Source organism: Talpa occidentalis, unplaced genomic scaffold (assembly GCF_014898055.3).
Source record: "Talpa occidentalis isolate TD23 unplaced genomic scaffold, MPIMG_talOcc4v2.1 talOcc4.17, whole genome shotgun sequence".
Classification (NCBI taxonomy): Eukaryota; Metazoa; Chordata; class Mammalia; order Eulipotyphla; family Talpidae; genus Talpa; species Talpa occidentalis.
In genome coordinates, this window is record NW_023601754.1 from 504,091 (window position 1) to 610,971 (window position 106,881).

Here is a 106,881-nt window from a genome sequence, read left to right on the forward strand (position 1 = left end):
CAGTCTACGAAGGCAGAGGAGAGCGAGCTTGTTAGGGTTGTCCTGGGGACCAGGGCCCCCACAGGAGGGCTTTGTCCAGGCCCCGGTCCCGAGATTGGAGGTGGCCTGGCAGGCACAGAACCCAAGGTTGTTCCTGAGTGCCAGTCCCTTGGATGCAGAGGCCCCGGGAGGGTGCAGGCAGACCCAGGGAAAGATCTAGCAACTCTGGTAGAGCCAACAAGATCTGAGCTGGAGCTCTGCCTTTGGAAGGGGTTTGAGAAGCTTCAGTCTTTCCCAGGAGGGTTACCCCACCTCTGCTGCCATCATTTCCTCCTGGGCAGGTGCTAGCCGCACCCCCCCGACTCCCGTCCTCAGGGAGGGCACGTCGGCATGTGCCCAGGTGGCTGGCTGGGGCTGTGCTCTGCGGTGCTCACCTGGCCCCCGCCCCCAGGGGAGAAGCCCTACGCCTGCTCCCACTGCAGCCGCGCCTTCGCCGACCGCTCCAACCTGCGGGCGCACCTGCAGACGCACGCCGACAGCAAGCGGTACCGCTGCGGGGGCTGCCCCAAGACCTTCTCCCGCATGTCGCTGCTGCTGCGGCACGAGGACGCCGGCTGCAGCCCTGGCCCCTGAGGGCGCAGGTAGGAAGGCAGCCCTCGCCTGCGCCCACGGTGCCCCCAGAAGCAACGCGGGCCGGGTGGGCCACGGCGGGCAGGCCGCAGCGCGCACCCGCTCACATGCCTTCTCTTCCAGGGAGGCGTCCGCCAGGACGAGGAGCTGCCGCCGCCGCTGGACCTGCTTGTCCTGAAGGGTTGGCAGCTCTGGGGGGCCTGCACCCGTCCCCGCCAAAGCACACATGCGTGCCCAGGGCCTCTGCGGACATGCGTGGCCGCACCGCCACCGCCCTCAGCACTGAGCCAGCGGCCCACATGGCATGATGGGGGCTGGGGGAGCGGCTACAGCTCTGCCCATCCACGAGGGGGACAATAAAGACTCCCCGTCACTCCTTGAAGTCCCGAGTCTTGCCCCTCCAACCCGGGCTCACGGAGACTGAACTCTGGGGGGCTCTGCAGAGGCAGCGGGGGCCGTGGGGCCACGGGCAGGGGGACACGCACCCGATTCGCACCACCAGAGGCCTGGGGGCAGGCTGGGGCGGCCGGGCGGGCCCAGTCAGGTGAGAAGGGAGCCGCCTCCTGCACAGCAAGAGGGAACGCGGGCCGGGGCTGGCCAGAGGGGAGGCGGCCAGGGTGGAGAAAGGCCTGCGTCCCCTGAGCCGTGTCCCCCGGGGTAACTCAGAAGAGAGCCCGGTCCTGGCTGGCAGTCACCACCAGGCAGCCCTCATGGCTGCAGACATGGAGGGCTCACCCTGGCGTCCGTGGCTGACCCTCTCTCGAGGCCGGGCGCGCTGCAGCCGAGACACAGGCCCTCCCAGCCCGCTCCAGGCCACGCGAGGCCCGCGCCCTCCCTGTGCCGGTGTGGGCCTCACTTCCTCCCCCTTCCCCTGGCCACCAGGCGGTCACCTGCTGGGCTGGTCTTGCCTCTGGCCAGGAGTCTCAGCCACCTCCACTAGGCCCTGGAGGGTGGCATCTCGGGCCAGCCAGAACTTTGAGTTCTTGTCCCTGGCAGGGGACACCTCTCCGCTCTGCGGGACAGCGGCCTGTTGAGTGGGGGCCGGCCCCTCCGTCCTGGCCACAGGGGGCTCCGGGGCCCCGGGCTGCCAGCTGCTGGAGGGCCCCAGGATCACACGGGTGTCACTGCCCAGTCCCCTGCCTGCGGTCCCGAGTGCGGACCCTCCGGTGCAGCTCAGCAGGCAGGGCCCGGCCTGGCGCCCGCCGACCAAGTGCCAGCTGCTGCAGTACTGCAGGGGCCTCGGGGGCGCCCCGGGAGGCCCGGCCTCCATCGCTGGCTTCTCTGGCCCAGGGGACCCGGACGACACGGACCACCCAGCAGTGCCCGCTCAGCGGGGCGCAGACACGAGGGAAAGCACCGGCTGCTCGAGGGGCACTCGGCCAACACATGTGCCGGGACCACTGCGCCAGAACCCTGCCCCGGCACCGGCGCCCAGAAACGAGGCCTCCTGGTCTGCAGACCTTTCCACCAGGACCCACAGCGGGTGTTAAGGTTGGCGTTCTGACCCAAGGACTGCCTCCAACTGTTCTGTTCACAGGGCCGGGGGTCGGCACCCGCCATGTGATTCAGGGGATACCCCCCACCGGCCCCTGACCAGGGCACGTGGGCTAACCAACAGGCGCTCTGTGGGGGTTCAGGGGGACGGGCGCCCCGAAGCAGCGGAGGGGCGTGGACAGGCGGGCGGGCCTCCGCCCTGGCCTGCGCCCACGTGCCCCAGGAGCAGCAGGGCCCAGCGGGTGCCCCTGGAGCCGGGCGAGGGCGGTGGCCTTGGCACTATGTCCGGTCAGCTCACAGGAAGGCTTTCTTTCAAAATAGATGCAGATACCCGAAGGAAGCGACACTGTGAATTGCGCGCTATTTCTGGCCCCGGGATCTAAATGAGGCGGCGCACCTGTCGGGAACGGAGGCAGGGAATTTCACAGGCCCAAAATAAAGCCAAATGTTTTCCCCTCGGCCCTGGCCCATGGAAAATGCACGGATATTTATATCTGGGCTGGCGGGGGCAGGGGAGTGGGGGTGCGCCGGCGGGCAGGGGTGTGTGGAAGAAAGACCTGCACCTGCCAGGGAACACGCAGATGGACAGCCGCCAGGGGCCAGTGGGCTGCGGTCAGTCCCGGCTCAGGGGCTCGGGGAGTCCTGTCCCGACACCCGCCAAGGCGCGCCAGGGAAGGGCTTGGCGCTCAGACACGTGTATCCCCACGACACTGGCACGGCCAGGTCTTCTCTCGGGGGGCTGCTGGGCCTCCACACTTGTATGGAGACTTTCCTTTCCACGCCAGTGTCCCACATCACATCCCCACTTTCCCCTACAGCAGCCCTGGGCGTGGCCGCACTTGTCCCCAAGGGGGGGCGCAGGTGGCGGAGGGCAGGCCTGGGGCCTGAGAGGGGGGCCTGTGCAGTTCTCAACAGCAAAAACCTGGGACATGGCTGCGGAGCCCGGATGGGAGGGAAACCTGGCACTTGGCAGGGCCTGGGCCTGCAGGCGGGAGGCCTTGCCCCACCGCTCCTGGGAAGAAGCCTCCTCCCGAAGCTGCCGGTGCCCCGAAGGGGTGTCTTCCCTCCCAGAAGCCCAGAGGCCCATAAATAGCAGCTGGCCAGCACCCTGGGGTCTTCTGCGGGAGTCTGAAAATAGCCCGCTTGTTACTATCTATGCTCCGAGCGCCGCCCTGGCCCAGCTCAGCCTCTGGCAGAGGTCAGTGGAACAAAGTTTCCAGCCCGGCTCACCCTGGGGAAGGCAGGGTGCTCCGGCCAAGAGCAGGACAGAGCCAGGTCAAGGCGGCGCGCCCCTCCCGCGGGCCTGGGCGCGGCTGAGACTGCTCCAGAGGCGTCCCTCCCCCGCGCAGGCGCCTCCGGGGCCACTGCACCCCGGGAGCAGCGTGGCCTGGGCTCGCCTCTAAGACCAGAACTGCGAATCCCGTCCGACCCCAGCCCACCCCGGGGCTCCTACCCAACAGCAGGACCTGCACGCAAACCCCACGGCCAGAGGCCCAGTGCCGCCCGGAGGGCCCCCGCCGGGCGCTGACCCAGCGGGCCGATGTCCGCCCAGGGAACACTGCGGCCACGACCGAGCAGGACGGGGAGAGTTCGGGGGACTTCCGCGCCGGAAAGCAAGTCAACATGACAAAAACAGATGCCGGGCATTTCCACAGCAGACGTTTGACAAAGTAAAATCCTCACGAAGGCGCGTGGACATCGCACCTCCCAGGGCCCCGCCAGACAGGAGGCGGCCGGCGGGCAGAGCCCTAGCATGAGGCTTTGAGGGCAGCGCCCCCTGTCCCGCTCTTCTCTCTGCTGGTGGAGGGCAGGGAAGCGAAGGGGGGGCCTTGCTCCTGCAGGCCTGGCCCCTCCTCCCGGCCCTCAAACCAGGAGCCTTGGGGGCCAGGCAGCAGCGCGAGCTCCCCACTGGGTCTCTCCCCGGAGGAGGCAGACGCGAGCCAGAAAGGGGCAGGGGCAGGGGCAGGGGCAGGGGCAGGGGCAGGGCAGGGGCGGGCCCTCCCCAAGCTGCAAACCGTCCATCCGCCCGGGCAGGGAAGGGAAAACCAGCTCCCCCCTCCCGCCGGGAGCTGCCGGCCGAGGCCCCTGGGCTAGGGCTGCCCGCCTTGAGTCCTTGCTGGGACCCACCGGGCTCCCGCCCCGCCCAAGCCCGCTGAAGGGGCGCCCTCCGCGCTGCCCGGACCAGGCGCACGCGGACGTTTGAGGACAGCCCCGCCGGCAGGTGAGGCCAGACCGCAGGGCCCGGAAGCCTCGGCCGTGAGGCGCCCCCGAGCGAGGCGACAGGAGGGCGGGCCCGCCGGGCCCTCGGGCGGCCGCAGCCTCCCCGCCGCAGCGCCCCGGGGCAGGGCCGCAGGGCCGGCACGGAGTCGGGCGGAGCTCGCGGCGGCCAGAGGGGCGCAGGCTGCCGGGCGCGCGGGGGGGGGGGGGACACCCCATCGGCGGACCCCGCGGGCGTCTGGGGGCGCCTTCCGGGCGGGGCGTTCGTGCGGGCTCGGGCCTCGCCGCCCACAGGCGCCGCCCCCGCACCCCGGGGGGCCGGGGGCCCGAGGGGGACGGCACCTCGGTCCGCCGCCGGGGCCCCCACGACGCCGGCACGGAGGGGCGCCCCTGCCCCTGCGCCCCCGGCCCTGCGCCCCGGCCCCTGCGCCCCGGCCCCTGCGCCCCGGCCCCTGCGCCCCCGGCCCCTGCGCCCCGGCCCCTGCGCCCTGGCCCCGGCCCTGCGCCCCCGGCCCCTGCGCCCCCGGCCCCGCCCTGCGCCCCCGGCCCCTGCGCCCGCGCCGGCGCCTTCCCGCCGGAGGACCCGCGCCGCGGGCTGCGCCGGAGCCGGGGCGAGACAGGGCCGGCCGCGGGGGTGGCGCGCCCCGCCCGGGCACCTGGGCTGGAGGCGGCCCCGCACCTGCCGGCCGGCCCCGCCCGCCCGCCCCGGCCCCAGCGGGCTCCCGGCCCGGGACCCCAGCAAGGACGCGGCGGCGCGGCTCCCGGGGCCGAGGCGGGGGTCTGGGGCGGCCCCTCCGCTCCTCCCGGGGGGCGGGGCGCGGGCCCCGGGGTCGGGGGGCGCGGACTCCCGCGGCGGGGGCCGGCGCGGGCGGGCAGGCGACGCGGCGGGGCGCGGGAGGCCCGGCCGAGCTGCGCCTCGGGGTCCCGGCGCGGCCCCGCCCGCTCCCGCCCTGAGGCGCCGGGAACGCCCGGCCCCGCCGCCCGCCCGCGCGCGCGCGCGGCGCGCGCGCGCCTGCGCACCCGCCCCCCGCCCGCGCCTGCGCACACGGCGCGCCGGCGTCGCCGCCCGGCCGGCCGGAGCCCCCTCTGCGCCTGCGCGGAGCTGGCGCGGCGCCGCGGGGCGCGGGGGCGGTGTCGGCAGCCCGTCGTCCGATCCCGCTCATTGGCCGGGAAGTGGGGGGGGCGGGGCTCGCCGCTGATTGGGCGGCGCGCGAACAGCCGGCCGCCCCGGCCAATCGCCGCGCCAACAAGACGCCGGGGCCGGCGGCCGAGCGCGGCGGGTCCCGGCCATGGCCTCGGAGGCGCGGCTCGCGGCGGTGACCTGCTCCGCGCCGGTCAACATCGCGGTCGTCAAGTACTGTGAGTGCGCGGGGCCCGGGCACGCTGCAGCGCGGCCTTCCGGGGCCGCCCTGGGGTCAGGCGCCCCGCGCGCCGAGGGCCCGGCCGGCCCGGCGCACCGTGGGGACGCGCGGCCCCTCGAGGCGCCGGCCGCCGCCAGCGCGGGGCGAGGGCGTGGGGCTCCCTCGGGCGCTGGCGGCCTTAGTCGCGTTCTGGAGCTTGTCCGCGGCCGACACCCGGGACGGGACACCCCGGGAGACACCTCGGGAGACACCCCGGGACACCCCGGGAGACACCTCGGGAGACACCCCGGGACACCCCGGGAGACACCCCGAGACACCCCGGGAGACACCCCGGGAGACACGCTGGGACACCCCGGGAGACACGCCGGGAGTCAGCGCGGGCCGCTCTGGGGCTGGGCTGGGCCCAGGAGGGCTTGGGTTTTGCGCGGCGATGCCGGCAGCTCGTGTCCGGGGCCACTGGGGCTTTTTCAGCTCTGGTCGCTCGCGGTAGGAGAAGGCAACTCCTGGCGGACAAGGGGGTGCCCCGCGGCTGGCCGCTGGGGAAGTGCCCAGAGCGCCCGGGAGCCTCCAGGACTTCTGCCCCTTTGGCACTTGGCCGAGGCCGGCTGAGGTTGTGCGGGCAGAGAGCAGGGTTGAGGCAGCCGGGAGCTGCGGGAGGGGCGTGGGGTGCAGGGCAGAGGAGGGCAGCCGGTGGGCGGGCACGGCCCAGGTCTGACCTCCGGCCTGTTCCAGGGGGAAAGCGCGATGAGAAGCTGATCCTGCCCATCAACTCCTCCCTGAGCGTCACTCTGCATCAGGACCAGGTGGGTGTGGCGGGCGCCCACGCAGGTGCACAGTGAGCCCCTCGAGGCCGGGACGGGACAGCTGCCGCTGGGAGGCCAGGCCTGGCGCTCAGCCTCCTCCCTCCCTGCCCCCCAAGGCCCGGTCTGCCTGAGTGGGTGACCAGGCAGGTGTGCTCTTCCCTGACGCCCCTCTGCACCCTTTTCCCAGTTGAAAACCACCACGACGGCCGCCATCAGCAAGGATTTCACCGAGGACCGGATCTGGCTGAACGGCCGGGAGCAGGATGTGGGGCAGCCGCGCCTGCAGGCGTGTCTGCAGGAGAGTAAGTGGGGCCTGGCCACTCTGCTCGCTCTGGGCGGGTCCAGTGCGGGGAGCGCCTCTGCCCTGCTCCCCTCCCAGGACGCTGGGCTGCACTCAGGCCCGGGGTCTGGAGCCGAGGCCTGGTCAGTGCTGTGGCCCTGCCGCTCCCTGCACTCAGGAGGGGCGCCCACTGCCTCCTGCTTGATTGGGCCCCCCGCCCCCCCACAGTCCGCAGGCTGGCCCAGAAGCGCAGTAGTGGAGGCAGCAAGGACCCGCCCCCCAGCCTCAGCTACAAGGTCCACGTGGCGTCGGAGAACAACTTTCCCACGGCGGCTGGCCTGGCCTCCTCAGCCGCCGGCTACGCCTGCCTAGGTGGGTGCCCTTCAGGAGCACGCGGAGCCTGGGGGCCCAAGGTCAGGCCCGACTACATGACAGAAACCCCAGCGGGCTTGTGCTTTTGAAGGGATGGTTTCACTGGCGCCAGCCCTGGAGGGGTGTCCCCAGCACCGCAGCCTCGGCCCCACCCCTGGCCCCCCGCCCCAAGTCGTTTCCGTGCGCTGTGCCCCTGGGGCCTGATTTGCAGCTCTCAGTCCGCCGGACCCCCAAGCGGGTCCCTGCACCGCTGCCACAGGCCCGGGAGGTGCCAACCGAGGAGCCGCCGGCCTCCGTGCTCTGGGTCTGTACCCGCAGGCCCTGAGTCTCCTTCCTGTGCCCGCAGCCTACACGCTGGCCCGCGTCTATGGGGTGGAGGGTGACCTTTCGGAGGTGGCCCGCCGCGGCTCGGGAAGTGCCTGCCGGAGCCTGCACGGAGGCTTCGTGGAGTGGCAGATGGGGGAGCGGGCGGACGGCAAGGACAGCGTCGCCCTGCAGGTGGCTCCCGAGTCTCACTGGCCGGAGCTCCGCATCCTCATCCTGGTGGTGAGTGGACGTGTGGGTGCCAGCAGCCCTCGTGGGGCGCGGGGGGAGGGTGGGTGCCCTGGCTGAAGGGGATGGGTGCGGGGGTCCCCAGCATCTGAGCAGCCCTTGCGTGGAGACCCGTGACGTGTCTGCTGCAGGCCGAGGGGCTGCGGGGCGGGTGGGGGCCGCCGGCCATGGGGCAGCTGCAGACCGTCTCGTCGGTGCAGGTGAGTGCCGAGAAGAAGATGACCAGCAGCACGGCGGGCATGCAGACCAGCGTGGAGACGAGCGCCCTGCTCCGGGTAAGGCCGCGGGGGCGCTGCGAGCTGGGGCAGGCCGGGGGGCCGGGGCCGGCTGACTGGCCGGGCCTCATGGGCACCTGCCTTGCAGTTCCGCGCAGAAGCGGTGGTGCCGGCGCGCATGGCCGAGATGGTCCGCTGCATCCGGGACAGGGACTTCCACGGCTTCGGCCAGCTGACCATGAAGGACAGCAACCAGTTCCACGCCACCTGCCTGGACACCTTCCCGCCCATCTCCTACCTCAATGACATCTCGCGGCGCATCATCCAGCTGGTGCATCGCTTCAACGCCCACCACGGGCAGACCAAGGCAAGGGCCGCCTGACCACCCCCGGCCCCCGCCCCATGCGCCCAGCGAGCCGTCGGCTCCAGGCTGCCCTGCCCTCCCCGAGCGGGGTGTGCTGTGACCCGTCGGGCTGCGCCTGCTGGGCGGGGGGCGCTGGGTGGGCTATGCGCCGCGGGGAGGGGTAGGCGCGCACACTGACCGCCTGGCTGCAGGTGGCCTACACGTTTGACGCGGGCCCCAACGCCGTGGTCTTCGCCCTGGACGACACCGTGGCCGAGTTCGTGGCCGCCGTGAGGCACGCCTTCCCCCCCGAGTCAAAGGGAGACAAGTGAGTGTCTGGGGAGTGGAGCCGGCTCTCCCGCAGGGTCCCGCAGCGGCGAGAGTGGGCAGGGAGCCCCGAGCTGCCAGGCGGGTGCTTCCTGGTGGGTCACCTCCCTCAAGCGTTCCCAGATCCCTGTTCCCTGCAGGGTCACCGTCCTGCGTGGGGGGCTGGGTGCTGACCTCCTCACCGGGGGACGGGCCACAGGTCTGAGGTGAGCCCCCGAGGCTGGCGGGGCCCTGGGACTCTGACCATGCTGTCCCCTTGGGGGGCTGCACTCTCCTGAGTCGGAGCTGGCGGGAGCGGCAGCCTGGCCTCGCCTGGCCACATCGGCAAAGCCACGGGGTGACCCTGGCCACCTCGCAGTCGCCCGGGCCTGCCCTCCTCGGCCCTCGCGGTTCTTCCCGTGGCAAAACACGCGTGACGGAGGCCTCGCCCGGCCACCTCTTTGAAGCGAGTGTCGGGGCGCAGAGGGTGTCTGTGCCTGCAGCCCGCGTGCCCCTGCCCACAACCACCGTCTCCCCAGGTTTCTGAAGGGGCTGCCGCTGCCCCCCGCCGCGCTGTCGGAGGAGCTCAAGGCCGCGCTGGCCGTGGATCCCCTTCCTGGCGGCGTCAAGTACATCATCTCCACCCAGGTGGGCCGGGGCGAGGGGCGGCAGAGGACGGCAGAGGGGGCCGGGGTGGTGCGCCGGGGCTCCCCGCAGTGTGAGGGGCTGAGGCAGGGAACGTGGATGCCAAGAGGCAGGTCTGTGGCGCCGAGACCCGGCCCGCTGTCCACGCCTGTGGCCGATGGAGCCTGGGTGGCCGCCGGCGCAGGGAGGAGCCGTGCTGGCTGAGGGAGGGCCAGGGGACCCCCGTTTCTCCAGGTCACCCCGGACTGACTCTGATCTCTCTGCCCCTAGGTGGGGCCGGGGCCCCAAACCCTGGTCGACCCCCACGCGCACCTCCTGGCCCTGACGGCCTGCCCAAGCCAGCCGTGTGACCGCCGCTGCGCCGGAGCTGCCGCTGGGGAGGGCACTGCGTTGGGACTGGGGAGCTCGGGCCAGGCCTGCCTGTGGGGTTGGGCTGTGTGGGCGACCCCTGACTCCAGACGGGCCGCGTGGAATGACCGCCCGCGGGCGGGACCGGGGCGTGGGGCGCCCCTGGGTGAAGGGCTGGTTGGCCCTGAGCAGGTGTTGTGGGGACCTTGTCTGTCCGCAGCTGGACGAGGGTCTGTGCAGGGAGGGGCCTCGGTGCCCAGGGAACCCCGGGGGTTCCAGCCAGTGGCCACCCTGGCCCTCGCAGGGCAGACCTTACATTCGGGCCGAGGATCTTCTGGGCACACGGGGTGTGTCCGGGAGGCGGGCGCCGGTGGGCTGGCGTCCGGGGTCTACGGTGGGGAATAAAGTTGCTGACTCCCAGCCTTACCTGCTTCTTGGTTTCTGGACCGGCGGCATCCACCTGGGCCTGCCTGGCCTGCAGCCGTCACGCATCGCCGGGTCTGGGGCGCGGGCACCCGCCTTCCTGCGGGAGAGGAGAATCTGGGATGGGCGTCTTTGTCCCAGAGGCTGCCCTCACCCGTGTGCCCGACGTGGTGAGGTGCCCGGCAGGGGCCCGCAGCCGCCGCCTGTGGTGCGGTGCCCCGAGGCTCCGAGGGCCTGGACTGGCCACTGTAGGGCGTGGGTCTGCGGGCACTGATCTGGGACCTGCTTTTCTCTCGGCTGGAGGCCCCTAGGCCCTGCGCAGGCAGGCTGGGACCCTGACTTCTGGGCTCTGGGAGGCGAGGTGTGGGTCTGCTGCCCGGAGCAGGCCCCCGGCTGTGGTCCTGGGGGGGTGACTGTCCAGGGAGGGAGAGGCCAGCCTGCCCCAGCCCCGGATCCCTGCTCTCTCCCAGGAACCGCCCTCTGGGCTCTGGTGGGGGTGACCCAGGCACTGGGGAGGGGGGGCAGCTGGGGACACCGGAGGTAGCTCCTGGAGCAGCACTGGGGGAGAGCTGCGGGCCGGTGGCCAGGAAGACGGCTACTGGGCACCCTGCTCCCCCCAGGGAGCAGAGGCGCGGAGCTGGGGGCAGCGGAGCTGGGGGCGTGAGGGGCCGGCCAGGCGGCGGCGGGCAGAGGTGCCGGGGCGGGCCGCGGGGCGGGGCGGGGCGGTGCCGGAACTCGCCGGCGGGAGCAGAGCAGACCCGCGGTCGGGGGCAGCGAGCGCAGCCGCCGCCATGGGGCAGATCGAGTGGGCCATGTGGCCAACGAGCAGGCGCTGGCCTCCGGCCTGAGTGAGTAGGGCCACGGGCCCGGGACGCCGGGCGGCGGGGAGGGAAGTGGGAGCCGAAGGCCACGGGGGCCGGGACCCCGGGCGGCGGGGAGGGAAGTGGGAGCCAAAGCCCGGGGATGGCCCCCCACCCCTGGACTCCAGTGTGGTGGGAGCCCGGCGGCCGCTGGCCAGGTCGGGCGGGGGCAGGGGCTGGCGGCGGCTCCACGGAGGGGCCAGAGACCCTCCCGTTCCTGCACACCGGTGCCCCCCCCCCACCCACCGCCCCTCTCCCGCTCCCTGCTCAGAGAGAGGAAGTTGCAACCAAGGGGAAGTGTTTCCCCGGTGGTTTCCTGGGTGTCCCCACCCACCCAGAGCTGGGGTAATGGGGCAGGACCCTGCCCCGCTTGCACCCCGGGCCAGCGAGGGTCTCCCTCCTGGGGCCCCTGGCGCTGAGGTGGGCTCCTCCTGCCTGCTGGCCAGGACCCGCCCCTTGCTGGGCAGCCTCTCCCGCTGGGCCAGCCCCGTGTGGACGTCTTGGGTTTCAGCCAGAGGGCGGGCCCACTCCCAGCTCAGCCCCAGAGGACACTTTTAGGGAGGCCAGGGGCCTGCCACCCTCGCCTGGAGCTGTGGGGTCTGCACCCCGCCCTGTGTTAGAGCAGGGCCTAGGCCCGCAAGGCAGGCCAGCCAGGCCCTCGGGGCTGCGCCTCCCAGGAAGCACCTGCAGGGGGGCCGCACCGCTTGAGGGGATGCCGTGAGAAGAGGGTCCCAACCCACCCCAAACCACTGGGACTCACCCCGGGTCCCCTGCTGCCAGGGGACAGCAGGGAGAGGGGCAAAGCTTTTTGGGAGGGAAGGGCACAGAGAGAGGGGGTCCCCCCAATGTGAAGTCAGGCTTGGGGGCTGGCAGCTGGGGCACAGCGGCCTGCTCTGGGTCAGGCCGGCCACCCCCTCCACATCTAGGGGTCCAGATAAGTAACTCCTCTTGGGTGGGGGTCCCAGAGCCGTCCCTGCCTGCAGGCCAGCCCCCCAGGCCCTGGGGAAGCACGCCGTCCCCCCCAGCTCACATCTGATGGGAGTCACAGCCTCGGCCTCGCGGGCTGGCTCCGCTGTCACTGGCATGCACTGCGGCCCGAGGACCCTGGGCCTCCAGACCCTGCTGGCAGCCTGTTCAGGGGGCTTCTGTTATTGTAGGAGTTTCCATCTAATCCCTGTCACCCCCTTCCGAAAACCCACAGAGCACAGGCCACCCCTGCCCAGGTCAGCCCCCACCCCGCCCTGACCCCGGCTGCCTCTGTTCCCCGGGCTCCCCGTGCACCCCCGGGCCCGTGCAGAAGTGTGCTCTTCTGTCTGAAGCCTCCGAGCCTCGTTCGGCTCAGTCTAGCTCCGCGGGGAAGCCTGAGGGCACCCGCGCTAAGGGGCCTGGACACGGACCGCAGCGCCCCTCGGCTCACCACCGCCGACCACCCATCTGTCCGCACCCCCCACAGGCAAGCTGAACGCTCACCCACCTCCTGTGTGACCCAGCCCAGCGCACAGTCCGTGCGCCCCTGGGTGGCCCCGGCGCCACCAGCCGCAGAGGGATGGCGGTGCTGCAGCCAGGGTGGGGCGAGGACCCGATGGAGGCGGGCAGTGCGCCCGTGGCACGTGAGGGGACTGCCCGGCCCTGCCCAGGGCGCAAAAACGCTGACCAGCAGACCAATGGGTTAATGTGTAGCGGAGCCCCAAACCGAGGCCGGGAAATCCCCAGGGGGCATCGACAGGGCCACCCGCGGGGGGCTGAGGGCGGAGGCCAGGGGTCGGGATCCCGGGCCGGCTCTTACCAGGGGCCTTCGGGGTGCTGGGCACGGGTGAGAGAGGACAGCCCTTCCCACCCCGAGCTCGCCACTGCCGCTGGGGCCCGGTGGGAGTCACGAGACACCCCGAGACTGGACTCTCCCGCGCTGCCTCCAGAGGGCGCGTCCCCGGGTGCAGCTGCCTCTGGAGGTGGCCACAGGGCAGCTCAGCCTCTGAGGAAGCGCCTCGGGGCTCAGCAGACCCAGATCCCTGGAGCCAGGCTGCGGGCGCGTGGGGGCAAGAGGCTGTGAGCACAGGCGTGGGCGCGCGTGTGCCTGTGTGCGCGTGTGCCCGCTGAGAACGGGCAGCAAGACGGGACGAGGGCCGTGAGCTCCCGCGCCATTCCAGAGGCGGCGGGCACCACCGTCCCCGGGGATGCTGGCCGGGAGCCCCAGGTGGCAAGGAGTGGGGCGCAGTGTACACAGCACTGCGCGAGGGCCCAGAGCCCCAGACGAAGAGATGAGGGAGTCGGGAAAGGGGTGGAGAACCCCAGAGTGACGGAAAAAGGAAGCTGGGCCGGGAGGGGAAGCTCGCCATCTGTGCAGTTTTGAAATCCCTGCCCGCTCGAGCACCCTGCAGCCGGGACAGTGCGTTCCCCTGAGCGCAGCTGCAGGCCCCGCGGCGTCCAGGCTGCAGCCAGAGGACAGCGGGGGCAGAGGTCAGACGGGGGCCTCCGTGTCTAGAGACGCTGTCCCTTGAGGGGGCTTCTCAGAGGGGCTGCCTCTGCCTCAGGGACGCCCTGGCAGGAGGACCCCGGAAGCGGCCGGAGCGGCCAGCATTAGGTTATGTGTATTTTACCGCCCTTGGGAAATTGCCCCCGAAATTCTAAATGACGGGGAGGGGTGACCCAGGTGGGCGGCACCGCGGCCGCGTGGAGCCCAGAGTGCGGGGCCGGGGCTGCCGCGCTGCCCGGGAGGGGGGCCTGGCCGCCGGGCGCAGGGGCCAGCATGGGGTGGGAGCTCAGTGACCAGGAAGTCACGTCAGGGGCTCAGGAGCGAGTCCAGGAAGGCCAGGGGTCCTCAGAGCCCTCCCTGCCCCAGGCCCCTCGACTCCTGTCCACCGGGTCAGGGTCCCGTCCTGGGCAAACGTGTGGACAAGCCCGTGGGGACTGGAGCCGGCCCTCGGGAACAGGGCCACCCCCCCACGCGGGGCCTGCTCACCACCTCCTCTGTCCACAGTCCTCATCTCGGGGGGCATCGTGGCCACCGCCGGGCAGTTCACCCAGTGGTACTTCGGCGCCTACGCCATGTATCCTGCACCGTGGGCGCCGGGCGGGGGGCTGGGGCAGTGCTGGGGGAGGCTCAGGGCCCGAGGCCGGGTGGCGGTCAGCTGCCGGCCCCTGGGGGGTAACACCCGCTGACCCCATCCGGCGGCCGGGCCTGTGCACCTGCTGGCGGCTTCCCGCCGTGGGCCTTGCAGCCGTGGCCGCCTTCCGGAGCCTGAGCCGCGGCTGCTCCTTAACGGGCCCAGAGCTGCAGGCGTGTTCGTGTGCGTGCTCGAGTACCCCCGCGGCAGGAGGCAGAAGGGCTCCACCATGGAGCGCTGGTAAGTCCCCAGGGGGCTGGGGGTGGCGCGGGGGTCAGAGCCTTGCGTGCGGCTCGGTCTGTCCGAGGCCCGAGCGGGTCCGGCCGCCGTGGCCCTAGGAGGGAGGAGCCCGGGTGCCCTGGGCCGGGCCGGACACTGCAGGCCCCAGCGGGACTCAGTCTGCGCGTCCCTCCTCTCTGCCCAGCGGACAGAAGTACATGACCAAAGTGGTGAAGATGCTGGGGCCCCTGTCCAGGAACTACTACATCCGGGCCTTTCTGCATCTCGCGTGAGTGAGACCCTCGCCCCAACAGATGTTCTTGCAAACAAAACCCGGGGGCTCCGTGTCCAGACTGGCCCTGGGGGCCCCCACTCAGCAGCCAGACCTTCGGCAGGGTGGGGCGGGCCGGGGTCCGGGACCCCTGCTGACAGCCCGCGTTTTGCCTCTGCACCCCGCAGCCTGGCGATCCCCGCGGGCTTCCTGCTGGCCACCATCCTGGGCACCGCCTGCCTGGCCATCGCGAGCACCATCTACCTACTGGTGAGTGGCCCGAGCGGCCGCCCCCTGGCCCTGGTCCTCCAAGCCCGGCCCCAGCTGGGCCCTGCCCGGGTAGTGGTGGGGACGGCCGCGACCCGGCGAGCACCGCGCCCTGCCTTGCGCTCGCATTTCCTGTTGCCGCGACCCGGAGGTGGGGGGGGGCCCCTTCATGCACCAAGAAGCAGAAGCCGGGCGAGGGGACCTGGCTGGTGCAGGCGCCCCCAAGGGCCCCCCGGAGGGGACGCGGCTGCCGGCCCTTCTCATCGAAATCACCTTGCTCCAGCCGGGTGCCCTGGGAGCAGGCCCGGGAGCTGGCCACAGCCGGCCGCCCGGTCAGCTGGCCTGGCTTGGGCGGGAGAGGGTCCTCCGGCGCCCCGGGTCCCCCTACCCACTCCTGCTCTGGGGGGCGGGGTCCACACACCTTTCAGTCGCCTCTCGGGCTGCGCCAGCTCCTGCCAGCTCCGGCGTCAGTGCCCTCGGGTGGCTCCTGCAGGCCCCTGCGCCCTCCTGACGCCCAGCGGCCCCGGCGAGACCCGGCGGCTGAACCGGAAGCGGAACCGCCGGGTCGGGGCCCCACGGCCGCTCCTGCGCTGCCCGGCCCCACCGGGTCTCCCGTTTCCCTCCGTCTCGGCCTCCGGAGCAGCGCCCCCGCGCGCCCCCCCACCCCCGCCCCCCCACCCCGTGCCCTGGGAGCGCTTTTCAAAATGGAGGATTTCGTCCCGGTCACCGCGCCGGGCTCGCGTCCACTCTCATCCCGAGCCCTTCGGCGGCGGGGGACGTTGCAAACCCCGTCCCGCGCGTGGGGCCTGGCGCCAGGTGCCCACGCCCTTGGCTGCGCGGCGTCCCTCCGTCTGTCCGTCCGGCTCGTGGCTGGTGCGTCCTCTGCGCCTGCCCACGCGCCCTCTCGGCTGTGCGGCCTTTCGGGTGGACCGTCCTGGCGGGGCGGGGGGGGGTCCTCTTTTACGTGTCCCCAAGGTCTGCGCGGCCGCCTGCGTCTCTGCGGGAGCAGGTCGGGGGCGGCTCCCCCCACGGCCGGGCGGTGTTTTATTGCTGCTTTCTCTGTTTCGCCTGCGTGTTTGCGTCCTTTCCCCGCTCTTCTTCCTTCTTTCCCGCTCGAAGTGGGCGTCTGTGTTTTGTGAGTCTCGGGGAACCGTGTCCGGAGGCTCCAAGCCCCCTGGCCCGGCCCCCGCCCTCCTCCTGGGGCCCTCCCTGTGGCGAGAGCGGGACCTTGGGGTCAGCACCCAGCTCTCTTGTCTTACGGGGTCCCTGGCAGGGGGAACTGGGGGCGGTGGGTGTCTGAACCCGGCCCAGCCTCGCCCTGTCCCGCAGGCGGCCACCCACGGGGAGCAGTGGGCCCCCATCGAGCACAAGCCCAAGGAGCGCCCGCAGGTGGGCACCACCATCAAGCAGCCGCCCAGCAACCCCCCACCGCGGCCCCCCGCCGAGGCCCGCAAGAAGCCCAGTGAGGAGGAGACGGCGGCGGGGACTGCAGGGGTCCCCCCTGGTGGCCCCCAGATCAACCCCATGCCAGTGTTTGATGAGGTGGTGTGACTGGCACTGCCAGGGCTGCGGCCACAATAAAAAGGACGGAAGCTGCGCTGGCTCCTTGTGTGGGTTGGGGATATGGGGGGGCAGGGTGGAGGGGCGGGGGGCTCCCTCTAGCCCAGTGGGCACCCCCTTCCCGCTGCCCAGCCCAGCCCTGTTCCTTCAGTGGCTCTTGGCATTACGGGCTCTGTCTATTCCATGAAATACGGTAACTGGAATCTCTCCTGTTTGGCCCCGGGCTCCCCCAAACCTGCTGGTGTACCCCTCTGGGGCATCCTTAGGCCTGCCCAAGGGCTGAGTGAAGGGGGGAGCTCAAGAGCAGTGGGAGCCCAGCTGCCCTTCCACGTCGCCCTTGGCTGGGGCAAAATTCTCTGGCCCCCAGGACGTTGGGCCATTTGTGGGGGCCCCGCCTGCCCTCGCACCCCTCCTCTGGTGCCCAGGATCAAACACACGTACGCCCCTGCACACTCTCGCCAGCCGTGCGGGGCTGGGTGTCCCTCCTGGGCACCGCTTGTTGCCGCCTGGAGCGGGGCTGGAGCCCCTTCCTCCTTGAGGAGTACTCCACCCCCAAAGCCTCGAAGACCCCTCATGTCCCGTCCTTCCAGTTTGCCCTTCCTGCTCTCAGCAAGTCCAGCCTTCAGAACCAGGGGGGCCTCTGGCCTGGAGGGGCGTCCTGCCCTGCCAGTTACACTGGAACCCAGCCCTGCCCCTCCTAGAGGTCAGCAACACCTCAGGGCCCCTTGGCTGCACCCCCACACCCACCGCGATCTGTCCTCAGCGTGGATCCAGAAGCCCCCTGCCCCCTGCAGGCCCTGCCCACTGCCCGCGGGGGGGGGGGGGATGCTTAGGGGTCCATCCGTGATAACACCAGGCCTTCGTGTTTACACTTACATAATTGTTTTACAAATAAGCGGTCCTTGATCCCCCAGGAGGGCAGGGAGGGAGCTTGGAGTGCGCAGACCAGCCTGAGCTGTGTGGAGGGGCGCGGAGGGGCACCCCTTCTCCCTGGGGCGCTCCAGCGGAGTGGAAGGGAAGCTGCGCAGGCCTGGATGACCCTCGCCCGCGCAGCCCAGGGAACACCGCGGGTCGGCGCGGGGAGCAGGGGGGCGCACAAGCGCTCGGCCCAGCCAGCTAGTGCGGGGAGTGGCTCTCGTCCGTGTCCTCGCTGTGGGGAAGGACGCGTGAGCCCGCGTGGGGCAGGGGGCTGGGCGCGGCCCCGCTGCCCTCCCAGAGCACAAGGACGGGGTGCTGGGCCGGGCCCCGCCCTCCCCCCAGACCCTGCCCCGCCCGCGGGGCCTCTAGTGGGGGCCCAGAACGTCCCTCTCGCTGGTAACCAGTGGGTAACCTGAGAGCGGCGACCAGCCCCCAGACTGAGACTGGGCCTGACACCGGGGGGCCGAGCGGGGTGGCCGCCCCCCAGTGGGGACCCCAGGCCCACCGGTATCTCCAGGGCGAGATGGAGCACCGGTGGATCTCCACCTCCAGAACCTCCTCCAGCCGCAGCACCGGGCACTGGGTCCCAGCCTGGGGGCCCGCCTGCCGCCCCCCCGCGGCCCGCTGCCTCCAGGCTGGACGCCAGGGCTACCGGCAGGGCCTGCCCCACTTGGCGGCTTGGGCCAGCAGGTGTTGGGCGGCCTGGCCAAGCGGCAGCTCCTCGGCGGAGTAGCACCGAGGGGTGGGCTTTGGGTGTGGGGACCTCCCCAGAGTGGGGGGCCATGGGGGGCCAGGCTGATGGGCCAGCAGAGCAGGACCGGGAGGCCAGGGAAGAGCTGGTGGGACAGGCAATTGGGGGTCAGAGGGTGCCCAGTGAGGGCGCCTCCCTCGGCCAACCGGCTTACCCTGTCCCCGCAGAGCTAAGGTTCCGCTCTCGCCACAGCTGGGAAACCAAGCCCCGGGCCAGCCTGCACACCCCGGCGCTGGCCTGCCCCACCCCTCCGGCGCGGCAGGGAACACCCCCCTGGGGCTGGGGCTGGGAAGTGGGGGAGGCGCAGGCTCACCATGGGGACAGCCAGAGCTCCTGGCCAGACCCGGGGGTGCACCGGCCGGCCAGCGGCTCAGCTCCGGTGCTCATACCTGGGCCACACCCGGGGGAAAGCCACAGGCCTCCTCCTAGGAAGCCCCGGGGCCCAGGCTTCCTCCTCCCGCTGACCCGGCCTCCTGCCCTACCTCCCCCACTTCCTGCTAACCCCGGCTAGATGGGCCCCCTCCCTCCCCGAGGCCAGGCCCCTGCCGGCCAGCGGCCACCCACGGCTTCTTGGATTCAAGCTGTATGCTTTTTGCTCTTTGGGCCTGGGGGCCCAGATGCCTGAGGTGGGGGGCAGCTGGGCAGTGGGGGGGCTGGGCAGGCTCAGCAGGGTCAGTCCTGGGCCGGTCACTTGTCCTGCACGGAGGTGGGCAAGCGGCTGCTTTCCTCCCGTGCCTGTGCCCCTGCCCTGGCAGCTGGGCCTGGGGCACTGGGGACCAGAGGGGCCTCCGGCCTGTGCTGGGCATCTGGGGCTCGAGGGCAAGTCCAGGCCGGGGGTGAGCATGGGCGCCGCATCGTGCACCCTAAGGAGTGCTGCCCAGGAAGCCCCGCTGCTGCTGCTGCTGCGGCCCCGGAGGCACGGCCTCCCGGAGACGGAGCCTGGAGCCTGGCCTGGAGCCGCCCTGGTGCCCGGGCCAGCGTCCGTGCAGCTGACGCTGGGCTGGGCTCGGCGAGGGCCCCCTGCTTCCCGTGGGCAGGTCCAGCCTGGCGGGGCTGTTTCTGGTTTGAGCTTCACACCCACTGGACACGCAGGCCCATCCCTGCCAGCAGCTGAAGCAAGCGCCCGAGTCCCGGTTGGGCAAGCCTGGAAAGGCTCTGCCAGAGGGCAGGAGGGTGTCGAGGGAGCGGTGCCTGGAGGCTTGCCGCTCTACCTGCACGTCTGCCCGCCTCACCTGGTCCCGCCCGGAGACACGCAGGAGGGGCGCAGACGCAGGAGAGGGGCGCAGACGCAGGGGGCGCTGGACATGGAGAGGGATGGACTCAAACACCAGGGCCTGGTGGAGCCGAGGCAGGCGAGACCGCGGGGCAGGGCGGCGAAAGGCGGGCACAGGGCCAGGGCCAAGGGCTCGTCCCTCCCGGTGCCGCTGCTCGCAGACCTGGGCACAAGTCACCACCCAAGCACGGCTCGGGAGGCGGCCTGCGGAGGGCTGCTCCAGACCCCAGCTCTCCCCCGGCCTCGGGAGACCCAGCAGCAGCCCCCCTCATCTTGGGCACGGTCCTCCCCCTTGGGCTCCAGGGCCCAGCAGCACCACTCCGGCCCCTCAGCCTCTCCTGGTGATGGCCCTGCCGCCAGCAGAATGACCGCTCCTGCCCTCCCCTGGCCGGCAGGGCTGCGTGGGGCCTGGCCACAAGCACTTCTGGAACTTACTCTTCAGGGACCGGCGGCGGTGCAGGGCCGGGCCTAGCCCTCTGGGCTGCTCCCGGGACTGCGAGGGGCTGGTGTCCGCTGCCTGGGCCCGTGGGGTCTGCCCGGCCGGCCGGTCCCTCCGAGCAGGTGTCCACGGGGCCGCCGCGCCAGCCGCGCCAGGTATCCGGGCGGTGCCGCCCTTGGGGGGCCGGGTCCCAGGCAGGGCCCCTGTGCTGGCGGTGAGAGGAGGGGAGCCCCTTCAGCAGGCAGCTCGGGAACCTTCCAGGGTCCCCGAAGGACCCGGTGTCCTCGGCCACCACCGACCAGGCGTGCCCGCGGGTGACCCAGCCGCGCTGCCCTCGCCCGGGCCCAGGTCACGCAGACAGCAGGCGAGACGGCTGCTTATCAAAATATTTTATTTTAGGAGACCCCTCAAAAAAGACCCTCCTCATGAGACAGACGCCCAAAGATACCCTTGGCCTTTTTTTTGGTCTTTTCTGTATTTTTTCATTTTAAATCAACTGAAACAATTTGATGCGTAAAATAAAAGATAAGAAACATCTCCCGATCAGACTTCGGTCAAGAATATATATCTATTTTGATCCGGGGACAGCGAGGGCGGGAGGCTGCCTGGCTCGCGGGGCACTGGGGGCGCGGGCGGGCGGGGACGGGGCGCGCGCTGGGGGGGGCGTCGGGCGTCCTCGCGTCCCCGGGACTGCAGCGCGGGTCCGGTCCGGTCCGGTCGGGGAGGCTGGGATTCGGCATCGTCTTCACTACGTGTGGCTTCTTTTCCAGCTGAGAAACTTTTTTTTTCTTTTTAATTTTTAAAAAGAATCACAGCCAACATGAGACATGAACTGCAAAATCCGAAATGGCTGCGCTTATCACCCTATTTATAAAAACACGCGAGTCTCTGCGGGGCGCGGCGGCTACACCTTCCCGGGGATCTTGGCCCGCTTGCGCGCGATGGCGTCCTCCACGGCCCGGAGCTGCTTCAGGAGCTCCTCGCGCCGCGACAGCGTGCTGGCCTTGCCCGGCTTGGCGCCGCTGGCGGCGGCCGAGCCGGCGTCCGGGGCCTTGCCGGGCACGCTGGTGACCTTGCTGGAGCTCCTGGACTGCGGGGACTGCTGGCGCTTCCTGTGGGGGTGGGGCTGTGAGGCGGAGGCCCAGGCGCAGCGGGGGGCCTGGACCCCCAGGAAGCGGCCCTGCTGTTCTGCGGGGAGGGGACCCGCGCGCGCCCTGGAGGCCCCCGGGGTGTGCGTGTGCTCTGGGCTGGCCCGCCCGCGCCTGCGCGGATGGTGGCGTCACCTGCGCCCCTGCCCGGCGAGGACACTGGCCTGGCCTTCCCGAAGAAAACGCGCCCATGTGGGCTGCCCGGGGTATGGGGGGCACTCACCTGTCTGGAGGGGCCACAGCAGCCTTGGAATTCTGGCCTCTCTGCCGCTCTGGCTTCGGGGAGCCGAGCCTCCCGCTGGACTTCCGGTCCCGAGAACCTGGGCAAGGACAGCGGGGCGGATGCCGGCAGGCTGCCCGGGCAGGGACGGGGGGCCCTGGTGCCCCTAGGAGGGGTGGGCAGCGGCCTCTCCTGAGGGCCGGGAGAGTTGCCCTCTGCGTTTCCACGAGGCGCCTGTGGGGCAGCGCTGCGCGGCCCCGGGAGGGGCACCGGGTGCTCGCCAGCCACGCGCCAGGCCGGCATCAGGCCTCTGCTCGTGGAGGCGGCGGCTTCCAGCATCGGCGCGGCTGGCGCCTCCACCCCGGGCTGGGAAGCCGGAGTGCCAGAGACCGGGGTGGGGGCGGGGAGGGTGTGTGGGGGAAGGTGTCTGTTCCCCGCTGCCTCTCTGCCCCCCACAACTCCACTGGGAGGGCGCAGACTCAGGAGAGCGCAGCCGCCGCTCAGCCGGGTCAGGTTTGCAAAATGAGGCCAAAGCAGCGCGGCGAGCGAGCGCGTGGGGCAGAACCAGCCACTTCCGGCAGCGCCAGGTCACGCCGCTGTTCGGAACTAAACACTCAGTTTTCAGCTTCACTCATTTCGGGTCACGGTCTATGACACGACCCCACGGTCAGAGCTCCCCGGGCCCAGCCCCGACCTCCGTCCTGCGGGGCCCGTGCTCCGAGGCCGGGCGCTCACCTCGCTCTGGGGACAGGTTGGCCCGCTTGGCCGGGGGCGGGCTCTGCCGGTCCTTGTCCGAGGGCTCATACCGCTTCCTGCCCCCCTTCTCGGCCGCCTGCAACAAGCGAGGGGTCAGCGGGGATGGGCCTGCGCCTCCGGCCACTGGGCAGGACACACAGGACAGGTGGCCGAATTGCACCTTCTCAGCTGGACCCACTCCCTCACCCCACGCCCACATGGGAACCCCAGTTTCAAGGGGTCGCTGACTGGGGGGCTCCAGTCCCGTGGGGACCTGGCTTCCTCTGGGCTGGCGCAGGCTGCCCTGGAGACGGACCAGGGCTCAGGCCGGGCAGGGGTGCTGGCCGTGGGGAGCCGCGGCGGCGCCCTGCCTCACCTTGTTCAACAGCGTCAACTTGATTTCCTTGTGGGCGACGAAGGTGCCCTGCGGGGGCTGCCCCGGGGCCGCCTGCTGGGGCGCCGAAGACTGCTGGGAGGCCTTCGCGCCCGCGGAAGGCTTCGAGGGTCTGGCCGCCTGTGCCGACGGGTCCCTTCTCCGCTTCTCCTCCCGGACGCCATCTTCTTTCTTAGATTTGCCTGCCAGGGGAATTCCCCGTCACAGACGCCATACCGTACCCCTGCTCTCACAAGCCTCTGGGGGCCCGGCCACTGCCTCCCCCCACGTCCCCGCTGCGCGCCCTCCTGCCACGAGGGGCACAGCAGCACCCGGGGCCCCGCACCTTTCTCCTTCTTGGTCTGGGCGGGGGTGGGGGAGCGTGAGCTGGCGGAGGACACGGGGCTGGCCAGGTCTGCGTACATGTCGTCCGAGTCCACGCTGTGCCCTGTGCTGCTGCTGGACGTGGCGCTGGACACGGAGGAAACGCTGCTCACACTCAGGGACCTGCACACACAGTGCGTTGGTGCCACGTGGCCCCAGGAGCAGTGGGCGGCCAGGCCCACCCTCCCCGGCTCTGACGTGGAAAGGCCCTGGGTCGTGTGAGGGGTCACCCTGTGCGGCCCCTGCAGTGAGAGACGGCCGCACTGCTTGCTGGGAAGGGGCAGGTGACCGAGAGCGACCCGAGAGCCGGTGACCACAGCAGAGTCCCGGGTGAGGCCTCAAGCACCGCAAGCGCGTCTCACCTGCGGCCGCCGGGAGCCAGGCCGAGACCTCGGGTCATCCGGAGCGGCCCGGGAGCGACTCCAGGCGGCCCCGCCCTGCCCGCACCGAGAGGACAGCCGGCTCCCGAGGGCGTCACCCAGGCACAGGCCGTGGGAAGGGGACTCAGTCCCGACTCAGCACCCAGGCCCAGGAGAAGGCCGGGCAGGGGGGCAGCCCCGCAGCCCGCCAGCAACAGCAAGCCCGCCCCATGCGTCCTCCCACACCGGGCGGCAGGGACAGCAGCCTGTGGCGCTCGCGCCCGCTCCAGCTGGGTACTGGGTCTCCTCAGGGAGGTGCGGGGCCCCGCGGAGGGTGTGCCTGTCTGCCCCCACCGCGCTGGGACAGCGGCCTGCAGGCTGCTGAGGGGGTGGTGCGCCCCGAGCCTGCGGGCCCTCTGCAGAGGGGCGGGCCCAACAGGGAGGGACGGGCGAGCGGGAGAGGACAGCGACCTGGACCTGGAGCTGGAGCCGCTGTAGCTGCTGCCGCTGCCGCTGCCGCTGACAGTCCGCCTGCGAGCGAGAGAGAAGCGAGTCGGCCCTCAGGCCTCCGTGGCAGACACGGGCCGCGTCCCCTCAGAGGCAGGCTGGGCCCCGGCAGGACGGTGGCCTCGGCTGGCTTTGAAGTGTCACTTTTGCTCAGAATAAAACCCTGAGCCTCACTGGCGTCCCCGCCCCAGGAGGCCTCTATCCAGGGAAGACAGCGCCGTGTGTCTGTCGGCGAGCAGGTGGGAGGGGTCCTGCCTCCCCTTCGCTGTGAGGTGGGGAAGCGGAGGCCAGGCGAGGAGGATCAGCCACAGCCACACGGGTGGGGACAGAGGGCCTTGCCTGGAGAGCCCCCACCCTGCAGGTGCGATGTGGGACCCCAGAGCTGCCGAGCCCTGCGCTCACCTCCTGGGGGGGGTCCGGGCTTGCCGCTCCTTCCTCCTGGCTTCCCGGGGGTCTCCTGACTTGGTGGGCTCGGGGGCAGGAGCAGTGGTTTTCGGGGCCTGTGGGGGAACTGGAGGGGGAACTGGCTTCTTCACAGACTTCTCTCTGTGCGGGAGGAAGGTCCAGACGTGGCCCCTCAGGGCGCGGCTCTCATGAGGCCAGCCGCCTGCACACGCTTGAGCCCCGAGCCCGCCCCTGAAGCTACGCCCAGGCAGGCACGGGCACCCCCAGAGGCCCTTGAGCAGGGCAGCCAGGGGCTGCGCCCTCAGTGCGGACATGGCCAGGCAAGGCCGGACGTCCTGTCACAGTGGGCGGCAGCAGCAGCCGTGAACTCTAGGCTGCTCAGAAGCCCTGGCCGGCCGTGTCCTGCCCTGGCGGCACCAGGCCTTCCACCTCGTGAGGCACACACGCCCCCCCCCCCCCGCCCGCCGTCTCTGCCTGTGTGGGGCGTGGCCGGCGTGGCTCAGGACGAGAGGCGCGGTAGGGCTTCACCCCCATGGCAGGGCGGGGGCGGGCGTGGTCGCTGGGCAAGAGGACCGTGTGCCCCGGCCCGAGGTCCCTGGCTGGCGGCGCCAGGTCGCCTCACGAGGCAGGTGGGCGGGAGGGCCAAGGCCCACGTGTGGGGGGCCGCCGCCGCCTCTGGCTGGGTCTCCAGGCGGGGCGAGGGCATGCGCAGACACTCACCCCGCTTTACCAGGTGGTGGGGCCGGCTCCCCTTGGCCCGGATGGCTGGTCTGTGCGGGGACGGGGTCGGGGACGGGGACGGGGACGAGGAGAAGGACCGGGACCTAGGAGGACACAACGTGAGGCCGGGCTCTGCGTCCACCAGTGCGGTCGGGGGCGCCCACCAGGGCGGTCTGGGGCGGTGCCCACTGCGGCCAGTAGCAGCCGGCGCCCCTCCCGTGTGGGCCCGGGGGCAGCCCCCGCCCCTCCCCCAGCCCCGCACGCACCTGGAGCGGCTGCCCGAGAAGGAGCTATGCCTGGAGGAGCGGCTGGAGTAGGAGCTGTAGGACGACGAGCGCGAGCGGGACCGGGACGAGCCCGAGCCGGAGTAGGACGAGGACCGGGACGACGACCTGGCGGGCGGGCGGGCGGGGCGGGTCTTCCTCCAGCACCCAGGGCCACGCGCGCCCAGCAGACGCCCGCCCAGGGCTAGGGCCCCCGGCCAGCACGCGCCACGAGCCGGGTCCCGCCATCCCACGTCCAAGGACCAGCCGAGCCGACGGGCGGCCCCTACCTGGAGGAATTGGAGGCAGAAGCCGAGGAGGCTGACGTCTTCCGACGCCTTCGCGCCCGGCTAGGGGAGACCGACACCCCCAGCTTCTTCTTGGGAGACTTGGACCGGCGCCATGGGTCCTTCCACTCATCCGCTCGCTTCACCTGCGGCCCCGCAGAGGCGGCCTCCTTCTTTGGTGGCTCAGCTTGACGGCTAAGATCACAGAGGAGTTAGCAGGGCGCGGCCTGCACCCGACGGCATGTGGGGAGCGGGGGGGCGGTTACGTCCAGGCGGCAGGTGGACAGCACGGGCCTTCTCAGGCCAGCTGTGTCCCTCCTGGCCTTCCCGGGAGCGGCTACTCAGGGAACCGTCGCCCTGGTTAGCAGGCTCAGGGCCCAGCGGCACACAGTGGAGACGCAGGAGCTAAAGGGAACTGAAACTTTGTTTTCAGACCACCAGGCATTCTGGAAGGCTCCATCTCCACCCCGCGCAGAGAGCTGGGTCAGATGCTGTCACAGGTGTGACAGCCGCGGTGTCAAGGAGGCAGCGGGCCGGCTGGCGGGCCCACCTGCCGGGGGCTGTGAGCAGCATCCCAGGCCTGGGGCTGGTGTGGGGCAGGACAGGCGTGGGCAAGTCAGCCGCAGAGGACCAGGTCTAATCACCAAGTCTGGGTGGTGGGGCTGTGGCTGCCAGCAGTGCCTGGGGAGGCTCAGCACCAAGGAGGGGCACCCCACAGACACCCTACCACCCAAACACTCAACAGCGCACCCCAGCCCAGGGCCCCAGACCCTCACACCGTACGCGCTGGGTGCTCGGATGCACATGTCCTCGTGGGCGTCGCTCTAGGGAAGGCCCGAGAAGCAGGAAGGGGTCAGAGGCATGGACACCCCAGGTGCTCGAGGCGTCTGCCACGTCCCTTGAAAGCAGCCCTGCTCCCCACGCGCCCACTTCACTCATGGCACTCTGGGCTTCTGCTCACGATGGAAACCCCCAAGAACCCCCCCAATCCTGGCGCTGCACCCACCCGCAGGAACGGCTCACTTCACACCACAGCCGGGGGTGCTCCAGCTGCCCTGCAGCCCCCGGGTCCTCCTGTGTCAGGCGGCGGTGCCATTTCCAGGGTCCGGGCCCTCCCTCGTGTGCAGCTCCCAGCTGAGCTGGGTGCGTGGTGTGGCAGAGGAAGAACGGCCTTGGCTCCCTGCCGGCCGCCGGGAGACTGCCCCCGGTCAGAGGCGTCCACGCTTCCTCTGCTGAGCTCGGCCCGTAGTCCACCGGCTGCATTCTGGAATCTCTCTGCAGGGAGGGCCACCTTCCAGCCCACACGGCCCTCCTGCGAGCGTCTGCCTGTGGAACTCTGGCCCTGAGCTCGGATGCTGCCCGCCCTGGGCAGACAGCTGCCCCCGCAGCGCCACTGGAGGAGAGCCCAGGCGTTCAACCACTGCCCGCTGGCCCTTTCAGCCCCGTTCAATCGATCACCACCTGCCAAGTTTCGTGCCCCCTCCTTGCTGGGAATCCCACATCGAGAACGACATCCGACATTCACGATGACCCCAAGGACTCACAAAATTGAGACGCAAAATCCCTGTTCTCTGCCCTCAGCCAGAGCACGACCACGCGCTCACGCAGGGTCCCGGGACGTCGCGGGGAGCAGGCGGCGCCCCCAGGCACCGCCCGAGAGTGCTCGTCCCTAGGCAGCAGGAAGCCGGCACCCGGCCACCAGGTTGGTCCTGAGTCACAGAGAGGCGGCCCTCCGAGGAGGAGAGGCAGGGCAGGCCCCGGCGTGGCTGGGCCAGCCCCTCTGGACGCAAACCTTGCGGCATTCGCGGGCCCCGTCCTGGCCACAGTGCGCAGCGGGGCCAGGGGCCGCCGGGAGGCCAGCGCCTCCCAGGAGACTCGTCGCCTCGCCAGGGTGACCCTCGCCTGGAGAGGATTACGCCTTCCCGAGGGGCAGCCCTAAGTCTCGCTGTCCGTGTGCCCCCACCCCCGCCCCGTGGCCTCCGCAGAGGGAGCTGGCCGGGACCCCGGGGGGTGGGGGTCCTGACTCGAATCAGCACCCCGCCATCCAGGCTCTCTCTGGCGACCCACCAGGACAAATGATCCAGGACTTCACACAGAATTTTTTTCAGACACATTTAAGTTTAAGAAGCGAGGCCAGCCAACGGACCAGCGCGCGGCACCACGCGCCTGTGCCAAGGCAGGCTCTGCGGCCGCCCGCCAGGGCCCCACGACGGCAGGGCTGGGAAAGGGGCCGCGCTGACAGCCTGCACCGGAGCCGGACAGCAGCCTGGAGAGGCTGCCTCCACCCCGGCGAGGGGGACCCTCGCGATCACTGACAGGCAGACCCCACGGCGTCAGTGCCCAGTGAACGTCAAGTACAAAGGTCAGAGCAAGACAGGACGAAGGGGCCAGCTCGGCTCAGCTCGCCTGGGCCCATGCTTGGCCGAGAGTGGGGGCCAGGCATGACGCAGTGGCTGAGGATCTGGGAACTCCGACTTGAGCAGGGGCCAGGTCTGGGGTCAAAGATAAAGAGGGTGTAGGTCCCTGTGGAATGCGGGGGACACAACTCAACTTAGGACGCAGGAGGCGGGGACACCAGGGCATGGGGCTCACTGACTGAACCCGCGTGTTTCTGGAAACGCTCAGAGACCCCACAAGAGCTGCTCTTCTCTGCCCTCTGACCTTCTGGGAAGCTGTGGGAAACACTCAAATGACCCACCCTCAGCTGCCTCCCTAAACTGGAATAGAAACACTGCCCGGCTCAGGTGAGCCCCTCCCTGCCACAGGGCTGGTCCGCCCACTGCCCAGACCTCTGGCAGGAGGTCCCGCTGCCCGCCCCCCCCCCCACTGCTACCATACCCCCTCCTGCCAAACCCCACCAGAGCCAGTGCCTCCCCACCCCCACTCCCGGGGTGCGCACCTGACCATCACCCCTCCAAATGCGGGCTCATGGCAGTCCTGCGCCTCCCCCACCACACGCTGTTATCAGTCAGGAGCCCCAGCTGGACAGGGCCCCTTGTGGCCTTCAAGGCCTGCCAGTCCCTCCAGCCGGGAACAAGAGCACAGGCCAAGTGCAGTGCAGCCCCCCGTCCTCAGCTCTCAACTCTGCACGGAGCAGAACCCCAGCCAGAGTCGGAGTGGCCCCGGGGGCTGGCGCGGTCCGGCCTGCACCCTCAGCCACGTGGGCGGTGCTGGGAGGCCGGGGCAGGGCAGATACGCCGTCCTGGGGCTCGGGGAGCACAGGCCTGCAGGCTCTGAAAACATTTGAACTTAACCCCCAGCGGCAGAACCCGGGGCGCAGGCTAAGCACCAGCTGGGGTGGCCCTGCAGGGGTGTGGACACACCCAGGTCTGCAAGAACTCGTCTGGAAGAGGCTCAGGTGGCTGTGGAAAGGGCGACAGGGCTCCAGAAGGACGAGCCCCTCTGCCGGGAAGGGCTGCCGGCCACCCCGGCCGCAGGCCTCATGGAGACAGGCGCGGGCGGCTGGGCCGACAGCCAGATGTAGGCGACGGCCCCAGGAGCGCCCTGACAGCGGCCTCGGCGCCAGCAGTGAGAGCTGCCCACGGGCTGGCATCACGGGAAAGGCGGTTCCCGAGGGGAGCTCCCCTGGTGATGCAGACACATCCTCCAGGCGGGAGCGCTGCTCTGCTCTGAGTCAGCCCGGACGCGGGGGAGGGAGCCCCAGCAGCAGAGTCACGAGGCAGACCCGGTGAGAAGTCCCCACGGAGGGACTTGCCGGCACCCTCGGGGAAGCAACAGGAGCGAGGTCAGTCCTGGGAAGAAGGGGTGGCCCCTCAGAGCTCAGCCCCACCCACACCCCATGCTGGCCATGTGGTGCCACAGACGACGCGGGCACCCACTCGGGGCGAGGCTCCCAGGGGTGCTTTCTGGCGCAGTCGCGTCCATCTCCTGGGTGAGTGTGGAAGCCATTTAATTCCCACCCTGACAAGGAGCACGAGGAGCTAAGAGCTAAATGAACGTGCTTCCGGCAAGAAGGGAGACGTAATTGTTCTCTCCTGAAGACGAGCCCCGGGCCTGCTGGTGGGAGGCCGAGGGGCAGGTGGCCCGGGCTGGCAAGGGAGCACCGACTGCGGGCGCAGGAGACACAGACTGGTCAGCGCATCCTGGGGACACTCAGAGCCCCAGGACACGTGACTTGCGCTGCTCTGAGAACGACCCTTTGCCTGACGCGGGAAAAGCTGGAGAGCGGGCCACGGCGCGGGCTGGCAGGGCCCTCCAGGAAGGCCCGCCGTCCACCTGGGACACACCCGGCTGGAGGGATGCGAGCGGCCGCTCCAGCAACCCTGCCCTCTCCTGTCCCGGGCAGCTGGCCCTGAGGGCAGGCGGGCGTCCGTGGGGCCGGGCTTTGTTTCCGCACGCGACGCTATCAGAGCCTTCTGCGCCGCCACCCAGGGGCGACTCTGTCTGACGAGGTCAGGGTGAGTGTCCTGGGCGCTGCTCGCAGGGGGCGTCTGTGTCCCGGGCATCCCCACCAAGGCCGCCTGAAGGACCCAGTGCGCACCAGGACGCGCCCCTCTTCCAGCAGGGGAGGGCCCGCGCCCCACGGGAGGGACCAATAGCACAAGACACAGAAACGAGGCCTGCCTTTTAGCCACCAAGACTGTTACAATGAATAAATTCAGTAAAATTGTGGGACCTGAAGTCCTCGGGCAAGAAACAGTGGCCTTTCTATAGGAGCCGCCGGGAGGAGGCAGGAGACGACCCCACCTACGGCAGAGCAACCCCGCAGGTGCCCAGGAACCCAGGCGAACATGGCCTGCACGCTGGAGAGCTGGGGCACCGAGACAGAGTCGCAAAGGAGTGAGCCCCACCGCCCACCTGTGCTCCAAAAGGGCCAGTCTGGGGGATGCCCACGCACCCCGAGTATCTCCAGGCTCGAGGAAACGCCTACCAGACTCCAGCATTTTACAGAAATGGCAAAAATAACCTCAATATTCTTATGGAATCACAAAGGGCGCCAAAGAGCCAAAGACCCCTCAGAACAGAGCTGGGGCGCCAACTCCCTGGTGTCACCCCGGGTGGCAGAGCCACTATCGGGGTCTTCGGGTCCTGGGGGTGGGAGCTCATGTCCCAACAGCCCAAGGGCCATCTGGACACCAGCCGGTGCCATCAGGGACACAGATGCCGTGCCGGGCAAAGGAGGGCAGGGCTGGCCCGCGCGCCCGGTGGACGCGTTGGGTACAGATGCCGCTGGGTGGGAGCAGCTTCAAGCAGCCCCCGCCTGCGACACGAAGGCCCGGAGAGCACGTCCAGCGCAGAGCCAGCGCAGAGCGGCGGGGCGCTGCCGGGAGCAGGAGGGCCCTGGGCACGCCGAGACTGCGAGTGTGCAGGGGGCGTCTTAGTGGGGACACGGGCATTTTAAAACTGTCGGTGACGGCACGGGTCAGCCGTCAGCGCACAGGCAGACACCGCCGAGCGTGGACGCTCCGGCCGGGCGGCGCGGGGCGACGGTCTGCACGCCGGAGCACGGGCGCAGCCTCCCCAGCTCCGGGTCCTCGCGGACCATCTGTCCTGCTCGAGGACTGAGCGTGTTTTGAAAAAGGGCGGGGCGGGGCGCTGCCCGCTGGGCTGCAGCACGGGGCGGGTCCTCGCTCTGCCCGCCAGCCCCCACGCCGGGCCCTGCACCCCCCACGCCAGGCCCTGCACCCCCGGTGGCGGGTCTGCGCACGGAGCCTGGGCGTGAAGCGAGCGCCGGGCGTCGCCGGCCAGCGGACATGCGGCTTCTCCGGCGCCGCGCCCCAGGGCCCTCCCCAGCCCCGGGCCTACCTGGGTGGCTGCGGGGAGCGGGGCTTCGGCTTCTCCTTCTCCTTGTCCCGCTCCTTGTCCCGGTCGCGGTCGCGGTGCTGTCTGTCCTTCTCGTCCCGCTTGGCGCGTTCTCTCTCCCACTCCTCCTTCCTGCGCTGCCGGTCCTTGTCCCGCTCGCGCTCCCGCTCCCGCTCGCGCTCCCGCTGCCGGCGGTCCCGCTCCCGCTCGCGCTCCCGCTCACGCTCCCGCTCACGCTGCCGGGTCTCCCGCTCGCGCTCACGCTCCCGCTCCTTTGAGGGAGACACAGCGCGAGGCCTGAGCAGACCCGCAGAGCCGCCGCAGGGCGCGGGGGAGCGGGCCTCACGCCCAGGTTTCCCTCAGACGTGGATTCGGCCCCAAAGGAGCGCAGCACAATCTAAGGGGGGGCGCACCCAGCCATGGACCCCAGGCCGCCCCCCGCCCCCCAGCCATGTCAGGCGGAGCGGCCCTCGGGCAGGACGGAGGTCAGCAGACACCGAAGACGGCGCTGGGTAGTGTCTGGACAGACGGTGCCCCCGCAAGCCGGTTCACACTCTCCCGAGCAGTCCTGAACCCCTTCTGAACCCCTGACCTGCTCCCAACCATTCGTCTGCTCCAAGGGTCAAAGCTAAACCAGAGTGAAGCCTGAGCCGCAGCCTGGCCTACCCTGGGCAGGGGAGGAGGACACAGGTGAAGGGGCTCCAGTGGGCACCCCACACCTTGGGGGGCTCCCGCCCAGGACCCAGCACCCACAGCCAAGCCCAGGAGGACTCTGCCCACAGGGGAGAGGGGCGGGACAGCCCCCGGACCCAGTGCACCACATGGTCACGCATGAAGTGACAGCCCCTTGCCCTGGCAACCGGGGACTTGCTTGGCTGCTTCTGATGTTTGTGAGCAACTGCTTTTCCCTAACGCCCCAGAGCCTGAGACGAGGGGCTCCGGATGGGAGGCACACACACTCCACACCGGGAACTCTCGCAAGGAACACCCAACGGGACAGTCGCCACTAGGCTGACGTGGCCTGGCTGGCGGCGCGGGGGCCTGGCCCGGCCAGTCAGGTGCACAGAAGAGGCCCTGGGGGGAGGCGGTCGCCACGGAGCCCGAGAGGAGCGATGCCAGCCCCAGGGGGAGACACACACCTCGCCAATGCCCACCGATCCCGAGTCGGGGGATGCGATGACCAAAGGCAGCCGCAGCGGGCAGAGACCACGGGGGGTGGGGGTGGGCGCACCACTGGGCCGCCCGGTACTCACGCGGTAGCTGTGGTAGGGCTCGGCCTCGGTGTACTGCACCCGGAAGTTCTCGTACTGGCCGCCGCGCCAGAAGCGCTCGATCTCGTAGTCGTAGTAGGGGTCGGCGTACGGCTCCAGGCTGCGGAGAGCGGGCACGGGAGACAGCGTGACCGGGCGGCAGGCACACGGCACAGCCGCAGCACCGAGCCCCGCTCCGCACACGGAGGGCAGTGCCCGCGCCAGCTCGGGGCTGAACGGACATGGGGACTCAGCGGAGCCAGACCCAACGAGGAAGCCACGGCCCACGCCTGCAGAGACCGGGGCGGCCCGGGACCCATTAAAGGCCCACGCCCATGAAAACGCTCGGGAAGATGGGCAGCGACGGCTTCCTCACGGGACACCCTGCCTGGCGCTTCAGAGCACGAGCTGGCCCTGTCTGTGAGGGGGTGACGAGGCACCTCCATGGGACCGGGCGAGACAGCGGGGGGCCGGGCAGAGCCAAGTCGGGCAGGAAGGCAGAGCAAGAAATCGACCTGTGGAGCAGACACTGGCCCAGGCCAGGAGGAGCTCCTCTGACAGCAGCAAAGGAGGAAAGACGCTGAGGACACGAGCGTGCAGCCAAATGTGTGGAATCCACCCGAGGACAACTTCGCGACACTCAGGAAGACACGGAAAGCATGACAGTGAGTGGGCCAGCATCCCTGCCTTCGGTCAGGCGAGCGGGCATCGCCCGGGAGCCTGCTCTCCCCCATTCAGGCCCACCCTCGGCTGCCACCCCAAGGCCAGCGCCGGACATTAGGACGCCTGCGTGCTGCAAACCAAGCACTGGAGAGATGGCAGGGGCCTGCGGCCTGCTCATGGCGGACTTGTCATCACAGAGGGATGGCCAACCTGGCCCTGGGAGGAGGGGCGGAGCCCACCCTGCCCAGGAGCCACCCACCCGGCTGCCCCAAACCCCAGGGGAGCAGGGAGGGAAGGCACCTTCGGCCAGGCAGGCCAGAAGGTGCTTGCAGGGATCTCCTGGCTCTGGACCAGCACTTCTTTGTGCCCGCGGCTCCAGAGGCTCAGCTCGGCTCACCCACGCGTGCCAGGAAGCCCCTCCTTGACCTTCAAGCACCTGTCAGGACCCACGCGGCTGGCCTGGCCCAACGACACACCCGTCCCCGCCCACAGCCGCCTCCCCCCTCGCAGCAGGGCCTCGTGGCTCAGGGGCCCCGGGTGGCACTGCCAGCTTGCACACAGGCTGCGTCCATGTGTTCTCAGGCCACCAGCACCCGGAGGAGAAAGCCGAGGGGCCCTGGAGGCACAGGCACTCCTGTATATCAGGACGCAAAACCACACCCTCCACCAAGCCAAGACCCTGGAAACATCTTCCAGAGTAGGCGTGAGGGCACGTGCTCCTGCAGAGAAGGCCAAAGTTTGGAGAAACTGGCTTAAAGTGAAAGTGGCCTCTGCTGCGGGGCGTCTTTGTCCAAGGACAGCTACTGGGGACAGCTGTGCTGTTCCCGCAGTGACCAGCCTGGAGCCCCAGCAGCCAGGTGGCAGCATTTGAGGGGCGCCAGCCGTGTAGACTGAGGCTGGCCGGAAGGAGGGCGCATTGCCAGCTGACAGAGCTGTGTTCCAAGAAGGTGCTGGGACCCTGCCCTGGCAGGTGTGTCCTGGGGTGCCGGGTCTGGCCCATGCGCGCCTGTGTGACCAGGGGCACTGGGCATAGGCCAGCCTGTTTCCACACATGAGACCCACAAGGCAAAGGCACCTGAATGAGGGGCTCAGGTGGGGCAGGAAATTGCAAAACTAAGAGTTGGGGTGCATGTCTGGAAAAGCACTTTTTACAATTTGGTTTAATTGGGAAAAAACGGGTATCAGGAAGGCAGTGCTCCTGCCCCATCTCCACAGCCCACATCCCACCTGGAGCCCGCCTGGCTCCCCCCTAGCTGGCCTTCACCCACAGCCGGCTCTCTGCAACAGGGGTGGGGGGAGGGCTGCCTGGGCCTCCCACTCGGCCACAGCATCCTGATGGAACCAAGGCTCTTTCCCTATTCTTTGCGGAAGCGCTTGAGGAGTCGCAAACCGCCGACAGGGCCGACCCTGCTCTAAAGTGCACCCGATTCACCAGCTGTCCATGGTGAAGGTGGGGGGCCCACAGAACAGGGGTGGAGGCCCCACAGAACAGGGGTGGAGGTCTGCTGTGGGGGCTCACAGCTCTTGCCAGGCTGGTGGGCAGCAGTTGGCACCAGTGCCAGGCCCTCCCTCCCCAGAAGCCAACTCTGAGAAGACTCAGGTACAAAAAGAAAGTCAGAAGCGATCTGGGGGTGTCTCGCAGCAGGCAGAGCGGGCAGGCGCTGGCCGGGCATGCCCCTGCGCAGCCCTCAGCGCGGTCACCTGTGGGCGCTCTCGGGGCGGGGGGCAGGGCCTCCTTACGCTGTGTCTCTGACGTCCCTCGTGATGCGATAGTTCCAATCTCGGAAAATGTCATTTTCTTTGTCAAACTCCCGCTCGTCTTCACCGATGGTCACTGTGAACCTTTTCTCCTCAAAATCGGGCTCCTGTTCCTTTCGGATGGTTGCTTTTTTAAGAACCTACCGCGGCAAGGAGGAAGAAGTCAGGGTCAGGAGGAAACCTGCTGTGACGCGGAGGCCTCTGGGGTGGCCGGCGGCTGCACCCAGCACCCAGCACCCAGGGCGGGCCACCGCGCAAAGGGTGCTCACGCAGCACGGAGCAGGTGACTGAGCCAGGCACGCCGACGACCCGCCCCTGGACGGAGCCCCAGAGCCCCGCTATTCACTCAGCGAGGGCGGGGGAAGGCGGGCCTGCTCCTGGCCGCGGCGCCAGTGGGTGCTGCACCTGGCAGCTCATGGAAGAGGAGCCGGCCCGAGGCCAGGGGGCCCGGGCCACGGGGCCCGGGCCGCTCTGGACGAGCCCTGTGAGCAGCGCCACACAGCTCGCCTCGCCCTCGTAGGCCGGGCTCCAACCTGGGCCTCCCCAGCCTCCTGGGCCGGTCCAGGGCCAGCAGCATCTGTGAGGCGGTCAGCCTGGCCGCCGTGAGCCCAGCACACCCTCGCTGCGAGGCGTCCCCGCGCCCTGCTCTGCAGGGCCTCTCGGGCTCGCCAGGCCATTACCTCCTTCGCGTGCCGGAGTCCGCGTTCCCAGGCACTCTCTGTTGGGGGTTCTGGAGGGGGTGGAGGCAAAATTTCATCAACTACTGGCCCACCCTATTAAAAAACAAGAGGGAAAATGTTGAGAAAAAAACCAAACTTCAAATTCCATCAAGAAGTGGGGAGCAAAAACACCAGCTAAGACCGCAGTCAGCAGTACTGCCCGCTCTTGCCAAGACTCACTCGGCTGGACTCAGCTGCCCGAGTCCAGGGTTACCGCTACATGGAGACAGCGGAAGCATCTGGAAGGCGGCTCTGTGACTCTGAGTCTCAGAAACACCTTCCTCATGAGGCAGCGAATCAGCGTTTAAGGCGGAGACTCACAACAGAGCTCAGCTGTCCCATCAGCAAGGAAAGGAAAGGCGTCACGCACCCAAGGGTTGGCAGGCATCAGTGGGTGAGGTCCGAGAGGCGGGGCACCGTTGGGCGGGAAAGGCTCGGCTTTGGTGATAAGGGAGTAGTTGCCCTTGTCGTTCACGCCAGGGTGTATAAACCTACAGTTCATTCCCCAGGTACAGTTCCCTACGGAAACAAAAGTTAGGTCAGAACGGGTCCGGGAGGTCAGCTCCGCCTGCTGCGCTGCAGCTGCCGCCTGGGGCCCTGCGGAGGAGGCCTGGACCTGAGGGGCAGACGGCGTGCTGGGGCCCCCAGACTGCAGGCCACAGGCCTCGCCACCCTATCAGGGGACGAGCCTGAGCCTGGACCCAGGGCGGCTGCACAGGGTGCCCGGCGGGCTCCTCACGCCTGGGCTGCGCTGACCCGGCTCCGGACCCCAGGCCCTCGGCGGGGGACCCAGAGGCCAGCAGCACCCACAGCACTCCTGAGGGGGCACACGCGGCCCCTGCCCAGTCCACGGGACAACAGTGCCTGTCCCCACAGAAACAGACACGCCCGAGAGCCAGCAGGCTCTGCGGGGTCCACTCGGGGACGCTTAGCGCAGGGGCCGCGGGGCCGCAGGCGGCGGGGCCAGGCTGCGCTCTGACTCGGGACACGCGCGCTGACGCCGAAAGGGAGCTGCTGCCAGGCCGCCCAGGGTGCACGTCCCCGCTCCGCGAACCTGCCTTTCTCCTGCCGAAATCCCCACCCGTTTCAAGATAATCCCGGGACTCGGAAGAGCGTGTTCAAGAGCAAGCGTAGACAAGTACGTTAGCAGAGGCTGATACTCCACGAAAGACGCCAGCAAGGCCAGCTACTGGTCTTACCCGGGAGCACAAGCCCGGGGCCGTGAAGGCAGAGCGCTTCCCGGAGCGGGACAGGGGAAGCTGAGGCTCTGAACTAGAGGGCGCAACTTTGCTTAACCTTAATTTTCTTTTAAAGATTTATTTATCTATACAAGAGCTGGGGTACAGGCCAGAAGCGCGGGAGGGTGAGAGAATTCGCCAGAAACAGAGCGGGGAGCAAGAACAGGCAGATGGACCGAAATCCACTGCTGAGGGGAGCAGCGGGCGAGGCAGGAGAGGTCTGCCGGGCCATGTGGGAATCTCCCTGCCCGGCCGGGAATCAAACCTTCACGGTGCAGCGCTTAACCTATTGCACCAGCCGGGAGGCCCTGAAACTTCATTTGAATTAAATTCACAGGCTCAAAAACAAATGAGGGATCAAAATCTAAACGCAGTAACCCCTGACACATATGGGCGTGTTCTGAGGCCCCCAGAGGACACCCCAGACACGGCAGTGTACAGTGCTCTGTCCACGGGGCGTGCGCCCCAGAGAGAAGGGAGTGGGCCAGGCGCCACGCGTGGGCCACGGGAAGGGGCCGGGCGCGGCCACCTCTCTCGAACGCAGGGTGTGCGTCTGGGCTGCAGGACGCTGCTCTGAGCAGCCCGGGCTTGAGCTGCACGGCCCTCTTCAAGGGGCACGGCCACCCACAGGCCCCATGGCCTCAGCTGCGCCACCCAGGGTGCGGAGGCCGGCCACAGGCCCTGGGGCTCCCACGGCCAGGCAGCATTCGGGGCATCTCGGAAGTGGCCACCCTAGGCCAACATCGGGGCGATGCAGTTAAAGACAGGGGAGTCAAAAGTCATTGCAGGGGGGTCAGCACTGACTTGTTCAAAGGTCAGCTGTGGTTTTAGAAAACGCTTTCAACAGGCTGGCAAGAGGGTACGTTTCAGCCACCTTTTAGGGCGCTTCTCTCCCGGCACGGCACCCACACAAGCGTGACAGCAACTAAACAGAAACACGCAGCGTTCAGGAAAAAACCAAGCCTTTTAACACGCTGAGCCTTTAAGCCTGTGTTGAAAGCCGAGGGAACGGTCTGTGGCGTGAGCCGCATCTGTAGGGTGCAGCGGACTCGAGCCCGAGGGCCCGGCGAGACGCCGGCAAACGCCCGACCACGGGGCCCGGGGTGTAAGGCCGAGGCGCCGGAGGCCGTGCGCTGCCGCTCCTCCTCCGACCGCGGGCACGTCCCCACACGTGGCTCGCGCTCCCGGCAAACAAGAGCTGGCCGTGGACGTGCGAGGGCCGGGACGTATTAGCAGGCAAGCCGCGGCTTTTCTGCGCCCTGCTTAAAACGGGAACACACAGCCGGACGGCGCGCGCACAAGCCCTGGCGCGCCTGTTCTTGCCGGGGCCACGCCACGGGCCCGTGGACAGAGAGGCCGCTGTCACGTCCACAGCTGGCGGAGGACAGCGGGGCGGCCGAGGGGACCGGGGAGAGGGCTGGGCGAGCCCCTGAGACGCTGTGGGACCCACTCCTTGCGTCGAGCCGGGTCCTTGCCGGGGTCTGTCCTGACCCTTGGCCCGCGGCCAGCAGAGGCCCGGGGCGGTGCACACGCACGGAGAGACAGCCGCCAGCCGCCAGGCCGGGCGCAGGAGGGGCAGGGGAACCCCACCGTCTTCCGGAAAGCCAGGCAAGGACGCCGGACCTGCCGCCTGGGGAGAGCAGCCCCGTCTCCCGCCGTCCCGCCAGCACGCGTTCCTTTCCGCGACGGGAAAAGCAGCTGGTTTAAATCAAAGGAAAAAGTTCTCCAGGAAACGAAGCAAAAGCGAAGCCCCCAGTTACGAGAGAAGCCGGTGCTGACGGCCACGGCGCGTCGCTGGGCCACACGCGAGGGCCCGTCTCCAAAGGCGGCGTCACAGGAAAAGCGAGTGCGGCGCGGGAGGGCGGGGAGGCTGCCCAGGACCCCCCCCGCAGCCCGGGGGCCAGGTCCTGCCGCTCAGGATGGCCCGCACCAAGCTCTCCTTGCTGATCTGGGAGGACTCGTGCTTGGAGGGGAGTGCGTGGCTGACGGCCCCGCCTCCAGCACCCCCACCCGGCGCGGAGGAGACAGGTGGGGTCTCCCTGGAGGGGCAAGTCCTCCACTGGACAGGGTGACGGCTGCACATTTCGGCGAGTCGCCAGAAGGCACCAACGGTGCCCTGGGAGGGCGGGCTGGGTGGCACGGGCATTCCATCTTAGTAAAAACCTTTGAAGACCGGGAAGCAAGCTCAAGGGCTGCTCACGAGCGCTGCAGTCAGGCTGCTGGGGGTGGACACCAGGGCGTGAGGCCCGCAAGCCAGCCAAGGGCCTGGTGCGGGTGTGCTGCCAAGACACGCTCAGAAGCACCAGGAAACGTGTGGCCTCAGCAACCCCCTCAGATGTCTCGAGGACTCCCAGGGGCCACAGGCCACATTTTGAGACCCGCTGCTCGAAACACAAAAGACAGGGCAGGGACTCAGACATGGGCAGCAGGCGCACCTCCCGCAAAGGCCAGGCACACGCAGGCGTCCCAGGCGTCAGGGGCCGTCCTGGAGAAGGAGCCTGGCCGGGGCGGGTGCGGAAGGGCAGCGCGGGGGAAACAGGGGGGCTCTGGACACGCACAGAACGCCCCTGGGATGCAGCAGCCCCACCGCCACGTGTACCCAAAAGAACTGAGAGCGGGTCTTGAGTCACACAGCGGCCCACGCAGTGCCGTGCGCCGTCCGGGAAGGCAAGCCGGGCACGCAGCGGGCAGGGCAGCGGCACCCCCCAGTGACGACTGGCCGGCCTTGAGGAAGGAGGCAGCATGATGCCTGCCAGGCACGGGCAGACTGAGGACGGCTTCAGAGCGCGCGTGCACTGCTCCTCACCCCCAAGGCTCCTGGCGGTCCGCCCCAAGACACAGGAGGTAGGATGGGGGATGCCAGCCCTGGGGGGCGGTCAGGGAGTCTGTGGCCAATGGGGGCAATGAGTTGGGCAACTGGCTGGGTGCTGCTCGACAGAGGGGCAAGCCAGGAGCCCAGAGAAAACTGGCTAAGCCCTGCGGACAGACTGTCATGACGGCCCCGCCTCGAGGCACACGTGTGCTGTGAGCGAGGTGCTAGTGTTGCCCCCACTCACATGTGCTTCTCGCACACTTTGCCGCCCAAGTGTCCATCTGGGCAATCACGTGGCCAATCTATAGATCACAACCTTGTTTTTGCGTACAAGAGCTGGGGTGCAGGCCAGACGCGCGAGGATAAGAAGAGTCACCAGAGACAGCGGGGAGCAGAACAGGCGGACTGACTGAAATCCACTGCAGAGGGGAGCAGCGGGGAAGAGGAGAGGTCTGCTGCGCCCTGTGGGGAGCTCCCTGGCCGGGGTCGCACTCAGGCTGCGGCAGTGACAGCCCGAGACTCCGCCCCCAGAGCACGGCTTGAATACAAATCACTGGCAAACTTCAAAAAAAAGGTCTTTGGATTAAGACATCACCCTCACTGCATCAACACCCACACCCACATTTAAAGCGTGCACCCCACGCTCTCCAGCACAGGCAGAGTGAGGCAGCCACGGCCAGCGCCCAGCTCCTGCCCCCGGAGGAGACCTGCTCTCACTGCCCCGGCCCAGCCCTGCCGCGGCGGTGACTGAGCTGCTGCCCGGCGCCGGCGTCTCCTGCTCGACACGCGGGGCCCAGGTTCACCCATGGGCCACGCTGCTCGGCTTTGCCTGGACGGGCCCTTCCCCAGTCGCCGGACACCGCCGGTTGCCCTCGCTGACATGCTCTCGTATCTCCCGGGCAAGCGCCCGCGGCTACAGGGTCCGCCTGGCCCTCCGCCACGAGGAGCGGCCTCTCCTCCCCAGCGGCACCCGAGGGCCCCCTCTCCACACCCTTGCTACACACAACACGCTTCCCTCCGCTTCTAAAGTAATTCCTCTTGCTACTGCAACAACTTGATTTGATTGAACTCAGCTCACAAACTGCAGGTGAGCAAGAAGTACACCCCGAAAATGGCTCACAACTAAGGAGAAACGGGAGGCAGGAGCTGCACCACAGGAGACCTGCCGTTTCCTTCTGGAAGGCGCCGCAACACTCAGCGGGCGAGGCCGCCGGCGGGTATGAGGGCACTTCACGACCCAAGACAAGTCACAGGTCATGCCAGTCAGGGGCGAGAAGCCCACCCGTCGCCAGCCCCAGACACAGCGGCAGGGATGGCATGGAGCGGCCCCCTGAAGCCCCTGCCGAGGACTTGGCCTGGTCGGGTGTCCCGTGACACGGCGGGGAGGGCGTCCCCCGACGTGCGGGCTACACCACAGCTCGTGCGCTGCTGAGGCTCGACTCTGGAAGCCATTCCAGTGGGCCGGGGCACAGGCCGGGCTGACCCGGCGCTGGTGGGCAGTGCCAGCCACAACAGCGGCACTCACACCGCGCCCACACAGAGTCTCCTTCCTGTCACCTAGAAAGCGCCTTATTCTCACGTCTCACAGAAGAGAGGCCTTCGTGTAAGTTTCTGGAAATTCCCGCAGCTTTCAAAGAACAAGCTTCCCGAGCCTGGGCCTGCATCTCTGGCTCTCGGGTGCTGGGTGGCTCCTCGTGGCACTGGGCGGGCCACCGTCTGTCAGTCCGACAAGCACGAGGCGCCCGTTCCCGCACCCTCTTGCCACCAGGCTGCCCAGGCCCCAGAGCCCGGGCTGTTCAAGGGCTCCTGCAAGAGCTGGGCCCGCCCCGCCCGGGGCCACCCGCCTCCTGCCATCCTCGGGTCCCGTGCCCTCACCAAGTGCCTCAAAGTGCGAGGGTGCCCTCTGCCTCAGAGCCGCCCCTTCCTGCTGGCCCCACAGCACTGCTCTGGCCCCAGGCCAGCTCTGGCCTCCAGCGCAGGGGGCCTCTGAGGCACTAGAGAGAGTGAACGGTGCGTGTTGTACCTTTAACCTGGCCTCTGAAGGGGATGGAATTTGGTATTGGTGGAAGCAGAGTGGACAATGGTGTCACAACGCCTGGAAGAGAAGTACAGGAAGCTCTAGTGAGCTTTAGGCGGAGCACGCAGGCGGCTCAGCCAGCAGTCGGGGGGCAGAGGACGTTCAGGAGAAATCCTCTCCCTGCCTCTCCACGGAAACCTCCACCACCACAGCGCGTCTAGACCACGCTGCAGCCGGGACACTCAGCCCTGGCCCGACAGCAGAGGACCGTCCTCAGACCACCAAGTCCCTCGCCGCCAGTGGCCCAGCCCCTCAGCTCATGCGCCCTTCAGGAGGGCCTCCCTCTGCGGGCCAGAAACCTGCTCCGGGGAAGGACATGCTCTGATCGTCTTGAAGATCGTGGCCTTTTCCTTACGGGGGCAAAGGTCAAAGCCAGCACCTGGAGCATCTGGCCTTCTAGGAAGGGCCAGTGAGAGGAACCAACGACGGCCTCGGCCTCCACGTCACCGCCCTGTTGTGAGGGCCTGGGAGGGTGGGCTGGCGCCCGCAGCCAAGCACCAGTGCGGTGGCAGGAAGATGAAAGCACCTCCCGTCTCACACTGCCGCCACTGCCGCGCGGTCGGCCCCAGGACAAGCCCTGCAGATGCCAGGGGTGGAGCCAGGCCAGGCCCGTGGCGGGCCACGCAAAGGCCCCTCACTCAGACAATTACCTTTCATGAAGAAGCGGCAGGTGGGACGAGGCCTCACCTTCCTGTCACTGGGGTCCTTCACTTCACCCTCTTCCAGATCGTCATCCTGAAACAGAGGGAGCAAGTGAGGGGGCGTGACCACGCTCGGCTCTGCCCGGGAAGGACCCTCCACGGCCCGGGCCACAGCTCCTCCCCCAGGGCCAGGGCACTCAGCTCGGCCAGGGCGTGGGTTCCGCATCCCCAGCATCTCGGGGCATGTCAGGACTTTTGACAAAACGCCAGGCTTGCACCCTCACAGCCCGGGCGCACCCAGCGCCTCACAGGACAGCAGTCACCTCCAAGATGCAGGCCTAGAGGTGACGGAAGCCGCCATAGGGCCCCAGAGTGCGCAGGTCTCTGCCCTGGCGCAGCCCCCTGGACCGCTCTATTGGGGAGCTCAGCCAGGCAGTCTGAGGGGCTGCGAGGAGACGGCATAGCTCCGCCAGGCACTGCCGCCCTGCGGGCTGGGGTGGCAGGGTGCTTCCGTCCAGCATGGCTGGCGGCCACCCGACCTCCTCTCGGCGCCTGAGTGGGTCACAACCCTGAGTGCAGCGGGCCCCACGGAGAGAAAGCCCGAGGGCAGGAGCAGCCCCGGAGCCCCTGGAGAGACCGTGGTCCAGGTGTGCAGGAGCCGGGGGTCTGGCCAGGGCAGCCATCGGGCCTGCAAGAGTATTGTGAAGGGGCGGCCACGGGACGGCAGCTCCCGGCGGTCAAAGTCCTGAGAACCAGGAGACCCAGCAGGGAAGGGTCAGAGCCCCGCAGAGGGCAGAGGCCGCCGGACTGAGACAGGAGGATGCAGGTCTGGGTCCCCTGTGGGCCGCACAAGCCGAGGCCGACCCCCAGCCATGGGCTGGAACACGCGAGACAGTCAGACCAGGTTTCCACGCCCCCCGGGGCTTCCAGGGGAGCCAGCCAGCAGGGCAGCAGGGCTTCCGGGCAGCCCGGTGCGACCCACCTCCCCTCTGGGTGACGCCGGGGGCGGCGGGAAGTCCCCGGGCCCAGCCCCGCAGGACGGCAGGGTCCCTCCAGGCCCCGCCAAGCCACAGGATGGCTGGGCCTCCCTGAACACCTCCTCGGCAGCGGGAGGGAGAGCCCGCAACTGGTCCGAGGAGACGGCCCGCCCAGGGCCCCCTGCGGCAGGCGCCCCCCATTCCCTGGAGGCGGGGAATGCCGAGAAACTCCCCACTGTATCTGCTGCCCTAATCTGAGGCAAACTGGCAAAATCCAGTCTCGCAGCCTCTCTCCCTCCGCCCGCCCCTCGGACGGGGCCCTTCCCACGGTGCCCGGGGGAGCGGATGGCAACGCCCGAGCCCCGCAGGGCAAGGTTCCGACAGGCCCTTCCAGAGGAGCGCGCGCCGGGCAAGGCTGGCAACTCGGGACGCCACCTCCTGCCCCGAGGAGCGAGAAGACAAAAGAGCCAACGCTCTGGGCGCGGGGCCCCCGGCCCACGGCGGCCACCGTCAAGGATGGAGCAGGCCGCCCCCTCCTGGCGGCCCCTGCAGCCTCCGAGCCCGCACGCCGCGGCGCGGGGCGCTCACCAGGCGGTTCTCTCGAGGGCCCCAGGGCCAGGCCGTGCCGCGCCGGACCCCCTTGCAGACCACGGGGAGCTCCCTCGCGGGGTCACCTCCACAGGCCCCACCACTGCCGCCAACAGCGACTCCTCCGCCGCTGAGGGACAAGCCCTGAGGGGCGGGCGGGCGGCCCAAGGTGGGAGCTCCGGCGCGGCCTGCTCAGGGCACAGGCTGGGAGGCGACGCGGCCGGGACCCTCAGAGGGACACCCGGGGACGCGCTGCGTCCGAGCGGCACTGACTGGCCGGTGCTCAGGCCATGCTCGCGGACAGGCCATGCCCGGGGCAGGCGGGCTCGGTGGTCCTGGAGGCAGACTCTCGAGCCCGGCCGCTCCCCGGGTGCTGCCCCGCCCACGCCCCCGGGGCCACCCCCCCCCACTCACGTCGATCTCCCCGTCGTCAATTTCCCCGTCGTCGTCCTCCCGCTTCCTCTCCCTGCCCGCCTCCGGGGGCTCCTGGTCCTCTCCGCTGGGGGCAGCCGCCGGGCCCCCAGCACCCGCAGCACCTTCTCCCCTGTCCTCCTCGTCCTCGGGCCCGGCCTTCTCAGCTTCGTCCTCCTGCGCGGCGGACGCCGGCTCCTCGGGCACCTCCTCGTCGTAGTCCAGCTCGTGCTCGTCCAGCTCCCTGGTGACCGAGGAGGCCTCGTCCCGCAGGTCACTGGTGCGGTCCTCCTCCCCCGGGGCCCCCTCCTCCGCGCGCGGGGGGCTGGCCGGGCCCCGACCCAGCCCCGGGCCTCAGAGTCCTGGTCCTGGTCCTCCCCGTCCGAGCGGCCCTCCTCCTGCTGCTGGCTCAGCCCCGGGCCGGCACTCTCGTCGCCCTCCGCGCCCTCCCCATCCTGCTCCGAGCCGCTCTCCCTCAGAACGTCGTCGTCCGAGAGCCCCTGCTGCTCCTCCTCTGCGTCCTCTGGAGAGCGAGGGTCCCGTCCGGGGCTCTCCGCCACCTCCATCGGTGCCCAGTTCTGCAGGAGAAAGGACACAGACACGCGGCCGTCAGAGAGCGAATCTGAACACACCCTTGCCTGGGCGCCCGGCTGGCCCTGAGGCGACCCCGCCTGCCCCCCCCACCCCAGACCCGCTCGGCAGCTGGCCACTGTGGGGACAGCCACGTGCGGTCACAGCGGAATGGGGCGGGAAGCTGACCCCTCGGAGTCACCCCATCTCCTGAAGAGTCTGCAGAAGCCGGGGCCTCTCGGCACACCCTGGTCACAGGCTGTCTCCTGCCCCCGAACGCACCTCTCCAAGGGCGGTCCCGACTGCCTCTCCACAACCGGCGGGCGGGGAGGGGGATCTAACCATGCAGAGCGCGGGGCTCCCACTGCCAGAGGCACAGAGGGGTCCTGCCATTCCCTCGGGCCCGCTGACACGCACGGGGCACGGCGAGATTAGGCGAGATCGCTCAGGCAGGGCCCTGACCCATTTCAGGGGTGTGGAGGCAGGCGGCGGCGTTGGAGAAGGTCTCACCGCTGTTCTCAGAACCCAGAGCGGACGGCCAAGCGGGGAAGCGCTACGGAGCTCGGCATCTGGTGAGGCCCACGCCCCACTCGGGGCGGGAGGCGGGTCGTGGGGAGTCAGCGAGAGGGCCGGGCGGCGCTCCACAGGGTATTTAAAACCCTGCCTGGCGCGTCCTCGGGCGCGCTCGTGCGCAGGTGCTGCTGGAGGTGCTCACACGACGCAGGCTGGAAACTGGAACTCTGACGCTCTTCCTGCCCACGGAGAGCCCGTGTTGAAAGAGGCCACCCCACGACGGGCGTCTGACCCGCAGCCCAAACATCCGCCGCGGTGGGACTGCTCACCAGGCACGCGGGGGGCAGATCGCCTACAACTAGTCAGCTCGCCAGCGAACGGCTGGCACGGCAGAAACCCACAAGGCGGCCGATCAGAGCCGTCAAGCAGACAGCCCCGGGAGCGAGAGCGCGCCACTCCTCAGCCTCTGCCCACATCACCCAAGGCAGGACCGTTAGAGCCACGCTTAAAAGTCAGTCCGAGCGTGGACCCACGCTGGGAACACTGTGCCCCGCGGCCTGGCCCCCTGGGCACGATGGGGTGGGGGAGGCTCCGGGCCAGAGCGCTGCTACGGCCCTGGACAGAGTGAGGGGCAGGGTTGGCCACAAGTCAGGGGCGGCGGCGCACCTTCCCTAGGAATCAACACCGCGGGTGGCACTGGCTCTGCTGGTGCCTGTGGCTCGAGCTGCACACGAAGCCCTCGCCACCCACCACCAGGGCCCCCTCGCTTCCTAGCCTTTGCCTAGGGATCCCTCCATGTTACAGGCTGAGGTCAGTTCGGAAACAAAGTTACCTCTTGAATGGAAAGATTGTTATCCACCATGATACCTCTCTCCACCCGGCTTACAGCAACTCCTGGGGGCTGCCTGGCAACAAACTATCTCTGCTGCACAAACTACCTGCGGGCCAGCTCCCCGGGGCCATTCTCTCTCTCCTTTCTCTGTGATAAGATTGGTATCTTTTGGCACATCTGAGGTTCAGTCCTTCCGTAAGAAACGGAAGAAAAGTCGCACCACCTAGCCTCAAACATGAGAACCAGCGCAAGGAGCAGGCAGGGGATGCGCTCAGGGCTGGTGCAGGTTCGCACGCGGCGGGGAGCTGAGCAAGCAACAGGGCTCGGTCCACGCCTGGGGCCAGGCTCAGGGGGTTTCTGGTCCTGCGGGGCGGTGGGGGGGGGGGGCGCACGGGGACGGGACACCACTTCCTGTTGTTATTTCTTTTTTTTTTTTTAAGAGAGGCATGTTTATTTATTTGTTTGTTTTGTTTATACAAGCACTGGGCACAGTCAGAAGCGCGGGAGGGCGAGAGAATTCACCAGAGCCAGAGCGGGGAGCAGAGCAGGCAGAAGGACCGAAGGACACTGCTGAGGGGAGCGGCGGGCGGCAGGAGAGGTCTGCGCGCCATGCGGGACCCTCCTCCGGTGGCCGGGGAGCAGCCGGGGATTAAACTGGCGCCGCAGAGGCCGCGGGCAGCCTCGCAACCCAGCGCTCAACCGCTGCACCACCGGGGAGGCCCCTCCTGTTGTTATTTCTGAGGGAAAAATGGGACCTGGGCTCCAGATGGGTGTTGTACCTGGGGCTTCTACCGAGCCAGCGTCCTGCCCGTGTCTGCCTCCCTTCAAAGCGGGGTGCTGGCCCAGCCACGCTTCTCTCCTCTAGGACCCAAAACAGAAGTTCTCACACAGATGGAAAAGTTACTGCGGCTCATCCAGACTATTATGTAAACGATGACCACAAGAAGACAGTGCTTGTGACATCAGTGAATTATTTCATGACTTCCAACGTGTTCGACGTTTTCACCCTAAGCAATTAACTTAAACACGAGCCCAGGAGAAAAAGCCTCCAAAAGGCAGTCACCTTCACACTGAGACCGCAGGAAAAACCCCGAGGCCCCGCGCTGGTCCGTACAGCAAGCTGAGGGGTCCTTGCCAGCCTACGGGCCTCCTGGTTGAATAATGGAAATGACCTCAACTGTCTAGGGAGCCCCCCAGCTCTCACAGGAAGCTTCCAGAGCGAAGTTCCTGTGAATGGCTCCCTGTCAAGAAGTTTTGTTCTCTGTGTCAGTGGAACTGAGTCTCCTGGGGAGGCTGAAATACTGTAGGAATCTGATGAGGCGGATGGCTCCTCCCCCTAGAAAAATCAGAACTCCTGCACCTATCTCCCAGTTCAGAGGGCTCAGAGCCTCCTGAGGCTTACCCGTGGTCTCCGGACACAGAACAACTCTCGCCCAGGTATTCAGCACATCACTCCCTCACGTAGTCCTGCTGCTGCCCATGCAGCCCCTCTGTGAGCAAAGTCTGCGGAGCCCCTCCTCGCCAGCACGTCCCGCCCCATGCCCCGGCCCGGGTCCCTGGGCTCGGCAAAGGGCTGGCATTTGTGGCAGAGCCACCACCTAATTTCTTGTCCTGGGACACACCTGAGGTAAAGCACGGCCCTATCAGCCATTCAAACAGGCGTGCACAGGGGTTGTCCTGGTGACAGGGACATCCTGTTGCCCCTCAGCAGTGCTGACAATTTCCTGAGGAAGGGGTCACACCTCTTCTTTCCCCCGGGGCCTCCTAAGGCTTTCTGATCATAGGCTGCACACACATGAACTATCTTTCAGAGGAAAATAGGCTGATGGGTGTCCCTGGCCAGGGACTTGGGAGCGATCCAAGTCACACTTGCCGCCCAAAAGAGCAGGTGTGTCACTGGGGTCAGAGGCAGCGTCTTCCAGGCCGGTTCCAGGCCTGTTCCAGGCAGGATGACTGTCTCTCTGGGCCTCTGTGTAGTGTTTGACATTAACTGAATTTGGAAAATATCTGACTATATGTTCTACGTCAGGTGCGAGAAAAAACACATGGCCTGCTAAGCAGGGACCGTGAAATGAGGCGCCTCTGGTCCTGTCTTAACCAACTCCCAGGCTGGAAAACGACTCAGCTTGTTCCTGCAGAGCCACCCCGACACTGAAGGTTCTCGGCAGAGTTTCAGTCCTTTGCGCTGCTGCATCTGCCCACACAGGGAACCAGGGTCTCTCACCACAGCCCCGCTGCCAACTGCCTGGTGGATAAGGGAGTTAATGACAAAGCCTCATCATCTGATCAACTACCTACTACTAAACAGAGAAATTCAGAACCTGTGCTTGAGGGTGACCTACAGAGCACAGGCAAGTTACACTTTCAGGGGGACTGAAGAATGATTTGGGGATACCTGGGGTGGTACGGAATTCTCCATAAAGTTGAAGCCAGAGAATATTTTAAAAAAGGGGTGCCTAATTTTTAGAAGACAGGGTGGGCGCTCCCTCATCTCCCAAGGGTCACTCTGACGTGGCCCCAGGCACAGCCATGGTGGTGCGCAGCACCCGGGAGCACGTCTTCCGGCATGACCTCTAGAAATGACACTCTCGGAGCAGCAAACCTTCCTCCACAGGAGACAGGTGCTACCAAGCCAGGGAGGACTACTTTTGGTCAAATAAGAGGTTGAATGAGACTCATTTTCTCACATGGCTTTTACAAAAGTCACCACCACGGGAGTTTACAGAGGTGTTGGCAAAGGAGCGCCAACAGAATACTATAATCACCTATCGGGATAAAAACTTTTAATAGAATATCCTGCACTGAGTGTTTAAGCATGGGCATATGTGATTAAAATTCTATTTCATAACTTCGATTAAAATTCTATTTCATAACTTCATGGACTCATAGCATCTAAAGAAAAGACATCACAGTTGGTGACAGATACCACCCCAACCCACCACGCCGATCCTGACCACCAACACTCAGCAAGGACGCCCTCACCGGGAGGCGACCTGTTCCTTTTCCACCATGGGCACAGCCACGGCTTACCTGTGTGCGCTTTGCAAATGCTCCACACAATTTCTTACAAAGTTTGAGCATTTTCCACCTAAACTTGGGGAAGACGTCCAGCCTTTGGGGCACATCTGATTGGTTCCCAGCCTGGCGGGACACCACACATGTGCCCAGATTGTAAAACTGCTAGGCAAGGGCTGTCCTCTCAGGGCTCGGAAGTAGGACTCAGCCCCAGTCCAGATTCACCCTGGGAATCCCAGCCCTGCTCGGGGAAGACGGCCAGCGGCCAGCGGCGGAGCGAGCGTCAGCAGGGAAGTGGCCGAGCCGCTGCGACGCCCTCACTTGGGCGTCAGACACCCCGTCTTCCATTTCCCCCAAGTGCAGGTGAAGGCCGACCTAGCCTTGCAAATGAGTTCGCTGGAGAAGGCTCGTCGGAAATGGTGGCGCGCCGTGCCGCCGCGGCAGCCGTCCGAGGACTCCGGGGAAACTTAACTCCCCGCGGCAGCGGGGGCAGCTGGGGCGGCTCCAGCGCGCCGGGCCGGGCACCCCCGGCTTCCAGACGCAGGCGAGGGAGCGCCGCGGCGGCCGGCCGGAGCCCGCCGGGGGCAGGGGCGCGCTCCGGGCGGCCCCGAGGCTGCAGCGCCCGGCCGGCCGGCCGGCCCGTGCGGAGGGCGGGCGCGCCCTCGCCCCTTTGTGGGCGGCGGACATGTGCGCGCCGGGCCGGGCGGGATGACAGCTTCGGGGCGCCGCCGCGCCGCGGGCGCCCCCCGGGCCCGGGCGACGGCGCGGCGGGCCCGGCGCCCCTCCCGGGCGGGGCGGCGCTCTCCGGGCGGCGGCGGCGCGGGGCTCCCGGCCTCGGCCCGCGCCGCCGCCACGCTCGCGCCCGGCCTCCCCCTCCCGCCGCCCGGCCTCCCCCTCCCGCCGCCGCCTACCTCAGCGCGAGGGCGGGGGCCCGGCCTCGGCGCCGCGGGAGTGGGGGCGGCGCGGAGAGGGCGTCCCTCGGCCCTTCCGCTCCTCACGGGCTCGGGCTGGAGGCGCGACGCGAGCGGAACAAACGGGCTCCACTACCCGCGGGGGCCGGCCATTGTGCGACGTCATCAGCCCGCGACGGCCGTCCCGCGGCCGCGGGCTTCCCGGGCTCGCCCCGCCCCCCGCCCGCTTGCTTCCGGCCTCCGCGCGGCCGCCTCCGCGCGGCCCCGCCCCCCGCGCGCACCTGCCCGGGCCCGCCACGGCGCAGGCGCCCCGAGGCCCCGCCCCCGGCGCCGCCCCGTGACGCGCCGCCCGCGGGCCCCGCCGCGCGCCGCCCTCGCCGGACGGCGCCCCGGCTGCCCCCGCGCCGCGCGGGCTCCGCGAGGCCTCGTGTGCCCGGGGCCCTGGGGCCCGGCAGGCCCTCCCGTCCGTCCCCCGCCGCCCGTCGGGCCTCACCCGCACGCGCCTGCGCCCGGCTCCGCGCGAGCCAGTAAAGCTTCGAAAGCCAAGTCCCCCCGTGCCCCGCCCGGGCCGCCGCCCGCAGGCCTTCGCCGCTTTCCGCAGCGCTGGGCCCCGCAGAGGCTGCCGCCGTCCCGGGGGCCGGGGGCCGCGGGAGCACACCGGCTCCCGCCGACCCCCCCTTCCTGCCCGGGAAGCCTGCAGCGAGCACCGGGGCCCCGGCCGCGTCAGCCCGCGCTGCGGCCCAGGGAACCCGGGGCGGCCGCCCCGTTCTCGGGATGGGCCCGATGGGCAGGGGGAGGAACAGGCGTGAACACAGCCGGCCCGAGGCCCAGCAAGGCCTCCGAGGTCCAAGGCAAGGTCATGAAACGTGTTGACACAAAAGCCTGTGCCTGCGTGTTGGAAGCAGGCTTCCTTACGAAACCCCCAAAGCGGAAGCCGCCTACTGTGTGCAGGTGGATGGGGACGCCTGCGGGCAGGGCTGGAGCCGTGTGTAGCCACGGAACAGGACGGAGCCCCGATACAGGCTAGGCCATGGAAAAACCTCAAGCCAGACGTGCTGTGGACTGAATTGTGTCCCCCGAACATCTGTGTGGACGCCCGAGTGCTGAGGTGCCTGTATGTGGCGACAGTGTAAGGAGGCCACTAAGGTTTAAAGGTGTGGAGCGGGTCCTGAGCCCATAGGGATTAGCGTCTTTGTGAGAAAAGGTTGCAAAGGCTTGGAGTGCTCCCACTCTCGCCCTTTCCCTGCCTCCTCCCTTCTCTCCCCCCAGGCGAGGACGCGAGGCTGTCCCTGCCAGCCAGGCACAGACTGTTACCGGACGGAACCAAGTGTGCCCCCACCCCGGGCTCAGACACAGCCTCCAGACCCATGAAGAAATAAATGTCTCACGCCCGGCCTGCGCAGTTTTGTCACGGCTGGCGGAGCAGGAGCACACCAAGATGCCCCCTGAGCGAAATGACAGGAGCAGGCAAATCCATAGGGTCACAGCAGCTCCCTGGCACGAGGGGCTGGGGGCGTGGGCACCGCTGCTTGTGGGCAGGCTTCCCGCGGGGGTGATGGGAGCATGCTGGAGTTGTTGGAGGTGATGGTTCGGTTTTGTGAATGGACCAAAAGCACGGACTTGTGCACTGTGAAAGGGTGCACCTCATGGCATGTGAATTAAACCTAACAAGTTCTGAAGGAGAAATAAAACGGGGGCGGGGGGAGGAGAGGAGGAAGGATGCAGGCGCGGAAGGGAGTGGGCAGAGGTGGAGGAGGCGCGCTGTCGGGGCCACGGCTGCCCGCACTCTGGCCCCAGGACTAGCCCCCTTCACTCTCCCGTCCTCTGGTCCCCGAGCCTCTGGTTCCAGTCCCCAGCGCTGCTTGCAGGGACAGGTGTCACCCCGGTCTCTGCCCTGTCTGTCCGCTACCCTCACTCCCTCCTGGGCACCCACAGGCCCCTCTTGGCTCTCCCTACTCCAACTTGCAGGTCCTCCCGCAGCTCCTTCTGGCCCAGATGAAGCCCGCGCCCTCCCTCCGGCCAGTGCGGCTGCCCTGCCCTCCCGTGCCGCACATCTTTCCCTCCCCGTCCCCACCCCGGGAGCTGAGGGTGGCAGGCTTGGCAGTGTAGGGGGGATGGCACGGGCACTGCTCCCCGGCCCGTGTGCCACATAAACTGGCCGCTGTTGACCCCTGGCGTCAGGAATGCCCACCTGCAGCAGCTCTGGCCCCGGACAGGGTGGTCGCGGTGCTGCTGTGGAGCCCCCGGTGCACACGGCTGCAGGTGGCCATGCCCTGGGCGTGAGGTCATGCGCCCTGTGTGCGAGGTGTGGCACCGTGTCACCTGGTCAGAGCTGTCTCCAGGGAGATACAGTTGGCACAGTGTGGAGGGGCAAAGGAGAAGGCCTGGAGGAAGGGGGCCAGGGCTGGGCGGGGGCCCTGGCTGAGCAGGGGCCCTGGGGAGGAGCTCGCCCATCTGTCTGTGGGCCCCATCACTCCCTCCTGACCTCAGAGGCTTGTGTGCTCCGGGCCTGGCGCTCAGGGGCCGTGTAGGAGAGGCCGGTGGGGAAGGCCAAGGGGTGGGGACATCAGATGTGACATGGCTATGGGGACAAAGCCAGGCCACGGTGGCCGGGCCCTGGGCCAAGCACCGGACGAGGAGGACAGCACTTCTGGGAGGCACCGTGTTGGGCCGAGGCACAACGGTGACCAGGACAGTGGGTGTGGGCGGTGACCAGGGCCAGCAGGGCCTGAAGCAGGGCGTGCCGCCACCTGGACTCTGCACCACCCCTGACTGTGGCGCTAGTGGCCAGGGTGGTGGCCAGTCCACTGCATAGAGTGTGACGGGCTCAGGAGTGGAGCAGTGTGGTGGGGAGACGGGGGTTCTGGGGAAGGGTGGGGCGGCATGAGGAGGCAGGGCCACTGAGGGTGTCTGCAGGGTGTGGGGTGCCTGGGTCTGAGGCGGAAGGAGGGGGCTCTGGGCCATGCTGGTGCACCAAGGACTGGCCCCGTGCTGGGGACTGCGGCGGGGCGTGTCACAGGTCCTGGAACCCGGACCAGCAGTGCTGCCTAGAGGCTCCAGCGGGGCCACAGCAGCCTCCCCAGGCCCTGGGCGGGGTGGCAGGCTGCGGGGCCAGGCCTCCCTGGTGACAGGCCTGGGGCAGAGGCTGCTCCGGTGGGCTCTGCCTCCTGAGTGGGCTGAGGAGGGGTCGCAGGATCAGCCAGCACAGTGGCCTCCAGGGCCAGGGGGTGGGGAGAGGGGGACCTCAGGGCCTGGTGGCCTAGGGATACAGGCATACCCACCTCACGTTTACAGGGTGAAAGTAAGCCCCTTTCTCAGGCTCCGCCACGCCCCCCCCATCCGTGCTGCCCACAGGAGGCCACACCCGTTTCCCCACACCTTTTAAAAATATTTATTTGTTGATTTACATACAGTGACGTTTCTCTGTCGGGCACAGTAGAGAACAGTGCGCGGGTCAGTGTGACAGCGGCCTTGGTTCCTGGGCACTCAGAGGCGGAGCCTCCAGGTCTCCATGCAAATTCATGCAGAACAGTGCAAATGAGGGGCAGGGCTGAGGATCTGCTGATCTCCCTGCCCCCACCTGACCCCAGAGGGCAGAGGCCCAGGCTGGTGTGCCAGGAGGGGTGCCCTGGAACAGCTTCCCCGGGCCCCGGCAGGTGGGGGATCCTGACTGCAGTGGCCAGTCTGGTTAAGTCCCAGGGCTCCTGGCTCTCAGGGGGCTTCATGGGACTCAGGACCAGCTGGAAGCAAGGAGGGCCTGGAGAGAGGTTGAGACCCACCATTCTCTAAAGACCCGCCCCCGCCAGGGCAGGGTGGAGGGGAACGTGCCCCGGAGGGTGTGTGACGCAGCAGGAAGCACCTCCGGGGTACTCTGAGGCAGAGCAGCCCCAGGTCTGTTCCCTGTTATCCACCTGATGCTGCCAGGCAGGATTGTTTGGAAAAAACTTCCCACCACTTGAAGCGAAGTTGAAAAAGCAGGTGCCAGCATCTAGGAGGGGCTCTGGGGCCAGGGGTGCCGCAGCCCCACCCCGAGCGGTGGACCCCGCCCCCTTGGGCAGGCCTCCTGCAGGGCAGGATGTGGCTTCCCCAGACCAGGTGCCTCTGGGCCTCGGGGCGGCGCCCCTGCCCACCTTCCTCCCCGGCCAGCCGTTGCTGTCCCTCCCCCCAGCCTCAGCAACCACAGGGCTTCATCCTCCCCGGTCCCCGGGCTCCCCCAGGCCCGAGGGCCGGCCGGCCGCAGCCGCCTGCATCTGCCGGGGCCAGGCTGGCGCCCCGCTCGGCTGCGGCTGGCTTCTGAGAGCCGGCAGGGCTGTGGCGCGTGCGGCCCGGCCAGCCTGACCAGGGCCGGGCTCGGCCGGCGCAGGCCTCCGGCGGGGTCCGCGCGGCGCTCGGCGCGGCGGGGCGGGAGCTGGCCGCGCGCCGAGGGCCCGCAGAGAACCAGGCTGCTCATCAGACTGAACTTTATTAAGTGCAAGGGTCCGGCGGCGCTGCCCCTGCGGCCGCCCCGGCCCCGCCGCGCGGTCACTTGACGTGCTCGGCGGCGTGCGAGGAGCAGTAGTACTTCTTGTGCGCGATGAAGGTGGACAGGCTGCTGAAGCGGATGTTGCACAGGCGGCAGAACCGGTGGCTGCCGTTGGGCGCCGGCGCGGGCGCGCCCTTGTCCGCGGGGGCCGGCGACGGCGGCGCGCCGGGCCGGGGGCTGCCGTCGGGCTCGGGGCTGTCCCGGGGCGCGGCGGGCGAGGGCGGCCGGGCCTCGGCCAGGCGCAGGCCGTGCGCCAGGCGCAGGTGCCGCACGAGGTCGCCGCGCGCGCGGCCGCCGGGCGGGCAGCAGGGGCAGCCGGCGGGCGCGGCGTCGGGCGGGCGGGGCGCGGCGGGGCAGGCGAACTTCTTGTGGGCCAGGTAGGCGTCGAGGCTGTGGAAGCTGACGCGGCAGGCGGTGCACTCGTGGTAGTCGGCCAGCGCGGGCAGGCCGGCGCGGGCGCGGGCGCGGGCGCGTCGGGGCCGAGGCGCCGCGGCTTCTTGCTCAGGTCGATGGGGCCGTCGGCGGCGGGCGCGGCGAGGCGGGCGGCTCGGGGGCGGGGCCGGCGGCGGGCGCGGGGCGGGGCCGGCGGCGGCCGGGGGGGCGGGGCCGGCGGGCGCGGGGCGGGGGCCCGCGGCGGGCGCGGGGGCGGGGCCCGCGGCGGGCAGCTCGTGGAGCTTGCGGCGGCGGCGCGCGCGCGGGGCGGGCGCGGGGGGCGCCCCGGGGGCGGCGGGCGGCGGGCGGCGCGGCGGCGGGTCGTGGCGCGAGGCGCAGTAGTAGCGCTTGTGCACCGCGTAGGTCTCGCGCCGGCTGAAGCGGATGTTGCAGGCCGCGCACAGCGTCCGGCGCGGGTCGTCGTCGTCGTCCGCCCCGCTGCCCGGGCTCGGGCTGCCCTCGCCGCCCCGGCCGGCCGCCTCGCCCGCGCCCGCGCCCGCGCCCGCCGCCGCCTCCTCCTCGCGCGCCGCGGGGCCGGGGCCGGGGCCGGGGCCGGGGCCGGGGCCGGGCGGCGCGGCGGGCGGCGCGTCGGGGGGCGCGGGGGGCGCGCGGGCCGGCGCGCGGGGGGCGCGTCCTCGGGCGCGCGGCGGCCGGCGCAGTAGAGCCGCTTGTGCGCGTAGAAGTTGCCCACGTGGCTGAAGGTGATGTCGCAGTCGAAGCACGTGGCGCCCGGGGGGGCCCCCGCGAAGAGCGCGGCCGGCGCCCCCCGCGGCCCCCGCAGCCGGCCGCGCGCCAGCTCCGACATCTGCGCCAGGATCTCCGCGGCGGGCGGCGCCGCGTCCAGCGCGAAGGGCGGCGCGAGGAGCGGCCCGGCCGCCAGGCCCAGCTCGCCGGGCCCCGGGCTCGCGCCCGGCGTGGGGCTGGGCAGCTCCGCCTTCACCCGCGGGGCCGCGGGGCTGCGCGGGGACGGCGTCCGCGCCGGGGCCGGGGCCGGCGCCTCCGCCTCGGGCTCCTCCGCCTCCACCTTGATGCTGCGGCCGCCGGCGGCCGCGGGGGGCTCGCCGGCCTCCCCGTTCTGGGCGCCGGCCCTGGCCTCGCCGTTGGTGGCCGCCGCCGCCGGGGCCTCCCTGTCCGGCGCGGGCGCGGGCGCGGGCGGGGCCGCCGGCTGCGGGAAGCCGGCCAGGCCGTCTGCGGGGAGAGGCCGGGCGCGCTCAGGCCGGGAGCGCGGGGCGAGGGCGGGCCCCGCGGGGGTGGGGGAGAGCCCGGCCCCTCCCGCCCCGCCCAGGCTCACCTGGGGGCAGCTTGGCGGCCGCGGGGCCGGCCCCGGGGGAGTAGAGCTCAGCCTTGGAGCCCGGCTGGCAGACCATGTGGCTGGTGACCAGGTGGCTGTACAGGATGTCCCTTGTGGTGGAGATGAAGCCACAGCTGTGGCAGACACCTGCGGGGCGGCGGCCCTGCTGTCAGGGGGCGGGGGCGCTGGCCGTGGGGGCCCCCCCACTCCCGGCCCCACCTACCGCTCAGCGTGTCCGTGTGCACCTTGAGGTGGCGCTCGCAGTTGGCCTTGGTGGTGAAGGCCGACAGGCAGATGAGGCAGACGAAGGGCCGCTCTCCTGGAAGGCAGCCAGGCCGGGTGAGGGGCTGCTCTGCGCCCGCCCGGCCGGGGGCCTCGGTCCTTCGCCCCCGGGGCCCCTGGGCTCCCAGGTCCTGGAAGGGCGCCCTGCGCTGGGCCTTGGGCGGGCGGCGGGGGCTCACCGCTGTGGCTGCGCATGTGGATCTCCAGGGAGCTGGCGCTGGGGCAGCTCTTGCGGCACTGGGGAAGGGGCAGACGCGCTCGTGGGGGTACGTCTCCTTGGGCTTCTCGTCGGCGGCCGCCGCGGCGGGGGTGCCGGCGCCCTGGCGGCTGGCGCAGTAGTACAGGAGGTGGGCCTGCAGGTTCCGCTCGCTCCGGTACCAGATGCCGCAGTCCTTGCAGGGAAAGACGTCTTCTGCGGGGGCGAGGGCGGGCGCAGCTGAGGGGCAGCCCACCGCCCTCACACCGTGCCCGGGCTCCCCTGGCCCCTCGGCAGCTCTCGGGTCAGGGGGTGGGGCCTGAACAGCCCTCAGCGGGCCCCCCCAGGAGACAGAGTGGAAGCAGGGGTGAGGCCGCGCACCTGGTGGGGGCTGTATGCGGGGGTCGCGGGCCAGGTGCCCCTGAGGACGCGGGCATGTGAGCAGGTGGCCGAGCGGCCAGGTGGCAGGGACCGAGCCCCACGCCGGCCCCGGGGCGGGGGGCAGCAGGGCTCCAGGGAAGAGCTGCCTGCCCCCGCACGTGGGTGTTCCGGGTCAGCCGCTGAGCGAATGGCCAGACTTGCCGCCTTCACCCGACCTGGCCCTGCAGGCCTCCCTGAGCTGCGGGGTGGCGGGGCCAGTGGGGGCAGAGGCTTTGCTGCCCGGCTGGGCCGGCGGGGAGGGCTGCTCTGCACCGTCTTGGGGCGGGAGCAGGCTCCGTCCTCCCGGTGCTTGTCCCCCCACAAGGGGGCTTATCTGGGGTCCCATGGTCCCCGCCCGAGTCCGCCAGCCCCGCTCGTGTCTCGAAGCAGGGTGCTGTCAGGCAAGGAGGTGCCCGCACCCTGGTTTCCTGCTCCAGCCCCGCGTGCTCCCACCTGTGTGGGGCTCGGATGAGGCCTGGCTGGGCGGCGCTGCAGACCCAGGCGGGTGGGCTTGCGTGTCCCCAATATGGGGGCTGGGACTGGGCTACAGCCCAGGAAGGGGGCCGGGCCTCGTGGGGAGGGGCGCGCAGCCCGAGCTGGCAGGAGGGTGCATAGCCCCCTCAGGGCCCGCCGCGGCGGTGTGCGTGCTGCCCTCGCCCTGTTCCCCTCGCCCTGTTCCCCGGAGGACTCCGAGGCCCTGGGCAGTGAGGGCCTGACAGCTACACCCTGCCTGCCGGACTGGCAGGGGGCTCTCATGCCAGTGGGAGCATGCCCAGCAGCGCCGTGGCCAGCCCCATGGGGGAGCCTGACCTGACCGACACCAGCGCCTCTGCCCGGAGGTGATGGAGGCTGCAGGGCGGGCCTGGGCGGCAGGAAAGGCCGGGCCCAGCACCCGCGCTCCCTGCACCCCCGCAGGCAGGCCCAGGAGGCCAGGGGTGGGTAGGGACAGGATACCGAGGCCACCCCGGGCTTCAGGGTCACGCCCTCCCGGGTCTGGGGGAGCCAGCCATTGCACCCCCGCCCCAGCCCCAGAGACCCCCCAGCCTGCCTTCGCTTTGGGGCAGTGGTGGCCTTGTCCTGCTCCGCCCAGAACTCCACGTGGGCACTGCAGGAGGCCCTCACGCTGGTGACTCGTCTGCCCTGCCTCACCCCTGCATCCTGATCGCTCCTGCACGTGGCCCCTCTGGGCTGCCTTGCGCGGTGACCTTGCGCCCAGTGTCAGGTCGCGTCTCTGCTCCTGGCTCACCACAGCCTGGACACAGCAGACCCCCCTGGCCCCTGGCAGCCTTGTCCTGCTTGAGCCCCCACCTGTCCGTGTCCACCTTCAAGTCCATCAGGTGTCTCGCTCGGCCCCAACCCTGCTGCCCGCCCCGCTGGGATCCCCGGCCTGAGGGTACCCCTCCTCCCACGCCTGTTTTAGACTTGGGGGGACGAGTGAACCCTTTTTGGTTTCAGGAGGCGTCTCCCTGGCAGATGCGCTCCCTCCGCCCCGGGGCTCTTGCAGGCGGCTCTGCCAGGCAACGCTGGCAGCGTGGGGGCTGCACCCAGGGGGCGGGTCAGGCGTGCCTCTAGGGCCGTGCCATGCTTGCAACTCAGGGCTGGGGTTGCCCCGGTGCCCTGTCTCCCTCCGGGACCCCAAGTCCGGCCCCAGCCCTGCAGGCCGCTGGCGTGCATGGTGCGCCGGCTCCCGCCCCGGAGGGTACTCACTGTTGATGATGGCCGTGGCGAGGATGGATGCCATGCCGGCCTGCTGGGGCAGGAGCTGGATGTCGGGGTGTGGGGGGGCTGGGCTCTTGGACTCTGCTGGCTCTGTCTTCACAGGGTGGCTGGGAGTGTCGAGGGGCTTGGCCACGAGGAGCACGCTCAGCAGAGCGCCCGCCGGCACGGGCTTGGTGAGGCTGCACCACACGGCGCCGTCTGGAGAGGCAGGACCCCTGTGAGGAGCAGGGCTCCCCACCAGTGCCCCACAGACCCCTGGTCCTGGGCCCTCTGCTCCACCACGGCGTACAGATGAAGCTTGAAGCCCCGGGTGGGGACACAGGGCCCCGGTGTCCCCCGCCCTGGAGCAGAGGGCCCGGGCGGCCAGCACAGGGCCCCTTTGGCAGGAGGGCAGCCTGGGGCAGTGTGCGCCCCAGGCAGCCGCCACATCACCCCGTGCCTTTCCCTGGGCGGCCTGCAGGGGGCAGCCTCGGCAAAGGAGTGGGCTGAGCTGCGCTAGGCTGCCTCTGCCCAGGCATCTCCAGCAGCCCCCACGGGCTCTGGCCTCGGCCTTCACTGCAGGCAGGGGTGCGGGTGGTGGTGGTCGGCAGTGGCCAGGAGCCCTGCCAGGGGCACAGCCCCTCCCTCGTCAGCACAGCCCGGGCCCCGTCCTCCCTGGGTAGCTGCAGGTGACCCAAGCTCAGCTGACCAGGCTGGCGAGGGGGCACGTGGGCAGTGCTAACCGATGGGCGTGTAGCCCCACGGCCGACCGCTCCCGCAGCTCTGGCCCGAGTATCTTCTGACCACCCCTCGGTCCCAAGCGTGCCCCTTGGGGATGGGGTGCTGGTCCAGGCGTGGGAGTCCAGACCCCCAGTGCTGAGCCCAGCACCTGCTCGGCACACCCGGCTCTGTCTGGCAGCGGAGACACTCTGGGGTGCGGCAGTGCCTGGCGCGTGACTGTGCGCAGGAGGGATGGGTCCCCCAGCCCCTGAAGGGCCGCGCAGGGTGGCCAGCACGGTGAGGCCCGGCAGGGCGGTTTTCCTTTAAGGGCTGGCCAGCGAAGGCCCGGTGCCCCGCCTTCCGGAGGCCACGAGGGGAGCGCCAGGACACCAACCCTTCCTGTGGATCTCGGCGTTGGCTTCGGCCTCGCTCGGCGCCTGGGGCAGTGTCCGCAGCCAGCAGGCCTCATCCTCCAGCAGCAGGGTCACGGCGGGCCCCTGCGGAGTGGGAGGGGTCAGCACGGAAGAGCCGGTGGGCGTCCCTGTGGGGTAGGTGGGGGCGGGAGCCCGCCCGGGCGGGCCAGTGGGCCCCAGCGGTCAGGCCTGGGCACTCTCGGGATCTCAGGCCCAGAGAGGGCAGCGGCTGCCAGCCAGTGGGCACCAGCCAGGACTACCCCATCTCCGGAGGTTCTCTGCTGACCCCCGTCCCCAGCCTTGGATCGCTTGTGGGGTGCCCGAACCGGGCATGAGCTCCCCCCACACAAGGTCCTTGAAATGAGCCCCATGCCAGGGGCCCCCGAGGTGGCAGCAGCCTCCCTCCGAGTGGGGTCCTACAGAGGCCTCCCCGTCTCATCCTGAGAGCGTCCCCCAGCAGTGCTTGCCCCCAGCCGGGCCCGCTCCGGCTGCCGCTGGAGCGAGGGGTAACTGGGCTCCGGGCACCCTGTCCCAGCACAGCAGCAGGGGTACGCGGGGCCTGTGCCAACATGGCGTTGCCGGGAGAGGCCTGGGGGCACCTATGGTGCCTCTGGTCCGTGGAGGGCACACGGGCTGAGGCCTGGCCCTGCTCAGCCCCCACTGCTGCCTGGGGGAGGCTGGCCAACCCAGGTCTCTGCCCCAGAGTGGACCCCGATGTGGGGATCCCTCTCTGCTTGCGGCCCCCAAGTTCAGCCAGTGGGTGCTCTAGGGAAGGACAGCACACCGGCGAGTGTTTTACACAAACACGTGCCCGTCACTCACACTGCGTCGGCGCCAGGCACAGGCCCCTCTGCATGGGCCGGGCCCACGGTTTCCTGGGCTTCGCCTGCCACCCGGATCTCCCCACAACCTTGGGCAGGGAACTGCCCCTGCCCAGGCAGCCCCCCGCCTCAGCCCCATCCCCTGCAGACAACGACCTGTCGCTGGGAGGCCTGTGGTCTGGCCACTGCCAATTCCAGCAAGGCCAGGGCACCCAGGCCAGCAGAAGAGCCGCATTCTGGGCCACGGGTGGGTCGGGGGAGATGGGTGAGCCCGGGGTCAGGAAGCCCTGGCCCGCCAGCCCGGCCCGCGCCTGCCGCTGGGTCTCTGGCGCTCCAGGCAGCAGCTGTGGCCCGTGTGTTCACTCTGGACCGTCCTGTTCTCGGGGAGCTGCGGGTGGGTCACGTCTGCCCGTGACTGCCAGTCTGGTCCCCCAGGACACGGAGGAGGGCGGTGGGTGTGAAGCCCTCCCTGGGAGGGCTGGCGGTGACCCACATCCGGCAATGTGAGCCCTGGAGCCCCGCTTCTGCGCCCCGTGCCCCCCGCCCCGCCCGCAGAACACAGCTGCCAGGGCAGGCAGCGCCGTCTAGCTACCGCTGGACGTGAGTCTGGGCTGAGGGCGTCTGCTGGGGGCTCCCCCGAGCCCACGCCGGGACAGGCGGGGCCCGGGCAGTGGTGGGTGGCCCGCTGGGGTGCTGCGCCCGTGTTGCGGTGCCGGGCCGGGCCAGCAGTTGGCCGCGGCGGCGGCCGGCCAGCCCTCCCGGCCTCTGATGAATATTCATGAGTGGAGGAGGGTGAAAAAATTAATCTGCTGATCCTCCGATGGGCGCGAAGGTAACGATATGAAATCTAATTATTCGTCCCAATATTTCTAAGCCCTCAAACTGAGACTGACAGGCTCCCGGCCGGTTTAACGCTTATCACTCTCCGGCGCGGCGTGTTCGCTGCGCGATAAAAGCCCCGTGCGGCTCTGCTGACGCTGCAGAACCCCCGACTTTCTGTGTTCCTGGCGCAGGGAGGCCAGGGCCGCCACCCCCGCTGGCCCGTCTGCCAGCCCGTGCCCTGCGGCAGCTCCCCAGGGGCTGGGTGCGCACCCATGAGGGCCAGGCGGGCAGGAGGGGGCCCGGGGCCTGCGCCCCCGAGTCCTTCACCTGGGCAGCTGCCCACTTTGCCGGTGCGGTTGCCGTGGCCGGGTCAGGCTCCTCTCGGCCTCTCTGCCCGTCAGATGCAACGCCTGGGCCTGGCCCGTGGGGGCTGCTGTCATCCCAGCGCTACAGGGGCAGGGGTGGCGTCTAGGGACCGGCCAGCTCTGGACCCCAAGCCCACGGGGCTGCGACCCCCGAGTCAGGGGGTGACTTCTAGTCCCATCTGCGGGGACTTCCTGTTTCACCCTCCACAGCAGCCCCGGATTAGAGGTCCCAGCCCCCAGCACGGGCAGTGGGGTGCAAGCTTTGGCCCAAACTCTGAGACGCGCGTGAGCAGCTGGCCGCCTCCCCTTGCGGCCCGCACGGCGTCTTCTCTGCCTCTAGCTGGCCGGGCAGGCGTGTCCAGGGCCAGCCCCAGCCCATTGCCCACCCGGCCTGCAGCCCCTGGCAGCCCTGTCCCCGGCACAGCAGGCAGTCTCGTCAAGCTCTCTGGGCGGATCTGAGAACACCCCTTGTTCCCCCAACAAAGGGGTCAGTGTGCGGCCCCCGCGCCGTGATAACCATCGGAAACCCTATCCCTGGCGCATCCGCCATGCAGGCAGCAGCCGCCGGCCCAAGCCCCGCTGGGCAGCGTGGAGGCAGCCCGGGTGCCATGCTGGGGGGGCCCAGGGAGCCCACGCCCCGCAGAGGTCAGTGGGTCGGCCTCCTACCCCACCGGCCCTTGTCTCCCCGGGATGCTGAGAGCCTGCTTCACAGCCAGAGGCTGAGGCCGCGAGGTGATGGCGCCGTCCACGCCGTGACGTGCTGCGTGCAGAGCGGCCCTGAGCAGCACGTTTTGCGCGCCCAGCGCCACCCCTGGCGCCCTCGCCCGCGCACCTGCTCACTCACCCCTCACCCCCTCCACCCACTCACTTCTCCAGCAGCCCCGGGGCAGGAGAGCCTGTGGCTGCAGGGACCGCGGCATCAACAGTCTCCCTGGTGGGTGCTAGAGTCGGGGCAGGACAGGGCAGGAGGGGAGCGAGCTGGACGGACAGGGCAGGCTGGGGCGGGGAGGGCAGCTGCAGCCAGGGCAGCCAGGAGGCCTGCAGCGATAGAGGGGCTGGGTGGAGGCAGGGGGGGCCACGTGGCTTCGAGGTCCTGGGGCTCAGAGAAGGTCCTGCCAGTAAGGGTGGGCCTGGTGCCCGTGACTGCCCTGGACCCAGGGGAGGTCACCCCGGTGTCCTGGGACCAGCTGAGCCTTTTCCTGGGCCCCCAGGAGGCCAGTCCAACTTGACCCTGTAGTCGCAGCTCCCAGGCCCTGTGGCACATTCCCAGCCCCTATGCTGCAGGCAGGGAAACTGAGGCAGGAGGGGACAGAACCAGGCAAGGCAGCCTGCAGGTGTCTTGTCTGGGCCTGGTTCCCAGACTGCTGCCCACCTGGTGCTCCAGCTGGGCACAGACTACCCCCCGGCTACCTGGTGCTGCCATGTGCAGCTCTGTGGGTTGAGTGGTGACCCCAGAGTCACGTCCACTGGAGCCACTGGACATGACCTTGCTCAGAAAGGGACTTTTGCAGACCTGATGAAGGATAATCCAGGGGGTTTCAGAAAGGACTACCCAGGCGGACCCTAAATCTGGACAAGTGCCCTCGGAAGGGGAGCCACGGTGAGGACGGGCCCAGGGCTGCTGGCAGCTGGCAGCTGGCAGAGCTGGAGATGGGCGGGAGGCCCCGGCTGGGACCAGCCCGCGGACACCAGAGTCGCGAGGACATCCTGCTCAGCGGCCCGGGAGGACCACGCCCCCGGCGTCTCCCAGAGCCTCAGTTCCCCATGTGTACGACGGGGCATGATTGCTGTGGTCCCAGGACCTGCTGGCACTCAAGGGTGGGGCCCGGGCGCGGCCAGCAGTGGGGACCCCAGCACCCCACATGGTAGGAGGGGGACGCTGACAGTGGGCGCTCAGGCACAGGGCCTCAAGGTGCCCATCATGTAAAGGGAGCCCCGCTGCCCGCCTCTGGGCTGGGGGCCCCGCAAGTCACAGGGCCTGTGGCGGTGACAGGCTGGGGCTTTTGAATTTATCGCCATTGCAAACAGATGTAAGTAGAGTTAAATGGGGAGGGGACACCCCCACGATGTCGTGCCCTGCGTCCCCACAAGCCCGACCAGAGCCCCCACGGGCTGTCATGCCGTGGGGTTTGGCTCAGGCATGCGGCGACCCCGACCCCAGGCAGCGCAGCTTCTTGCAGAGGCCACCCAGGGACCCAGCCCCGGGGGACACCCCGAAAGGCCCCCTGATTCCTATGTGAAGACGCACCTGTGGCCACACTGGTCAGGACCCAAGTGGCCCACCCACCTCGCAGGCCTGTGCTGCCTGGACGCTGACTAAAGGGCATAAGCCCTGGGGGTGCTGGACAGCCCTGGGGGTGGGCCGAGTCAGCGAGGCCAGGATGGGGGGTGTTCGCTCACGGCCCCCCACCCCATCCACTAGTCATCCCTCCCCCGCACCCCAGCCCTCATCCGCCTGTCGCCCCCCAGCTCTCCTAGATGTTTCCTGTGTCTGCTGCACATTTTGAAGCTGACTTAGTCTCTGCCTTGGGTTTCCAGTGGGGGCGGCCCCCGGTCAAGAGAGCGCACGGCGGTGCTGCCAGTGGCCCCCGGGGTGCCCGCGCCCCTGCCCGCCTGGGAGTGGTGGCCTAAGGATGTTTGGGCGGGGCCCCCACACCACACAGGCACCCCTCTCCCCTCCTGCTTTCCAGCGAAGACAAACTCCCTGGAACCGACAGCACCATGGGGGGGGCGGGGGTGCTGGGCGCCATCAGCCCGGCTGGATAAGGCCCGCTGAAATGTTATCAAAAATATTTAGACAATAAATGAAGTATCGGAAGGCGTGTGTATCTTTGAGAATCAATCATCTGTACGGTGCGTCTGGACACTCGGCGCCAGGGCGAGATAGCGGCTGCTGGCGAGATAAGGGTTAATCAAGGATTTAATTCTGCGGGAGATAAAGCTGCAGGCGGGAGCAGCAGGCCCTTCCTCCCTCAGAGCTTCCCTGGCGTGCTGCCGTGCACCCCAGCGGGCTTCGCTCCCCAGGCTGACCTGTGCCCAGCCAAGGGGGACAGGCCCGGAGAGGCGGCGGCAGCGCTGGGGGACCAGGCCCACGGGGGTCTCTGGGCTGGGAGGACGTGGCCTGCTTCTCCTGCTGTGATCCGATCCCAGGGCCTGGCGGCTGCTTCCTGGGGTGGGGGGCCCATGGGAAGGGGGCACTGCTGGTGGGGTCAAGCCTGGGACACGCTCATCCATGACGGACGCGGCGGCCATGTCCCAGAGGACATCTCGACCCGCACGGCGCCCACTGGGCGCCACAGAGCCCCGGCCTCCCCCAACCCTCGAGAGCCAGCCGTGGCCCGCAGGCCTCCCGTGACTGGGGGCTCACTGTCTGTCCAGTGGTGGGGCCGAATCCACCTTGGAGCCCTGACCACTGTCCTCCCTGCCTGCGGCCATGGACCAGATGGCTGCCCTGCTCAGTGGCGGGCACCATCCCCCACCCCAGCCGTGCCCAGGAGCCAGCCACAGCCCACCCGCCCTCTGTGGTGAGCAGAAGGGCTTCAGGCCCAGGCCTCAAGGGCCACATAGGGCTTCTCTGACCCCGGGGTTCCAGAGATCGTGGATATGCAGAGGTCAGGGGCCTGCTGGGGACACGCAGCACAGTAGCCGGAGTGGGATGTGGCAGCAGGTGTGGCAGGAGTGTGGCGGCAGACGCCTGGGCCTGGGCTCCTCCCACTCACTCACGGAGGGGCTCTGGACGTGCCTCCTTGAGTCTGCCAGGTCTCTGACAGGTGGTGTGGGGTGTGGGCAGCCCAGGGGCCTCAGCTGGATGGCACATTTGCCAGGGAGATCGTCCAACTGCTGGGGGCATGGGCCGGCCCAGGGACGCTGGGTCAGCACAGCCTCCGCACTGGGGAGGTCGGGGCAGGAACACAGGCCTGGCCTCTGTGCTGGGGCTCCTGCTTGCAGGAGGAGGCCCTGGGGTACTTGCTTCCCCACCTCTGCAGGACACCCAGTGACCACAGGGTCAAGCAGAGCCAAGGCCGGCCTGGCCCGCGCTGGGTGGCCCCGAGCGCTGGGTGCACAGTCCCCAGCGGTGCCCTTTCCCCGTCCCCACAGGACCCCCGGGGGGAAGCGAGAGGCTGTCTCCCCATGTGAGGGGCTGCCCCTGAGAAACCACCTTCCTTGCGCCAGGCCCAGCCGCCCCCCCACAACCCCCACACATTCTTACTGTCTGTGCTGAGGACCCCTCCTCCAGGGAGCCTGCCCCGCCTTCCCGCCCCACATCCCAGAGTGCCCAGCAGGGGCCGAGTGGCAGCGGGCCTGACGCTGCGCTGCTGGCGTCCGCAGGGGTTGTGCCCGAGGCTGCCAGGCAGGCGGGCTCCTTACCAGTTCTGCCTGCCCCGGAGACGAGGCTCTGCTCTGGATGTCCCCAGGAAACGGGCCCCAGGACAGGCCCTGGGCCAGGCCACGCCGCGCCCGCACGCACCGCTGCCCGTCCTGCAGCACCAGCTCCAGCTCGTCTGTGGAGAGACATCAGAGGGTGAGCGGCGGCGGGGCTTGCTGGCATCCGGTGCTGGTTCTGGAGCTGGGGCAGCCTGAGCGGGGACACACATCTCCTATAGCCCGGTGGTGGGCCAACCTGCAAGCCCAGGACGCGCCCTGGGCTGCCGGGCTGCCCTGCTGGTGCATGGGGAGGGAGGGCCGTGAGGAGGGGCTTGCCGTGCCCCAGGCAGCACCGGTGGGGGCGTCACTGTGGTTCCCGTAGCCGTAAGACGGGGACCCGGCACCGTCTGGCTCTGCCGGCAGCGAGCACTGTGGAACCCATGGGGCGTGCACAGCACAGGGCCCGGCTGGAGAAACCGAGGCACAAGCTGCATGCTCCCCCCACGGCCCTGAGCACAGCCAGACTGTCCCAGGAGGCAAAGGCCAAGTCTGTGTCCTCCCTGCCACCGAGTGGTGCCCCCGGACCTCCTCTGCCCTCTGGACGGCCCGGCCCCTGCTCTCGTGAAGCCTCTACCCCACGGAGGCTGCGAGACCCGGCCAGGGGACCAGCCACCACACCTGCGCAGGTGGGCCAGTACCCCAGGGTGGACAGGGCCTGCGGCCAGGCACCAGGGCCCACCCCCCCGCCCCCCCAGGAGCTGAGACCTTGTGTTGTGAGCTGAAGGGCGGACCCCAAAAGATAGGCCCGCCCAGGACCCACGCTGTGTCTTCACCGGATGCGGGGCCTCTGCAGAGGTGCGCGAGCACCGGGTGAGTACAGGCCTCGAGGCCGGCACCATCCTCGCAAGAGGCCCGGGAATAGGCCTGCGGGGAAGGAGCCGCGAGGAGGTGGAGGCAGAGGTGGCCACACAGCCCGGGCCGCGGGCTGGGAGGGGCAGGAAGGAGCGCGTGGCCCCGGGACAAGGGACCTGGCTGGGGAGCTCGCTGGGCTCCGTGTTCTCACACACCAGGTCAGGCATGTGGGGCACGGCAGCCCCCAGACGCGGCCTGCTCCAGCCTCAGGCCCTGGCGGGGCCAGTGGCCACTCCCGAGGGGGTCCTCCCCAGGCCGCCACCCTCTGCTGGCCGAGGTGGGGTCCCCTGGCGCTCTGGTGCCGCCGGGCCCACAGAGGCCTCACATGGCCTGGCCTGGTCCCCGCGTGCTCTGTGGCAGCCCCACTTCCTGGAGCCCCAACCGGGCAGGCTGTGGCCTTAATGGGCCCAATTATCAGATAACCGCCAGCCTAATGGCAGAGATAACGTGCGCGTACACGGGAGGCCCGGCTAAACGTTGTAACTGGGTCCTTGTCTTCCCCAGGGCAGATAAGGTGGCAGGGGACCAGGATGAGGCCAGGAGGCCAGCGCCCCCTTATCAGCCCTCAGAGCGGGGTGGAGGCGGGCCCGGGGTCTCCGCGGCCCACCCACAGGGGCCCTGCCTCTGCCAGCCCAGGCCACGCAGTCCTGGCCAGAGCTCTGCCCAGGCCGCCATCCCCACTCCCCCCGGCCCCATGGCGCGGCGCTGAGCGAGAGCAGCCCCGGCCACCCCCAGCCCGCTCCGACGGCTGACCCGAGCCTGGCCCCCCAACCCGGCCCCGCGTGTCCGCATGGGGCCGGGGCGTGCGCGAGGCGGGGAGAGGCCCCGTGTCCAGCCATCTGGCTGCAGCACAGCTGTCCCGTGGGCCCAGAGCTCAGCTCCCCAGGCTGGCGTGCAGTCACCAGGGGCTGGGCCTGTGTCCTGCAGCCCCTCCCGCCAGGGTGTCCCCTAACCCTGAGGCCTCACCAGCCCCATCCTGAAGCCGAGAGGTGCGGGGTCACTTGCACTCCGGCCTCTGAGCAGAGACCCCACGCTTCTCCCGCTGCAGCCTGGCCGGCGTGGGCCCTGCCTGAGAAGCCCCTGGGCCCTGTGACGAGGCAGAGACGGCAGGCAGGCCCTCTGCCCCGCTCTCCTCCAGTGACCAGAACACTCCCGAAGTCCTGCCCGCTGGAGCTGGCTGGGCCCTTCGGGACCCTCGGCTGTGCTCACCTCCTGCGCAGGGAGGGCTGGGGTTCTGCCCCCCCATGCGGGGATGCACGGGGACGGTGGGGGCCCAGGTCTCCCTGGCAGCCAGGAGGAGCCATGGGCAGCCCTGGGGCTCCTGGGACGCCTGGGAATGGCACCCAAGAGCCCTCGTGGATGTGGAGGGAGGAGGCAGCCAGTGGTGTCCCCACCCCACCCAGGCCAGCACCCACAGGCAACGGCCACGTCCCTAATCGGAGCCGCAGGACCGGCGGGCCGAGTGCCCCAGATAACAGCGTGGCTGGCGCGTCCCGGCAGCCGTGCGTCCTCCGGGTATCGCGCGCTGCCAGAGGGGCTGCCTCCTGATAAGGCGACCGTTCAGCACGCCAGGGGCAGGACCCCACGCAGGGCTGGCCTGGCCAAGGCCAGGGAGTCCTGGAACCGGGAGCCGAGGGTGGAGAGCAGCAGTGGTCACCAAGACGACCCATCTCCCAGGTCCAGGAGGCCCCTGTGCAGGGCACGGTCTGTGCCATCGTGCACACTGGCAGGGGGTGCTCAGCAGCCTCTGGTAGAGGGCTGTTCCGGCGGCACCCCTGTCCCCCGGCTGAGCCCGGCCAAACAGATGCCCAGCAGGGACCCTCTCCCAACCAGGGGCCAAATTAGACTGGAAAAGGGGGGCTGTGTGGGGTGCCGACTTCTGGTGCCCGGGGGACTGGGCGGAGGTGGAGAACAAGGGAAAGGGGGACGAGAGCTGGGGGCAGCAGGGGGGCTGGAGGCGGCAGGCAGGAAGACTGTTATCCTTAAATAGCATCACGGAGAGCTGGAGGCCCCAGATGGAGGCGCCATGGAAACACCAGCTTCCCGCCACACCCACAGGGCCCAGAAGCCGCGCCCCACAGGCAGACTCGCGGGAGTGGGGACAGGGCCCTGGAACTGGGTGCTCGGCCAGCCACAGGCCCTGCTGGGGCAGGGGAAGGGAGGGAGCCACTGGCCTCGGGGTCCCTGGGGAATGTGCCCATCAGGACGGGCTCCCCTGTCTCTGTCCCCTCCCCGCTGCTGAGCAGCCAGGTGTGCGGGCACAGGCGGCCCCGGCCAGTCCTCCCTGCTCTGCCGCCCAGGCCTACCCGCAGCCGGGGCAGGCCGGCTCTCCGCCTTAGCATGATGCCTGGCACACCCGCAGGAGCCCCTTCCACCACACCGAGGCGCCCCCAGCTGGATCGCCCGGGGCAGGGGAGGCTGCGCCTCAGACCCAGGTCTGCTGAGCAGCGGGGGAGGCTGGAGCCAGGCCTGGCCGAGCTGTGCACATCAGGCCCGCATGCCCTTTCGGGGGGTGGCGGGCGGCGATGAGGGAGAGAGAGGGAGAGGCAGCGGGCGGAGGGCGGCCCCATGCAGCCTGCCGAGGCCTGGGTCCCTCATCTGCAGACAGGTCCCCGGGGGGCAGCCTGTTCACCTGGCGGACCCCGGGGCCAACAGTGTTGACAGGCGCCCGCCGCAGCGGGGCAAGGACACCCTGTCCTGGCCAACAGCCCACATGTCATCCCAGGACACGCCGCTGGGGCTCAACTGCGCCCCCGAGCGTCTGTGAGGAAGCGAGGGGACATGCGGGCGGCCGGCGTGACTACGTGACCTTGACGCCTACTCGAGCCTCACCGGCCTCTGAGCGCAAAGAAGGCAGCAGCGAGGCTGCCCCTCAGGGCTGGGTGCAGGGACCGAGCAGAGTCAGGGCCTTCTTTGGAAGCCTGGGCCAGCTCCCGCTGCCGCTGGCTGCCTGAGCCTCAGTTTACCTGCTGGGCTGGGGCCGTGAGGAGGGGGGGCATGCCCGTGGTGTGGCCGGTGCTGCCCTCTCCTGGGTGCTGGGCGTGCTGCGGTCCCTGAGAGGTGGCCTCTGACCCCACGGCTGCCCTTGGCGCTAGCTCCGCCCCGTGTCCTGGAGTCCTTGGCGGCCGACGGGCAAGCTGGGAGCCACTAGGGAGCTCGAGCAGCCTGTTCAAGGGGGTGCTGTAGCCGGCTCAGGCCCCGGTTCCCATCTGACGGGGGTCCAGGCCTCCAGCCAGGACTCTCTGCCCCCAGCCCCCACCCTCAGGCCCCCGCCCTCGCAGCCTCAGCTTGCGGCCTGTCCTGCGGGTGCGGGGGTCTGAGCTGGGGCTCCGCCCGTGCTGATGGCCGGGGCCCCTGCAGCACAAAGTCCAGCTGCCCTGGGCTCCTCCTGGGCAGGGGGCTCTGGGGCCAGCATGGGGGCACCCACTGGGGCCCCGCCAGCACCTGCTTATCTAACCGGCCCCATCGCTCCTGCCCGGCCCCGCCCAGGCTCCTGTGGGCCAGCTGGCCTGGCGTTGCCGGGCGTGGCCTTACCGCAGGGACCATGCTGTTTGCCTTTGGTAAGTCACAGAGAATGGGAGAAGGCGCGAGGGACAGCAGGAAACCCCAGCTCGGCCCTGGCAGGGCTCCCAGCAGGAGGTGGGGAGCGGCAGCCCCAGAGAGCCTGCAGCCACACCCCCTGCCCATGTGGGAGAGGGTGCGACCCCTCAGGGTCACGTAGCAGATCAGGGTGGGTGGAGCCTCGCCAGGCCCCCTGTCACAGACGCTGCCCGCTCTGCAGACCGGACCCCCACCTGTGCCCAGCCTCCTCCTGCTCTCCCTGGCCCCCGATGGAAGGCACGGGCCGGAGGGCGGGCAAGGCCCTGCAGGACAGAGACAGTAGAGGGGCAGCCCCCTCCCGCAAGGTCTGCTGTTCCCGCCACAGCTTCGGCAGCTGACCGGGTGGGGAAGGGGCTGCCTCCTGTAACTCAACCGCCACGAGCCTCTGCCGCTCCGGAGCCTCTAGAAACAGCCTGTCCGGGCACTGCCACGGGCCAGCTGGACAAGCCCCCTCCCCACCCCCCCAAGCCCTGTTCCCCTTCATGCAAAATGGGGGAGAGGAATGCCTGCCTGACAGAGCCCTGCAAGGCAGAGGACATGCTTTTGGGGTTCCCTGAAATGGAGGTACCAGCGTCCACCGGTGTCACTGGTGAGAGGGCTCCCTGACAGCTCAGGTGGGTGCACCTGACCGACAGCCCTGGCCCCCGAGTCCATGGCAGGTACCACAGGGCAGGGAGCAGCTGCACCTGCCAGCCCGGTGCCAGAGCTGTGCTGTTTCCCCCACCTGGGGGTCTCACCAGCCCTGGGGAGCGGTCCTGCCCGGGGCGCTGACAGGCTCGGGCCATCGTCTGCTGTCCAGCCCACCAGGGACGACAGGGTTAGCCCCACAGTGCAGGTCTCCAGGACCAGGAGACCCGGGCTGCAAGGCCCCAGCCGGTGTGCCCCTGGGTCAAGCCATACCTGAAGACCACCTCTGCCAACAGAAAGGGACGGAGCTTGACGCCAGTTCCGGCCTTGTCCCCCGTGGCCTGGTACCTTGGACAGGCCGCCCCACCTCTGGCGCCAGGCCCCTCCCCCCCACCCTGTCATTCATGAGGAGAAATGGAAGGGGCATGGCTGAAAAAGAACTTTACATGTGGCAAACAGGGCCCATTCCCTGCCAACTGACAGCAAGGCCGGGCGAAGCTGAGGGGCTGCCAAGGCTGCACGGCTAGGAGGGGGCACGGAAGGGCGGTGCCCAGGTCTCCCTGACCTGCAGCTGTGGCCGGACCCAGGCCTCGCCGGCAGTGGCTGGTGCACCGGGTGGCTGGGCCTGCCCCATTTCACGGGGAGAAGGCCGCCAAGCGGAGGAAGCCCCCCGAGGCCCCGCCGGCGCAGGAGATCCGGGCCCTCGCCCAGGCCTGGCCCAGGGCACCCCTGCGGCTGTGTGCACCCAGAGGGCGGGCTGATGCGGAGCAATGGTGGCGCCAGGCAGGACGGGCTGAGGCCTCGGGAGCAAAGCCACCGCACTCCAGCGTCACTCTGTCCCCCGCCGCGGAGCTACAGAGCCCGGAAGGCCAGGCCGCAGGCGGGCGCCAGGGGACTGACTGGCGTCCTCGGGTCCAACTCCACGGCCTCCCAGGACCTGGCCTGGAGGAAACAGACCCAGCGCAGAGTCGGGTTCTGGCCCCGAAGGCCTCTCCTGGGGTGCCCATCCCTGCGTCCCTGCTGAGGGCAGCCCGGCGGCCAAGTCTGCACCCAACCGCTCATGTGTACTGTGGAGGGTGCCAGCCCCGGCCACGAGCAGCCCGCACGCGCGGCACTGCCTCTCGCAACCGGGGGCCGCCTACCTGCTGCACGGGGCGGCCGCACCCACCCACCGCGACCGCCTCCCCCCCCCCCGCTGCCCTCTGCCCACGGTGGCCCCACAAGCGCCCAGACCAGGTGGCACTCCATGGGGCTCCCGGGGGCCGGGGACAGGGCGGAGGGTGGCAGCAGGCCCGCGCTCCCTCTGGGGCCTGGCCAGCTGCAGCACTATGGGCCTCCTCCGCCCTCCTGCCGAGCCCTGCTGGCTGCACAGCAGGGGCCCCAGCTTGGGGCGACGCTCCTGGGAGCAGACAGCAGAGGGGGCTGGTGGGTCGGGGATCAGTGTGCACCAGCGGGTGCCAGGCACTGGGCCGCCCCGGCCTGGGTTGGAGAGGGTCCTCGGGGGCCTAGGGCCAGGACCCCGCTGGGGTCTCCCACGTTCAGGCAATGTCATCGACAGCAGCCCTGCCCTCCTGCCCCTGGGCGCCGCTGCCTCTGATGTCCTGGAGTGGATGTCTCCGCGCAGGACAGCCCTCAGGAAGGGGCACTGAGCACTGTGGCCTGAGACCCCAGGGCACACAGGGCTGCAGGACAGCGGCAGGAGGCGGAAGTGGAGCCGGACAAGCCGGCCCAGCCTTCACGCCACAGGCCTGGGAGAAGGGACAGCTGGCGGGACCCCGGGCAGGAGCCATCCCCCCACGGCCGGGGCTGCGCGAGGCCGCCCCCAGCTCGGCCGTCCCACCTGCCGCACTCTCGCTGCCCAACCACAGGGCTGGGGGCACCTGGCGGGAGGGGGCAGGGGCGCCGGCTGGGTGGCTGAGCATCGTCCCGCTGGAGCCCGGGCCCCTCAGTCGTGGGGTGAGGGGGGCAGGGCCCCGCCCAGTGCCCCGCCCGCCCACAGCAGCCTTGCACTTGGCTCCCTATCGCCCGATCGCCGGGATTATTGATTTTTTGGCCTAGAACGGCAGCCCATCTTTATCGGGCTGAACCCTGCCCCGGCTAATGGTGGAGCTGGGACCACATGGGGTAGCCAGAGAGCAGGGTGGGGCCCTTGCCACCGCCCGGGGCCTGTTCAGGGCTGGTGGGGCAGGCCTGGCCCGTCATCTGGGCCCCAGGCAGGGGCCAGAGCTGCCTCTTCTGGGCAGGCTGGGAAGTGCTCTGGGGGGGTGCAGCGAGCCCGGCCGGGCCCAGGGGTGGGTGTGGTCTTGGCCTCTGCTCTCTCGGGTGCTGCCAGAGCAGCCTCGCCAGCAGGGGCAGCTACAGACAGTGGGGCTGAGCCCTGCCAGGGGCTGTGTGCCGCCCGGACCCCACCCCACCGAGGCGCCGGGGCCCTCCCTGCTGGGCCCCGCTCTGCCTGAGGCCCGCAGCTTTCCCGGCACCTCGCAGCCCAGAACCTCACGGTCTTGGCACCTGCTCAAAAAGCTGAGGGTCTCCGGGCCATGAGCTTCACACCCTGGAGGGGAGAGAGGCCCCGAGTCCGGGGAGGGGGCAGGGTGCCTGGCCTCCCGTCCAGCCCCGTCCTGGCGGGCGCGAAGCAGGATCTGCGATAAGGCAAAGAAAATGCCTCCGGGCCCACGGCTTATCGGCTCCCGTGGCCGCGTCCCGGCCCCTGCCCCTGTTTTGCCAGGGGCCGACGCCACTGAGGGCCCTTCCTTCCTGCCGGCCTCCCGCTCGCCACCCTGGGCCCCGGCCGCGCGCCCGCCTGTCCCTGCACCGGGCTGGGGCGCGGGGTCTGCGCCCTGCTCGCTCCGCCTGCGGGCCCGGCCGCCGCAAATGGGCTGGAGGCAAGTGAGTTTGAGCAGACTGGGGGGTCTCGCGGGCAGGGGGCTGCTCCCCTACCCCACCCCGGGCGAGTCCTGCTGACGGGAGCCTGGGGGAACCACAACTCTGCTTGGGAGCCCACGGCGGTGCAGAGCCTCACCTGCCGGCCACAGGCGGCACCCGCCCTTGGGGATGGGCGCGTTCCAGGGACCCCCACCCAGGGCGCCCAAAGGTGGGCCTGGGAACTGTGCCAGCCCCTGCGCGCGGGGCCCAGCAGGCTCCCTGCCCACGGCCCCTCGGCCACCCGCCGCCCAGGAGACGAGGGTCAGGGTCCCGGCCAGGTTCTGGTCCTCTCCACGCCCCTGAAGGGCAACAGTGCCCGGGGGAGGTGGGCAGGCGCTTGCAGGGCCTCCAGGCAAGGGGCTGCCCCCTCCCCCCACTCCCTGCGCAGGAGCCCCGGCTCTCACCGGCCCCGCACTGAGCCCACAGCCCAGCTCTGCTGGGGCCCCCGTCCCGGAGCTGCAGCCGGCCCAGCCGTGTGCCAGCGGAGACCCCTGCGGCCGGGACCGCCGCTTTGACCGCCCCTCCTCTCGTCAAAGCCTTACAGGGCAGCAAAGAGAAACGAGCCCGCGGCCACCAACGGGGCACCCGGCCACGTGGGGACGGCTCTGGGCAAGTTCCTGGGGGCCGGACGCTGAGCCAGACCCAGCCCCGGGCATGCAAGCTGGGGCGGGGGGACCCCTCGGCACAGACTTCGGGAGCCCGGGGTGGGGCCAAAGCCCTGCCTGCACCCACATGGCCTCGGTCACCGAGGGCCCCGGCGGCAGGGGGGGACGGGGAAAGTGGACACGGACGCCTGAGTCTGCAGGGGCCACGCGGCCCAGGCGAGAAGGGGCTGAGGCCTCGCTGGGCAGGCAGCCCCCTCCTCGATACGAGACACAATAAGCCCCGAGATAGCATCGAGCCTCGTTTCAGGCCCGCGCGGGCCTTTCGGGCAGGATATGACCAGCCCTCGAGCCGATGGCGGCCCCTTTGTCCCATCTCCGGGGACCGATCTTATCGGCCGCGTCCACGGCTGCCGTAATGGAAAAACGTGGTGAGGAAATCAAAAGTTACGCACAGAGATAGAGAAATAATAAATAAATAAGGAGCGGGGTGTGGCGGGGGCTCGCGGGAGGGCGGGTGACGGCCCGGCCTGGGTCTGGGTCAAGCCTCAGTGTCAAGCTCCAGCCTCAGTGTCCCCACCTGCCTGGGGATGGGGGAGATCCCGCCTGCCGGCCCGGGATGCCCGGCCGAGCCCGCTGACCGCCGAGAGCGCCCCACCCACGCCGCGCTGGGGACGGCACAGCCCAGCAGGCTGGAGAGGGCGCCGGCCGGCACGCACGCCCTCGCACCTCCGCCCTGCAGGACCTCCCGGCAGGAGCGTGTCCCTCCTGGTCCCCTCCAGGCAGCCGAGAAGGGACGGGGGGCCAGGGCTGCCCCGCACCGGCAGGGACCCGTGGCCACATGGCGAGGACAGTGCCGGGGTGACAGTGAGGTGAGGTGGCACCAGCCGCGGTGCCAGAGCAGGGCCAGGGAGCCTGGCCGCCCCCGGAGGAGGACTCGCGGGGAGCTTCTGGAAGGGAAGCCGGCCCCAGAGGCCCCGGCGGGGAAGGCCTGCGCCCTCTGGTGCACGCAGGCCCTGGCGGGGCGCAGGCCCACGTGCGGCCGGGTGAGCTGGTGGGGGCAGGAAGCCGGCAGGAGGGCGGGGAGGAAGCGCCTGATTAGCACCCGTGGCCGAGATAGGCCGCGGCCGCAGATAGCCGCTCCCGGAAGGCGGTGAGGTCACCGGGCAGGAGGGCCGGGAGCCCCCCGCCGCTGCTTACTCACCCGGGCCAGCGTCCTCGCGGAGGGAGGCCCGGAGCCCGCGAGAACACACGGGGTGGGCGGGGGCAGAGGGACGTGGCGGGGGCGGCCCCTCCCCGGCGGGGTGTGTGGTGGGGCGCCGGGGCAGCGCAGGACCTCCCTGGGCCTGCACCTCCGGGAAGTGGGGCCACAGCTGTCACCGGCTGCCGTGAGCTCCCAGCGCCCCAGCCCACTCCCACGCGGCGGCTGGGGGTCTGGGGGAACTGGCGAGGGTGCCCCCGCCCCCTCCGTCCCGCCAAGGCCACGTCGCAGGGCCACTCCCGCGGGCGCCGCTGCAGCAGGCCTTGGTCTGTGCCCATGGACGGCGGCTCTTGTTGTGCCCCCGTCTAACGGGCTGGCACGCAGGACGGCGCAGAGAAGTGCACCCTGGAGGACAAACGTGGACAGGCCCCCCGGTGGGCAGTGCCCCGGGAGCTGACCACCTGCTCCGTCCCTGGGCAGACCCCAAGGGGCCCAAGGCCAAAGTCTGAACCCTTGGGACCATGCTTAGGGCCTTGGCTGTCTGCACACCAGCCGCCCCCACCCCTGATCGAGGCTGACTCTGCATCGCCCCCTCCCCCGTTAATACAAGACAAATAAGCCCATCGGCCGCAGTGCCAGGGCAGCTTCCCTCTGGCCAGGGTCCCGTGGGCACAGGTGCTCAGCACCTCGGGATGGCCAACTGCTGACCACAGCAAGGGGTGTGCCCAGGGCTGAGGCCCCTGCACCAGGCCTTTCTGGGGTGGTGTGTGGCCTGGTGCTTGGTCCTGCTGCCCACGGGGCAGTACCAGAGGTGGCCCCATGTGGGCCAGGCCAGCGACGGAGATCCACAGCCCGAGGCCCCACCTCAGTTCTGGCCTGGGGGCCCTGCCCATAGGGCTGTGCCCAGAAGGGAGGGCAGTTCTGAGCCTGGCAGTGGACACAGGGCCAGGGGTCAGACCTGCCCTGGCCTGGGGGCCCAGATGCTTCGGGGAGAAAGGGGCCAGTCCAAGGCAGTGGGCAGCGCAGCGCAGGCCAGGCTGGCCAAAGCCAGTGACCTCTGAACTCCTCGTCCAAGACAACGACAGGCTGGTCCACCAGCAGCTGGGCTGGCCTCCCTGTTTAGGACGGTCCCCTCTTTACTCTTACTCTGCCTCCCGGCCCAAATGCCCACACCCTGGGCACCTGGACTCTGGCTCCGGGTGGGCACTTAACACACAAGGGGTTGTTGAGTGAATGCACGACCTGCCCAGCCCCGAACTGTTGGCCCTGGCTCCCCTGCATCCAGCAGTGTGGCCCCTCTGAGCGGGCAGGCCGCCCTCTGCCACACTGGGAGGAGGGACATTCTCCAGGGTGGGGTCTGGCTGTCTGGGTCTGCACAGCGGGTAGGGGCAGGAGAGCGCCAGGCCTGCAGGGGTGTCTTAGTGTTAGAAGTAGGGCCCCGGGTCCCTCTGGGGACACCCAGAAGAGGGAGCTCTGGCCCAGCCATGGTCTGGTTTCTGGAGCTGACCTCAGGCTGACCCTGCCTCGCCCCCTCCCCCTGTTAATCCAAGACAAATAGGCCCATGGGCCGCTGTGCCAGGCCGGCGATAAGGCAAAATAGCTGAAATGATTTTCCCACCCACACACGCGCGGCCGGTGTATCGGCCCATCTCCCCGGCCTGTCCACCAGGACAGGCTGTCCTGCCTCGGCCGCCGCGCGACAACAAGCCTTGAGGTCCGCACACGCGCTCCGGCGGTGAGATGGGTCCTGTGCCCACGCCCACGCCTGGGCGAGGGTGTCTCCGGCGGCGGCGGCGGGAACCTTCAAGTAGGGGATCGGGCAGGAAAGGCCAACAGAGGCCTCCCCACCCAGGGGTGCGTGCTCGCCGACCCGCGTTCCCGGGCAGCTGACCGCGCCTGCTTAGACCCTCCGGACCCCAGGGCCCAGCACTCCGCCCGCCCCGTCACGCCCTGCCCTCGGCCTCCACGTGCTCCAGCCGGGCCCACGCGGCTTGGCCTTTGCACACACCCTCACCCCGCTACCGCCCCTCTGCTGACCTCAGGCCTGGGGACGTGGCCTGCCTCTGCCCTAGGCCTGGGGTGGAGCTGGGGTACGGTGCTCACTGGGTGTTCCGGGCCCTGAGACACTTTTGGGCGATGGGGACCTTGAGGTCACACCCCAGGCCATGAGCCCGACTGCCCTGCCCACCACACGCCCGAACCACGCCTGCGGGGCCACCCCGAGGGCCTCCCGCACCCCTGTCCCAGCCGCGCGGTGCCCACGGGCGTGGCTCTCTCTGCACGCATAGCCGGCTCCGGCCCTGTCCGGGGCCTGAAGGGCTGCGCAGAGTGAGGGGAGCCCCGCAGGGCCGGCCTGATCACACGGCGCTCCTGGGCCCCGGGCTCACCTGGGGCAGTGCCCGTGGCCCTACACCACCTGCCCTGCTCCCTCACGACCCGCGGGCGGCCGAGGACACACCGAGGCCCGGGACGGAGGTGGGCGGCCCAGGACCCCGCGTCCGAGCGCAAACCCTCTTGGCGGGGAGGGGCACTGGCATGTCTGCCCGGCCCTTGGCATCTCCTGGACGTTAGGAGGGGGCGCGGGGAGGGGGCTCTGGGGGAGCTGGGGCAGCCGTGAGCAGGGACAGGAGTGGTCAGACAGGCGCCCTTGGGACCATGCTCAGGGCCTCAGCCGTCTGCGCTCCTGCAGTCCCCCCACCCCGAACGAGGTCATCAAAGAGGAAACGCCGCTGCCCCCTTCTTGCTGCCCGGCCCTCTCCCTGCGCTTGAGGCTGCCAGCTCAAGGGAGAACGAGGGGCAGGCGACCCTGGTCCTGGGTCTCACTGAGGGGTGCAGCCCACTCAGGCCAGGGGTGCGCTCACCACCCAGGGCCTCTGGGGCGCCCACCTCACACGCCTGTGGTGACCTCGCAGAGCCCCGGCAGCGCCACTCCGCTGGCAGCACACTGGCCCCCGCTCACCCTGCCCCGAGGCGGCAGCTGCACCCCGTTGGCTCAGAGCGGGATCAGCCCCAGCCTGGGCCCGGCCCCGACCTCAGGAGACCTGGCTCTTGGGCGCTGGCAGCCTCTGGGGTGTCTCCCTGGCCCCGCACGTGCCCACGCCCTGTCCCAGGGCAGCCCCGGCTGCAGGCAGGATGGGCGAGAAGCAGGATGGGGTGGAGCCACCAGCTGGCGGGGGTTCGGGGCCTGTGTCCTGCCGGAGAGCTGGGGGCACCCCTGGAGCAGCGACACCGAGAGCTGGGGCACCAGCGCCAGCCCCAGACACAGGGTTGGGGGGCAGGAGAGCTGGGAAGGAGGCTCAGCCCCTCATTCCTCGGCTCACGCTTTGCCTTTCCAAAGCCTTTTCACACCCGGCTTTGCAGGGTAGGGCCCCTGGGGTCCGCGAGGCCCTGCTTGTGGGCCGCTGGGGAAGGCTCTGACCAAGGAGGGGGCCAGGAGCCTGGGCCTGGCCAGCAGCCCGCGCAGGGGCGAGGGGCCACAGTGGGGGAGCCGAGCCTGGGTTTGGGCTCTGAGGCGTCCCAGGGCCAGAGGGGCAGCCCAGGCTGAGGCAGTCACCCCCACAGAAGCTGCAGAGCCAGGCTCGCCTGCTCCACCCTTGAGGACAGCGTCCCTCAGTGATGGGGTGCTTCCCATGGGGGTGGGGCGTCGCAGAGCAAAGACCAGGAGCAGACTCAGGGGAGAGGGTCGCAGGAGAGGCGCTCAGCCGCACAGCGGGAGCAGCCCGTGCCCACGGTCACCAGCTGGCACGGCCTCGGAGGCCAAGCCCGGGGCCAGGGAGCCCTGCTGCCCCGTCGCTGGCACGGGCGGCCCCGAGAGATAAGCGCCCCCGGGCCCCTCTGGCTCCCGGCGGGTGATAAGCGTGGCCTGCCCGGCGTCTGATAGGGGCGGCCACCGCAGCGTGGGCTGATGGCCGCTTATCGGCCCATCGCTGCCCACTGCCCAGAAATCCCTATCTGTGGGGGCCGATAGGGAGCCCCTGGGCCTCCAGGGTACAGATCGTGCCGGAAGCCCTGGGTGAACCCAGCCCCAGACCACGGCCGCGGCTGCCCATGCTGGCCTCCCCGAGGCCGGGCTCCTGTGTCCGGTGGCCTGCCCTCCATCTGCCGAGGGGACGTGCCACCACGAGCGGGCAGGCGGGCTGCATGTGTCACGAAGCCCCGGCCCCAAAGCTGTCACCCAGGCGGCCTGTGAGGGCCCCGGGCGCTGCCGCGTGTGAGCTCAGCTCTGTGCTCATGGTCACTCTGGCCAGCAGCTCCTGCCTCAGCCACTGCCCCCTGCATGCCCAGCGCCCCATCAGGTCCTGCAGGCACACACGGGTCCCTGCCTCTCGCCGCTACCCAAAGCAAATGTTTCCGCTGGTGAAGCCTGGAATTGGGGCTGCCGCGGTGTCTGTGGGTGCCCGCCACCCTCCCAGAGCAGGGGAGATGGAGCAGGGTGTGCCCGGGAGCCAACCACCTGACCAGAGGGCCCTTCCCCGGCCCCCAGTCCCTGGTGCTGCTGCCCAGGGTCAGGCTGGTGGACGCTGCTCTGGGCTTGCCCCTTGCCAGGTGCCCCATGGTGGGGAGAAGCTGAGCCCCTCTCGAAGGACAGCATGTCACTGTGCCGGACGCCTGTCCCGGCGCCGGGCAGCACCCCATGCTGTGTGCCCGGTGGGGAGGCCGGGTCAAGGAGGGGTCACCATCTGGCGGGGGCCAGGGCTGGCCCCCTCCCGGAGCCACAGCTGCCACCTGCTCAGGGTGGGCCTGTGGCTGGCAGACATCACTGGCCCTCCATGGACTCCGGTGCCTCGGCACCCACGGCGTCCACACAGTGACTGGACTGGACTGGCAGAAGACCACCCCTGACCCCCTTCCATCTTGGCCCTGCCCCTGGAGGCGAGGCCTGGCCACGTGCTTCTCCCCACCGGCCACGGTCACGCCCCCAGGCCCACAGGACGTGCTGCCCCAGCTGCGCACCTGAACATCTGGTGCTTGGCCAATGCTGGCCGCTTACATGGCGGCCAGGCCCCAGCGCTCCATGAGGCCCGGCACCCTACCCGCCCCCAGCACAGGCAGGATCTGCCCCAGAGCCCTGGGCGCGCCTCCAGCCCCGCCCTCCTCTCTGGGCAGCAGGGGCAGAATCCGGCAGGCGGCCCTTCCTGCACCCACAGTTGCTGCCACTGGCACGGGGCTCAGGCGGACACCCTGAGCACTGTGAGCTGCTCCGGCCACCGGGTGGGTGGGCCTCTCTGGCCCACATAGGCTGAGCACCTACCCGCCCCACCCCGGGCCCTGCCCCAGGCCGGGTCTAGCCCAGCGTCGGCACAGGCCGGGCGCCTCTAGCGGACACCGTTCCCACAGGCTGGTGGACTTTGGAAGCGACCCAGGCCGGCCGACCCACCTGCCACCTGCAGGCCACATCCAGGACCCCGGCAGGCTGGCCCCGGGCCCCGGGGAGGGGCTGCTCCGGCCACACGGCCGTGGCTCTTACCTGGGCCGCTCCAGGACTCGCCGGCCTCCTCGTCCCGCCTCGCCTCTGGCCCCTCTGCCTCCTCCGGGCCTTCTGGGGATGTGGGGGATGGCGGTGGGGGGGGCGTGTCTGGAAAGAGGAAAACACCATCAGGCCTGCCAGCCTCTGGGCACCCCACCCCGTGGCCAGGAGGGAAACCGAGGCCCAGGTGGGCGAGCTCCCCAGGTCCCCCCCGGCTGGCTCCAGCTGGGGGGCCAGACACCTCAGGTTCTCCTTGCCCTTTAAACCCCGTCGCCCCCTCATTAATTGCAGCGGTAATAATTGCTCTTCCAGTTGCTGTTAATAATTACAGCGCAGGATGGCCGGCAGGCACACCCAGGCCAGCGGCACACGTGGGGGCTCCGGCTCCGAGCTGCTGCTGGGCAGCTGGGGCCCCTCGGCGGGCCCCGCACCCAATCCCAGCCCAAAGGGCATATTTGCCTTCCCGCCCGACTGATAACCACCGCGGCCCCCGATCGATGGGCCCCCATAAACTCCCCCCGGGGTGACGTCACCGCCCGGCGGGTTATTAATACCCGCGATAAGAGCTGTGATTAACATCAAATAAATCAATCACACGGTATAAAAGTCCTATTATTTTTGGCTATAAATCAGCGGGCTGGCATCTGCGCCCAGCCACCATGCAGGGCCGCCGGCCCGCCCCGGCAGATACTGCTCCCCCTTATCGCCCCCATCTCCGTGCGATCGCCCCGCGGTGCCAGGTGCAACCCCGGCTGTTTTTTCCAGCTCCTGCCCCCTTCGCGGCCCGGCTCCCAGATCAGATAAGGGCCTGGCTCCCGGGAGCCACTGGGTCAAAGTCAACCAGCACAGCCTCCTGCCCTTTGGCAGACGGCGCCCCCACTGGTGCAGCACCCACAGCCGTGCCGCGATGGGGAGATAAGGGCTGCACAGCCCCCTCGCCCCGGGCCGGCGCCACGGCTGCGGAGACTGAGGCCGGGAGGGCAGGGGGCCCGAGTGGGTGCCTGCTGGCCGGCAGCCCCCTGGGGCACTGAGGGTCAGGTGGTGGGGTCCTGCAGCCCCTCTGCCTTCCTTGCTGCACGGCCCGTGACCCCAGCGGCAGGGCCTCTGGGGGACCAGGCCTGGCATGGGGATGTGCCGGGCGGGGCCTCCGTGGGGAGGGGCTGCCCCCCAGCCTCTCCCTAAGAGCCCTTCTTCCTTCCCCTCAGGGCCTTTGCACCTGCTGGGGCCTCACCTGTACCCGAGTCACCCCCGCCCGCCCTGCACTCCCCCGCGAGGGTCTTGTTCGTGGTGTCCCGGGCTGTGACCCATGGGGAAGGAGCAGATGGGCCAGGCCAGCGGGTGCAGCAGCGGCTGGAGAGCGGCTCACAGCCGGCCCCACAACCTCCACCCTGCCTTTCTCTTCTGGAGAATTGCAGGGCAGGTGCCGTGCACCCCAGTACCCCTGCCTGTGAAGCCCTCCTCTCGGGGGCTCTGGGGCACAGCTAGCCCGAGAGGCCCCCCACTCTGAGGCCACCTGTGCCAGGATCACAGCAGCTCCCCTCCCAGGGCGTGTCCTGCCAGCCTTGCTCTCAGCTGGGGAGAGGTGGGCCCGATGGGAGAGGGCCGGGTGCCAGGCTGGGCGCGAGGGAGGTGGGACAGGACTCGAGCGGCATCGGCCGGCGGGGGACACCCCGTTTCAGGCTGTGTGAACTGGGCCAGTGGCCCGGCCTCTCTGGGCCAAGCGCCTTCCCAGGGTCTGTGCTGGGGCCGGTGCCGCCGGGCAGGGCCCCACTCCTGGCACGGAGGGGCCTGAGGCGGGGGTGTGGCCCCAGTGTGCCTGAGGCGCGGGGCTTCCCACCAGGTGCCGCGGCCTGCAGGTGTCCCCGGGCTGGCCCCCAGGGACGGGCTCCGTGAAGAGGGGTGGAGGCACGGGAGGGCGTGGGCGGCTCCGGCGGGGGCCCCTAGCTGCAGACTCACCTGGCCCGGAAGGACGCGGGGGCTCAGCTTCCCCCGAGGCCGAGGCCTCCGATGCCGCAGACTCCCGCTCCGAAAGGGGGCTGGCCCCGGCCTGGGCCTCTTCTCCGGCCTCCATGTCGCCGACGGAACCTGAGGACACGGGCCGAGGGGACTCGTGAGGGGCAGGGGCGCTGCCCCTGACCCACAGGCCTCCCAGGGTCAGTGGCCATGAGGGGGTGGCTGTGAGCCCCCCCAAGGCTTGAAGGGCGAGCCCACATCAACAGCCATTGCCAGTCCTAGGGGTCCCACTGCCTTCCGTCCCCCCGGCCGGGGAAACGTGCACCCCCCTCTCCTGGCTGTCCCCAGCGGGATCCCTCCCACCCCATCCCACGAGCATTTCTGATGGGCACCGTGGTTCCCGAGATGGGGTGACCAGGCAGGACCATGGCCCAGTCATCCCTTCTACCCGGGAAGCCAACACTCAGGTCCGGGGCGCATGGGGAGCACCCAGAAAGCCTGTTGAAGGCTTAAGTGGCTGCTGCCACAGGTGTCCACTCCAGGGGCCAGGGCGCCGCGGGCCTGGGCTCTGCTCCTTGCAGGTTCTTGGAGGTTCTCACCTCGCGTGAGAGGCTGCCTGGGCGTCCAGCTGGCCTGACTGCAGGCCCCGGAGCCGGACAGCCCGCGCCGGCCGGGTGCTGAGTGTGGCTCACAGCAAGCCCCGGGCAAGCCCCTGCCCATCCCCCCGGCCGTCGGGGGTGATGGCTGCCACCCAGGTGTGCATTTGGGGGTCCTGACTGAGGGGTCCCCCTCAGGCCCAGCTGCCAAGGCCACAGCACCAGCCCCTCACTGCCGAGGACAGCAAGGTGAGGCCCAGACCCGGGCTCCACCGCGTGGTCTCAGGAGCCCGACCAGCAGCTCGGTGGCCCTGGCGGGGGCCGAGGCACCAGAGCACCCCGGGGATGCACCGCTCCGAGGGCTGCGCCCCATCCCGGGGTAGGCGGGCAGCAGGTGGGCCTCCAGGAACGTGAGGATGCCTCCCTCTGCCTGCCTTCTCCCCAGAAACACAGACTCAGGCCTCCCCGAGACCCACACCCTCCTTCCCGCGGCCTCTCTCCCGTCCAGGATCCTCCAGGGGACGCAGAAGGGGGGGGCAGCCATGGGCCCTTTGACGCCTCGGGGCTGGCCCAGGCCAAGCCAGCTGAATTCCATGGGGGTAAAGCTGGTTTCTATTTGTTCACACTTCATCTGGCAGGACGTGGAAGGTGCCAGAAGGATGCAGAAGGACCTTGCTCCCGCAGGCAGAGGCCCGCCCGCCTCCTGCTGACAGCTGAGGGCAGGTGCTCAGGAGGTCGGGGCCTGGGTCTGGCCCTGGCTCTGCAGAGGCTTCCAGACGGCCCAAGGCCCAACGCAAGCAGGGGCGGGTGAGGCTGTGCTGTGTGGGAAGGGCCAGGAGCGGGCGGAGACCCACCGGGACCTGCGGTGACTCCTGGGGGGGGGGGGGGTGCCAGCTCAGCGCTCGGGTTGGAGGGAGCAGTTGTGCACAGGCCCCAGGGCAGGACGAGGTGGGAGAGGAGGCTGCGGAAGGTGGGGGCGACCCAGAGGTGGGGGAAGAGTGGGTCCCCGTCCTGGCGGCACCAGGGAGCCAAGAAGGTCCCAGGCCCAGCAGCGGCGCTCGGGCTGGCACGGCCCCGCCCCCGCACACCTCGGCGCGTAATTACAGGCGCGCTCGCGCAGACCACACAGAGGCAGCCCCAGGCTAAGCCTCCCGCTCTGCCAGTGCGCCCACACGGCAGGCAGCCGGCTGGGCACACCCCAGACCGGTCCGACTCGTGCCCTGGGACAGGTGGGAGGCCTGACCCTCAGTGACCTCCCTCTGCACGCACAGGGCAGGGCGCGGCCCGTGGCCGTCTCCCGGAGGCTCGGCCTGGCGGGTCTGCACTGCCGCGGGCGAGCACCCAGGCCTGGGGCCTCCTGGCCAGCCTGCCTGTGGGCACACTCAGAGCTGGGGGCCCGGACTCAGGGCCCCGCTGGCCTGCTCTGGGGAAGGGTCTGCAGCCCGCTCTGTGGCGTGGGGACCAGGCTCGCCGGGCACACAGCTCGCCCGCCCCCACACGCCCGGCCCAGGGAGGCGGCCGCCTTGGTGCCTGCGCCACCCAGGGAGGCCCTCGCGGCGGCCGGTTCCCGGAACAAAGCGCCGCCCGGCACAGAGGCGTGACGAGAGCGCGAGGGAGGCCGGCACAGCGGCAATTTATTCTAATGCCGCTAATTCGGTTCCAGCGCAATTAGCGCGGCTGATAACCACGAGACAGCTGCCGGCGGTCGCAGCGAGCCCACAAACGGCAGAAGCGGGGTCCCGCCGGCACTCAAGACACACGGCCCCCCCAGCCCCGGGGCGCGCCCGTCACCGGCCGCACCCCGTCCTGTGTAGGAGCCTGAGCTCTGCACGGCCCCGAGCCCCAGCCCGCGCGCGGGGGGACGGCGGGGGAGGGGTGCGGGGAGGACCCCGGGCCGTAGCCCCAGGGGACACACTTGCAGATGGGGAAAGTGAGACCCAGCAAGGGCAGCAGCTCCCCGGGCCCTCGGGAGCAAAGTGGCTGCCACGCGGGCCGGCTCCCCCAGCCCGCCGCTGTCCGCCCCGCCTGAGGCAGCCTGCACCCCCGCGGCCACCGGCCACGCTGCCCACCGGCGGGTGGGGCTCCCTGGAGCCCCTGCGTGGGGTCCCTCGGCCCACGATGGGTCGCGATGGGTCGCGCCGCCCCTGCCGAGAGCCCGGTTATCGCGGAGAGCAGCCGCCCGCTGCCATCGGCTCCCGCTCATTAGGCGGCGCGGGATGGAAATGAAAACATAATAGCTGCCTGATTGGGGGCGAGATATTTTGCATATTGGCTCGGCGCTGATAGTGGAATTTCATCAACTCCCTTTCTTCACGCCGTCCACGGAATTGCGGAGACGGAGACTCGCAGGAGGACGGTCCCGAGTCCCTGAGTCCGGGGCCGGCGAGGTGACCGGCCGCCCCAGGCCCGCGGCTCCGTGGGGCCGCCGCGGTGGGGGCGGCGTCCTTCGGAGAGACAGACTCAAAGAAGCCGGATCTGGCCGCCGAGGATGTGACAGAAGGACGACGGTGGCCCCGGCCAGACCTGTCCGGCGGGCTCCGATGGCCGCAGAGCTCCAGGCTCCCTCGCCCCGGCCTCCCGGCTGTGCAAGCGGAGTGGCTGCCGCAGACCTGGCCCTGTGGGGCCCTGGAGACCTGCAGGAGCCAGAGCCAGGGCCCGGCACGCGGCCGCCTGGACTTGGCCAGCCGCAGGGCTGCCTGCGGACACCTTGTTCAGGCCCCCGGGAGGTGCTTTTATTCCCATTTACAGAGAAGGAAACAGGAAGATGGTCCCTCAGGGCCGGACCACGGCCGCAGGCCCTCTGGCCTCAGGGCCTGGCTCTGCCCCCACCGCCGTCTCGGCCTCCTGACGGGAGGGGTGCCCTGGCCTCCGATGGTCCCACTCTCGCTCGATCGCTCGCGACTTTGCTGCGTCTCTGAGGGCCAGGCTCTGCGTCAGGACTTGGAGACCCCAAGCAACCGAGATGTTCTGCCCAAGCAACGAGGGGCAAATGTCAAAGCACGAGTTCAGCCATTGCTGGGGGCGGGGGTGGGTGGTCCGAGAGGGCTTCCTGGAGGAGGCGACCAGGGCGGTGATCTGGGAGGGGCGGGGGGAGACTGCCCACAACTGGGGCCAGGGAAACGCATTCCAGGCAGAGGCCCAGCAGTGACTGACACTGGGGACCGGGTGGGCAGCAGCAGCACGTCAAGGGCCACGGCCAGGCTCGGCAGGTGCCGGCACAGACTTGCCTTGTTATTACAGTCGTGTATTACGACAGCCAAGCATCTGGGGGCAAGCGTGTCAGTCCCTCAGGCAGAGTGAGGGGCTGAGGGGCAGGAACCGGGGGAGGACGCTGCGGCCTGGCCTCCCGTCTCGCAGGCCCTGGGCAGCCGGTGGGCGGGTGGGGCTGGGCGGCCAGGAGAGAGACCCTGGCGTCTGGGTGCACACAGCGGCAGATAAGGCCCCGATAACACAGCGAAAATAGCAACAGGTTCGGACTTTCCCACCGCCGGGCAGCGGGCAGCTTGGGCCACGGCAGGGCGGAGGCGGCGGGGACTGCCCACCCGCCCAGATAGGCTGGGCTTGGGGGCCTAGGTGGCCGGCACCCAGCTCTGGGCTACGGCCAGTGTGACCCTGGGGACCTTCCTGCAAGGAGGCCTGGAACCCAGTTGATGCTTGACAGATGAGGAAACTGAGGCACAGCCCCTGCCCCCCAGCCCTTGGGAACGAAGCCCCAGCTGTGACAGTTATAACAGCGGCAAAGCTTGCTGCCCGGCCAGGGCAGGGAGGCCACCTAGAAGAGGGGTGTGGGGGAGCCCAGTGGTGTCCCCACAGCCCGGGGCTGGCACGCAGCGGCCCAGAACACCAGCAGGCGAGGCTGGGCTTGGAAGCCAATCGGGGTGCCTGGCAGGAAAGGGGTGCGGGGGTGGGCACAGGGGCTGTGGGGCCAGAGGACAGGCGTGAGGCCTCGCGCAGGGGGAAAGGCAGGAAAGGGTCTTGTCTACCCCAATGACCCCAACGGTCGGCCCCGAGGCGGGCTTCCTGGGGCGGGTGGGCGAGGTGCCGGCGCCCGGGGAGGAGGAGCCCTCTCTCGGGCCCGGTGCAGCCCGCTAGGCGCTGGCACTGAGCCCCCCGCAGCCTCACCTCCAGGTTGCCCCAGCAGGCAGAGCCCAGGTGGACGCCACGTGGCCTGGTCTCCAGCTGAGGCGCCGGCTTCTCTCCAGGCTCACTGGGCCCCGCCTCCCCCAGGGCCATCCCGACACCGGCCCTGTCAGGTCATGCTGCCCCCCGCCCCCTAGGCAAAGCACCTCGAGTCTGGGGCTGCGGCCCTGCTCAACAGGCCTCATGCTGGTTCCACGTCCTCGGCGCGGTTCTGGGAGGCCCGGGGCGTCCCTGCACACCTGCACCCGGCAGGGGGGACGCCGGGGCTCAGGCGCTGCAGACGCGCAGAGGGCCTGGGGTCCCTGGCAAGGTGCGAGATGCTGCAGCCCCAGGGGCCCCTCAACCCAGGCCCAGCACCACTGCCGCCGGGCGACCCGAGAGAGGGCGTTGGCGAGAGCACCTCAGCTTACTTGATGGCCGTGGGGGGTGGTGCTGGGGACCTGGCAGTAGCCACAGGGGCAGTGACTGAGGGAGCTTGGGGACGCAGACTGGCCTGCCCACCAGGGCCCCGGAATGTGCCTGCAGCGGGGAGCTCCCCCCCTCCCCCCGCAGGGGCGGCTTCCCAGCCCCTGCCCTGCGCCGGCCTCCGGCAGCGGTCGGGCCCTCGCCGTCCCCACCAGGCACTGCTCAGGGCAGCGGCCGCAGGGGTTCCTGCAGCCTCAGGGCCCAGTGCTGGCCGGGGCAGGGAGGCCGCTGCTTGTGGCCACTCCCTTAACCCATAGGGCACGGACGTCCGTGGGGCCAGGAGGGTCTCGCTGTCCCGGGACAGCCTAAGGAGCAAGAGCCGCGTGACCTCCAGAGGCTTTAGCTGGACGGCGTTTACTGGGCTGCACCCACATACCATGTCACCCCGCTACCACCCACTGCCTGGACACCAAGGTGTTTGTGGAAAGGTGGGGGCGGTCTATGGAGCCCGGGTCCCCGCCACGCAGCTATCCACGCGCGCCCTTGGCTTACCCCCGGGCGCCAAGGTTGTAAAGGAAGCGTCCCGCAGCCTCACTCTGAGGGTCCTGCTGTCCCTCCTGGAGGGGCCTGGTACCCCGAACCTCCCTCCAGGCCTGCCTGTCTTCCCGAGGGGCTGTCGTGGGGAGTCTACAGACTGCGTGTCCACGTGGCCCCGCACCCCCAGCTGCTCTGCTCAGGCACCCCGCGGCTCCCCAGCTCTCCTGGGCCCCTCTGGCACGCCCCCCTCACAGCACGCTCCGGGTCACTGTCACGCCAGGTCTCCCCACTCACCCAGGTCCGAGCAGTGCCCTGCACGCAGTAGGTGCTTCACGCGCCGGGGGCTGTGTGCCAGAGAGGGCGGGCGAGCTTCAGAGTGTGGCTGGGCAGATGGGTTGGACTCACCCAAGGGGAGTCTTGGGTCTAAGCCTGAGTGTTGGGGTGAATGGTGCGCCCCACAGGTGGCCTGCCAGGAGGTCTGATGGGTGAGGTGGGGGCTCCAGGCTGGGAGGGGCGTGATACAGGCAGACCCTCGCCAGCCCGGGGAGGGGCCGCACCCACCGCCCCCACGTCCTCCCGGCTCGGCTTTGTAACCCGCGGGTGGGCCTTGGGCATGGACTGAAAGGCCTCCCAGGCAGCTGGGCCTCTCTGGCCTCGCAGGGGACCGCAGGGACAGCAGCAGCCACGGGAGCGGCCTCCAAATCAGCCTGGCTCTAGGGGGGACCACACAGCCCTGTGGCCCTCAGACAGCACCCACTTGGTGCCCCCTTCCTTCACGGACGGGGAAACCGAGGCACCGAGGAACAAAACTGGCTTAAGGCTTCGCCGCTGGGAGTGGGCAGCAGCCTGTCCTGACCCAGCGTTTTCTGTCTCCCCGCTGCCCTGCCCGGCCCCCACCCATCTGCTGACCCTATTTATACAGGCGGGGGGCGGGGGGCAGCGCCCAGAGCTCCCTGCTCCCAGGCCTGAACCCCTGTCTCCCTCCCTGGCCTGTTTCCCTCCTAGCTGTGTCTCTCTGCCCCGGGCACCGTGTGCCTCAGTCTTCCTCCGAGCCCGGGCCCCGCTCTGCCCCGTCCATCCTCCTCCAGCGGTGCCGCCCCCAGGGCCCCGCCCTCAGCCCTGGGTGGTTTGTGCCGTCCGCCTAGACCCTCCGCACGAGCCTGCTAGGAACCGGCTCCACGGGGCAAAGGAGGGAGCCCAGGCGGAGAGCAGCTGGGCACCAGCCCCAGGGTTTCAGCCGGCTGTGCGGCTGGCGGTCTGTGGAGGGGGGAGCCAGGAGGTCAGGACACTTCTGGACTTGGCTCCCCACCGCCGCCATCCTGCGCCCGCTCGTTCTGGGTCCTCTGGGTGGGCGTGGGTGGTGGGCGAGGGCTTCCCGGGGTGGCAGTAAGCCGGGCCGTGAGCAGGGAAGCGCGAACGGGCGGAGGGACTTCGGGGCAAAGTCACAGAAGCAGGAGTGTTTGTGGGTTCGGCCTGCGGCTGAGCACGGGCTGGGGGAGTGGAGGAGCTGGGCTGCGCTCAGGCCCTGGCACTGCCGCCGCGCCAGCTGCCTCCTCCAGGCAGCCCCCCGGGCTGTGCCCTCCTCGGGCTTGCTCAGGCCCCCCGCCCCTCCCCGGCCCCTCTCCTGGGCCAGCAGTCTGGCCCCCACTCCTGTCCCCAGGGGCAGGGCCCGGGCAGGGACGGCAGAGAAAAGGGAGGTGAGGAGGCGGGAAGAAAGAGCCGGGCCTGAGAAAGCCCAGCCCGCAGATAGGGGGATTGGTTTCAGCCGGAGCCGGGCCTGCCAAGTCCACATCCTATCGGCCCGGCCTGCGCTTACTCAACATTCATCTCCTGAACTCGGGACGTTATCAGCGCCCGCGCTTGGCGCCATCTCTGGGCCCGGCCGCTCCCAGCCCTCGATGGGCCGATAGCAGCTGATAGATTACACGAGATTGCCGGGGCCGGAGAGCGATCGCCAGTGCTCGGGGCCACGTGGCGGGCGCTGGCGGGAAAGGCCTGCGTGCGCGTGGGGCAGAAGGCGAGGCCACGCGCGGCCGCACCAGCGCTGAGCGTGGGGCCCCGGGCGGGGGAGCCGCGGAGACGAGGGCCGTGGCCGGAGTGACTCTCTCCCCGATGGCCGGGGAAGGCCGACGGGCGGGCGGGCTCGGCCAGGGGAGCCCGCGGCCCGGCCACACGCCGAGGCAGACGGGCCCAGAGGGGTTGGGCTCCGGGGGTCGGGCTCCGGGGGCAGGCCCAGCACGCTGGGCAGGGTTCGAGGCCCAGCTGGGCTCCGGGCGGGACCGGCCGCGCCACACCCGTGCGGGCGCTTCGGCCGCGTGACACTTCCCCGGAGCGCCGAGGCCTGAGGAGCGGGGGGCTCTCGGTGGGGCCCAGGGTCAGGATTTCGGGGCCGGGTGCAGCTCCCAGCCGTTCCTCCAGGAAGCCTGGCGCTGCTGAGTCAGGAGCGGGACTCCCACCGGGCCTGGGAGACCTTCCTGTCCAGACTTGTGGCCACTGCCCGCTGCTTCTCCAGCAGGGGGGCGGGGCGGGGCGGAAGGAAGCCGCTGGCCCGCGGGGTGGCCGCCTCCCAAGCAGCAGATGCGTCCCCAGGGCGCGGAGGGGGAAGTGGGGCGAGTGAGGAGAGGCTCCCGTGTCCCGCCAGGGGTCCGCAGCTCTGCGGGCCCCAAGCCAGACCTGCTGCCCCGGGGCCCTTGTCCGCACGGGGCCCAGAGCCACAGCACCCAGGGCTGGGAGGGTGCGGGGCCCCCTGGCACCAGGCAGGCCCTGGCCCACGCGGGCCTGCACCTTGGCCGGGGCTGGGAGCTGAGCCGCGGGAGGGGAGGCGCTGGGTGGGTGTCGGGGCTCCTTGGGGAGACGGACGGTTCTGGAGGTGGACGGCGTGGGCTGTGACCCCCGGACACACTGAGCTCACTGGAGCGCCGTGTCGTGTCAGGTGCACCGACCGACCGGGACCCGCGGGCGCCGCCCCAGGCCCAGGCGCCACAGCCCCACGACGGCCCTCTGCCTCTGGCTCAGACCCCAGCCCGCGGGCCCGGTGCGGTCATGGGCACGGCCATGGCGAGGCCAGAGTGTGGCAGCCCGCGGGGCCTGGGGCCGGGCTCCGGGTCCACGGGCCTCATGTCGTGTGGGCTGTGCTGTGGCGTGCAAAGTGACCTCAGGGAGTGGGAACCCCATGCTTCCTGGGCACACCCCACGGACAGGGTCTCCTGTCACCCGCGTTTCTGAGAAGGGCCCATGTGGAAGACCAGCGTTTCCAGAGCACACCACAGCCAGAGTCGGGGACCCCAGGCCCCTGCATGGCTGGGGAAACCGAGGCCAGGAAGGGTGCGACAAGCCCCCTGCGGAGGGAGCCAGGCCCAGAGCCTGCCCACGCAGCCGGGCGCAGAGCCGCGCACAGCGCGGTTCCGGATGAGCATCACGGGGGCGTAGGGGAAGTACAGTAGCGGGCCTCTCCGCCCTCCCGCCGGGATGGATGGTGGACCCTGCGGCCCTGCAGCCTGCCTGACGGCGGCCCCTGGGGTGGGGTGTGGGCGTGCGCAGGTGGGCGCACCTGGGCTGAGACGGGGCTTACGAGGGCGGTGTCACCGGGACGCCAGCAGAGAGAGTGAAAGGAGCAGGGAAGCAAAGGCCCCGGGAGAATGCGGGGAGCCCAGAGCGTGAAGACTTGCCGGGCTGGGGCCTGCCAGGCTCCCGCCCTCCACCCCGGCCTGCCGCGCCCCTGTAAACTCAATGAAAGCCTGAAAGAGCCACCGAGGGCTCCAGGACTCTCCTTCACCCGTCTGCTCAGGTCACAGAGATCCTGGCCGGCCCTTCCTGCCGCTACAGGGGGCAGAGTTGGGGGCGGCCGGGCCGGGGAGGGCCGAGAGTGGGGGCGCCGCGCCGAGGGAGGGAGCCGGCGGCGGCCTTGGGCCTCCCCGCCCCGCCTCTGAACTCCGCGTTCCCACACGGGAGTCGGAGCTGGCAGCGCTGATCTCCGGAACACCGGCTCTCGGCCCCCCGTGCTGGCTGCGGGGGCCTGGGCCCCGAGGGTCAGCAGCAGGGCATCCAGAGGCCGGCACACCCCTGCGCCCCGCCCCGGGCCCCGCCAATCCCCGGCCGCACTCGCGCTCATCTGCTTGCCGCCCCTCGCGCCCGCCCAGGTGGGCACCGCAGCTGGGGGCACCGGTCAGGACCCGCCTCGAGCACGAGGACCGGGGGTCGGGGAGCCTCTTCCTTCCCCGCCAGCCCCCCAGGCTGCCCCTCACCCCACGGCTGCGGGTGGCTCAGGGTCAGGGTGCCCCAAGGTCGCTGGTCGGAGCCAGCAGCCACAGCAGTGTGCACCCCAAGTCCGGACCCCCACCCCGGGGGGCTCCTCCCTGGGGCCCTTTGGGGCAACTTTGTTCCCGCAGCCTCCTGTCAGGCGTCCTTTGAAAAATAGTGACACCTGTGCGGGGGCGCGGAGCCCAGCGCAATGTGCGGCTGCGGGGTGTCTGTGGTGTGCGCCATAAGGGGAAACAACAGAGGCAGAGGTAGCGGACAGGGGCCTCCCACCCCCTCTTCCTCCTCTGTGGTGGGGGGTTTCGGCCCCCAAGCCAGGGAGCTAAGGGATGGGGGCTCCTTCCTGGGGCACTGCCCATGGCCCCCCCCAGGAGCTGTGGCTGAGCCTTAGGGCCGGCCCCCAATTAATGGGCGGGCAGACGCCGAGAGGTGACTGCCAGGGGCAGGCGGCCCAGACAGGCACTCAGCTCTGGTGGGGGCCCTGGTGACCGCACGGGGCTGGGAGGTGGCCAGAGCGGGCCAGGTCCCCCCCAGGGTCTGTGGGACAGGTCTGGCATCTCCAGTATGGTTTTTTTTTTTTTTTTTTAATAGAGGCATGTTTTTCTTTATTTATTTGTTTGCTTGTTTGCTTGTTTTGTTTATACATGCACTGGGTACAGTCAGAAGCGCGGGAGGGTGAGAGAATTCACCAGAGCCAGAGCGGGGAGCAGAGCAGGCAGAAGGACCGAAGTACACTGCTGAGGGAAGCAGCGGGCGGCAGGAGAGGTCTGCGCGCCATGTGGGACCCTCCACTGGTGGCCGGGGAGCAGCCGGGGATTGAACCGGCGCTGCAGAGGCCGCGGGCAGCTTCGCAACCCAGCGCTCTACCGCTGCGCCACCGGGGAGGCCCTCCAGTATGGTTTTACGGCTCAGGACAGGTGCCTGAGCGCCACAGTGACGGGGTGGGGGGACCCCACTCCCACGGGCCTGAGGAGAACAGGACTGCCCAAGGAGTGGGCGCAGGCGGGGCTGGGGGGAAGGCCAGTGCGGGCGGGGTTCTGGTTTCTGGGCTCCCCGCACCCACGGCACAACCTGGGGTGCTTTACCCATCTCTCGCAAAGGCCCAGGCACGGAGGGGGACTTGGGGTCACGCCTCTTGTACAGGTGAGGAGGCTGGGCCCCGCCGCCGCCCCCGCGCGTGCGCCCGTGCTCGGCAAACTGCTGACTTCCTTTACAGTTTCGAGACACAAGACCCAAAAGAGAGAAAGAAACCCATTTCGGCACTGAGGGGCCTATGTCTGGAAGCCGAGAACAGCTGGAGTGGGAGGGGCCAGCGTCGGCTCTGGGCAGGGCAGGGCCCAGCACTCACCCACCTGGACTGTCCCCAAGGCCAGAGTGTCCACGGCTCCCTCCCGGGCTGTGTGACCTCAGGTGAGTTACTCAACCTCTCTGAGCCTTAAGTCCCGACAGCAGAAATGCGGTCCAAGGTGCCCTCCCAGGGAGGCTGGGAAGACCGGAGGCTGACACAGGTGCCGCCTCGGCACCCAGCAAGTGCTCCGTCAGGGCGGCTCTGCTGACGCCGGCCCCGCTCGGAGGACCACAGCCGGGAGTCCCGAACCTCCAGAAACGTCTGCGGCCCATGCGGCCTCCTGCCTGGGTCACGGAGCGTCCCGGTTCTCAAGGGTTGCTTTAAACGTAAGAGCAGCGGGAGAAAGAGGCCGGCTGTCCTGGGCTTGGGGATCCCCGGGCAGCCCCTAGCGAGTCCCCGGGGCGGGGGGGGGGGGGGGCCAGGCGCGCCCCTAGCCTCGCCTCCCGGCGGCACAGCGCTGGCTGCGCACCTGTCCCTCACAGCGGGATTAGCCGCGCGGCCCTAATCGCGCCATCAGCGCGGCTCTCGGATCAGCTGAAGGAGGCTTTATCCAGACAGCGCGAGACGGCTCCTCGCCGCATCTGGGCGGCACCGTCGCGCGTGGCACTGGCCGCGCAGGCGGGCAGGGTGGTCCGGGAGGGGCTGGGGGCCAGGCCGGCGCCGCCTCTCCCAACTGGTAGAGGGGGGCTCTCCTCGCCCCCCTATCCCGCGCCGACTCTAGACCCGGGCACTGTTTCAGGTGCTGGGGTGACAGGCTGGGCAAAACCCCTGGCCTGGGCACCGGGCACTCTTGCCAAGCCTCCGAGCCGGGGTGCACGGACAGATGAGGAAGTTGAGGCACACAGACGGCTCCACGATTCCGAGTCGGGACCCCCAGCTCCGGCGGGGTGCTGGCTGGGGACATCCTCCTTCCTCTGTGGCTGCAGCCCCGAGCCGGGGCCTGGTCCTGACACCTCCCGCCAGCGCCTAGCTCGGGCCCCTGGACGCTGTCTTCGCACAGAGGCCCGGGAGGGGCCGCCGGGGGGTCACGGCCGGCCTGGGGGCCAGGAGGGCCAGGAGAGCCGGCCAAGGGCTCCGCCAGCCCCCATCCTCCCAGCCCGCCTCCCTACCTTCTTTTTCAAAAACATAATTTATCTGTGTATTATCAAGAAATCCAGACACTTTAATCAGTGAGCTATGAAGTCAGAATTTCCATCCTTATCTGCGGGAGGAGTGGAAATAGAGGAGATAGCAGCGGGCGCTGGTGGGGAATGTTAATGGTGGGGAGGCTGGGCGGCCGGCGGGAGACGCGCTATCTCCCCCATTATCAAGGCCGTATCTCGCCAACCATCTCTGCGCAGTAATGGGGCCGGTTCAACTTTCCAAGTTATCACGGGAGCTGGAACCTGCGCCCGCCGGGGGCCCGGCCCAGGAGACGCTCGGGAGAGACCGGGGCTCCGGCCAGCACGGCCGGGAGGCAGAGGGACCTGGCTGCCGGGCCTGGTCGGGGCCCCCGAGGGCCGGTCCACCCCTGAGGCCACCCAAGGGAGGACGGGGCCGTCCCTCTGCTCCAGGGTTCTGGTGGAGCTGGGAGAGGGCAGATTGCACGGCAGGGGAAACCAAGGCAGGAAGCTTAGGGTCTCCATGCCATTGGGTCGCAGACTCTGGGGTGAAGCCGGGTCTGGGAAGTGGAGAGGCTTGGTGGCAGGGGGGGCACAGCAGGTACGGTGACCTGCGGGGCTGTCCCCTGCAGAGGCGTGTCCAGGCCCCAAGCCCTGGCTGTCGGGAGTGAGGCAGGGCTGTCCCCGCAGTGCCCCCACTGGGGCTCAGCTCACACCCCCAGCCCTGGCCACCTGGGGAGCCTGGAGTGCTCAGGGCACCCTCAAATGTTGAGGGCCTCCCAACTGCCCCGAGGGCCCCTGTGTGGCCCCAGGGTGTGGAGGGCCTGTGGCTCCAGGCTGGCAGGGCCACCTCAGCCCAGAGAGGGCTGGCCAGGCCCCACACCACACAGCCAGCGAGGGCAGGTCAGCCCAGCCACATCGGCCCGAACCGCAGGAAGGCCCTGTTTCCTGACCTGAACCAACATGGATGTCTCCAGGTGGGGCCGGGGCCGAGCTCCGGGCCTGCGAAGCCCCTCCCCGGTCACGCCGGCCCCTCTCTCCCCACGGTGGGGGCGCCAGTGCAAGCCAAGTCTGACTGTGAAGCTTGAAGCCTCAGTTTCCTCTCTGTGCACAGGAGTCTCTGAGCCCCCTCCCTCGCGGAGGAGAACGGAGCTCGCGCCTGGGAGCCCGCAGGCCCGGGAGGAGCTCCCTCGCTGCCCACCCGAAGCCGCGGCAAGTGGCACACCAGCCCGCCCTCCCCTGCGCGGAGCCCCAGGCAGGCCCATGCCGGGGAGTCCCTCTGGCGCACCCCCTGGAAGCACCAAGACTACCTAGGTCTGACTTTCGGGGTGAGGCTTGATAGAGAACAGGGAAACTGAGGCAGGAGGCTGTGGTGTGGCCATCGTCCAGAGACTGGGGCTAAGGTGGCGGGCCTGAGGCCAGACACAGAGGCGCGGCTCAGGCGGGTAGGGGGACGGGGCACTATGTCCCCTTCGCTGGCATCTGTGGGGCCGCATGACACGGCCAGCCCTGATGGAGGCTTCCCCTCAGCCCTGGCCCTGGGGAACGGAGGCCCAGGGATGCCAGGTACCTTCCGACACCCGCAGGGTCCAAGGGCCTGGGTCTGGCCTGTGCCCCGGGGTCTGGCCTGTGCTCAGTTGTGCAGGCGGCAGCACCCAGGCGGCAGCAGTCCTGCCAGAGGCGGGCCGGGCACAGCCCCAGCCGGACCGCCGCTCCCCCTCCCCAGGCCGCGTGCCGCACGGCCCTGGCGTAGCGCCCTCCCGAGGGCATCGGTGAGGGGATGGCCAAGCTGGGGAGGGCCCACCAGGTGCTCCTGGGCCTGGCTGCCTGACCTCTGTCTGCAGCCCAGCCCTGGGGGCCAAGGGAGCGGGCCCAGGGCCCAGCAGCAGCAGCCTGGGGCGAGCTCAGACCAGGCCAGTACGGGAAGCTGCACCCCAGCACCTTTATATGGGGGACACTGAGGCTCTGGGAACCCATGCCAGGGGAGAGGCAGCGGAGAAGGCCAGGAGGGCAGGGGAGGGGCCTGCTTATCTGCCCAGCCAGCTCTGGCCCAAGGTCAGCCCCGCATTCCTGCCCCAGCGGGGCCACGGCCTTCTCCCAGCGCCTCACAGGAGGGGCAGGCTGCTGGGGCCCTGCGGAGACCCTCAGGAGGCGGCGGGTGGGACGGAGGGCCTGGGGGCGGGGCACGGCCCAGAGGCACCTCTGCCTACCTCTGGGGCCCACAGACCAGCTCCCACAGTTTGCGGCTTCAAGCATGGGCCTCAGTTTTCTTCCCTGTGAAGTGGACGGAGCACACGGCCAGCACAGCTAACACCACACGGCCCTGCAGGCAGGACCCTCAGATGCGGGCACCTGGGGGCGGGGCTCTGTGTGGTGGCCTGAGCCGGCTTCTGGCCAGTCGGCTCCTGGCCCAGTGCAGCATGCCTGGCAGTGCTGCTTGGGCTCCTGCTTCAAGAGCAGAGTCTGAGGCCGCGAGAAGCCACAGGCCGAGGGGCACAGTGAGGCCAGCGGCGCCCCAACACTGGCCAGGCCAGGCTGAAGCGTAAAGGCCCAGGCCCTCTGTGGGCGCAGGAGGGATGGGTCTTGGTCTGCGGCCGCCCGGTGGCCTCCAGGGCCCTGTGCCCTCCTGACCTGGCGGCTCCAAGGCCCCAGCACCTGCCGTGTTCCCACTGCACGGCACGCGGGCAGAGTGGGGGAAGTGGGCCCAGGCGGGGCTGCCACCTCGGGGCCACAGTGTGAGGACAAAGGCAGGGGTGGGTGAGGCTGAGGCCCAGACCCTGCTCACAGCCAGGCCCCCACATCCCTCCTGGCCCCTCGCTGGACTCACATCCAGGCCTTTTAGGGCCCCTCACTGGACAGCGGGGCAGTGACTGGGCTATGCCCGTTCAGCTGATCGGCACCGCAGGCAGCCGCTGGGCCCCTGCCAGGAGCCCCAGGCCTGCCCTCTGCAGCAATGCCCACCCTCCTGGGCAAGGGGGTTCACTGTGCTCTGGGTGCTGCCCACACTGGCTGGGCCTGCAGGCCTCCTGCCCCTCACCTGTGACATGGGCACAGGGAGCAGGAGATCCTGCCCCACGACCCTCAATCCTGAGCGGGCTTGGCCCAGCGAGGGGTGGAGGGCTGGGGAGACCTCCCACACGCCTGCAGCGTTGGGCAAGGAAGGCCGGCCTGGAGAGGCCGAGCTGGCCAGGGCGGCACAGCCCAGGGACCTGCCTGGCAGAATGGCTGGAGGGGGCCCCCGGGGCCTGGAGCAGGCAGTGCCTTTCCTGCCAGGACCCGCTGGGTGGGGGACGTCAGCACATACCCAGGCGCCGCGCAGGTGGGAGAGCGCAGGGGAGCACTGCCCTGCAGGGCCATGTCTGCGCCCCGCACGCGGCTGCATGGACAGGCCTGCGAGGGCATCCCCTTCAGACACACGCAGACCACAAAGCCGACCCCACTGACAGGCCACGGCGGCTACTGGGGTGTGCCTGGGGCGGGCACGGCCATCAGTCCCATTCTGCGGATGGGGAAACCGAGGCTCGCATCCACTTCACACCACGCCCCCCCGGGCCATTACCCTGGCAGAGTTCTGGAAGGCCCAGGAGGGGCCCAGGCCCGCTGCGTGGCACACCGGTCATGAGCTTGCTGGCTCCTGGTGGCCCGAGCAGGGCAGCGAGGCTGGCGTGACTGGCTGACGGGGCCCCGGGGACCTCCCCGTCTGGCTCTCCAGGCCAGGCTCTCCCCCACTCACAGGCCACAGCCCAGCACACCAAGGCCCACCGGGCGGGGCCGACCCCCTCTGGGCTGCTATCCTTGAGGCTGACCTCGGCCCCCTGGGTCCCAGGCTGCTCCTGCCAGCAGCAAACTGGCTGTGGCCTCAGTCTCCCCCTCTGTGAAATGGGGCTAGTGGGCAGCTCCAGGAAGCCGGGAGTCTGGTCCGTGGGCAGGCGTCCCATGGGGCCCCTGAGCGTGGCCCGGTCAGGGCTGGGGGTGGGGGGCGATACCGATCGACGAGGCAGCAGCTGCCTCCAGGAGGAGGCCTGTCGATGGCAGATAGGCCTGGAGTATTATTCACGGCCCGGCAAGCCCCAGGAACGTCTGGTTGGCATAGAAACAGGAGATAAGGGGCACAATTAATGGCATCACGTTCCCTCCTCCTTTCTTCCCCAACTGACCCATTTAAATCCCTGGCGGTGCTGGTGCCACGCTGGGCTCCTGGTGACCTCGGGAGGGGCTGGCCAGGCGGGACTGGCCCCCAGTCAGGGCTGGGTGAACCCCCCAGCATCCTCCCTGCACTTGGATGTCTCAGGAAGGAGGTCAGGGGATGTGGGCAGGGCCGGGATGGGGGGCTGTGCCGCAGCCCATCGCACAGGTGTGGAGACTGAGGCCGGAGAAGCCAGGGACGGAAGCCGGGCCACCTGCCCGCCCAGGAGGGCCGTCACCTCTCGGTACTGCTGTCTCCCCAGCTGTGGAGTGACGATGGGCAGCAGGGGCCGTTACTGCCCAGCGCAGAGCGGCGCCGGGCCAGCTGCTCTTACCAAGTCCATGGCCACTGAGGGGAGGCCTGCGCCATTGCCCGAGCCAGCGGCACAGGGACTAGGCCCACCTGGAGCCAGGCGAAGCCGGAGCCCTGGGGTTCAAGTGCGGGCTCCGGCACCTGAAGCTCAAGTGCAGGCTTTGGGGCTGAGCCATGCAGCCCCCATCTCTACGTCTGTGTCCTCTGCGGCCAGGCCTACTTTCCAGAGGGGAAACTGAGGCAGGGGAGGCAGTCCCCTGCCTGTGGAGGCTGGGCACCTGGCAGAGTCCCCCATGTGGGGGCAGCGTGATGGCTTCCACGCTGATAAAGCACTTCAGAGCCCGCCCGCCCTGAGCTGTGCCCAAGTCAGGCTCCCGGGAAGGGCCCTCGGCCACGGTGCCAGCCCCAGCGGGCTGGGCTCTGTGAGGGGCGGGTGAGAAGCCGGGCGGGTCAGCCGTGTGCGGGGAACAATAATTTGTTTAAGCAAACTCTGAGAAGGTGTGAAAACGCCGTCCTGAGACAACTGGCTGGTGCCCAGCCGCCCCCGCTCCTGCAGAAGGCCCTGGCCAGGGCAGCCTCGGTTTCCACTTAGCACCTGGGGTGCAAGGGCACCCCCACCGCAGAGGGCTCTGCAGCCCCTGGACTGCTGGCTCCTGTCCCCACGGTTCAGAGCGGGGAGCTGCGGCCCGCGCATGTCTCCCGGGCGCGCTCACCGCTGCTTTTTCAGACGGTGCAGGAGCCCCCCAAAGTGACCCACTCTGCTCTCAGCGGCGCCCCCACTTGCTCGGCGGCCTCCATTTCCTCAAGGCACCTTGCAAAGCGCAGGTGCTCAATTCAGACCTGCTACGTGAAATCGGGGCTGTCCTGACTTGGGGGGCCCTGCTTAAAAAACCCCGGGATACCCGGTCCTTCCTCAAGCGGCGGGAGCCAGGAAAGCCCCGGACTGTGTCTCGGGAGGGCAGCGGCGGGTCCGGGCCGCCCGCTATCTCGCACCATCTAGGGGCGCGTCCGCTCCCCGCCCCCGCCGGCGAAGCGAGTTCTCTTTCCTCCCGCCGGGCCGCGAGGTGCGCGGGGGTGAGCCCTGGCCCGCGCCCCGCAGACCCGCGCCCCCCGCCCCCGCACGCCGAGCCGCGCCGGGCTGGCGGCCGCAGATAAGCCCCATCGCCCCGGCGATCGCCGCCCGGCCCGGCTTATCGCGCTCGCATCGACCCGGCGGGAGGCGGCGAGGGGCCGGGGCCGGGGTCCGCGCTGCGCGCCCCCTATCGCCGCGGCCATCTGGCCGGGCCGGGCCGCCCCCGCCGCGCCCCCCGCCCCGCGTTTGAAGTTAATAAATGGAAGCGCCTATCGCGCCGCCATCGCGCTATCAGCCGGCACATCTCTCGCGCCGAACAAAGGCGCAGGGCGCGGGCAGCTGCGCCGGCCTCCGTGGGGCGCCCGGCCCCGCGCCCCGCGGCCCGCGCGCAGGTGAGGCGGCTGGGGCGGCTGGGGCGGCTGGGGCGCGGGCTGGGGCGCGGGCTGGGGCGCGGGCTGGGGCGCGGGCTGGGGCGCGGGCGGGCGCCGCCGCTGGGGACAAGCGCGCCGGCATCTTAACGCGCCGCGATCGGCGGGGGGGGGGGGCCCGCGGCCCGGCCCGGCGCAGCCCCGCCTCCCGCCGCCTCCCCCCCCGCCGGCCCGGCTCGCAGGCGCGGGGCGGGAGCCGCGCCCGCGTGCCCACGGGGTCCCCGTCCCGGGCGCCCCCCGCCGAGCGCCCCGCGCCCCGCGGAGGGGGGGCGGCACCCGGCCGGCGCGGCCCGGGACTTTCGGAAAACAGGTCCGCGCGCGCGGCGTCGGGTTACGGAACCGGATTCCCCGCGCTCCCCGGGAGGGCCTTGGGCCGCGCCGCTCCCCGGGGCCGGAGCACGGGGTCCCGCGGGCGGAGGGCGCGGACGGCGGGGAGCGGGGCCCGCCTGGCGGGGGGCGCCCCGGGCAGCCGGGCGCGGGCGCTTCCCGCGAGGGGCGCGGGCGCGGGGCGCCTCCCGTGCGCGGGCTCCGCGGCTCCCCGCGCGGCGCAGCGGCCCGGAGCGCGCCCTCTCGGGGGCCGGCGGTGGGGGCCCCGGGGGCCGCCGCCGGCCGGGGAGAAACTTGGACCCGCGGACGCCGCGCTGGCCGGCCCGGCCCGGCCCCCCCCCGCACCCCGGGACGCCGCCGGCCTCGGGGGGCACGCGGGGTCCCGCGGCCGCGCCGAGCCGAGCTGGGGCGGCGCAAGCTGCGCCCCGGCCCGGCCCGGCCCGGCCCGGCCCGCACGCTGGGGCGCGGGTCCCGCCCGCCCGCCCGCCGGAGCCGGGGAGCGCGATACGATCGCGGCCGCCGCGCCGATGCTATCGCCGTGGAATATTTTCAACTTTATCTGCGCCCCGATCGCGCCGCCCCATCGCCGCGCGATCTCGGGCGGGGGAGGGGCGCGCGGGGCCGCACCCGCCGCCCGCCGGCCTTGGGGGCCCCGGCCCCGGCCCCGCGGGGCGCAGACGCCGGGCGGGGAGGTCGCCGCGCCCGCGGGCAGAGCGGGCGGGCGCGGCGGGGGCGCGGCGCGCGGGGTCGGGGTCGGGGGTCGGGGCGGGGGTCGGGTCGGGGGTCGGGTCGGGGGTCGGGGGTCGGGGCGGGGGTCGGGCCGGGGGTCGGGCCGGGGGTCGGGCCGGGCCCGCGGGCCGCCGGCGAAGTTGGACTCACGCTTGATCTGCCGCGGGTTGCTCTGCTTCCTCCTGGACATGTCTCCGGCGCCGCGCGCCCTCCCGGCGGCCGCCTCTAGCCCCTGGCGGGCGGCGGCGGGCGGCGGGGCGCGGCGGGGCCGCGGGGCGGCTCATGCCCCCGGGCCCCGGGCTCCGCGGCCGCCCCGGCCCGCGCCCCCGCCCGCCGCGCCCGCCCGCGCCCGCCGCGCCGCCGCCGGGGCTGGAGGCCAGGCCTGCTGCGCGGGCGCGGGGCCGGTCCTCGGCGGGCGCCAGACGCCGCCGCCGCTCGCTCTCCTCAGCCGCCGCCGCGCGAGCGCCCGACCCGCGGCCACGGCGAGGCGCTCCCGGCGGGCGCGGGCGGGCGGGCGGGCGGGCGGGAGGGCGGGCGGGAGGGCGGGGCCGGCGCGTCACCGGCGCCCGCCCCGCCCGCGCCCGGCCCCGCCCCGCCCCGCCCCTGCGGGCCCCGCCCCGCGCCCGGCCCGGCCCCGCCCCCTGCGGGCCCCGGCCCCGCCCTCGGCCCCCCCGCGCCCGGCCCCGCCCCCGAGCCCGGCCCCGCCCCGCCCCTGCACCCGGCCCCACCCCGCGCCCGGCCCCGCCCTGCCCCCGGCCCCGCGCCTCCCCGCCCCGCCCCGCCGCCGCCTGGGTCGATCTCCGGTCCCGGCCGCCCTGGCCCCGCCCACCCGCGCGGCCCGCCCTTCCAGTTGGCCCCGCCTCTGGGAGCCAGCGAGGCCCCGCCCCTGCCGCGCTGGCCCCGCCCACCGCGGCGGCCCCGCCCCCGCCCCGGCGCGCCCGGCGCCCCCTCCGCGCTCGGGCTGCGGCTGCGTCCAGGCTGGGCCCCGCGTCCGGCCGGGCCCCCGGCTTCTCCGGACCCGCCCGCCGGCGCCAGCCCCGCCCCAGGCCTGACCCGGTCCCGGCCCTTACTCGGGCCACGGGCCACGGCCCGCCCCTCCGCTCTGGAGCGCCGCCCCGGGGGGCGGAGGCCCGAGGTGTGGGCGCCCCCCCCCCCCCCCCCCCGCCTTGGGCGGATCTGGGCTCGGGCCGCGGGACCTCTGCCCGCACCGCCCTGCAGGCAGATTCTCCGGCCGCGCCTCCCTCCCGCCCTGGGCGGCCGCGACCCCGCAGTGCAGGCCTTGGCCTTTTCGGGGTGCGGGCGCCCCGGGGCCTCCTCCCAGATCAGGCTGGACATCGGGGAGCACGCGGGAGCCAGAGGCCCGGGCCAGGCCCGAGCAGCAGCCCCCGGGACGTGGTCCCCACCACTCACCAGCCAGGACTCTGCGGCTGCCCCTGCTGGGGGCCCCGGAAGGAGGACCCCTCCCGGCCTAGCGAACCCCCTCTCCTGAACAGCTCTCCTGAACTGTTGCGAGTGAGCTGGTCCCCAGGGTCAACTGTCTGTCCAGCCCTGAAATGGAGATGACTCTCCTGTCTTTGGGGTGTGTTCAGGGGACCCCAGAGGCCCGGGAGGGTCGAGGTCACACGGCCCTGGAGGCTGTCCTCCCAGATGGAATTATGTTTTATTTTATAATCCTCGGCCTGCATTTGGCGCCTGCCCCTCTCCCCCATATTCACAAGAAATAGGGAGTCAGCAAGGGCGGGGGACCGAGAGCCGGGCCTCTGCAGAGGGCACGGGGACACCCATCCAGATGGCCCACCCACCTGATGGCAGGACCCGTCACAGCAGCGCTGTCCCTTGTCTCATGCGGGGGGGAGGGGGGGTTGCTGCGGGAAGTCCCTCACTCCCCACACCTTTGCCTCACAGAAGAGATGGGTTACCCCATAACTTGTCCCCTTTCCAGCAGTATTCACGGGGGCCCCTGGAAAGGAGGCTGGGGTCCACCCCGGGACCACCCACCTGTGCCTGGACAGAGGGGACACTAATGCCAGGCGGCCAAGAGACCTGCCCTCCAGCACCCTGCACAGGCACGGGCAGCTCCCCACCACTGCCTGGCGCTGCACCCCCTCCCTCACAAGTGCACCCACATCTGCGTGCTCACTCCAGCTGGACGAGGCACCGACCTAGCTGGGCTTCCCGTTGGGCCAGGACAGGGACCGGGGAGTGGCGTTTCCTGGAGGAGGGGGCCTGGGCGTCCACACCAGCCAGTGGCACTGGGCTGGCCGGCTGGGGGCTGGCCTGTGGGGGAGGGGCCTGAGGGCCACGGGGAGGCCACACCGTGCGAGGTCGGCCTCGGCACTGCGGCCACTTGGTCACCCACATACAGGTGAACAAACAGGCCTGGGAGGAGAGACGTGCCCACCCCGCCCAGGACTTCAGGCGGTGGCGGCCAGGCAGCATCACTGACCAGGACCAGGGCATCATTTGGGGGGTCACAGTGCAAATGAAAATGGGCCCTCTTGTTCAAAAATGAGGTTTTCAGGGTGCTTTCCTTCTACACTCTGCCCCCTCTGTCTTTCAGGTGCCCTGCAGGGGTATTATCAGCCCCGGGTGCGGGAGACCCTGCGGCCTACTCGGGCAGGGGACCTGCCACCCCCTCAGGGGAGGGCTGTTGGCAATGGCGATAAGCTGAGGAAAGACTGGAAACGAGTGGAAAGGAAGGCCAGGGCGACCTGGAGCAGAACAGCACCTCTGCCTGAGGACGTCAGGGAAGGCTTCCTGGAGGCGGTGACCTCCAGATAGGGCTTAACAGGAGTCCCTGATGAAGTAGGAGAGGGGGTGGTGGGGTGTGGAGGGTGTCCAGGTGGGGCTCATGCCCCATGGTCTGCCCATTGTGAACCCTAATTTCCACCTGCCTGTGTGCCCATGAGCAGCAAGTCACATCCTAATGTCAGTGTGGAGAGAACAGAGTCGGGCCTGCCAACTCCCCTAGAGCTGGGTACTTCCTGCGCACTAGAGGCCTGGGGGGCGGGCCCAGGGGGTGACTCTGTCCGGGCGCCTGCTCTGGGGCCGTGTGGCATCCCCGTCACAGACACCTTCTTTTTCTTGGCTGGCCTGTGTTCCCTCCTGACTCCTCATGCACCTGCCGGGTGGTTATGAATGCCAGGGTACCCAGGGCAGGAAGCGGCAGAGTTGGCTCAGAGCGGCCCCCCAGCTCTTAAGTGGAAGCGCCTCCTGCATCCCCAGGCAGTGGTGCCCCAGCTCAGGCCTGGGATCCGGGAGAGGGGCTTGGAGGGCCTGGCCCCAGGCACGTCTCTGGCTTGCCTCCTCAGCCTCTGCCCGCTGACCTGGGGCTGCTGCACACGGCCCCACCCCATGTGCCAGGAGGGAGGCAGCTGCGGGTACCTCGCTAGTGCACTGCTGGTGGGGCTGTGACCTAGGGAGTCACAGAATGTTCTAGAAACAAGCTGCACTAGGCAGGATGAAGAGGATGCTCAAGAAAGAGGCACAGCTGCAGGCAGAGGAGGTACAAGGTCTGGAGGGCCCAGAGTGCGGGGCCTGGAGCAGAATGGGGGGGCATCCCCGAGGCCAGGCCAGAAAAGGAGCCTCGGAACACCAGGCGGAGCACTGGTTCTCCTTCATCACCCCAGCACCCCGGCTCCGAGTGGCCCGAGACAGCCCCCTGCTCTGAGGCTGGCACTCGCTGGCCGGCCCGCGGCCTGCCTGTCCTGCTCCCCCAGGGCCGCCTGCGTGACGAGCCCCGGCTCAGCCTGCTCCCGCTCCTGCCGAGCCTCCTCGGAGCGGGCGGCCTGCGGCCACAGGGCCTTTGCACAGCTGTCCCGCCGCCTGCTGCACACCCCTCCCACGGCCCGGCCCGGCCCACTCCCCCTTCCCCGGCAGCCCTGGCTGCTCCCCACAGACGGGGCCTCCTTCCGTGCCGGCAGCGGGCGGGCACTGCACCCCGGCCCCTCCCCCAAACACAGGCCCCTACTCTCTGCAGAAGGCCCCCGGCCCCTGCCAGTCCCGCCACCGAGGCTCGAGCAGCGACGTCCTCCCTGGAGGCAG

The 106,881-nt window shown here is 70.0% G+C and overlaps 4 protein-coding genes across 4 annotated transcripts; 2 read left to right on the plus strand and 2 right to left on the minus strand.

Moving 5' to 3' along the window:
• The first annotated feature begins 5,596 nt into the window (after positions 1-5,596).
• MVD (mevalonate diphosphate decarboxylase) lies at positions 5,597-9,587 on the plus strand. The gene is given in 11 exon segments (XM_037518085.2): positions 5,597-5,679; positions 6,414-6,484; positions 6,672-6,786; positions 6,993-7,136; positions 7,483-7,682; positions 7,889-7,963; positions 8,052-8,270; positions 8,459-8,574; positions 9,092-9,200; positions 9,468-9,510; positions 9,513-9,587. Coding segments are annotated over 11 exon segments (1,197 nt in total). The 5' UTR covers positions 5,597-5,609; the 3' UTR covers positions 9,548-9,587.
• A 1,131-nt stretch (positions 9,588-10,718) lies between these two features.
• On the plus strand, positions 10,719-16,280 carry LOC119250341 (cytochrome b-245 light chain). The gene is given in 7 exon segments (XM_037518086.2): positions 10,719-10,784; positions 10,787-10,816; positions 13,806-13,875; positions 14,098-14,172; positions 14,357-14,440; positions 14,611-14,692; positions 16,019-16,280. Coding segments are annotated over 7 exon segments (588 nt in total). The 5' UTR covers positions 10,719-10,759; the 3' UTR covers positions 16,241-16,280.
• A 4,012-nt stretch (positions 16,281-20,292) lies between these two features.
• Positions 20,293-49,922, minus strand: ZC3H18 (zinc finger CCCH-type containing 18). The gene is given in 21 exon segments (XM_037515750.2): positions 20,293-20,742; positions 21,002-21,098; positions 21,734-21,830; positions 22,110-22,309; positions 22,453-22,613; positions 23,321-23,380; positions 23,759-23,902; positions 24,482-24,518; positions 24,521-24,585; positions 24,748-24,873; positions 25,035-25,226; positions 30,798-31,066; positions 32,048-32,165; positions 34,448-34,605; positions 35,146-35,238; positions 35,555-35,703; positions 41,258-41,329; positions 41,962-42,046; positions 43,932-44,275; positions 44,278-44,506; positions 49,770-49,922. Coding segments are annotated over 20 exon segments (2,892 nt in total). The 5' UTR covers positions 44,495-44,506; positions 49,770-49,922; the 3' UTR covers positions 20,293-20,534.
• A 4,343-nt stretch (positions 49,923-54,265) lies between these two features.
• Positions 54,266-103,051, minus strand: ZFPM1 (zinc finger protein, FOG family member 1). Its single transcript, XM_037515751.2, is given in 14 exon segments — positions 54,266-54,743; positions 54,746-54,826; positions 54,828-55,333; positions 55,336-55,911; positions 56,015-56,161; positions 56,238-56,333; positions 56,476-56,535; positions 56,538-56,708; positions 58,620-58,829; positions 59,725-59,827; positions 66,120-66,253; positions 81,448-81,555; positions 83,404-83,532; positions 102,988-103,051. Coding segments are annotated over 14 exon segments (2,814 nt in total). The 5' UTR covers positions 103,028-103,051; the 3' UTR covers positions 54,266-54,290.
• Positions 103,052-106,881: the final 3,830 nt, after the last annotated feature.